General features: G+C 41.4%; 6 protein-coding genes and 1 pseudogene across 8 annotated transcripts; 1 reads left to right on the top strand and 6 right to left on the bottom strand.

Annotated features, from left to right (window-relative positions):
- The first annotated feature begins 259 nt into the window (after positions 1-259).
- bmf2 (BCL2 modifying factor 2) lies at positions 260-8,019 on the top strand. Its single transcript, XM_077219562.1, has 4 exons — positions 260-430; positions 1,987-2,325; positions 3,010-3,212; positions 5,281-8,019. The coding sequence occupies exons 2-4, from the start codon at positions 2,004-2,006 to the stop codon at positions 5,380-5,382; spliced, it is 627 nt and encodes a 208-aa protein (XP_077075677.1). The 5' UTR covers positions 260-430; positions 1,987-2,003; the 3' UTR covers positions 5,383-8,019.
- A 96-nt stretch (positions 8,020-8,115) lies between these two features.
- flvcr2b (FLVCR choline and putative heme transporter 2b) lies at positions 8,116-38,381 on the bottom strand. Of its 3 annotated transcripts, XM_077219400.1 has the most exons (11): positions 37,429-38,381; positions 28,062-28,203; positions 23,828-23,968; positions 22,303-22,370; positions 21,975-22,078; positions 16,959-17,069; positions 16,726-16,831; positions 12,477-12,588; positions 11,094-11,149; positions 9,287-9,397; positions 8,116-8,791 (listed from the first exon to the last, which is right to left on the bottom strand). In XM_077219400.1, the coding sequence occupies exons 1-10, from the start codon at positions 37,978-37,980 to the stop codon at positions 9,329-9,331; spliced, it is 1,461 nt and encodes a 486-aa protein (XP_077075515.1). In that variant the 5' UTR covers positions 37,981-38,381; the 3' UTR covers positions 8,116-8,791; positions 9,287-9,328. The 3 variants fall into 3 exon arrangements, with proteins under 3 accessions (XP_077075515.1, XP_077075513.1, XP_077075514.1); XM_077219398.1 differs by having other exon boundaries at positions 8,116-9,397; positions 37,429-38,336; XM_077219399.1 differs by lacking the exon at positions 9,287-9,397 and having other exon boundaries at positions 37,429-38,336.
- Positions 38,382-39,382: 1,001 nt separating this feature from the next.
- Positions 39,383-40,389, bottom strand: LOC143728650 (trace amine-associated receptor 13c-like). Its single transcript, XM_077219463.1, has one exon. The coding sequence runs from the start codon at positions 40,364-40,366 to the stop codon at positions 39,383-39,385; it is 984 nt and encodes a 327-aa protein (XP_077075578.1). The 5' UTR covers positions 40,367-40,389.
- Positions 40,390-47,597: 7,208 nt separating this feature from the next.
- Positions 47,598-48,572, bottom strand: LOC143728739 (trace amine-associated receptor 1-like). The gene has a single exon (XM_077219577.1). It carries the CDS (start codon positions 48,570-48,572, stop codon positions 47,598-47,600), a length of 975 nt encoding a protein of 324 aa, XP_077075692.1.
- A 10,225-nt stretch (positions 48,573-58,797) lies between these two features.
- Positions 58,798-76,517, bottom strand: LOC143728996 (trace amine-associated receptor 13c-like; annotated as a pseudogene).
- Positions 76,518-79,352: 2,835 nt separating this feature from the next.
- Positions 79,353-80,345, bottom strand: LOC143728995 (trace amine-associated receptor 13c-like). The gene is given in 1 exon segment (XM_077219973.1): positions 79,353-80,345. A coding segment is annotated over 1 exon segment (993 nt).
- Positions 80,346-110,724: 30,379 nt separating this feature from the next.
- LOC143728740 (trace amine-associated receptor 13c-like) lies at positions 110,725-111,708 on the bottom strand. Its single transcript, XM_077219578.1, has one exon. It carries the CDS (start codon positions 111,706-111,708, stop codon positions 110,725-110,727), a length of 984 nt encoding a protein of 327 aa, XP_077075693.1.
- Between the last annotated feature and the right edge of the window lie 10,188 nt (positions 111,709-121,896).

Here is a 121,896-nt window from a genome sequence, read left to right as displayed (position 1 = left end):
ATTTAAATGTAGGCTATTCAATAGCTAAATCCAACATCAAAAGCAGCATTAATCGTTTTTTTTAACACGACCAATAATCTCAAAAATTTGTATGGTTTATTGTGGTAAAATTGCGGAAATGCTCCGTTTATCCTTAAAAAGAGACTGACAGAGTCAACACACAAACCCTAAACTGACCTTTTCCCTCGGGCACCAACAACACACCGACTCTCGCCTCTTTGGGTAATTATCATATCCTATTACGTCAGCGGAGATGGGCGGGACTTTCGCCGCGCTCGTGTCCAATACAAACAACTCGAGCGGAGGGCGAAGAATGAAAACGGAGCGAGTCTGTGTTAGTAAATACAAGCAGAGTGAAGACGGAATAAAAGAGCTCTGACACAAAAAGCGGAATAAAAACAGCACTGAAAGACACATTCAAGCGCTGGCGGTGAGTGTCTCCTGTTTCTGTCTCATTTGCTCCAGTTTCATTCTGTAGTTTGGGATTTTGGTGTTTTGCTCTATTGAAAGAAGAACTGGAGTTACTGTTTTTGTCAGTAAAAACAAAACAAAGTTTCAGTGTTTTGATCTGTGAAAGAAAGTGTTCAATTACAGAATAAAGATCATAATCTATTACAATGAAATATTCCAAATATGATGTTCTGATTCAGATGTCCATCTAAACTTTAAAAAATCTGAAATATCTAAGAGTGACATTCACATTAAGGTTCATGGTGTCGTGATGCTTTCTATTTTGGCATTACCTTATGGTAACGTTATATGTTTTAGTTTGGTTTGTATTCCCTGTTGGAACAACACCGTAACCCAGCCTAAAATGGTTTTCTAAATAATTGGAAGGATTGATGATGGTCTTCAATTGTCTTTCAACCTGGCCAAGCAAGTCCGACCCCCCCACGCGGTTCACAGCAGGGATAAAGAGTGTTATTCGCATTGATTGATGTATCCATGTGATAATCAATCTATTAACACAATTATACTTAAAAATCTATAAAATATCTGGGTTTTTAATTTATTATTTGTCTTTCTGACTTCAGACTTAATTTCAGACTAATTACACATCTATGCATTTCTGAAAACTCTTCATGCAACTCTTTATGCTTTGTCAATTTGACCAATGTCACTGTAACCGCAACTTTAACTCTCAATTGATCAGATTATTCATGAAGTCATAAACGGACTTGTTATGATGGTACAGATTTGAAATGTATTATTTTCTGGGAAAACTCTTTTGAGCACAAGCCTTAAACTTCCTCTCATTTGTATGAGGCTCCTTTGAAATGTTGCCTTTTGACGTTTTGGCGGTTTGATCGGTGACTATCTTAGTCATCTCACTGCACTTTGATGCCAGAAGTTGCACTTATGTGCTGATCAACTGTCTGATCGTAATGCTTCATTGTTAAACCGAATAAAATGCACGTAAAACCTATTTAGATCAGGCATGTTTGTTTTTTCTTGTGAATGTGGGTGGGTGAGCTCTCTGTGAGATTCAGTGTTTGCATAAGGCCAAGTGTTCCTAAAATGCACTGGAGAGGAGAGGGAGGATAAACAATGCTAAATGCAAATTATAAAAGGCTTAGTTAATATGATAACTGTACATGGTTTGGGTTAAAAAATAAATAAGCTTATCCACGTTTAAAAGGGAAGATAAATCAACATGTTTTATGTTGTTAATGTCCAAAACTGTGCGTCCAATCAAATTTTGGGACAAATTCATCTGTCACTTAGTAGTAAGCCAATAAATAAACAATATATTTAAATGTTTTATTTTGCTTACTTTTGTGACAAATTAACATTTTTGCCATTGTGTTTGGTCGCCAGTTAATATCCAATGTAAAATATGGGCCCTGAAGCAAAACCACTACACTAGAAAGAAAAACAGACACAAACAATCTTTTTTAAGGCCCTGTGTAATATACAGGAAAAAATGAACAGCATGTGAATTCCAATATGGCACTGAGTGACAGTCTGTGTTATATTTCATGGCAGTTTTGCTGACTCCGCCGATGGATGATGAGGAGGAGGAACAGCTTCCTCGCTGCTGTGAAACACCACTAAGAATCAAGAGCTCAGAGAACAGAGACGCCCACCGTCGAGCGGTTGACAGACACACACGCTTTGAAGACAGATCCACACAGACATTGAGCTCTGTCGTGAATTCAGTGAGAGTCGGAGATATGGCACCGTTCCAGGGTTCAGGGAGAGACACATCATCTCCCTGTGGAGCTGTGGATACCAGGACTGCATTCAGAGCTCACTGTGGATCCAGGGCCCTTGCTTCACTTACTATGGCCCCTGGGGCTAGGGGGCCAAGAGCACTTTTTCATGGTAGGGATACCCATCATATCATTATATGATTATATCATATGATTATGAGATTGTATTATGGCCAAACACAAATTTAACCTCGTTCACATTATAGTGCCAGAACTATTTTTCCCCATTTCTTTATATGTATATATTTATTAGGGATGCACAGATATGAAAAATTTGTCCGATACTGATAATTCTTTATATTTGAAAGCCAATAACCGATAAAATAAAAAAAAACCTATGTATGGCGATACCGATATATTCTGCATCCCTAATATATACAGAGCAGTTTGAAGACTGAAAAAGCTCTATAAAAATAAATTTGAATTGAATTGAATTGAATTGAATATATATAATATAATATAATACAGATAAATTACATAGAAAAACTAATTAAATTAGATTGGAAAAACAGATAAAATAGATAAATGTATAATTAGATAAGAGAGAAAAATTAAATAATAAATAAAAAAACTATACCTAATGGCATTTTCAGTGCCATTTTTGCCCTGTGCATTTTTATTTACGGACCTTGGATCACACGTAAAATTTTGTTGAAAAATTAGACCAAGCTACTAATCTGTATTAAAGATATTGATTTTCATTCATAAATATTTTATATAATATTATAATATATCCGTAATAATAGTTATTATATCTCTATACAATAATAATAGAAATATGGCTTTTATCTTGAAGGAAATGCTGGATTTCGTGCACATTTCCCCGCGCTGTTCGAACCTGTCCCGGATGGCGTACAAAACGTCGAAGAAAGGGAGGCCGGCGGAGGGAGACCAGAAGAAAAAGAAGATGAACGTGACATGGGAACTAGCGTGGAGATTCAGATTGGACGTAAATTGCGTGAAATGGGGGATCAGTTTCAGCAGGAACACCTTCAGCTGGTAAGAGTGATTTCAGATCATACTAGTTCAGTTTCCTTTCCTCACGGCCGATGTGAATCAAATGGGTAAAAGAGCTGCACAGGCGTGTGACAGAGTCGGTGGTTTCTGTCACAACGTGCAATGACACCATCGTCTGTTGTTATTTCTATGCCGCTCATGCAAATGCTCAGAGGGAGCAATGACATCATTATTGGTTTGCTCATCCTGTTTACTCAAGTTCTCTTAGATTTTATCAGTTTTACCTAAAACGATGAATACATGCATACATATATATATATATATATACAGTACACCAATAACCTTTCAGTAATGATAGAGGAGTTTAATTACTAGATTATATTTATACATCAAACTTATTTATAAAGGCTGCATGACTATTGAAACATTATTATTTGGTTTTAATTAAGGTTTGTGGTACAATCTGATTAGTTTAAAGTGTTTATCTGGGTAAGTAAATAAATAAGAACAATATGGGAGATACATGGAAAAAATTGTGTAATTAAACTTTTTATTATATAATTTTGAGAAGTGCCACATTTTATCATGTAAATATGCCCATCGGAGGATTTTTTACAATGGTTTTGTTGTAGATGTATTTTAAAAAGTACACTTAAATTACAAACAACAGACGAAGACAACTTGGTCTTGTTTAATCATGTGTGACTTTTTTTTTAGAGGTAAACATTTTCCATGTGTGAGACTTATCTATGTTAACATTTATACAAAGTGACTTACATTTATAAGAGAGGCATTTTAACTCACACCCTCTACATGATTTTAGATTTGAAAGTTGACAATTCCAGCATCTACCCAGGCTGGTTGTAGTTTGTGTGTGAGCTCAGAAAGAGGATGTGAAGTGTGTTTATACTGCTGGCTAAATTTAGACACACTAAAAGCTCCACGTCAGCAGACATGTGACCACAATCTCACATGTAACACCTTCTTTAGTAACACTTTGTGTGTGTGTTAAATGCTGAGCCGCTACAACTGAGATGTCTTAATGAACATACAGGTTGTAAGCTTTATAGACCACGGAAATGCCATCATGAGCTCAGGTACAATCAAAAACCTGAGACTTCATGTTCTCACAGATGGCCCAAAGGGCGTTGAATAACTTAAAAACTTGAAAGATGACAATACAATTAAAAATAAATGGGTCAGAATAATTTAAATAAGTTCATCCTAATTACAGCTTTGCTAACTCTTTTACATCTAGCATGCCTTCAGTAAGAGTAGTCGCTTATGCAACACACTGCAATAGTCAAGGCTGAACTACAACACTGACTTACAACACAGATGGCCTGACTTCTGATTGGCTGCTTTAACTGTCCATCAGGGGGATTTAGAGGGAAGGGGAGGAGTTTGAAGTGAAACTTGAGGCCACAGCGCCATCTCATGGCAGATACATGTAATTTAAAAACAAACATGAAATCAACATTGACCCATTTACTTTCTTAAAGGAACAGTTCACCCAAAAATGAAAATGCTGTCATCATTTACTCACCCTCAAGTTGTTTACAACCTGAATGAGTATCTTTCTTCTCTTGAACACAATAGAAGATATTTTGAAGAATGTTCAGTTGATGGTAGCCATTGTTTTTTTCTCTCCTATGGAAATCAATGGCTACCGCCAAGTGTTTGATTACCAACATTCTTCAAAATATCTTCTTTTGTGTTCAACAGAAGAAAGAAACTAAAACAGGTTTGGAACAACTTGAGGGTGAGTAAATGATGACAACATTTTAATTTTTGGGTGAACTATCCCTTTAATAGAGAATCCTGGTCTTATTGTGCATTATTTATTTAAAACAACTTTGCTTTTTGACTGACGGGGAAAATTAAGTCATTGTTTTAGGCAAGTGATGCAAGCAATGCAGCCTTCACTTGGAAATATGTCATCAAATCTGAAAGAAAAATGGCTTGTGAATGTCAATTCATGTGGACTTTAATTATAAAATGGATAGTTTCATAATAACTCCTCTCCTGTCTTATTAAATGCAATATCATATTTAACCTACAACGGATACTTCACCTGATGAATAATCATTTTTGGTTTATTTTTGTGCAGTTCACTCACAGGGGCCAGATGGGTTTGTTCCAGCTAGTGACATCGATCTACAACTTCCTTTTTCCTCAAGAAGGAGCCCAAAATGCAAGAGCCCAGAGATGAGAGGCCACAGCCTACCTGTTCAGGACCCAAATGAGTTTTACACAGCACTGTAAGATCGCAGATATGGATTTATGTGGCTCAGAAACTGTTGTGGAAAGAAGGTTGCCGCTGGTCAGAGACTTCCCTCCTTTTCCCGAAGAAGCCATTCTCAAAATGGAGCATTGGAGTAAATTTTCTGCAGGTTGCATATCAATATAAAGATATTCATATTCTGCCTTATGTTTTCCAAACATACGTTCACATATGAGCGTATTCCAGCGCAGTGGATGCCTTAATAAATCCCTCAGAAGAAGGAAGAACTGCTTTTCAAGGCAACAAGCTGTGAGAATACTCAAGGTCCACACACTTATGTGTGCGTTTGAGTATTTGTGCTGACTTTAATACAACTTCTGAACTTTGACGCATCCCAGAACAGAATCTTGATCTTTCCCTGCTGGTGTATCACGGATAGTGCTTGATTCACGGCTGTTATCAATGTTATTGGGACAGAGTTGAAGGACAGAACAGATGTGACGATACATAATCCAGAGGCCAGTAACATGCTTCAGAAAGAACTCAAAGTTTTGTTTAAATGCAGAAAAACAACTTGAATATCAGGTTGTACTACCTGTATATCAATAATGAGCCATTTCTGAGAACAAGAAGACAGATATGATTTTTGTGATTTTAAAATGCTGAAGAGGATCATGTTCTCTCATTAAGAGAAAATGAACCATAAAATCAAATTTCCAATTTTAACTTTTCTGAAATATTAGTTTGCCTTAATTAATTAATTCTGCTGTCATGTATCACTGACAATGCACAATGACATGATTTCTTTCAGGCACTGAAGTATTACCATATAATAGTGTTTAAAGCATCTCTAGAAATTGGTGATTATCAAAATGTGCTCAAAGAGCAATACACCAAATCATCTTTTACAGTTCAACTCAAGCGATAAATGCAATCAATAATATCTAATTAATATACAATTTACATAATGAGAATTTATCAAAGCTCTAGGATTGATATCAATCAATAGTTATTATAAAGAGGTTTTTATTACTGTTAATGTCTTAAGAGGGAAAGTGTCCTATAGATTAATTAGAGGGATAGTTCACCCTAAAAGTAAAATTGTCATCACTTACTCACCTTCCTGTCATTCCGAACATTCCTGTGTAATTTTCTTTCTTCGTCGCTAAAATGTTGTTGATTTTCACCAGGGCAGCACCATTTTAATTTTGGCGCGAATAAAAACATTCTGTGATGGTGGGATTGAAGTAACGACGAAAAATCGTTTAAAAATTGTAAGTTTTGAAAATTACATGTGATATAGGACTTTTATATAGTGCATGCCAAAACTCGTTTCATCCGCGTACAATACGACGCCTGTCCGGGTTTGTATATGATGACAGATTAAGCATTTTTACGTGAACTGTCCCTTTAAGGATAAGGACAATAATGAACTCAGATGTGAGGCGTGTTCGATTTGAAGCGGCGCTGCAGACCGACCGGTGTATGACATCAAGTTACCGCGAGAGAGATTCGAAAGAAATTCGATTCGATTCGAATCGCTCTCGCGGTACTTTGATGTCATACTGCACAGCGCCGCTTCAAGTCCAACACACCTGTAGATTTCTACTGAAATGTCCAGTGAGACGGCCAGATCGCATCACGTGACTGGCTCATGATCTGGCGCTGATTGAATATAAGAGTTTGTATATGGTGTGCGATGAAGCGGGGGAATTTATTTTATATATTTGTAAACCCATATTGTAAAGTAAAAATATAAATATAAGATAAACAATTTAAGTTATAAAAATAGATATTGTTCCATTGCTGATTTCTTAAATGCTTTCTTTTGTGGTACAATCTACTGAGGTGCCTGTTCTTTGCGGTTTACAATTTAACATGGTTTGCTTGTGCTATCGATAGATTTTATAACGCAATGTCGTCAGTATAGTGTTGGAGACCATGAAGACGGTGTGAATAGACTGTCAAGAGTCCACAAATCCACACGATTCCTCTGCAGTTATTCCGATTTCAGACCATTTTATTTCCTCACCACATTCCACAGAGGTGATGTTCCAGTGCTGTGATGTATTGTTGTCCGGTTGTTCTTCTGAGTGGTGTGCCTCAAATGCTTGTGTATTGGTAACGATGACACTTGCAGACAATCAAACAGCTGAAGGTGCCTTAGAACAGCAGGCCAATTGAGGACTTGATGTTACCAACACACTGGGCTTCAGTCATGAGCACCCAAACAAACACGTGAACACATAAGAGAACACGTACTATTGCAGTTGGATGAGTAAATACCTCCACCAAACCACAGGGAGCTCAAACAGACTATCAAAGAGAACAGGCTGCTACTGCGGTCTCATTTTTCTGAAATGCCCTTTCAAATGCACTTGTCGTTAAATGAGTAAAATATGTTAAGCTGTTTTTACTTTCTTTGGAATGTGTACGGGACGTTACTGCTGGTTCTTTTTTTTAATTTTGCTACGTAAAATAATTATACAGTTTGATAAATATATGAAATGCTGTTATAAAATTGTGAAATAAGATGTCTTTTTTTACATATAACATAAATGCTGTCATATAAATGCTGACACTTTTCTGCACAGTTTACTGCATTAAAATATTTATGGATACTCATTTGAGAGCTCTATGTGTGATTATATATATATATAAAAAATATACATTTCATTTTTAGCATTTTAAAAATAAAACAAATAATATAACAGGAAGCGCTTTAGATGTTAGAGTTGTTTTATTTATTACGATTTGTTGAGATGGACTTTACAGAACTTTAAATATAGGGTCAAAGTACAAAACAACCGTATAAAAATATTGAAACATTTTTCAGTACACATTACTGCATAGATGGAAACCAACATTTCATATTTAGCTGTTCTTCGGTTTCTATTTGGAGACGGATTTGGTTCCTATTCCTATTTCCTAGTTTAAATAATACTGAAACATTCCTCACTCCAATAGGCTTAGATCCAATAGAATTTGTCCTATAAGTTTCCATACATTTTTTTTTGCAAGAATTTTAACATTAATAATTTAAATTGAAAACAGAAATTGATAAACTTATTTAAAATTAGAAGATGTCCTATTGAGATGATTAGTGATCAATTAAATATTATCACACCATATCAACAAACAAACAAACACTTAGTCCCTGGCTGTTATAGACATTCGACACAATGCAAATAAACAAAAATAATACATCCCGATTCAAATGTCACAAAATAACTTTCAGTCTCCGGCAAAATAAATCGAAATTGAAGGCAGGTTACAAACTATAAAACATAAACAGTGTCAAAAAAACAAAACAAAAAAAAAGAGCTAGATAATCCGTTTTATGATCACATTAGAGTTTGGCTTCAAAAGCTTGTGCTGGAGATGTTTCCAAATGGCTCTAAAAACACAAAACACATCATTAGTAATATATAACAGTGAAACGGCACCCCTGACGGCATTAAACCAGTTTCATGCGCACATCCACTGGAGGACAGTTAGTGTGTCAGCGGATTAAATAAGGGTTAAACGTTAGTACAGACACAACAACCAATCTACAGTTAAACGCACACACAAAACATTGTTTAGTATGCTTTTTAAGAGATTTTAGTTACGAGAACTCAGGAAATGTCCTCATAATCCATGTTTACGTTGTAATACCAGTGTAATACCCATGTCATTATACAAATTTGTGTTCTCATAAATCATATAAACAAGCACACACACAGACAAAAAGCTCAAGGGCGAAGCGTTTAGATTGAGACAAAAATCATTAACATTGGACTCTGATAGGACACTGAGAATTATATGCACATCTGAATCACTTTATAAGCGTTAATTAAAATGAAGCAATCTAGTGTGAATCAGACGGGCTAATCACATGTGCCGCCCATACCTGAACCACAGTGCACAATAAAATCAGGCAGTGATTGATTGGTCACATGTGTGTGGATGGAAGGAGAGACGTCCCACTGTGATCCTGAATGCATGACCTGCCCAACGCTGCCTGTACACACACACACACACACACACACACACACACACACACACACACACACACACACACACACACACACACACACACACACACACACACACACACACACACACACACAGAGATTTATGAACAGATTTGAAGAGGCGGGGTGATGAGAAATTGGGGAACAAAACGAGCAGAGAAACAGGTGGAGTTAAAAAAAAAAATCCAGTTCAGGATGAGTGGAAAAGAGAATCACATAAGTATACAATTGGAAAGGGAAAACAGAATAAATAGAAAAGAGAGATGAGATGAGTGGAAGTTATGAACCAAAGCAGAAAGAGGATGGAATGAGTGAAAAGAGGAAAGAGAATTTCACTACCACTGAAGTTTGTTATGATGCTGAAAATCCAGCTTTTACATCACAGAAATAAATTACATTATAAAATATATTCAAATAGAAAATAGTAATAATTAACTGTAATATCATTACACATACATTACAGGGAAAATAGAGTGTGAATGGTATGCGTGGAAAAAGGGAACATGATATAGCGTGTAAAGATGAGCAGGAATGATGGTGAAGGACAGCCTGAAGTGTGTTTATAGGGCTAGTATTTCCCTCGTATCATCCAATCACAGCGCTGGAATGTCAACACAATAAAAAGTTCAAAGAAACTGCTGGGCCTAAGACCCTTGAAGACACTTGCAGGAACACGATCACATATTTCTGCTGTGAACCTTTGAAACAAAAGCTAACAAACCAAAATGACCAACTAATAAATAACAGTCCAATTGAAAAGACTGGAAACACAACAACACAGAAACTGAGGAAGAAACAACAAGAGTCATTTTCTCTAGTATCTGCTAGTGATGCACGATATATCGGCCACCATATCGGTATCGGTCGATATATGTTCATTTTTAATGTTAACGTTATTGGCCCAATAAGAACATTTGACCGATAAGTTAAAGCGATAAATAATGGATTACTTCCTTCATCTGAAACGCTTCAGATGTGCACTGTTTGCCATGGTGGTTTTGAATTGCTTGAAATATGATTGGAATCATTTTGAAAAGGAAAATACAGTTAAGTGCAACATGTGCAGCGCAAGTCTGTCATATAGGCGACATACAATTATAATGAGAACATCATTATAATTGTGTGATTGGGAAATTATGAGATTTGTTTTTGTAATCGGGCACTCAAAAATGATGAAAAAATTTGGATTTAGATTTATCAGCCAATATATCGTAGCCTGACGTCATCATACTCAGATTCTAGTCAGTATGTGAGTCTGATACTGCTCCATTGGGCTGTGATTTGATTGGTCCGAGCTATTTTTGTTCGGGCATAATAGCTCCTCAACGGATCGAGTCCAGACCGAACTTCCCGACCTAAAAATTTTGTGGGCTGGGTTCGGGCTGGCATCCAGGCTAAATATATCGGTTATCGGCTTTCAAATATTAAGAATTATCGGTTATCGGTATCGGCCAATATTTTCAAATTGGTGCATTTTAGGGACATCCAGGGTACATGTTAGTGGCTGTAAAAAGTTTTCTGCTGCATCAATCGGCCAAACAAGAGACACATTTGCAGATAACACAAAACATGAACTTTTTCCTGGATGAGGAGGTCATGTAAACTGTAATCTGCTTTCTATCACAGATATATCTCATAAAATCTTATTGTGTAAGTGTTTTGCAGGTTTGGTTTGATACTTACAGCTGCCAGTGCTTGCTGGTTTGCCAACTGTCTGCGCAGATCTGACTTAATACATGCTGAGATAAAGAACAGAAACATGAGACACACATTACGATGGCTTTAACATTCACATCTATCTACTGAGAGGACTGATGCATCCTGTGAGCTCTGGTCTATCCAATCGGTATTTGAATTGTGAATATAAATGGATGAATCCCTCAAAGAACATGTCCAGTTCATATTTAATTCCAAAAATCAACAGAAATAAGATTTTTTTTATGCATTGCAAAATAATTGAATATTTCCTAACTTATAAATGCAATAAATACTGAATGGCCCTAAAATAGATGTAATTTTAATTCCATGGGTGACACATCCATGATGATCCAATCAATGGGTTTGGCTAATGCCGGGCGTACACCAAAGAATTTTCACAGTCCCAGACTAAAGACCGTCAGTCTTTAGGAATCTTACTGGAGTCTCAGCGCGCTCCCGTCGTCTCGATCGTTAAATGTGAGGTGATAATCTGCAGTCGGCGACCCGATTTATGCCAGTCTTTCTCTATTCTTTCATATCAAACATGTTTGATATTATCGCAAGTCTTTAGTCTGAGACTAAAAACTGTGAACCCAAGTCTTTAGATGTGAGCTGATAATCTTATAAAGTCTTTTCTAAATCTTTTCAAAGTCTTTAGGTGTACAGAAAGCATAAGTTTAAGTGGAAGATCATTCTGGTTGGACCTTTGAGATCCAAGTCATTGTTCAAAGAAAAAGTAAAAACGTTGTACCTCTACGCATCAATGTTATATGAAGGACTATATAATTTATCCACATGAACTCTAATTGCCTGGAAAATGTGTTGAATATTAACTAGGAAGTCTTTAAATGATCCATAACAACAATCTGGATAACTGCAGAGAAACATTATTACTGTAATTATATGAGATTGTATTATATAATTTTATAACATGTAAAACATGTGACAATTTGCCACCCTTGTCTTGAAAACACAGTTCATCTGACTAAAATCAACCTTAAATTTAATCTAATGGTGCTGGCGAGTCACTGAAGGGATACAGAGGTCCGGTTCTGTGTTTGTCCTCTGGTTTGGGACAGGTACAGCAAAAATCCTTCAATGTCACTTATTCTATATTTAAGCAATCCAGTGTTTTTCCTGTGTGTTTAATAGCTCATATATTACCTGAAAAATTAGAGGACACTCCATTCATGCAGCATGAATGTTAATACAATGCTTTCCAAGAAGCATTATCATCACCAGGAATCAAAACGTTTGAAAGCAACAACAGTTCATAGAACTAGAGTAAAAAATACAAAGCAGTTCCTTCAAGTGTGAACTCTGTACCTAACTAACTAGTCAGGTAGACGAGCATTGAGCGATCTGCACCTGTAATGATGGTTCCTATCAGCAGGAAGGCACATAGAAAGAGATTTCCAGCCAGCGTATTGAACGAGTCCATAATTTTCCCCTGACAGATCGTAAATATGATCCCAAATACCTGCAGTAAGAAACACAATGTTCATTAGGATTGTTGGTAACTCCATAGAAACTCTATAAAATAACATGAAATTCCAAAAATAAGACAACTGGAGCCTCTTATAAACAGTTTATGAAACAGATAATTCTGGCCCTTGCTGCGGATTGGTCAATAGCAGTGTTTTATTTAACATAAAGCTTGACTATGACCGCTTCACTGACAAGATCTGTGTATCACTGTTCAACACTCTTAAGCCGGACTGAGACTACAGGAGTTTTAGGATTACCCATCCAGACAATCTGAGAAAAAATCTTGCCCAGGACCCTGGAGTCAGGATTACTTTTTGTTTAGTTGTCTTTTCGTTCCTAGGTGTTTGTTTCTTTTGCTTCAGTTCAGTACAGATTGTTTCCTAGTTATTCTCCTTGGTTACTGATTACATTCAGCTGTCGATTATCGTTTCCCTTGTTAACTCTGTATACAAGTGCTCCCTGTTGTGTTCTGTTCCTTGTCAGTTATTGTCTGTGTGTAATTCTCCAGTGTAATTCTGTTCGTTGATTCAAGACTATTTGAGTGTATTCCTGACTCCTTTGTGTTTGATTCAACCATGCAAACCCCGAGAGAGTAAGGCCCTGTCCACACGGAGATGCGTTTAGCTGTATACGTACAAATTTTTTATCGGATCGGCGTTTCGTCCAGACGGATCCGGCGTTTTGGGAGACTGAAACCGCTATTTTTTGAAACCGGGTCCCAAGGTGGATCAATTTGAAAACGACACCCTTGCATCTTCGTGTGTACGTCCAATCCATATATTTTGTGAAACGATGATGTCATCACCCCACATGTCGACTAGTCAGACGCACTAAATCAGTAGGGTCTAAATCTTAAATAAAACAGCAACAACAACTGCGACTACTTGCTTGAGTTCATGCTTCAGAAGCTACTGAGCCTCTTTTATTTATTTATTTATTATTTAGGCCTACTTTAATGTATTTTTATTTTATTTCTTTATTTTACTTCTTTATTCGTTTATATTTCTTTCTTATGCTATGATGCTTGTAGGCTATTTTGTCTGATTAAGACATTTCGTATTTTGTAGGGATGGCCATTTCAAGCAAAAATAATATTCGACGATCGCTGGGAATTACTTGATTAGCCTATTATTCAAAAAACGCACCTCTGCCCCTCATACTCACCGGTAACACGGCGTTCGCTCCGACACTAAATTTCTCTGTACTGTAGACCTACATGTTGTAGCCATTAAAGAGAAGTTAGTTTCATATTTATGTTTAAATAATATGTTATTTTTTTCATTTCATATATGTTGAATATATGAAAAGTGAACAGCGTGAGTAGCCTAATCATAAGATGCGAAATATCGAGACACATCATTTTGACCACTTCATTAAGATGTGTTTCATATAAAGCCTTTCTTTAAAGTGAATTTCGTTTTGTATAAATTGTATCTTAATTTTAATCAATGTTTCATCAACCAATTGCCTGGATTTAATAAATAAGAAGCAAATATAGCAGACAATAGTCATCAGGACACGGAGGCGCCAACGCAATATAACTTGCATTGCACGTGAACTGGAGCTTGTTTCATAAATGAACAGAAACTCAGAAATATATGTGAGCTTGAAATGTCTACTTTTAAACAAAACAATTCAAAACGAAAAGAAACAGACAACTCTCTTATAATCCGTATGAAGTGTGCATTTATCTCTATAGGCACCTTCACAATACTGCGAAGGTGGCGAGTCGGCATCGTCACAGAAAACACTAGTATATTAATTAAATAATTAAAATGTCTCATTGCTAAATTTGACACATTCATAATGATTAGGCTATTTGCCGGTTCTTTGTAGCAAGCTTTATGCGTCTGCTAACTAAGCGAATATCGTGACTTATTCCTATTTTGTACCAGGCCATTTATGGTTTTTCATATTGTTCAATAAAGTTCTTGGTTAAAAAGAAAGAAAAAAAGAAGCTACTGTTCCTAATATTATTGTATACAGCGCACAAGGTTTATGCGCAAGTCTTCTTCTCTGTTTTTAATGTATCTGTGTCAGAAATACAGCACCTCATACTGGTCCGGCATGTATACTACATCGGTTTCAGTCGGTTTCATGTGTACGCAGATATTTCTTGAGACGGCGCCGTGTTTACGGAATTTTTTTTTAGAACGAGGAAAAAAAAGATCGGATAGGGAAAGCTCTGGCTTCGTGTGGACGTGGCCTAACAGAGCCTCAAAATGAGTAAAACTGAATGGTTTTCAAATCTGGTAGTGTGTGCATGTTTGAGATTTGAGAGAATACAATCTGTAAAAATTCTCATATGCGTGATGCAACCAAATTTCATAACCGATCGTGTCATAATCTATTTAAAAACTCCCGTAGTCTGAGCCTGTCTTTAGAAACATAATACAAACAGAGGGGGGTTTACCATTTTGGGGGCCCCGAGGAAAGTCAGGATCTCAGGCCCCCGACACCCCACTCCCCAACATTATGTAACATTTTCTCTGAATTGCACAACAGCAATATTGAATAGAATTAAGTGAGGCATTTAAAAATATATATTTATTAAACTGCATACCAAAAATGATCTACACTTTTGTACTTTTGTACAACACACAAATTCATTCACATCTCCCGAAAGACATGAAAGTAAGTGGCCGGTGGACTGTGAGAAGAATAAAAAATAAAAGTAAACTTATTTAGTTACCTTACCCACACAATGCATTTCTGACACGAATAAAATGGTGTCAAATTAGAAGATTTTTTTGTATTGCCGCTCTCATAGACATCAGTGTGTATTTTACAAACTGAACATGACCCATGGCACCAAAGCGCGCACGCCAATTTGGTTAGTGTTAGTTCACCCAAAGATGAAAATGGCATAATTTACTCAACCTCATGTCGTTCCAAAACCATATGACTTTCGTAAATCTTCGGAACACAAATAAGGCGAAGATAGACTATTTTAATGAAATTGCTTCAAAACGTCAAAGAATCATGAATCGAGCAGTTTAATTCAAGAAGAGACACGATTGCTTTAAATGATGAGCATATTTAATTTAGGCTTATTCACATAAACATTGATGAACAATGTTTGCAGCATTCTAAATTTAGTTAAGGAAGCAATGTTTATATGTATGAGGTCATCAGCTCTACTGTAACAGAGGTCATCAACTGATTTAATTGCTTGGTCAGCAGGGGGCCCCTCAAACCTGCGGGGCCCTACGCATTCGCATGCGTTGCGTGGTGGTTAACAACGCTACTGAATACAAAGAAGTTTTGACAGTATATTGCTTGTTTATGTATTTCAGCAAAAATAACTGTTTATTGGTTATTTCCCATCATTCACCTTTAAAGGGATAGTTCATCCAAAAATTAAAATTCTGTCATTAATTACTCACCCTCATGTCATTCCAAACACTTAATACTTTCGTTCATCTTCAGAACACAAATGAAGATCTTTTTGATGAAATCTGAGAAATTTCTGTCCCTCCATTGACAGCTACACATCTACTGCTTTCAAGCGAACGTTGTTACATGAACGCGGCTCGGAGATTAATATTTTGCAAATAAAGTGGCAAATTATGTTTTTTTGCGCAAACAAAGCACTCGCGTCACTTCAGAAAATTGGATAAAATGACATAAAATTTGACTGGAACGACATGAGGGTTAGCAAAAGATGACAGAATTTAAATTTTTGGGGGATCTATCCCTTTAATTTAGATTTTCTTGTGAAATCCATTTGGATATTTATTTGGCTATAGTCTGGTTGACACCAGACCCTTCTCAGTTGTAACTGAGAGTGGGTCTGGGGAAGGTTCATTCACTGCCCATTTCCAAAGGGGCGTCACCAACGGACATCGATCAAATGCCTCTGGGCGCAATTAGATAGACGTAAAATCAGAGCTATGAAGGAGATGATGCTTCAACGTCCCTGCGCTATCGTCATCGTGTAAAGCCCGCCTCAACATTTGTGACTGGTGCCTCGATTAGGAAAAATTGGAAATGGGCTTGAATGGGCTCTTGGCCAGGTGGACTCTCGGCAAATCTCAAATTTGCCAGAAGTTCGTCAGGGTTTTCCCAGGCTAATTTGGCAAGCCTTTTTTTTTAATTATTTTTTTTAAAATAAATATCACACACATACCTGTGCAGAGCAGTTCAGAAGTCCTGAAGACGTCCCCTCAGACTCTGGGTAAGTCAATTCGACGGCAAACTCAAAACCGAGAGGAAGATAACCCGTCATGAAGAACCTGCGTCAGTAACACAAACAAAAAGATTTTTCACCTTTTTAAAAATGAGAAAATAATACACATTTTCTTGTTGCAAATTTTTATTTTGCCATAAACAGCATGCACAAAAGTAAAAGTCTTCTCATACCCGAGGGTTCCCGCTGTGATAAAGACCACCCACAGGTGACCCAAATCCAAGGTAAAAGCATAAATCACCATACCCACCAGGGACATCAGATAGACAGCTAGTGTGGTTTGTCTGTGGATACATCACGTAACAGAGACATGGGACAAATCGTTCATCAGGATCCTACATTTCCTAGCATGAATGTACGAATCATATCATTAACAGCAGCTGAAAATACATGTAGATCCAGAAATACCATTTCAGTTGCTTTAGTACAATAGCATCTCCTAAATATCTGGGCATTTCTCCAACTATTAGCACTTTTTAAACAAAAGTGAGTTGGTTGGTTTAAGTAGTTGGTTTTGGTGGAAATTATGCCACAACTATGGGACAATCGTAATCTGTGTAACAAAATATATAAATTTTCACATAATAAAAATTAAGAGATTATGATTGCTTTACTCTAATGTTTTTGAAACAAAAAGCCTGTTGAATTGCAGATGGAAATTAGCCTAAGGCTATAATCTGACATATTTACATTTGTGAAAATGTTCATTAATATGTATTGTCCCTTTTGTTTTTTCAAAAAAATCCAAAAATAAATAAATTGTACTACTTGAAAAAAATATGCATTGCATTAACCCTGCTTGTATTTTAATGCATTGTATTTTTAGGGCTTGCATTTTTATGGGCTGAAATTTAGCATGGTTGAATATTTAAGCTGTGAATATTTAAATTCAAAACATTTCAAACACATTTTCATTAGTAAAATTTCAATAATCCATATTCACCTTTCATATTTCACTTCCACAATATTCAAACTGATTAAAAATACAACCTATAATATTCAACAGGCGGTTTTCGGTCCATTTTATTTCGCTTTGCAAATTCACTTCCACAAATTCAGTGGTTCAAATTCGACAGTAAATTCAACGTTGACATCCAGGAACTGCAGGAAAAGCAGTAGATTACCGAGCATTATCTCCATCTGCTGTTAGTCGACCTCACCAGCAGGGGGTGCAAGGGCGTGTTGTTGACGAAGACCAGAGCAACTGTTAGAGCAAGCCATTCATTCATAAAAACTCATTTACAACAATGTAAGTGTATCTGTGAATGATTATTATGTTTTATGTGAAATTCAGTGTCTTCACGATTACTTTTCCTGTGTAGCCTACATTCATCTCTACCGTGAACGAGATTATAATGTTATTCCCCCTATTCGGATGTATACAGATCCAATGTTACATTTGAGTTTGACATATCTATTGGTTGTTTAGTTGCCTCAACCTTATATTGCGGGGATTGTGCTGCATGCAGTAGCTACTAGGGTTTCCCTCAATATGTCAGCATTCCCCTGCTGGACATATAAAACGCTTAACGTAGCTTAATGGACTCATACAGTGATATAAAAGACCAAACTCGAAGGCAAGCAGAAGGACTCAGAATATGAACTTAACGCGCAAAGTTTAAAGCTGGGCGTTTCACAGTGATACTGGCATAAATTGGCTTGACATTGGACATTCGCACATTTAGGGACCATCTCTAAAGTTACATACGACATTGGTATACACGTTTCTAACTTCAATAGCATTTGAAGAGAACGACTTGCAGTCATAAAACCAACTGTAAAGTGTTCATGTAGGTGTCAGGCATAATGCGCAATTTATTCAGATAAATTTAAGTTTGCTATTGAAGTTAGAAACGTTTAGGCCTATAGGACTACCAATGTTACTTTAGAGACGGTCCCTAAATGTGCGAATGTCAAGCCAATTTTACATTTAGTCTTTTAGCAGACGCTTTTATCCAAAGCGACATAAGTTATAGTTAAACTCAATATAGGACAACAATATGAAAGTGCTATGACCCTTCCCAGATTAATCATGTATGTAGGAATATTAACATGTATCTTATACTATAGATCATGTATGTGAGTTATTATGAATGAATGGCTTGCTCTAACTGTAGCTCTGGTCTACGTCAACAACACGCGGTTGCACCCCCTGCTGGTGAGAATCGGTATAGAAAAATTACATTTTGATAAATTGAAACTAAAATTTAAAGCAACAAACTAAATTCCCTGATATTCCATGACTTGGACAAAAAATATATAAAATTCCCTGACTTTCAATGTCTGGAATAGACCTTTTAAAATTCCATGACATTCCAGAAATTCCATGACCCGTGGGAACCCTGATATATACACACACACACACACACACACTGTAGCCTATATATGTATTAGGGCTGTCGATTTAACACATTAATTAGATTAATTAAGGTAAAAAACAATGCGTTAAAATTATTACACTTGCCCCGCCCACATCTATGTAGGTCATCTGACATTTCATACAGTTGATTGATGATGAATATGTTGCAGGGCAACAACGCACTGTGTGATGGAGCCTATAGAATGCAGTAGGAATGTCCCTAAAATTCAAGATATGGGGCAAAAATAAGTTTGACTCATATTTACATCATATGATATAGTTAAGCAATATCACACGAGTAACGAGCACAATATCACACGAGTGCTGTTTTTCTGTCTTAGTACCACGAGTGCAAATGCGATACTGATTTTATACAACTGTTCAACAAATAAGAGATAATTTTGTGTTATTTTAGACACCACATTGTCTGTTTTGCTTAATTTTGTCAATGAAAATATAAAAACAAAGAGTAACATCTCCGAGTAACACAGCGGCGTATCATTTCTGAATACGCTTTTTGAACGAATCGTGCGAACCAATGATTTAATTGACCATTCATAAAGAGAACCATTTCCTTCACTCCTGAATGAATCATATGTTCAAACGAATCGAATGAATGAATGCATGAATATAATTTCATAAAAAAAACATTTAAAGGTATAAAAATATCATCCAAAAATTTTAATTAAGTCATAATTTTCTCAACCTCATGGTCCAAAATTTATGTGTAATAAATTCTATGCTGAATCAAATAAAATGTTTATTTCAGAAACAACTTTTTGTAATATCTATTCGTTCGGTTCACATGACGTCACTGTAGCTTTGCGCCGCCATCTTGACGACCGGTGGTCTCAGTAATGCCTGCAATATGTTGTGCAGTTAGCTGCAACAACAGCCGAAAGAGAAACCCAGAACTGGTATTTTATTCTATACCAAAAGAAAAGGATAGAATAAATGTCTCATATTGTTTGAATGTCTCATATTGTATCACGTCTCATCACACCCCCCCCCGAAGCGTGCAGCCATGGACCCCTATACAGCACGCGAGTAATGAATGGAGCTCTGTTTCGTGTCTGAATGGACAAATACACACAACATTATGTTTAAATGTCCGTTTTGGAGAGTATTCACGTTAAATATGTCGGTTATGTCTTAAACAGAGTTGCCATCCAGTCTCTTTGGTAGAGAGAGAGACAGAGAGAGAGAGAGATGATTGAGAGATGCTTGAAAACAAACAAGCATGCAAATGGAAATTATCGCGGCCGGAAAAATGATCGAGCTAATTTTTTTTATCGTGCAATTAATTGATTTATTGACTATCGCGACAGGCCTAATCCAGATTAATGACAGCTAGCCGTGAGCCCTGGCTAACAGCTGGCAAGCTACCAGCTGAGCCACTTAGCTAGCTAACAACTCACTACCTAGTCAGAGCAAACTACCACCAAAATCATACATTTTAATTTTTTTTTATAATACCAACATTTTCCGTGATTAAATATAAATCGTTGGTGGCCAGGTGCCGCACTTTTACATCTTTTACCCATACCCATCAACAGCATATTGATACGCGTCTTTAAGTTACTCTTGGAAGCCGTCAAGCGATCCCCACTGCATTGGGGAGGGGTTATGTACAAGATAAATATATATATCGGAAGGGAAATTGGGGCAAGTCTGGGGCAGATAATAAAGGACAAAAGAAAACCGGGGGTAACAAATAAGGATCGGAGCCTAAAATTAAAATTTTATCCATGTATCTCTGTTTTTCTCTCTCATTCAAATGGGCAGTTTGGGCGGCCATACCGGGCGAGATCGGTCGTCAATATGGCGGCATTCTATTTCTAGTGACATAGGTGGCATCTATGAATTTGATAATGTTTTAAAGGTGCAGTGTGTAAATTTTAACATCATCTAGTGGTGAGGTTGCGAATTGCAACCACAGAAGTTACGGTGGCCGGCAGTAAAAGATGTTGTTGTCTGAGACATCAGAGAGTGTCCAGTTCAGCAATGAGGTACCTTTACAAAGATGAATTAAGAAATTATGTTTACTTAATTATTCAGTATGTTATTTCGAATAATATTGTTACTTGTTCATCATTGTGTCAGTGTTTTATTCGCTTACTTTAGCTAGTTTTTTAGGACGAAGAACAACATAGTGACGAGACGCACTCTGTAGTAGTTTGTCCATTTAGGGCCACTGTAGAAATATGTCGGCGCAAAGTGGCTATTTCAATGTAAGGGGACCTGCGGTGTATGTAGATGGAAATGGCTCATTCTATGGTAATAAAAACATAACGGTTCATTATGTAACGTCTTTATGCACCACTGAAACCATAGTTATGTATATGATATTGCATTTCTGTCAACAGATCCTCCTAAATATTACACAATGCACCTTTAAATTATTTTTTGGGGGTAATTTCTCATTGAAAATAAAAGGCATTTGAAAAAAGCAAAACTGTTTTAAATGAATTCCATTGACACAAAACGGCCATTGCATTATTAATCTGATATTTCAGTTCAGTAGTGTGAATGTGGTGGTAAGTGTCAACAAAATTGAATTAAAGAAACATCACAATGCCCAGGAGTGGAAGACATGCTGCATGGGGTCAAATGCACTTAAAAAAAAGGTCACTGAGGTCTAGGTTCATGGATCAAAGAGGCAAACACCTGGAAAAACACACTAAACCAAAGCATATTAACAGACTCACAGGGGGGAAAGGACTGAATAACACACATATCTTCAAGGAGGAATGAAAAAAAAAATTATCAAGCACTGTCACTGCCTGAAGGACATTTGAAGATTTGTTAGGATTAAAGTCCAGCCTCTTACTTGTATGTCTTAGATCGGTCTAACCAGATTCCACAGATGAGGGAACCCACCATGCCAGCGATCACGATTGTGAGGCCGATCCTGCCGGCGTTCACCTCCTCTCCCTGTTAAAACCAGAACAAAATTGTACATACATTCTCTGTTTTACCACAATATGTCAGACTAAGATCAGTTCTTCTGGATTAAAGAATAAATGGAAAAACAGAAACCCACAAACACTAACTTCCACCAGTAATGCTAATGATGAAGTTAAAATTCACTGGAATCAGTTCAGTTATGTAAAATGTCATTGGTGCTTATGAATGGTTGGACAGGCGGAGGGACTTACAGGATAATGTTTAATGATCATTCGGTTGAGAAGCGTACTGACAGCATAGAAACAGCCAACATTCAACCCTGAGGAAAGACAGATAAAGTCAAAAACATAAAAAAGCATTTTTAAACAGCCTGCTAAAAAAGACTTAACACAGAACATCTGGTTTCAGCCTATTGATTTGATGTGTATCTAGTAAGCAGTAAATTTATTCACATTTCTGAAGCAGCTGTAAAGACATAAAGAGCTCTGCATTCCTGCAGGTTTATTTCTGTCAATGTTCAGCCAGGTCAAATGCAGCTACAGGCTTCTCGTGCCAGTGTTACACAGCTGTTTGTGTGTGTGTGTGCAGATGGATCATAAACTCAGTGTGCAGCGTTAATGTAGTATATGCTCAGCATGAAAGCAAAGCAAAGATGACAATTCATTCTGTTCAGCATTAGCTTTTTACTTTTTTTTGTAATTTTTTATTGACTTTTTATCATGCATATCAATCAGTCAATCAATCAATCAATCAAATATATAAATATTATATTTATATAATATACCATTTAAGTTTTTTTGTTTTAGAAAGATCTCAGAGGATGCCATTATTTGATAAAAAAAAATCTGTAAAAAACACTAATTATTACAATTTAAAATAACTGTTTTTCAATTTTTATATATAATCTATTCCTGTGATGCAAAGCTGAATTTTCAGTATCATTACTCCAGTCTTCAGTGTCACATGATCCTTTAAATATCATTCTAATATGATGATTTGCTGCTTGAGATTTTGCAACTGATTATTATCAATGATGAAAATGTTCAAAAGAACAGCATTAATTTTAAATAGAAATCTTTTGTAACATTATGAACGTCTTTAATGTCACTTTTGATCAATTTAATGTGTGCTTGCGAAATAAAAGTACTCATTTCTTTCTTTCTTTAAAAAAAATAATTAATTGTGGTCTTACTGACCCCAAACTTTTGAATGGTAGTGTAAATTTGTATATTTATATTAGCGTATATCTCTTATATTTGGGTATCACAATATATATTTGGGTTTAAATATGTTCAATAAATATAAGTCAAATTCACAGCAATTAATTAAAATATGATGTAAATAATATTTTATTTTAGATAGACAGGAAAAATAACATGGCTGAAGCTGCTGTGCAATCCGGCTGTCTGGTTTGGGAGTAGCAGGTTTAAGGAACTGGTGCGAAAACTATTTTAACATTACCACATTTTTAGCATCATGTGACTATGACTGACTGTAATAACAGCATGTGCGTGATTTGAGGAATCATTTATGTCTGTAGCAGGACAAATTACGTGCGGAAGTTTAATAATTCGTGTTAGGAGCATGTTCGAATCACAAACCCCAAGTATAAGCAACAGTAATAGAGATGCTTACATTAGCAAACAGCACTGACTATAGAACTATTCATGTTAATGCTCTCAGTAACAAACTATGACTGTGTTTGAATGGCAGCAAGCATAATGAATCCCAGTTTGAGGTCTTGAATGGCTCCGTTGTGCTCAGAGTGATATTCACCATAAGTGATGACGAGGAGGATGAAGGCTTTGTTGCGGAGCAGACTGAGAATAGAAGCTGTATAGGAGTAGCTCTCCGGAGAGATCTGCCGAGCCGCGGCCTGAGCGTGGGTTGGAGGGATCTCGGGACGCTCCTGAAACACTGACATGAACACAAAATACAAAATACAAACTCATCCAATCACCAAAACTCTTAATTTACATGTATTAGATCAACACTGATCTGAGTCCAGTTTCATTGTGTAACTGGAAACTACAGCTCTCAAGCTTCTTGTTAAAAATAGTTTTCAGTAATTAAAATAAATATGAAATAAAAATTAAATATTAGATGAAAAACTAACTGAAACAAATAAAGTTAGTAAAGTACTAAATAAGTTCCTAGTACTAAAATGACTAAAACTGAAAATTAAATAAAAGCTAAATAAAGCTTAAAAAATAATAATAACGATGCATAATAACACTACGTAAAGGACCAAATCACAAATTAATGAAATCTTAAACCAAAAACTAAAAATTTTAAAATAAAAAATAATTCAAAATATTAATAAATAATATAATAGTAAATTAATAATACTAAAATAACACTGCAACCTAGACAACATCATACAGCAAGGCCGTTTAATATAAAATGTAAGAAGGCTGTAACAAAATATAGGCAGCACAATATGCCTTTTTTTAAGATACACTCTTTTTGGGGAAGATGTAAGACAGAATTACTGTATTTTCAGGCAATCCCAGAATGCATTGGAAATAATTCCTACAAACACAAAGCTAATATGTTTGCTAATTTAAATCGTTTAAAAAGAAAAGAAGTTTGAAAGAAGTGAATGCTTCAATAGTAAAGAATGAAATAATGGTCAGTTGTGTCAGTGTGTTAAAGCGAATGAATTCACCATGTTATAACATCTGGGAATGTTTATGTTCGAGTAATAATTTAGCCTGCTGTCCCCAAAACTGCAGGAGACTGAACTATGTCATATTTGCTTTTTTTAAACACGTACTAGACATTAAAAACTCTGCAGCTGGATTTACGCTGTAGAACTATTAGACAGAAACACTCAAATCTGCTAGGCTTGTTATTTACTAAAGAATTAAATAACAGACCGGCCAAAGTTTTTATTTCAAAGCAAATTAAGAAAACAGTTCACCTAAAAATAAAATGTCATCATAACTCACCATCATGTTGTCGCAGGCTGCATGAGTTTATTTTCTTCCATGGAACACAAAAGGGAATGCTAGCAGAATAACCCCAGGTGTCCATTGATAAACAATAAAAATAAGGAAGGGAGCTCCAAAAATTAAAAAAAGCACCATATGATGAATTAAAGGATTAGTTCACTCAAAAATGAGAATGATCCCATAATTCACTCACCCTCAAGCCATCCTAGGTGATTATGACTTTCTTTGTTCAGCGAACTAAATTGGCGTTATAGTAAAAAAATATCCTGGCTCTTCCAAGCTTTATAATGGGAGTGAATAGAGCCTGAGTTTTTGAATATCCCAAAAAGTGCATCCATCCGTCATAAAAGTAAGCCATACAACTCCAGGGGGTTAATAAAGGCCTTCTGAAGAAAAATATCCATATTTATAAATCTATAAACTATAATCACTGGCTTCCAGCCATAAGCAAGTCGAGTTCCGGCGGAAGAGTGACCTCTGACCCGATGCATGATGTTTTGACGAACACAGAAGCGCAGAGGAAAGAGCAAAACAAAACACTGGTCACGACGAATTAGAAGTCTAAAACAAGATTTTTTTTAAAGAGAAATGTCGAGAAACTTTAGTTGCCCAGCACTATTAGTTTGAACCGTGAGAGTGGTCTACTCTCACCTAAGCTTATGCTACTCCTCCTACATAAGTCATGCGTCAGGTCAGAGGTCAGTCTTCTGCCGGAACTAAACTTGCATACGGCCTAGTGTGTAACAATACATCGATATGGATCGATGCAACGATCAAACGTCTAACGTATGCAAGATGCATCGATGCCACACGTAAAATATCGATATAAGGTACCTTTATTTTGACACTCTCCACATCCTCACATAACGTCTGTCTACGCATTTCTTCCAAAGCCCGCATTTGAATTTGCTCACCATAATGTCAGCCGGTGTGTCTTTGAAAAGACGCACTAGCTGAGAGGAGTTTCGTCAAAGCTGACTAATAGGGATCGAGGATGATTTATTTCAACGAACTTGATGAACCCGTGATATCTAAAAGCTGAAACTTTTTCAGGGAACCTTGCTAAAGCGTAGTTAGTTAGTGGTGAGGGAAAAGCTACGTATTGCGTGTACGTTACAATGGGTTGGTTTTGTTTAACTTTGAAAGTCAGTTTCTCACTTAGTTATCTGCTTTTGCAAAAAAAATTATCTGCTTGTGCAAGTTTCATAAAAAGTTAATGTTTTGGTTGCATTTGTGAGTTAATAAAAATGTAACTGGTTGTGTAAACTTGGCACACAATATCTAAAAATCGATATAGCCCTGAATCGAATCGAATCAGATCGCAGAATTTATTTGAGGTATCGGCAAATATCGTATCGCTTGCTGAGAGAATCAATATCGTATCGTGATAAACTGTCCGATTTACACACCCTAATACAGCCGTTGCCAGAAAACAGTGATTATAGTTTATAAAATTTATATTTTTCTTCTGAAGCCTGGAGCCATATGGATAACTTTTATGATGGATGGATACACTTTTTTGAAGTTTCAAAAATTCTGGCTCTATTCACTCCCATTATAAAGCTTTGAAGAGCCAGGATATTCTTTAATATATTGCCAATTGTGTTCAGCTGCAAGAGGAAATCAAATACACCTATGATGGCTTGAGGGTGAGTGAATTATGGGATAATAACATTTTCTAAAAATACCTCCTTTTGTGTCCCATGGAAAAATAAGTCATTCATGTTTGGAATGACATAAGGGCGAGTAGGCTTTTGGCATGAAAATATCTTGTGATTTTTTTCTTTTTATTGTCTAGGCAAACATTTTTGCTTGTGAGAACAGAACTGAATGCACGTGAGTTTTGCTCAAAATGTGACAGGAGGCTTTGTGGTCACATCAAGATAAAAATCAGAAGCTCAGCATTTAAATGACCGAAACAAAGGCATAAGAGTGAGCAAAATGCATTGAAAGTGAAAGAAAAAAAATTGTGCATTCATTTGTGCTAAAGGTCAGATAATCATCAAGCACTAACATGCTCCATTTACACTCGTACAATCAGACTAACAAAATAACAGACACATTGATCATTCTATATACAAACAATTAACAAATTTGTGTTTTTGTACATGCAGGAAGAACACAGCAAGACTCAGCAGAAGAGAAACAGAAACAGACACACATTTAAGAATAAGAGGAACAGACACACTAAGAAACAGTCAAATATAAACACACCAACCTAGTGAGAGATCTTCAAGGAAACTCTCTATATAGGCTCCACGTGCCACACAAATAGACTCACAATTATTTTAGTTTTTTTTAAATCAAATTTGATTTAAGCATTTTTCTAAGATAGTTGCACAATAATTACATTTAAATTTGATTTATTTATAATCAACATTTTTTCTTGCATTATTTGCCATCTTCGATTTATGTTTCACTGAATACATCACAATGCATTGTGGGATTGTCTTTTCTGTGAAGGGGACATGCATTATTTTGGCTAAAAGAAGATATAAGACATCATAATTAAAGGGTTAGTTCATCCAAAACTTAATATTCTGTCATCATTTACTCACCCTCATGTAGTTCCAAACCCATACAAATGTTGTTCATCTTTAGAACACAAATTAAGATATTTTAAATTGAATCTGAGGGATTCCTGTCCCTGCATTGAAAGTCTATTCACCCAAAACTCTGAAGCTTCAAAAAGTCCATAAAGAGATTGTAAAAGAAATCCATACAAGTCGTCTGAAGAAACTTATATGATGAACCGACTTTAATTTTGAACTGTCAGAGTTTTGGGTGAATAGACTTTCAATAGAGGGACAGAAATCTCTCAGATTCATTAATAAGTTAAGAGGATGAACAAAAGGCTAATGGGTTTGGAATGACATGTGAGTGAGAAACTGACAGAGTTAAAATTTATTTGGATGAGCTATCCCTTTAATTTCGATATCTTTTGGAACAACCTTCTTGTCAGGAACATGTTTTAAAATACTCCCTCAGTCAACAGTTTACTAGGTTTTGGAATAGAACAATATTGTGGCAATAGTATCACTAACGTTTGCACTTACCAATGACAACCAACACAAACAGAAATGTGGCCACACCCGCCGTTATGTAGAACATGACTCTGATGTGAGACGCTAACTTGTCCAGATCGTCCACATTTGGAACCAGTATTGGCGGAACAAGGAAGCCGATTGCAATCCCTAACTGAAAAAAACAAGCATTTGTGAGGTTCAAAATGAAGCAGTACAGGACATACATTCTGAACACAAGCACATAAATTGCTTGATTTCAAACATAGTTGTGCTTTTAAAATTGCACTCGCTAGCAAGGGCTTGATCCACATGGGACACTAAAGACTCTGCACATTAAACATCACTGGCATTTATCAACATAATTGTGTCAACCTGCGCTCATTCTCCATTTTTCTTGGCTTTAAACAAAGGTTTCCAAAAGGGTTTCAGGGACCCATTGAAAAGTTTAGAGAAAAATAGCATGAACAATGTAAAATAATGTATATATATATATATATATTGTGAAGTTAAGGGGCCAGATTTACTAACAACTTGAGCCAGCGCAAACCATCTTTTGGCTTTAAAAAACTACTGTCAGGGTTTACTAAAGACACGCAGTGAAAAATGAAAGCTGAAAAGGCGTGAACAGGGTTATTTTTGCGGCTGACCTTATTGCCATATGCATTTGTAGGAGTTTCCCATTCAGACACAAAAACTTATGGGAGGAGAGTATTTAAATTAATCATGCAAGATGAATTACTAAGGTTTGACAAGTCAATTTACTGGTATTTGCACCATTATTTAACACAACCCAAAAAACATGTCTTAAACCAGACGCTAATTTGAGCTGCTCTTGCTAGATTGCGTTGGTCATTATGGAAGTGATGCGTCTGCGCATGGGCGTAGATTACGCGGGGGACGGATAGTCTATACATGACTTTCACGTTTCCATGGTAATCAGTCACTCGTGCATTAGCTTACGACACGCCCGCACCGAATCCATCAGTTTCATAGAGTTCAAAATGGCAAAAAACTCTTCACTCCTTTTTTATGAAAAAGTCAAGCACTGTAAGTTTTCATGCATTAACAGCCACGATCTGCTTGAATCAGGCAGCGTTGTAACATGTGTACATAATGTTTATCATAATTTGGTAACACTTTACAATCAGATAAAAAAAAGTTTGTAGACAAACTTTAAGTTCTCTTGAAAAAGCCTAACCAGAAAGTTTGTAGTAGTTTTAAAAGCTTGAAGTTTGAAGGTTTTCAATTGGAAAGTCTTAGTTTAGTAAGACAGACTTTGTTTAGGCTATAGAAAATGTAATTTTGCCAAAAGAAGAACTTTTATTTTAAGTAAATGTTATTTTTAAATCAGCTTCAGTGTGATATTTAACCATATTATCATGCTTAACACTGATAATTTGAATAATTGTAATGCGATGATCAGATATCTAAATCAGAGAATATCATATGTTTGGGCAGTTGGATTATTTATTTTTAACAGCGGATTCGGGGCACTCAAAGTGCACCAGATTAGTGAATTTATCTTTAAAATGTAAAAAAAAATCTTTCAGGGGGGCATGCCCCAGACCCCCCTAGAGGTACAGAGATCCACCTACAAAAATACTGTGGTAACACAGTAGACTATATGATGGTCTATGAAAAATACACATTTCATTATCTTATTAAAATACATGATCAGGATTTTACCACCTTCGCCTCATTTTAAGCCAGGAAAAACCCTGCATGTGCAATATAAAGCACTGGACAACTTTCTTTCTTTTTTCAGCTTTATTGCTTTAAAATAAATAGCATATTAAGCCAATTAAGCAAAAATCTGTCAACAAAAGTCTGAAGAAAAATATAACTGGTATTACACTTGGACATTCTGTCCCCCTCACTTTTGAAATTATGGCTACGCCCCTGCGTCTGCGTCTGTATTCTTTCATTTGCATGACGTCAGTAGATTATGCGCAGAACTTTCCACTCCCATTGGAACTTTTTTTAATTGCGTTTTCATGCTAATTTGCCCTGTTTAGTAAATCTGTCCCTAAATGTACTTAATTAGTGCATTGGTCTCATTCATTAAATGTGCGTATGCACATTCTCATGGATTCACCAATAATTTTCGTACTAAAATGTATTCTTAATTTACAAAACATGTGGAAAAAACTAAACCACAGGTATGCAAAAATCACATACTCTAGGTGGCCTTATAATTGTGTTAAGATTACATGTTAGAAAGTTATTTAATCTTAAATATATTTCATCACAAACACTGATGTAAGATAAGCTTCATGATAGCTCAAGGTTTGTGTTTCAGAGTGTCCTTTAGAGAGCATCATATGTTTGCTGACAGTGATGAAAGACTGTAAATCAAAGGTTGTGAGGATAGCTCTTATATGGGTGTTTTAGGCAAATGACCTTGGGCATGTGGTCACTCGTTTAGAATACTCCCAATTTATTTATCTTAGAACAAGTTTAAGAACAAGTTCAGGTGTGCATGCATGATGTGATGTAAAGTTCTCAGGTTCTGAGTTATATTTTGGTTTTTATTGACAGCTGTAATTTTTTATATTTTAATAATATTTCTCAGTATGTATACATTAGACAAGTGTTTCGCAACTTTTTTGTTGTTGCCACAAAACAGGGTTGAAAGGTAAAAAATCCCACAGCACGCCACTATATAAAAATATAACCAAAATTGCACAACCATGCATTCCTTCAAATGGCATATTAAACTTAGATATTATATTAAAAGTAGTACTCACATTCAATGTGAAATTTGAGTTTAAGTCAGGTAGGAAAGCAATACGGTCATATAGGTAGCTATATGATGATGTTGGTGATTTTTTTTTCATAATGTCCCAGATGGGAGGAAACACCATGTTGTCGAAGTTGGTATTGTGGCTATATATATATGGTCAGACACTTGCATGTGTCATTATAATATTAAGATTTTATGGAAATAAAGCTTAAATGGAGTTACAAGGTTTTTGACCAGCAACAAATATATTTTGTCCGTCACTGGAACAGACACATCTGAGGCAGTCAGTGCACACCCTGTTTTCATCAAACGTTACAAAAGATGAAGCTCTATGCATAGGATATTTAAAACAGTAGGCCTATATTTGCTTCAACTAGACGGCAAATACTTGACTAAAGACTATTCTCCGCTCTTTAAATACAAAAAACGTTAGCCTTTATGGACATAGTGTTTCTTGAGTAAAGAATACACTAGTTTATTTAAACATCAGTTCTTAATTTATTTACCCTTGCATTGCAAACAAGCATAGATCTCTAAACTGTATGAGGCACTTCACTCACGATAGATAGGTGGGTGGAGTTATGAGATTTGACTGACAGTTTGAGTAACCAATGGAGTTACGAGGTTTAGTCACAACCTCTTTTAAATGCTTTTTATTGGTTTAATATTTGTTAAATCCACATACAGTCGTAAAGGATGACCAATAGCATTACATTTATAAAAACAAATGACGAAATATAGAGTTACAAGGTTTTGGCATGACAGCGATGATATATTCTTATTTATAGCATTTTTTTTTAACTTATTTTTTTGAATTTGGTAATTTCCAAGGCACAGTGGTTGGGAAACACTGCATACATTTAACAGTACTCCTAATGGTGGGTAGACAAAAAAGTTAATGTAAAAACCTCATAAATTAAACATTTTAAAAATTATTATTATCCTATAATTAATATTTTATAGTATTTTTACAGTATAAATTGAGTCTTTATATATGAAAGTATATAGTTGTCTTTTACATTTTAGGAAGGGGGTCCCTTGCAAGAGGATCATCTGAAGGTCTGTGGCATTAAAAAGTTTGAAAACCCCTAGCTGATTAAGACTCAACTTAGACTCAAATGAGAAATCTCAACTTGGCCAAACCTTGGCTCAACCAATGACGAAAGATTGTGGGAAGGACTCTCTGTTTGCTGACCAATAGCAAATATGGGGTGTTCAGGATACCTGTGTGGAAACAGTCATTATTTTTGTAGTTACGTCTAATACCGCTAGTTGTGCAGAAATTCCGCTTTAAAGGGTAACTAAACCTCTGGTCAGAGCCTGACTCCACCCACTGGCAATATTTGAAAAATGCTGGAAAAGTGGGCAGAACCCAGCGGAGGGGGGGGGGGGCGTGCACCTGAGACGCATCTCTCTGTAGGCAAGGGCGTGGTTAGCTGGTACCCTCTGACGTCAGAGGGTACCACGACTTCCAATCCACAAGTTTCCTACGTCCCATGAGGCCTTGCGCCAAAAGTGGACGCGTCTTCCGGTTCTAAGTAAACAAGCCAGACGTGACACTCATTCATTCATTCGACTATCGATTAATCATTAATATTTATATTAAAATGTATTATTTGATTTGTTTAACTTTTTATCAATTAAAAATGCAATGAAAATACAAAACTACAGCGTGTTTTTCCACGATGAGTTCTTTATTACAAGAAGATCAACAGTAGACATAATTCTCATTGCATGCAGCATGAGTCCAAGACAATCTTCTGTTCGTGAACAGTTGTATTTGCAACATAAGGTTTGTGGACGTGACTTTACTGGTCACACAGGAAATAAATGACTAAATAAATGACTTAGACATCAACTTGTGGCAGTTAAACTGGACGTTCGGTTATGGCTAAACATGCTGTGCTCTGGAACCTTTAGCTGCGAGCCGGCGTTTCTTAAACAGAGACCCTCGTTTGTTCCTAAATAATAAAAAAAATGAATCATGTTAAATAGGGCTGTAACGATACGCGATATAAAAACGAAATCGCGATACTCAGATCCATGAACCTGTGTCCCGGTGTGAGAAGGCAAAATTACGACACCCCTTCCAAATCCCAGAGATATCCTTCCCGTCCAGATCCCCTACCATATCTTTATCTTTACTATTAGTATTATTTGAAGTTAACATTATAAAATACGTAGACCTACACCACAAAACTAGTTGAAGATAAATTATTTAAAATTGGGCAATTCCAGCATAATGGACGTGACATTTGCAGTCAAAACCTGACATATAAATTCTCAGAAAATGCATTTAATATAGGCAATTGGAACTTCTGTTTATATATCATACTCCATTATTAAAGGAGTCCAGACATTAGAAAAATATAACACATGCATTTTATATTTAATACGAGGGAAATACACATGAGGGACTTTTAGGTGGCAAAATATTTTTCAGTAACTCTGTGAAATGTGTGAATTACACTGCGCAAACCAAAAGTAATACTACCCAACGGATGAAGAAGGGTTGGCTCTCCACAGAACATAAAATATTCATTTTATTTTTCATGTTTGCATTTAAGAGGAAAAAACTATGTTACGGACGTGACAGTTCCCTGAAAGCGGCACTAAAAGACTGATTTAAAGTCTTTTCACAGAGATCTCAAACAGAAAGCACTAAGCCTTTATTTAAAGATAATTTCGTTTTGTATTAATTGTATTTTAATTTTAATCAATGTTTAATCAACAAATTACCAGGATTTGATAAATAATAAGTAAATATAGCAGACAATAATCAAGACACTGAGGCGCCGGCGCCTGAACTGCAGCTCGTCTCATAAATGAACCGAAACTCAGCATAGTCTACTTGCCTCACAGACCTGAGAAATATATATAGTCTATATTATGTTAGATATACTATGAAATGTTTACTGTATGTCATTCATGTTATGAATATATGTTGCTTCACAGTAGGGCTGCAACAACGAATCGATTAAATCGATTAAAATCGATTATTAAAATAGTTGGCAACGAATTTCATTATCGATTCATTGTGTCGCGCGACTATCAATAAGTCGCGGAGATGTTTGAGTATAAAAAAATGTGTTCAGCGCGGAGCAGAGCTATGAGGCGCCGGACTGGACGCTGCGCGCGAGAGAGACCGGGTGTGTCAGCGCGCGAGCAACAGTGTGCGAAAGATACCGAGTGTGTCTGCGCGCGAGAGATACCGAGTGTGTCAGCGCGCGAGCGACAGTGTGCAAAAGATACCGAGTGTGTTTGCGCGCGAGAGAGACCGAGTGTGTCAGCGCGCGAGCAACAGTGTGCAAAAGATACCGAGTGTGTCTGCGCGCGAGAGAGACCGAGTGTGTCCGAGCATTAGTAAATTGGTACATAGGAATGTAATTATTAAGAGGCATGGAAGTTCGATAAATGGACAACAATAAATAAAACCAATTAAATTTTTACCACTGAATTAGCAGACTGTGATATCAATCAGATAGACAGAAGATGAAAACACTTTCTTGTCTGTCCCAAGTACCACTACAAGAGGAATATTTTTTCCACAATTTGCAGCACTGAATTTTTCATTCTAAATGACTCCGAGAAACTTCACTATATGCTCCGAATGGATGAGCTGCAAAATAGGCCTTACACACCATATGAGGTAGTCAATCCATTGTATATATTTTATATACATTGATTTATAATTAATATTAGGATAGACTAGAGATATTATCTTCTGTTGTAATTATTATTGTTGCTATTATTATTACCTATTATCCGACTGCACGAGACTTGTCTTTTGTGTGCATGTGCTTGTCAAATAATGTCAAACATTTTGTTAGATTACAACATATTTGACAAAAAACAAAACAACACACAAGTTTGTGAGTGTGTGCGTCTGTGAGTGTGAGTGTGTGCGTCTGTGAGTGTGAGAGTTTGTGAGTGTGTGCATCTGTGAGTGTGAGAGTCTGTGAGTGTGAGAGTTTGAGTGTGTGCGTCTGTGAGTGTGAGTTTGTGAGTGTGTGCATCTGTGAGTGTTAGAGTTTGTGAGTGTGTGTGTCTGTGAGTGTGAGAGTCTGTGAGTGTGAGAGTCTGTGAGTGTGAGAGTCTGTGAGTGTGTGCGTCTGTGAGTGTGAGAGTCTGTGAGTGTGAGAGTTTGAGTGTGTGCGTCTGTGAGTGTGAGAGTCTGTGAGTGTGAGAGTCTGTGAGTGTGTGCGTCTGTGAGTGTGAGAGTCTGTGATAGGGCTGAACGATGTGTCATTTTAACATCGATATCGCGATGTGCACATCCACGATAATCACATCGCAGGATGTTGCGATGTAAGCCTTAGGGATCGTAGTTGATCGTGATTCATGATCAGAACGGGCCAGCAGCTCCCCGGCCCGTAACACTTGCGATTCGCGGATTAATTGCAAAGTTTAACCATCATAGTGAAAGTTTATCATTTGCATGTGTTTTTAAGTCCTGTTTAAACATCAAGCGTAAAAAGACTGGAACTTGCGCATTGTTTTCTGTGAGCCGGGCAGACACAAAGATCAGTGGTCTTTCTCTTATTTCTGAGTTTGAACGAACATGAGAATTCAAAATAAAGTCAGATTGCCCTTCCTGCATTGAACATTTTTTGACGGCCGCCAAAGCGTATTTTTGTCCCGCCAAAGCCTTATTTGACCGGTGAGTGATAGATGACTGACTGACTGCGCTTGTTAAACTGAGAGATCGAGCAGCAGAGAGAGAGAGAGCCCCGGTCGCGTGCGCGCACTCTCACCGTCTTCAAACTGTCTTGCTCTCCCTCCCTCCCTCACGCATATTAATGAATTGAGTTGACTGAATATCTTTGAAAATACACAATGGTAAAAGGTCGGAAGAACGAAGTTTCACGTGAAGCATTCGGATTTTTTTTTTTTTCTGAACTACTGGTTGTGAATTGTGCTAAAAAAATATATTCTCTGAAAAGCGTTCGACACATTCAGATAAACCACACTTTCAATAAACAAAACAAAAAAAAATCTATCCAGTGATGAAATGTTTTCTGTGTTGAGACCAATCTTGTGCGATGTCCTAACTGCCGGGATAATCACACAACGTGTGCCGTGGTCCGTTAATTACACCTCCAATTCGCGAACTAATGACTCCTTTGAACCGATTCACTTTAATGAATGGTTAAAACAACTGATCTGTCCAACACTGAACTCACGAGACATAACAAATTGGTAACACTTTACAATAAGGTTCCATTTATTAAACTCTAGTTAACTACATTAGTTAACTATAATAGTTGCTATGCAGATTTACTCCATTACAAAATCACCCCAGTCATTCAGATGATTCATTCTTTCCAAAGAGAGCTAATAAAGTCATCTGGTGAAATTGTTTTCATATCGCGATATATATCGCAGAAAAATAAAATATCGCAATGTGATTTTTTCCCAATATCGTGCAGCCCTAGTCTGTGAGTGTGAGAGTCTGTGAGTGTGAGAGTCTGTGAATGTGAGAGTTTGAGTGTGTGCGTCTGTGAGTGTGAGTTTGTGAGTGTGTGCGTCTGTGAGTGTTAGAGTTTGTGAGTGTGTGTGTCTGTGAGTGTGAGAGTCTGTGAGTGTGTGCGTCTGTGAGTGTGAGAGTTTGTGAATGTGTGCGTCTGTGAGTGTGAGAGTTTGTGATTGTGTGCGTCTGTGAGTGTGAGAATTTGTGAGTGTGTGCGTCAGTGAGTGTAGTGTAGAGAGCAAGTTCTGACGTTCAAACAAATCATTTTAAAATCAAATTATTTATTGTTCTAACAGCTCAGGTCCCTTTTTACAAAAATATACATCTTTTTGTTCACTATTTTAAAAAAGCCTATATATTTGGCAGATGTAAAGCATACATGTGTATGTTTTTTGTGTTAGTCCATTTTTTTTATTATTATTATTACTTTAACAGCTCAGGGATGTTCAAGGAGTGACCTGTTTGTGCACTTTCGCACTGTGAATTTGCACTGTCAGTTCTGTTTTTGAATAAAGGGTTGGAAATTAATGCTTTTTTTCCTTCTGTTTTTTTAATCCGATTAATCGAAAAAATAATCGACAGATTAATCGATTATTAAAATAATCGTTAGTTGCAGCCCTACTTCACAGTAGCCTTCACTTAAAATCTTTAGTCTAAGATTGTTGGATAATAAAATTTGCCACTGAATTAGTTTAGTCCGGTTATATGTAGGCTACAACCGCGAACAGCATATGTTGTCCCTGAGCTCCGTAACGACATCTCTCATAAAGGTTTGCGACTTAGTTTAAATGGTAAAACATTATCCGAAAAACACCTAGCGTCTTTGCTAAATATAGCACACAAAATACCATTGGTATGCTACTTCCGCCACCTGACCGGAAGTTGCACCCAGTTTATTTTTTACAGTAGCGCCCCCCGGAAAAAGGTGGATAGGAAAATTAAACTGCAATAGCCATCGTTCAACCTGAAGAGGGCAGCACTCAGACGTTTTTACACCATATATTGTAGAATTACAACACTTTAAACCCAAATGTCAAAAAATGTACTCGAATCAATGAACAGCATTTATGAAGCTCCATTCTTACAGATCATTAACAACAAAAAAAGTTAGTGTTTAGTTACCCTTTAAGTTTCACAGTACAGTACAGAAAAAAGAGCAATGACATAATTCTTTTAAAACTCACCTGATTCCCGAAGACCCCGATGGAGCATGCAGTGGACACCTCATCCGACCCGAACCACACCGATGCGATGCGCGAGGGCATCCCGAGAATAAACACCTGAGCCACGGAGCACATGAACTGACCCAAAATTGTCACGGGAAAAAGGTCCGGTCTCGCGCTGGCCACCTTGATCCACGTGCCCGCGCAATTTAGAGCCGTGGCCACGAGCGCGATGACCCTCAGACCTTTTTTATCCAAGAGCCACGAGACGGGGAAAATGAGAGGAATGTACGTCAACATGTAAATCATGGACATCCAGTCAATGGTGAAAGAGTCCACGCCGTAGAAGCGCATGAAGATATTGTTGATGATTCCGTATTGAATCCATTGATACGAGTTACACAGCGAATATGAGCTGAATAAACACACCATGATCCATCTCTTTTTATATAAACGCGTTTCCGGCGGTGGGTTGTGATGTTTAAAACCCACCTCAGCATCAGTCACGGCTGTTTTTGATAAATATATATTATCATTTACCTCTCCTTCCACTGACTTTGATTCGTCTCCCATTTTCACTCGATTCAACCGCCTTCAAAACTTTTTCGAGTTAATATTCATTCATTCATTCAAGTTGAATCACAAATGTCATTTTGAGGAGAGTTACGCCTGTCAATCTAACTGGAACTCAGTTCGGTACTAACTGTTATAACGTTAGGTCATGTCAAACTCTGTTCTGATTTAAATACTAACGGCGCCTCTGTTTACTTGACATTACATAACGTTACTAATGATATATCACTTGAGTTTAAATACTAGTGTATATAATTCCCATAATACTCCAATGTATGTTCATCCGTTGCTCTCTCTCACCAGAAACTCTTCCAACAGTCGTTGAAAGTTTCGCCACAGAGATGAAGCTTCTGACGTAGAACAATAACTGACTAGATGAGAAATTACAAACAGTGAAAGCTAGAAAGGGGCGGAGCTTAACTGTAATGATGTTATGTCGGTCATGTGACATTCAGACAAGTAGAACAACTGCCAAAATATTTTCTTTCTTTCGTTCTCGTGGTAAATATAAGAACAAATAAACAAAAATATTTTAAAAAGAAAAATAATCGGAGAAATTAATAGTTTTACACCAACACAGCTGCTTTTGGTTTTTTCAACACATGAGCACCAGCTTAAGTTGTAAGTGTTACTTTTGTAAAGACTTAACATACTTCTTTCATTCTTTCCGAGTTAGGGACATGAAGAATTATTAAGCAATTTACACGGATGAAGCCAAATCTTTGAACCATTCACAATGGGTAAATAAAATATGCCATCTAGAAAGTGACGTGGTATCTATTACTTTTCTCAGCGCTGTCAGGGTGAACACGTAGGTTGTTAGGGCAGAGTAATTTACTGAATTATTGTACAGAAATGTCTGGTGTGTATTTCGCTTTTTATTCCAGTTACCAATCCTTTAAATTAATATATTTAAGATTATCATTATTATTTTTCCCTTGTAAGGTTAAAAGAAAACCTTTGACCTTTGAATGCGACTCAGAGCGATCATTCTACTTTATGATCCGTCGAGCGCCTCCTGGAGGATAATAGGTTAGTCGCATAGAAACAACATTAATCGCATAGAAAACATTTCAATTAGTTCCTCTAATGCCTCCATTTAGTATTTGTGGTAAATAAAGCGGAGATGGCGCCCTCTGCTAGGCTGGAGTTAGTCTACTGGTGAAGTTTGTCTAGGCCTATTTTCTTTATAAATTATAAATTTAAAACAATTGATCATTTGCTATATTTGTTGGTCAAAGCTATTTTTTGCTACTTTTGTACACTTTGTTTCATATATTGTTTTGGTCTTCAAAATCAGTGAGGTGTGAAATACATTTTTGAAAACAATATGGTGTTCGCAGTCATGTTTAATAGATGACAAAATAATGTAATAATGCAATTCTGTCTTACATTCAGCAACTTACTGCACATTCATCAGCGAGGAGTCTTTATTAAACACTTTAAATGTGAAAATTAATTTTAAGCTTTTCTGAAACCAGGGATAGAATAAGGCATAAATTATGGGATTAATGGTGGAGTTCAGGAAGAAAACCATTACAGTGACATCTCTGACATTAAACAAGTCATCATTACTGTACGGAATCACTAAAGAACAGATATAATATGGCAGTAAACACAGGAGAAACACACAGACCAGAATCCCCAGCAGTATCGCAGCTTTTCGCTCTGATTTGTCACTGACTCTGTTTTTAGAGGATTCTTTGCTGTTGTGAACCTGAAGGGCTCTTATAGCAGTCACATGTTTCCTAACAATGACAAAAACATTTGTGTATAATATTATGATGAGTGTACATGGCATAAGAAACACAACCAGGAGATCAATGAAGGATGAAACCCCATCAATAATAGCAAGACACACTCCTGGACACATTACAGTGAAGTTTCCATTAATGAAAAGAAGAGTGAAGTTATAAAGGAGTGAAAACAGCCAGTTAAATAAAGTTGCTATGCAGATCACAGTGGAAGAGATTTTCTTTGAGTAAAAAAAAGGAGAATGTAAAGCCAAAAACCGATCAACTGCTATTAGAGCCACAGTGTGAACAGACACGCTTGTTGCTTGAAAATTCACAATTTTTAAAGCAGAGCACATCTGTGGTCCAGAAATCCAACATGACTCAATGAGCCAAGACAAATGAAGCGGCATCACAAAAACTCCGACCAGCAGATCAGACGCAGCTAAAGAGAGGATGAGGATGTTAGCAGGAGTGTGGAGCTGCTTGAAGTGACTAACAGAGATGATGACCAGCAGGTTTCCACACACGGTCAGAAGAGCCACAGCTGCTGCGGACACATACAGAATCACATAGACAGAGAAAGAAACAGATCTCTCTGGACAGGAATATTCCTGACAGTCATCAGTTTGGTTCACCGCTGTAAGATTCATTCTGAAGAACTTGGAAGAAACAAGTAAACAGAGTATTGTTCACTGTTACTTCCTTTATAAAGTTCAGTACATAACCACAGTTTAAGATCTTTGAAGATGCTATTTGTTTCTCCAGCAGTTCTGAACTGCTCCTCACTGAAACACAGTCACTCCTGGAGGCTCCACAATAAAGATGTTCTACAATCTATGTTGCCTTTTTATACACTTGACATGTTGACTCTTTCCAAGACCAGCACCATCAAGGGAGAAGAACACACAGCTGGGAGATCAACTGATTTACAGTCACATGGAATTCATACAAAAACATAATGGGCTTAAATGAAAAGTATAAATCAAAAACTAAGCAGTCAAAAATTCTTTAAAACCCTGATGTACACACCATTTCCACGTTAACTTATACATTTAAAAGTATTTTCACACATTACTTATCTGATGAGGCCACGGGAAAGAGTTCATACAGGGAAGAAACATGCATATTATTGTAAATCACAACAACACCAATATTGTGTCATACTAAGTAGGGATAACGCATGTTAGGCTAAAGACAATTATGTTTATAAGGCAATGTATGGAATGGGCCAGTTAGAAAAGTCTAGCATCAGTACTGACAATTAGCACAGTTACTGCACGGTCAGTCATGCAACAAACATCTCAGTTGTCATGTGACCCACAGGTTGTGCACAAGCACCACTCTTCTGAATAATGGTAATGACTCAAAATTCTCCAACAACTGAAACTTTACTAAATCTTCAACATAGCTGAACATTACGCACTACAGTAAGTCTTTCTTTTATAACACACAAAAAATGACTCTCCTAATACAGTCTCAAAACAAAGAACTACAGGACCTCTGTCCAGTTAGATATGTGTACAAAAATGTATCCTGTAGCCCCATTATTACAGTTACACAAAATTAAAACTCATTGGTTCTTCCGGAAGCTCAAACGTGCTGCGTAACATGAGAATAAACCTCATTGGTTCTTGTGGAACATGATTGAGCCTCCGTTTAGCACAAATGATGTGTGCATTGATTGATGAATGTTTATATGTGAATAAAATTCTAAATTAAATCTGTTCATCATATAAAGTGATCAAAACTCTTCAGAAAATGTGGAATAAACCCTTCAATTCATATGGATTAGTTTTACGATCTCTTTACAAGCTTTTTGAAGAGTCGAAGTGGTAGTTGCGTAGCTGTCAATGGAGGGACAGAAAGCTGTCTGTCTGATCTTTTTTTGATTAACCAACATTGATTATCCCCCCAGATTATTATATACACCCTTTTTTGGTGTGTATTTTTGATGGAATAATACAAAATTGAAAGCTGCCGCAAAAACATGGGGATTTGTTGAATTTGCATTATGCCTGTGTGATGGATTTTTAATAGATAAGATAGTAAACTTTCTTTTAGAACTAATCATGTTTCTCACTCTAAAAATCATACTTTTAGATTATCTAACCTTATGATAAACTTTTACCTGACTATCTCTTATCTGACTTCCCCTTTTAGGCATTCTAACATTTGAACAAAATGCAGTGTTCGAAACTCGTGAAAACTCATGACTTTGGTTGTGTGAGTGTAAAAATAACAAATATGGGAAATGAAACTAGACAGATGTCTAACCTTGAAACCTTTTGGTTACCTAGTAATAAGAGGGCTTGTCTATGAAGAACCAATCAAATTATGGGGAAATTATGTAATGCATCATGTCATTTTCGCCCATTCCCCTATTCTATAAAAACTGTTGTATTTGTGTTTACTGGTGGGATTTTCAATGGAATTTGTCTGAGATCTTTTTCTTGGGAGAGATTCTCTGAGGACTGCTCGGGAAGATCTCCCGGCCGTGATTAAAACATTTAGAGGACATGCTGAAGTCTGTTTGTTTATTACTGCTGGGCAGCAGGTTAGATAGGAAAGCAAGTTAGTTAGAGAAGCAAGAAGTTAGAGATTTAGAACTCAAGGCCAGTTGTTGAAGGGTAGACGCAGAGCTAGAGTAACTCGAGGCCAGTTGTCGAAGGGAGACGCAGAGCTAGAGTATAAAGTATTAAGTGTTGAAAGACGCTTGGGTGTCGACTGGAGACGCCGCAGGTAATTAGGTGTACGTAGTTAGGTTTAGGGAAAAATCTACTACACCTGATTCCTGCGAAAGATAGAAACTACACTGACAAGATGTCCCACACTCCACCAAATGTAACAAAAATTTTATTACAACAAACATTATGAAAATAACCATGAAAATGAAAACTTAGCGTAAGTTCTGCCAGGAAGACTCAATTGTTATGTCACTTATTACATGTTCTGATACTTGCAGTATAAAAGATCAGTACTTCACATGTCTGAGTTCGCAGATGTTGACGCAAACAATTACCTCCATCCTCCCCACCAGGATGTTCCCTTCCCATATCTCCAGGGGGTCGGCTGTGCCTTCCTTCGTCTTCAGGCAGGAAATGCAGATTCCGCAACCCTCGGATTGCGCGCTACGGACGGGGCCTACGCCAAAGAACTTTATAAATATTTGCTATTTAAATATTATATTTAATAGAGGATCCCAATCAGTCGACTTGTCGACTACGTCGAACGTGACCGAACTGATAGGGAACGTCTAGGTTACGTATGTAACTCTCGTACTCTGAAAGAGGGAACGGAGACGTAGTCCCGTCGCCACTATTGCTGGACCACCGCTGACTCCAGGCTCTGCTTGGCTTCTCAGCGGAAACAACTGGTGCGTGCATCCACTTCCATTTTTATTCCCACGCTGCGGGGCGGAGCGTGTGATGCAATTTTCGCACCCCAATGTGCATTGGCTTGTTTTAACAATATTCGAAGATGACAGGCTCCCTAAGCGTGATCCCAATCAGTCAACACGTCGATTATGTCTCGGTTCCCTCCTTCAGGGAACGAGGGTTGCATACGTAACCAAGATGGTCAATCATCTGGTGGATTTTAGCAATAAATAAGATCATCACATTGTAGGCTCCCTTTGAGCCTCAGTGATTCTAGCCCAGAGCCTGGTCAAATATATGTATAATTTTCCTAGATAACCCTAAGTCTAAGTCTAGAAGGTTGAAAGACTCTCATCAGGCTGTAAGGAACTCAGCTTTTTGTAAATATTGATAATCAATAATATCTTGTTATTATTAATTATAAATATTTGGGTCAGTTAATTGGATTAACTTGATTTGGCTGAATTAATATTACAATCAATTAATAAGTTCTTCCAACGAACTCTTTTGATTATTAATTTATTCTAAGAAAAGGGTATCTTCCCTGGCCACAGAAGAATAATTATTTCTTCGCCTGTACAGTACTTTGAGCCAGTAGCAAAAAAACTTGATCGTAAAGTGACTTGTATTGCAAACAAAAAAGAACCAAATACATATTATGTACAAGTTTTATTAACTGAATATAGATATTTATATGAATATAAATAAACTAAACAACAAACACACATGAATACATAAATAGGTTAGTGATAGGATGAAATTTGAAACCGGAAGAGGGTCTATGTGTCATGATTCTGCCCTCGTGTCCTTGATTTTCTCTTGTCTTGAGGCAGGATCATGACAGAATCATGTTTTGTGTGCAAGCACATGGTCTTGTTTTGAGCCATGTGCTTGTGTTGTCTCGTTACGTTACCCCGCCCCCTTGTTATCCTCGTCTCGTCATTATTGTCTAGTCAGCTTCACCTGTCTTTGTCATTAGTGTCTCCCTATTTTATCCCCTTGTGTTTGCTGTCTTGTGTCGGTTCATTGCCAAACGTTACTTGTGAGTATCCTGTGAAAGTCTTGTCATTGTTAGTATCTCTCGAAGTGTTGTTTGTTTTCTAGTATTTTGTCAGTGTCGTTGTCTAGTTAGTCACCCAAGTCCTGTCTTGTTTTGCCCCCTCGTGGGCTTTGTTTTCCCCTTTTTGTCTTCAATAAATTGTGTGAAGAGCATTCAGTCTGCTTTTGGGTTCGTCAATCTGCATCCTCGTAACACTATGAGAAGAACCATCAGAATTTAATTTTCACATTTCATTGAATTGAATACTTGCATTTGTAATGGGAACAATTCTTGAAGTTGTTGAAAATTGAAGTTGTTGATGGTTCCGGCAGTGTCAAGTGGAAGTTGGTTGAGCGTTCTTTTTCTCCAGGAACGCATGGCTAGTTTGGTCAAGGCCTGGGACTCTGTTGAGGCCACGCCGAGCACCCAGGAGAAGTGAGGAAGTCGGAAGGATGGGTGTTGTTGGTTGGAGTCTTTGTTCCAAAACTCTTGAGATTGTCCTTGGTTCTTTGTGAGAGAGTCATCTCTCTTCTGCCTGAGCCCATATCTGGTTGGAATCGAGGCCTGCTGGGCCCTGGGGCCCCCGTGGAGGGGGAGGGGGTTCCCCAGAATCACCAGAACAGTGTTGCGGCTGGATGAAAGAACTAAGAGAGAGAGGTCACATGTGGACTGTCTCTAATAAGGCCTGGAAAAGATCCTCCCCTAAGGGTTGAACTCGACCAATCAGAAAGGTGACATGTCTGAGAGGGAAAATGGCTCTTAGTTGATTTACGGATCTTTGTCCCTAGCATGATTATACCTTCATTAATGCTCAGATAGCTATAACACATCCACACTGCATTCTAGAAGAAGGTGATGTACATCAAAGTGTGAGTCATTAAATGAGGATTAATTAGGTAGGAGCCACGATACAGGTGAGGTAGGTTACATTGATCGTTAGTTGGTTGTATACCAGGATACATACCATAATATATACCTAATAGTACACGAGACAGTAAACCATTTACACTGTTTCTTTCACAGTTTTATGCATGTTCATTTATGGATCAGTTAGTCTATGATTAATGCAGCAAAGTCTGTTTTAAAGAGGTTTCTGTTTCATAGTCTCTCTTTTGAGTATGTGGCCACATTCCTCGGAGGTCGTAAAATCTCCTTATCATGCCCTGTAACATGACACTGTTTCTGCCCTTGTGTTTGTTCATTTGGGCTGTGTGAGGAGTTTCATAAACCTTTGTATATAATGAATAATTAGTATGTGTCTGATTGGTCCATACCCTACAAGGCCTACCTGCTAGATCAGCCCTAGAACTTTCGGACCCCCTGGCCATATTCCCGTAAAGGAACCCCTTCCATTGAGGCTGTTGGTTTCAAGCCCTTGCGCGACCTTGGTAGGCTTTTCCTTGTTTGGAGGCCTCTTTGAGGCTTATAGCTTGGACAGTGACCGTAGGGAATAATGTCACTGACAGCCTGTATGTGACCCAAAGGGGGTGTGTTTTCTTGGCATTTCAGGTTGAAACTGCCAGTTCTGACGTTTTGTCACAAGCTATAATTGGCATGCACTCCTCTCAGCATGGTGGGATTGTACATCGTTCTCCATAGCGTCATCAATGCAGTGCAAGTTCCCTTTCGAAAGGGAACGTCTAGGTTTCAACTGTAACCTCTGTTCCCTGAGAACAGGGAATGAGATACTGCTTCGTTAGCAATGACACGGGGATGCCTGCTGAACAGTCCCTTCAGACAAAAGTGGATGGCATGTTTTCTAGGCGGCCCTTTTATACTTTCGGGTCGCACTAGTGTGACGTCATAGGCTGTTGCCGGTAAAAATTTGATTGCCGTGATTGGATAGCTTTTCATAGCTACCCTCGCTAGATAGCCTGCTCTAGGTCTGCTAGCTGCTGCACTGCGTTGACAATAAATACAAAATTAAGGATAATTATTGGCTTCATATCTCAAGAAAAGATGACTTTACCCGTAGCGTAAGCAACTTGCGCAATACGAGAGAACCTCTGGTAAGAGAACTCACGGTGCTCCAGCCCTGCAAATTTGCCTAAATGATTCTGATATATGAGATGTGGATGATTGTATTATGGACAGAAAAAAAGTCAAGTCAAGTTAAGTCAAGTCAAGTTCCCTTTATTTATATAGTGCTTTTAACAATACAGATTGTATCAAAGCAGCTTCACAGTGATAACAATAAGTGTGTTTCTAGAAGAAAACTGCGTCGTCGCCCAACTTAAGGCAGATCAATAATATTGTTGAATATTAAATATCTCCAACTAAGCAAGCCAAAAGCCAGGAAACACTTAAGAAAGTGTTGCCTGGATTAAAATTTAAGTCTCCACTGCCTCCTTGTCGTCATTACTTACATTTAAATTATAACATTACCGAATTTATTATTTGTAGTCAATATAGAATAAAAGCCCTAATGTTTCTACATTGAAACCTGAATAGCCATTTAAAAAACTAAATCTTTTCAATTTATGCTGGTTTAGATATTCTATCATGAAGTACAGAAAGCTACATTTTAATGTTGTTGATTTACATAAAAATTAATTTATGAGATAGGACTCAGTTGGCTACTATAAAAAAGGCTTTACATTACATGAAATTGCAGTCAAATATCATAAATGGGAAAAGTCATTCACGACCCTCACTTATATTGTCTTTTCAATCTGTTCGTTTTCAAAATGAGAGAGACTTGGCTGCACAAGGGATCCATTATATTTACATGTTAAGTGGGACAAATTAACGTATTTAGAGGTTTACTTACATTATTAAACTAAGACTGAATATAATGTATTAGTCATCATAATGCCTCATTTCACAATAACATTTTATTTAAATGCACTTTAATAATATTTTGAGTGAATGCAATCAAGTATATAAAAAATAATATAAAAAATAATTTAAAATGTTTATTACAGTAACATTTTGTAATACATTAAAATAATACAAAAATTAACAGTTTGCAATATCAAGCAGCATAATGAGCTGTTTTTTTTAAGCTAAACGTAACTTGAAGTGAGTGATACCAGAAGTATCGAAGTTTCAAATGGCCGCAACTGTTTTTAGGCTTTTAGTTTAAAATATGAAGTGGATAAGTTTCACTGATTACACACTCTACTAATTCAGTGTCAGTGTGCAAGCTGTTATGTCTAACACAATTTTGGATTTTCAGCAAAAGCCGAATGATGAGTATTTCTATGCTGGTGTAACCATTGCCTTGAGAATGGGGGACCAGGATCACAATTTCAGTAATTATAAGCACAACAATATTTATAGGTAATTGTTCTCCTACTGTCACTAATTACATAAGTACATGTTTATTATATTCAATAATTCCTTTTATTACATACAATATAATAAGTGTTGAAAAAAGCACCCACTCATATTGTTATACAACAACATACATGTCTTCACAGTCAGGTTTAATAAAAAGCCAAAATAATTGGTCTTACATTCAAAAACTTACTGCATCAAAGAGGAGTCTTTATTAAACACTTTATGTGAGAAAATCATTTTTAAGATTTTCTGAAACCAGGGATAGAATAAGGCATAAATTATGGGATTAATGGTGGAGTTCAGGAAGAAAACTATTATAGCAACATCTCTGAAAAAAACCAAGTCAGCACTGTCATATGGAATCACTAAAGAACAGATATAATACGGCAGTAAACACAGGAGAAACACAATAACCAGAATCCCCAGCAGTATCGCAGCTTTTCGCTCTGATCTGTCACTGACTCTGTTTTTAGAGGATTCTTTGCTTTTGTGAATCTGGGCTCTTATAGCAGTCACATGTTTCTTCGCAATGAGAAAAACATGAGTGTATAATATTATGATGAGTGTACATGGCATAAGAAACACAACCAGAAGATCAATGAAGGATGAAACCCCATCTACAATATAAACACATTCTCCTGGACATATGAAAGTGAAGTTTCCATTAATGAAGAGAATAGTGAAGTTATAAAGGAGTGAAAAAAGCCAGTTAAATAAAGTTGCTATGCAGATCACAGTGGGTGAGATTTTCTCTGAGTAAAAAAAAGGAGAATGTAAAGCCAGAAACCGATCAACTGCTATTAGAGCCACAGTGTGAACAGACACGCTTGTTGCTTGAGAAGACACAAATTTAAAAACCGAGCACATCTCTTGTCCAGAAATCCAACATGACTCAATGAGCAAAGACAAATAAAGTGGCATCACAAAAACTCCTGTAAGCAGATCAGACGTAGCTAAAGAGAGGATGAGGATGTTAGCAGGAGTGTGGAGCTGCTTGAAGTGACTAACAGAGATGATGACCAGCAGGTTTCCACACACGGTCAGAAGAGCCACAGCTGCTGCGGACACATACAGAATCACATAGACAGAGAAAGAAACAGATCTTTCTGGACAGGAATATTCCTGACAGTCATCAGTTTGGTTCACTTCTGTAAGATTCATTCTGAATGAAACATCCAACTTCCTTCATATTCCTTCATTAACGTCCTTCACATAAAAAAAGAGTAACCACAAAGACCTCTGAAGATGCTATTTGTCTCTCCAACAGTTCTGAACTGCTCCTCACTGAACCGCAGTCACTCCTGGAGGCTCCACAATAAAGATGTTCTACAATCTATGTTGCCTTTTATACACTTGATATGTTGACTCTTTCCGAGACTGGCAGCATCATGGGAGAAGAACATACAGCTGGGAGTTCAACTGATTCTGTTCATCCAGAAGAAAAGAGCTAAAGATTGTCATATAGAACTAAACGTTGTTATGAAGCATTTTATGTGTTCTGCTACTTTGCTTGCAAACAAGTCTCTGTCTGAACACACACCTAGTTTTCAATGGCCTTCATTAGAGGAAGATGATCTTTGGTCCCAGAATGCTGTAATTACTGCATCTACCAGCAGGGGCTGACCGAGCCTCACTAAACAACCAAACCTTCACCTTGAGCTAAACTGGAGGTGGACAAATAACAAAAACACAGAATCTATAGAGTGGTACAGGTATGATGTAAATTTGTAGGCCAAATGCAGAAATTAGTTAGCATTTTAGCACTTCCGGTTCCATCGTCTTGAAGTCAAAGGGGTTTTTGAAAGGGGTTTATGGTTGAAATAAGGTCTGTGGTGAACACAAGCTCAAGACACTTTCACGTTTTATTCTACGACATAAAATACATCAGTATTATCCAACTCGTGATAATTTAAGCTGTTATGTGTCATGAAAATGGCAGTTGCTAAAAAGTGTCTAAATGGGACTACAGAGTCTGTCGAGGAGATTAAAGTAATCGTGCCGAACAGGTAAACGCAGTCCGGTTTAACAGTCTCATTATGATTATAATTGTGCTCTTAAAAACTATTCTAACTCAAACTTTCTGGGAAAATATTTTTTGATATAAACTGAAAGAGTTGTCAGAAGTTCAGTGGTCGTGACGTTGAAGTCCTGGGACCTTTGAATTGCTCCTGTCTGCCATCGATTGCTCCTGTCTGCCTTGCTGCTGTTTTTGTGTCTGTTAGCTCCGTATAGCTTTCTCTTTTGAATCTCTATTTACTATAATTCCTTTTTTTATATTGCTAGATATAACTTACTCATTCACAAATGATTACTATTAGATATATCCACTATACACTATTACATCAACTATTAGATATAGTCTAATATTGCCTATCATATTAATCTGACATCGCTAGCTTTTATCTAAATCATTATCGCTAGCACAACACTCTAGTATCTCGCTAGCCTGTTAACCTGCCATCTGTGCTTGCTGACTTTTTTCCTGAGCCTTCTGGTAATCCATCCTGAACTTGTGATTGATAAGACATCTCTTCATTTACTGCTACAAACTGATAACGGTCAGATAAGTATGATTTAAACCATGCTAATGCAATTCCACTAATGCAAACATCATTTTCGAGTCTATTTAAAAGAATGTTGTGGTCGATAGTATCAAATGCAGCACTAAGATTGAGTAACACTAATAGAGAGATACAACCACGATCGGATGATAAGAGCAAATAATTTGTAACTCTAATGAGAGCTGTCTCAGTCTATGATACGGTCTGAATCCTGACTGGAAGTCCTCGCAGATATCATTTCTTTCTAAAAAAGGAACATAGTTGTGAGTTGTCTTTTCTATACATTTTGACAGAAAAGGTAGATTTGAGATCGGCCTGTAATAGGATCAAGTTGCGCTTTTTTACCAAGCGGTTTAATCATAGCCAGCTTAAAAGTTTTTGGTATGTATCCTAATGACTAAAGATGAATGAATGATATTAAGGAGAGGATCTATGACCTCTGGAAGCATCTCTTTCAATAGCTTAGATTTTGTTTCTTCGGTATAGGGTCTACATGTTGTCGATTTAGATGATTTAACAAATTTAGAAAATTATTCCTCTCCTATAGCAATGAATGAATCGAATTTTTCCTCAGGGAGACCATAATGAACTGTCTGATGCGATACTGTAGTAGACGTTGCATAGTTATAATTTTCTCTATAATACTATCAATCTTGTAAGTAAATAAGTTCATAAAGTCATTACTGCTGTGCTGTTTGGAAAGCCTTATTTTTCTTTAGTTTAGCCACTGTTTCAAATAAATCCTAGGGTTTTGTTTATTTTCTTCTAATAGGGTTGAAAAATAAACTGATCTAGCAGTTTTAAACCTCTGAGGTCTAAGGGCATTTTTTTACTTTTTACTTCGATTTTATCTTATTATTAAGATAAAATCCTATCTTAATCCTATCTTAAGATTTTATCATATCTTATTAAATTCACCTAGAGTGTCCTAGAGAATTGTGTAAAGAGAGAGAGAGGGATAATCTGGCTCTAAAAGGGGAAAAATTTAAGTCAGATTTAAATTCTTCAAATCTCTTGTGGAGACATACCATTACTCATGTGGACGAATTATTTTGGTCTTTGAAATGGGTTCCCAAAGTCTTAGGGTCACAAAAGTAGTGTAATATATGAATAAAATAGTAGATAATTAATAATAATTGTCTAAAGTGACATTTTTGAAAAAACGTTTTTTTGTACAAGTTTTGTATGTGACTCAACCTTCAACAAATGTTAGAGGGACTAAAATATATATAAAATAGGACTAAAATAACTTCCTACTACATATCAAGCTTCTCTCTCCATGCCGGCTGGTATTTTCCTATCTATCGATTATGGCAAAATCAGAACCATTTATGTGTGCAGCACAATCGCGGAGATATTAATAGAAACATTTAGTAAACATCGAATTGACGCGCCCGCACGTCATCCAACCTTGGTGGTTTTAAGGCCTCTCTGTACGCAATCGTGCTCTCTTTCCATGAAATGCGAAAAAACTCTAGTTTTGTTTTCTTCCAGTTGCGTTCCATTTTTCTGGCTGCTCTCTTAAGGGCCTGAGTGTGCTTGTTGTACCATGGGGTTGGACTATTTTCTTTAATCTTCTTTAAGCGCAAAGGAGCAACTTTGTCTACAGTACTGGAATTGAGAGAGTTAAAAGTTTCTGTCGCAACATCGAGTTCTTCTAAGCTATCTGGGATGCTGTGGAGTTGAAGTTTACATGAGACTAGATAGTGATCTGAGATGTCATCGCTCTGCTGCAGAATTTCAACGGCATCAACATTGATTCCATGTGATAATATTAGATCTAGAGTATGAATACGACAATGAGTAGGTCCTGACATGTGTTGTCTAACTCCAATAGAGTTCAGAATGTCTTTAAATGCCAATCCCAATGCATCTTTTTCGTTATCTACATGTATATTAAAATCACCAACAATTAGGACTTTATCTGCAGCCAGTACTAACTCTGATAGAAAAATAGCTAGTTCTTTGATAAAGTATGTATGGTGCCCTGGTGGCCTGTATACAGTAGCCAGCACAAATCTCAAACGTGATATATCATTTACATTAGATATTACATTAAGCTCCCAACACTTCAAAATAATTATATTTGAAACAAGACTTCTCAGTAATTCCGAGGATATTACTATAAATTACAGCAACACCTCCTTTGCCTTTCATATGAGGTTCATGTTTATAACAATAATCTTGGGGGATGCACTCATTTAATGTAATGTAATCGTCTGGTTTTAGCCAGGTTTTCTGTCAAACACAGCACATCTAGATAATAATCTGTAATCATATCATTAACAATAAATGCTTTTGAAGTAAGGGATTGAATATTCAGCAACCCAAGCTTTTTCATTTGTTCATTTGTATTATATGTTTTTTATTTGTTGAACATCAATCAAAATTTTACCCTTAAATGGGTTTGGGAGTTTTTTGTATTTCCTAGTTCGGGGAACAGACACAGTCTCTATGTGATGACATCTAGGTGAAAGAGTCTCTATGTGATGGGATTTATCTGACCTCAGTGATGTGAGACAGCAAGCAGACAGTCAGTTTAGCCTGTTTGTCTGCTTCCTGACCTGAGCCCCAGATTTTCATGTTTGAGCTCTAAGACCATATGCCATATTACTAGAGAGAAGAGCAGCACCATCCCAGGAAGGATGAATACCATCTCTTTTCAACAGGTCAGGTCTGCCCCAAAAACTTTTCCATTTGTCTATGAACTCTATATTATTTTGCGTACACCACTTAGACAGCCAGCCATTGAATGAATACAGTCTACTAAGTATCTCATCACTCCGGCGAACAGGAAGGGGGACAGAGCAAATTACAGTGCCTGACATTATACTTGCGAGTTCACACACCTCTTTAACGTTAATTTTAGTGATCTCCGACTGGCTAAACCGAACATCGTTTGTGCCGACGTGAATAATAATCTTAGAGAATTTATGATTAACACTAGCCAGCACTTTTAAATTTGCTTTGATGTCAGGTGCTCTGGCTCCCGGCAAACATGTGACTATGGTGGCTGGTGCCTCTATTTTCACATTCCATGTAATAGAATTGCCAATAACTAGGGCACTCTCCACAGGATTCTCAGTTGGTGCTTCACTGAGTGGAGAGAACCTGTTTAATGTTGTTATCGGAACGGAAGAGCAGTGTTTTGTCTCACAGTCACCCAGTTGCCCTAGTACACGGGCTCTACAGCCGGAACCGAACAATGTAGAGAGTTCACTAAGCTAGTCGCTGTCACGAACACACACGGGGAAAGACAGATCCAAAAGCAGTATGTTTATTAAAGGGGTAATCCGTACTCACAATCCAGTCCAAGCAAGGTTCAAAATCCAAAAGGCAGTCCAAAACATAAAACACCAACAAGTCACAGGCAAAGGCAGGGTACAGAAAAGTGAGGACATAGAACAACGACTCCGTGACAAACACTAAACAGACAGGGTATATATACACACAGAACTAACAAGGTGATGGGAAACAGCTGTGTGCAATGAACAGATGAATGGCAGAACAGAATGCTGGGAAATGTAGTCTATAGTGAATGACACCGTGAAAATGAGGACCCCTAGTGAACCCCAGGGAAACACAACCAGACACTGTGACAGAACCTCCCCTCTACGGAGTGGCTAACAGACGCTCCATGCAGAAAACAAGACAAAACAAGAATCCAGGGGGGAGGTGGAACGGTGGAGGATCAGGGGGAGGGATGGGGGGCCAGGTCCATGGAAGGGAACAGAAACAGGGGGTGATGGTTTAGCCGGCGGCCAGGGCGAAGCAGACAGTCCATCGGGCGGCCAGGGCGAAGCAGACAGTCCATCGGGCGGCCAGGGCGAAGCAGACAGTCCATCGGGCAGCCAGGGCGAAGCAGACAGTCCATCGGAAGGCCAGGGCGAATCAGACAGTCCATCGGGCGGCCAGGGCGAAGCAGACGACCCATCGGGCGGCCAGGGCGAAGCAGACAGTCCATCGGGCGGCCAGGGCAAAGCAGATGACCCATCGTGCGGCCAGGGCGAAGCAGACGACCCATCGGGCGGCCAGGGCAAAGCAGAAGACCCATCGGGCGGCCAGGGCGAAGAAGACGACCCATCGGTCGGCCAGGGCGAAGCAGACGACCCATCGGGCGGCCAGGGCGGTGAAGACCCCTCGGGCGGCCAGGGCGAAGCAGACGACCCATCGGGCGGCCAGGGCGGTGAAGACCCCTTGGGCGGCCACGGCACAGGAACAGAACCCGGCTCAGGAACAGACACCGGCTCAGGAACAGACACCGGCTCGGGAACAGACACAAGGACAGACACAAGGACAGAAACAAACATTGGCTCAGGAACAGCAGACACTGGCTCCGGCTCAGGAACAGCAGACACTGGCTCCGGCTCAGGAACAGCAGACACTGGCTCCGGCTCAGGAACAGCAGACACTGGCTCCGGCTCAGGAACAGCAGACACTGGCTCCGGCTCAGGAACAGCAGACACTGGCTCCGGCTCAGGAACAGCAGACACTGGCTCCGGCTCAGGAACAGCAGACACTGGCTCCGGCTCAGGAACAGCAGACACTGGCTCCGGCTCAGGAACAGCAGACACTGGCTCCGGCTCAGGAACAGCAGCGGGCATGACGGGTCCGAAAGGCACATCCAGGATTCTGGCCAGACACTCGAAGTAGCCAAATAATGTTTCAGAGGCCCCGAGAATCGGTTTCAGGACCACTGGCTCTGGAATCAACGGACTCGGGATCACCGGACCTGGGACCACCGGACTCGGGACCACCGGACTCGGGACCACCGGACTCGGGACCACCGAAACTGGGACGACCGGAACTGGGACCACCGGACTCGGGACCACCGGGACAGCCACGGAGGAAGTCTTCCTTCTCCTCCTTTGTTTCGGGACCACCGGAACTGGAACCACCGAAACAGGGACCACCGGAACCAGCGGTGAAGGAAGCTCTGGGCTGGACGGAAACCACGGCGAACAGAGCTCTGGGCTGGAGGGAATCAGTGGCGGATGGGACCCTGGACTGGACATCACCAACCCAGGGTCGAAGAGGGGCCAGAGTGGAGAATGGTGTTGGGATTCCTCTCGACCACCTCCTCCCCTGCAGCCTCCACGGGTCCCACGAAATTTGACCAACCGGGTCCCCTCAAACAATTGTCTTCTCTCCCGCTCGGTGGCTGGGGAAGAGACATTGAGAAACATACCGCTGGATCTTGATGACGGAGTCGTTCTGTCACGAACACACACGGGCTGGCGCGGATTAATGCACAGGCTTACATAGGCTGCAGCCTAGGGGCCCCACGTGTTCAGGGGGCCTCGGATTGGCCAGACATTTTTTATTTTTTTTACTTAAGTACGAACCAGGCACGGCACGGCGCCTGGATTCCAGTTTGGATGGGCCAGACGCCCAGACCAATTGTGAACGTTAAATTAAAAACGTTATCTAATCACTGTTTAACCTAATAAAAATTACTGACTAATATACTGTTAAATTATCTGTGACTATACATAATATAGATTTTAATAGCTTGATGCTCTTTAAATATTTTGTTGCATTGTAAAAAGGTTTCGGTGCATAGGACAGACCTATCCGCGATTGCTCTCCGTGGACGTGAATTGGTTATCCAATCAGCCGCTGTTGGTCAAATCATGTCAATCATTTTCATTTACGTCACTGCTATTGCTGGACGGCATGGTGGCAGAATGGCTGAAAGAAAGCATGAAAGTGGAGCACAAAAACATAAATTACTAAAGTTAAGAGAACAACGGGACCAAGATATATTGAAAAAAAATCCTAAATTGACTGGATATTTCAAAGCTGCTGAATCTTCATCCAGTCGAAGACAAGATCCACCGCAGACTGCCAGAACGGAGCTAGTTGAAACGCCTGCAGCTAGCTCATCAAGTTATCGGTAATATTTCAGGGAATTTGGGGAGTTATTCCACGATGCAGTGTTTCCTCTATGTTTATTTTATTATCACGCAATGGCAAAATTTCTTCCGCCTCGTTTTTTTTTTTTGTCAAAATGTTCGCCTTCTTTCGAGTCGACTATTAAACGAACAGCTCGCGGGACGATTCGGGTGTTCGGCGTCTTCAGGGCTATCATCCACTCGCGAGGCAGAGGCGCTGAGAGGCAGAGGCGCTGGCGCCCTCTGCGCCCTCTGGCGACCCCCATTCTGGTTCGCGCTTAAAAACGTCACTGCGTCCGCGGGAGATGGCTTTAAAAAACGCAAACACCAAAATCAAGAAATAAATAACTATGGCTAACATTACAAGAAACATCAAGGCTCGAAATTAACATCAATGCTCGAAATCAAAGCCATTTTGGTCGCATATGCTCCTGAAATATAATCTGTGCGACCTAAAAATATATTTGGGTGCTGACTACTACGCGAAATTTAAAAGGCTGATTTAACGTTTACTTGACTGACAGGACAGCTGTTTCGGTGGTTGCATAGCAACATAAAAACGCAGCGCACTGCTCGTTCTGTGTTATCGAACCTGAACAACGCGTGTGATCGTCTCCATAAGAAGATGAAAAGAATGCTGACAGATTTCTTTTGTAAGCCGTCACCTAAAGAGGTGGAACACGCCAATGCCGATGGTGAGAATTTTTTTATTTTTATTTTTTTTATTATTATTAATATTAATACATAGCTTATTTAGTTTTATATAGCAATGATTATCATCAACTGCTGGCTAAACTATCCATCATCTGCTGGAGCATTTATGGATGTACAAGACCAAAACAAACCAATTATGTGGCTATTCTTTCCACCTACACCTGTGTTTTGGTTGTACTGCCAGTGTTTCTTGATCATAATTAAATGGTTGATTCTAAGCACTGGGCCTTGTTTGTATTTGTGGTTTGTTTGTAATGTTCACTTTTTCATTTTACCTACGTGGTGTGGTGGTAATTGTCTTACTTTTGTGGTCCACCACTTGAAGGAATGTAAAGAAAACACTGTAGTGTTAGCTGTCTCAATGTGTGTGTATGCCAGTTCACCGTAGTTGCGTATGGACCATATATGGCACTATTACATTTTTAGTGGGGTGGGTGGGTGGGGGGCTCACACAAAGAGCAGCCTAGGGGCCCCTGACAACCTTAATCTGCCCCTGCACAAGGGGAAAGACAGATCCAAAAGCAGTGTGTTTATTAAAGGGGTAATCCGTACTCACAATCCAGTCCAAGCAAGGTTCAAAATCCAAAAGGCAGTCCAAAACATAAAACACCAACAAGTCACTGGCAAAGGCAGGGCACAGAAGTGTGAGAACATAGAACAACGACTCCGTGACAAAAACTAAACAGACAGGGTATATATACACACAGAACTAACAAGGTGATGGGAAACAGCTGTGTGCAATGAACAGATGAGTGGCAGAACAGAATGCTGGGAAATGTAGTCTATTGTGAATGACACCGTGAAACCTCTAGTGCAGTGGTTCCCAAACCTGTCCTGGCGACCCACCAACACTGCACGTTTTCTCTGTCTCCCTAATCAAACACACCTGATTCAACTCATCAGCTCATAACCACATGGGTTAATGAGCTGATGAGTTGAATCAGGTGTGTTTGATTAGGGAGACAGAGAAAACGTGCAGTGTAGGTGGGTCGCCAGGACAGGTTTGGGAACCACTGCTCTAGTGAACCCCAGGGAAACACAACCAGACACTGTGACAGTCGCATCCAAAGCAGTATCTAAAGCCCTTGCATTCTTACTATCCTCGATTAAAGTTTCGATGCGTGTCTCTAGTTCTAAAATCTTGAGCCTATGAGTTATGAGTGATTAAAAAAATGACACAATAAAAAAGCAATCTGTATTGGCAAATGAGAGGTTTCAAATGTGATCACGTGTATTCTGGGTCCGTATTAGAGCCTGTTGCCAAAAAAGATCAATGTGTGATCTGATAACTGAACTGTATTTCGACAATATTTGAGGAAATGTTCAATAGCTGTTTTGTAGTCAAGACTAATTTTTAATGTAACAAAATAATGTAGGCCTTACATTAAACTTGACAAAGGATATATATAAAAAATCAACAACAGGAAAAAAGAGGAGAAAATTTTGTCTTACATTCATTGACTTAGCCTACTGCACATTCGTAGGATTGCCACCCAACCCTTAAAATACGGAATCGTCCCGTATTTGTGAAATAAACAGCGTGTCCCATTTTGAATCAATACGGGACGCGGTTTGTCCCGTATTTCCGATAGTGTTGCCATCCGTCCCGTTTTTTTCGGGATTGTTCTTCTTTTTAACAACCTGTCCCGGGAAATGTATACACTCTCCCGGTTTTCGAAAGGCTACGATGAATATGTATGTTCTAACTCTCCGCACGGCAGAGAGGTAGAGAGCGCGAGACCTTGCGTGCGTGTGTGCCTCATGAAGTGCATATAAGCAGCAACCAACCCCCCCCCCCCCCTCGACTGAGCAATTCCGCATGGCTTAAAGCCCCGTTCACACTACAAGCGACTTTGTCGCTGCATGTCGCCAGTGGCTGGCAATGAGGTCGCTAGTGGGCGTTCCCACTACTGGTTGCCTTTATGAATGACATCCAATGATGTGGAGAAGGATCATGCGCGCTCCGCTCCTTTTGGTTGTCGCTTCCGAAAGTCGCTCTTAATTTGCATAAAGTTAAACAGATCTCAACTTTGTCGCGTCGCCAGACACGCCCCATCCGGTAGCCAACGGTCGCGACCGCGCGTGTCGCCGTAAGTCGCCCGCTCACCATTGAAAATGAATCGTATCGTGTCGCTTGGTCGTGTGTAGTGTGAACGCAGTTTAAGCCGTCGACCGAGCAACTGTGTGTGCAGGTCATCGATATGTCCCGTTTTTTTATCAGACAAAGGTGGCAACCCTATTCATCAGAGAGAAGTCTTCATTAAACACTGTAAATGTGAAAAATTAATTTTAGGCTTTTCTGAAACCAAGGATAGAATAAGGCATAAATTATGGGTTTAATTGTGGAATTCAGGAAGAAAAATATTACAGAAACATCTCTGACAAAAAACACATAAGCATTACTATAAGTGTCAGGATACAGGCACAGAGGCAGAGGTAAGTGAATTCAAACGTGAGTTTATTTACAATGATTCAAGTGACAAGGTGAATAGGCAAGGTTCAGGTGAAGGTGCGGTGACGATCACTACGTGCAGAGCGGATTCCAGGTGAGCAGATCCTCCTTTAGTTAGCTTGGCGTGAGCAGACACTGTTCATTGATACGTCTCCTTTTCTATTTCAGATACAGTAGCGGACACGGAGATCTCGGCGGGAACGTGGGACACTCAGACGAATCTCCAGGACTCGGGGAACATGGGACCAGGCAGGACTTCTGGGAACAGCGGGACAAGGATACAAAGGTGAGTATTTCAAAGGTGAGTATACGTTACGTGGTGGTTTTCAGGTTGACTTGGAGACTTCAGGAGACAGAGGGTTATGGTCTATTCCTGTTGGAGGCTTGACAAAGACTGAAGTGTGCATGGGTTTTTTGTAGAGCTGGGGGATGAGGTAATTGATGGTGCACAGGTGTGAGTGGTTAGTATTCCGGGGAGAGTGATCTTTGAGTAGTGGATGGGAATGAATCTGATTGATTCCTGACACTACCCCCTCCTCCAGCGTCCGCGCCAGTGGACCCAGGACCCCGACGTCGAGGAGCAGGTTTTTCAGGATGTTGTTCATGGAAGTCAGGGAGTAGCATGGGATCGAGGACGTCCTTACGAGGTACCCAACACCTCTCCTCTGGTCCATAATTCTCCAAGTCAACCAGGTACTCGAGTTGACCACCCCGACGTCGGGAGTCCAGGATCCTTCTTACAGCGAAGATGGATTCTGCTTCAATGGGGAGTACCGGAGGATTCTCATCACAGATTCTGCGCCAGATCAGTAGAGGGAACTGGAATAGGTGAGTGATGGGGCTTCAGTAGGGAGACATGGAATGAGGGGTGGATGCGATACTGGTTTGGCAGACGGAGCCGGTAGGTAACTGGATTAATTTGCCTCGTTATGGGAAATGGACTGATGTATCTTGGACTTAGTTTGCGACAAGGTAGTCTCAGCCGGATATCCTTGGTCGAAAGCCAAACCAGTTGGCCAGGTTGGTATTCGGGGGCGTTGCGACGATGAGCGTCTGCGAAGTGACTGTGGCGGTTTATGGCTTGTTGGAGGTGATGGTGAGCTTGGTTCCATACCCTCTCACTGTTCCGGAACCAGGCGTTGACTGCAGGAACTTCTGAGGACTCCCCGGACCACGGGAACAGTGGGGGTTGGTAACCCAGAATGCATTGGAACGGGGTTAAGTTGGTGGAGGTTTGTCGAAGGGAATTTTGAGCATACTCTGCCCATACGAGATAGCGGCTCCAGAGATGCTGGTTGGCATGGCAGAAGGTACGGAGGAAACGGCGGACATCCTGGATTTTACGTTCCGTCTGCCCATTCGCCTGTGGGTGATACCCTGAAGTTAGACTTACGGTTACGTTCATTAATGCAAAGAAGGCTCGCCACACCTTTGAGATGAATTGTGGCCCCCTGTCTGACACAATGTCCTCTGGAAGGGCGAAATTCCGGAAGACATGTTCCATTAACAGTTCTGTGGTTACAAATGCTGTGGGTAAGTTCTTCAGGGGAATCAATTTGCACGCTTTAGAAAAGCGATCAATGGCCACCAGGATACAGGTGTTTTCCTCTGAGGGTGGAAGGTCAGTCACAAAATCAACCCCAATGTGTGACCAGGGTCTTTGTGGAACAGGTAGGGGCATGAGCTTTCCAGCGGGTAAGTGACGGGGATTCTTATTCATAGCGCACAGGATGCATCCTTGGATGAAGGTCTTGACATCGCGGAGCATGTTGGGTCACCAGTAGCGGGTCTGGAGGGTGGAGCAGGTCTTGGTTATTCCAGGGTGACCCGTCCCAACGGATGAGTGTGCTGAGGAGATTAGTGACATGCGAAATTCATCGGGTACGTAAATCTTTCCGGTTGGGCACTCTGGAGGACTGGGCTGGTGTCGGGACAACTCCATCAGTTGCTCGTTTAAATCCCACTGAATGGGATTGACAAACATCCTTTCTGGGCAGATATTCTAGGGGTTCTTCGTGGTGAGTTTCGGGGGCATGGAGACGAGACAGAGCATCCGCTCGGACGTTCTTTGAACCAGGGCGATAGGAGATCTGGAAATGGAATCGAGTAAAGAAGAGTCCCCATCTGGCCTGGCGTGGATTGAGTCGCTTTGCTTCCTTTAAGTACTGGAGATTCTTGTGGTCAGTGAGAACCAGGAATGGGTGTTTGGCGCCCTCTAACCAATGTCGCCATTCTTCAAGAGTAAGCTTTACCGGCAGGAGTTCCCGATTGCCAATATCATAGTTTACCTCAGCAGGCGATAACTTGTGAGAGAAGAACGCACATGGCATAGGTTTGGGGGACGAGTTGGAGTACTGGGATAACACAGCTCCTACCCCAGTAGTGGAGGCATCAACTTCAACAATGAACATTTCCTCAGGATTAGGATGTCGGAGTAGAGGAGCTGTGGTGAAAGCTGTCTTTAGAGACTGGAATGCGTGATCGGCCTCACCGGTCCAGAGCATTGTCTTGGGCTTTCCTTTGAGGAGAGATGTTAGAGGGACAGTTAACAGGCTGTACTGGTGAATGAACCTCCGGTAAAAATTGGCAAATCCAAGGAACCTTTGCAATTCTTTAACAGTCTGTGGGGTTGGCCAGGAAGCTATCGCCTTGGTCTTGCGATCGTCCATCTCTACTCCTTTTTCACTGAGTTGATAACCGAGGAACTCGACTGAGGTTTGGTGGAAGGAACATTTCTCTGCCTTAAGGAACAGGGAGAATTCACGTAGCCGTTGGAGTACTAGGGAGACATGTCGTTGATGTTCCACTGGATCCTTGGAATAGATTAGAATGTCGTCAATGTAGATTATTACGAACCGATTCAGGTAATCTCGGAAGACTTCATCCATGAAGCTTTTGAAGATGGAAGGAGCGTTTACCAGACCATATGGCATAACCAAATATTCGTAATGGCCTGCTGGGGTGATGAACGCGGTCTTCCATTCATCGCCTTCTCGAATTCGGATGAGATTATATGCGCTTCTCAAATCCAGTTTGGTGAATACCTTAGCCTCTCGAAGTTGTTCCGGAGAGGAAGGAACCAGCGGGAGTGGATAGCTGAACTTCACGGTTATCCAATTCAGGGTTCTATAGTCGATACACGGACGTAGTCCGCCATCCTTCTTAGGGTCAAAGAAAAAACTGGCAGCAGCAGGTGATGTGGAGGAGCGGATATAACCCTGTTTCAAGGCTTCTTCAATGTACTGTTGCATGGCTCTTTGTTCGGGGATAGACAGGGAGTAGATTCGTCCCTTAGGGATGGGCTCTCCTGGAACGAGATCGATGGCACAATCCCAGGCTCGGTGAGGTGGTAATTTGGCAGCCTCGACAGGATTGAACACATCTGCAAACAGAGAGTAACAGGTAGGGATGGACACTGACAGGCTTTCTGTGGGGCTTTCAACGGAGGTTGAGTTCACTGGAATGTTGCCGGGTATGTTAACGATGGCGTGATCGCGAGTTCAGCGGTCCTGGACGCACATTTACAACCCCAAGTCAGTATTTTACCAGATTTCCAGTTGATATTCGGTTGATGTCGTATAAGCCATGGGCGGCCAAGGATTATATCAGTCTGACTGTTCTCTAATATGAAAGGTGCAAATAATTCATGGTGTGTGTCTTCGACACCGAGGATGACAGGTTTGATCTGAGATGTGACATACCCCTGATTTATGTTTTCACCCGTCACTGCATGGATGGAGTACGGTCTGGTGGTGGCTGACTTCTCGAGCTGGAGTTTTTGACAGAGCTGTCCGGAAATGAAGTTTCCTGCCGACCCGGAGTCCACAATGGCTGTGGCAGAAACATGGAAAGTCGTGGATTTTAGGATCACTGATATCGTTAATGGGGCTGACACCGAATCGGTCGTAAAGACAGAACTCACAAGCATTCTGGGGGGGCGAGTTGGACATGACTGATGAAAATGTCCTCCCATTCCGACATAATCTTAGCAGACATAATCTTAGCTCTCGACGTCGGGCACGTTCCGCTGGAGACAATCGGTGAGTATCCACTTGCATCCTTTCTCCACCTGCTTCGGATGGACCTTCCGTGGGGTACTGAGAGGTACTAGTGGGTCGTTGAGTTTCGAGATAGCAGCCCTGAGATCGTTGGTGCACGCGGAGAGCTTGCTGGATAAACTTTTCCACACCCAGGCTGTCATCATATATTGCCATTTGAAGACGGAGAGCAGGATTCAAACCACGTCGGTAGACAGAGATGAGCGCCTTCTCGTTCCACCCACTTGCGGAGGCTAGAGTGCGAAACTCCAATGAATACTCAGAAACCGATTTTCTGCCCTGATGCAGTTGCAGTAGTTTGTCGCTGGTGGAGGAATCATCAACTGGTCGCCTGAAAACTTCTTTAAAATGGTCTACGAATTCCTGTACCGACGAGGTAACAGTGGATTCCTGTAACCACAATGTTTCAGCCCATCTTAAAGCAGCCCCGGATAACTGTTGGATTATAAAAGCAATCTTCGATCTTTCTGTGGGGTACAACTGGGTCTGCTGTTCCAAAGCGAGCGAACTCTGAAGCAGGAACCCGTTGCAATCCTCCGCCCGACCGGGGAATGGCGCTGGACGTGATGCTGGGTTCGCAAAGCAAACCATAGAAGAAGTGGGGCCTGCGGAAGTACTAAGCGTCGGCTGACTGGAATTCACAACAGCCGTTGTAGGTTGTACAGGATTATCACCATGGCGGGTAGACTCCATCGCGCTGTTTCTTTTCCTTTGTGGGTCAAGCCTTCTGTCAGGATACAGGCACAGAGGCGGAGGTAAGTGAATTCAAACGTGAGTTTATTTACAATGATTCAAGTGACAAGGTGAATAGGCAAGGTTCAGGTGAAGGTGCGGTGACGATCACTACGTGCAGAGCGGATTCCAGGTGAGCAGATCCTCCTTTAGTTAGCTTGGCGTGAGCAGACACTGTTCATTGATACGTCTCCTTTTCTATTTCAGATACAGTAGCGGACACGGAGATCTCGGCGGGAACGTGGGACACTCAGACGAATCTCCAGGACTCGGGGAACATGGGACCAGGCAGGACTTCTGGGAACAGCGGGACAAGGATACAAAGGTGAGTATTTCAAAGGTGAGTATACGTTACGTGGTGGTTTTCAGGTTGACTTGGAGACTTCAGGAGACAGAGGGTTATGGTCTATTCCTGTTGGAGGCTTGACAAAGACTGAAGTGTGCATGGGTGTTTTGTAGAGCTGGGTGATGAGGTAATTGATGGTGCACAGGTGTGAGTGGTTAGTATTCCGGGGAGAGTGATCTTTGAGTGGTGGATGGGAATGAATCTGATTGATTCCTGACAATAAGAAACCACTAATGAACAAATATAATACGGCAGTAAACAGAGGAGAAACACAAAGACCAGAATCCCCAGCAGTATCGCAGCTTTTCGCTCTGATTTGTCACTGACTCTTGACTCACTGATTCTTTGCTGTTGTGAACCTGAAGGGCTCTTATAGCAGTCACATGTTTCCTAGCAATGACAAAAACATGAGTGTATAATATTATAATGAGTGTACATGGCATAAGAAAGACAACCAGGAGATCAATGAAGGATGAAACCCCATCTATAGTAGAAAAACATTCACCTGGACATATGAAAGTGAAGTTATAAAGGAGTGAAAATAGCCAGTTAAAAAAAACTGCTATGCAGATCACAGTGGGTGAGATTTTCTCTGAGTAAACAAAAGGAGAATGTAAAGCCATAAACCGATCAACTGCTATTAGAACCACAGTGTGACACGCTTGTTGCTTGAAAAGTCACAAATTTAAACACCGAGCACATCACTGGTCCAGAAATCCAACATGACTCGATGTGGCAAGACAAAAAAATTGGCATCACAAAAGCTCCGACCAGCAGATCAGAAGCAGCTAAAGAGAGGATGAGGATGTTAGCAGGAGTGTGGAGCTGCTTGAAGTGACTAACAGAGATGATGACCAGCAGGTTTCCACACACGGTCAGAAGAGCCACAGCTGCTGCGGACACATACAGAATCACATAGACAGAGAAAGAAACAGATCTCTCTGGACAGGAATATTCCTGACAGTCATCAGTTTGGTTCACTGCTCTAAGATTTATTCTGATTCATTATCCCTACGTCCTTCACATTAGGTTCAATGTATTCATAACCACAGATCTCTGAAGATGCTATTTGTCTCTCCAGCAGTTCTGAAACGCTCCTCAATGAAACACAGTCACTCCTGGAGGCTCCAGATGTTCTACAATCTATGTTGCCTTTTATACACTTTAAATGTTGACTCTTTCCAAGACCGGCACCATCAAGGGAGAATAACATACAGCTGGGAGATCAACTGATTTACAGTCACATAGTATTCATCCAAAAACATAGATGGGCTTAAAGGGTTAGTTTACCGGAAAAATTTAATTATGTTGTTAATTACTCACCCTCATGTCGTTTCAAACCCGTAAAACCTTCGTTAATCTTCGGAACAAAAATGATTACATTTTTGATGAAATCCGAGAGCTTTCTGACCTTCCAAAGACTGCAATGTAATTAGTACTTTCAAGGCCCAGAAAGGTAATAAAGACATCATTAAAATATTCCATATGACTACAGTGGTTCTTCTCAATATTATTAACTCGTCTTTATTTTTAGGTCATGTTCCAAGAATATTCAAGCTGGCAGTAATAAAACCTCTAATTAAGAAACTGCAATTAGACCCAAATAACTTAGCAAATTACAGACCCATTTCAAATCTTCCATTTATGTCTAAAATACTAGAAAAAATTGTGTCCGCTCAATTGTGCTCTTTCTTGCAAGAAAATGAGATATATGAAAAATTCCAGTCAGGATTTAGACCGCATCATAGCACAGAAACTGCGCTAGTTAAAATTACAAATGATTTACTTTTAGCTTCTGACCAAGGCTGTATCTCAATACTAGTTCTACTCGATCTAAGCGCTGCGTTCGACACTATCGATCATAAAATACTCCTGGATCGACTACAAAACTACACTGGTGTTCAGGGACAGGCATTAAGCTGGTTTAGATCGTACTTATCAGACCGTTATCATTTTGTCTGTTTAAATGGGGAAAAATCAAAGATAACGTCAGTAGACTATGGAGTGCCGCAAGGATCGGTGTTAGGCCCTCTGCTATTCTCAATATATATGCTCCCACTTGGTAATATTATAAGAAAACATGGAATTAATTTCCACTGTTATGCTGATGACACTCAATTATATATTTCATCACGGCCAGATGAAAACACTAACTTATCAAATTTGACAGAGTGTCTCAAAGATATAAAATGCTGGATGACGCGTAATTTCCTGCTACTAAATTCAGATAAAACGGAGGTATTACTTATTGGTCCAAAAAACTACCCACAAACTCACTTACAATACAACTTTAATATAGAAGGATGTCCAGTTACTTTATCCACTACAGTAAAAGACCTGGGTGTTATACTAGACCGCAACTTGTCTTTCGAAAATCATATTTCATATGTTACAAGAACAGCCTTTTTCCACCTTAGAAACATTACAAAGCTACGTAATATGTTATCTGTTTCTGATGCAGAAAAGTTAGTTCATGCATTCATGACCTCGAGACTAGATTATTGTAATGCTATATTAGCTGGCTGTCCTGCATCCTCAATAAACAAGCTACAGTTAGTGCAAAATGCAGCTGCTAGAGTTCTTACTAGGTCAAGAAAATATGATCATATAACACCAATTTTATCATCTCTACACTGGTTACCTATCAAGTTCCGTATCAATTACAAAGTACTATTACTGACCTATAAAGCCCTAAATGGTTTAGCTCCTGTGTATTTAATGGACCTTCTATCGCCCTACAATCCATCACGTTCTTTAAGATCACTAAATTCGAGGCTTCTGGTCATTCCTAGGATATCTAAGTCCACTAAAGGAGGAAGGGCGTTCTCACATTTAGCTCCAAAACTCTGGAATAGCCTTCCTGATATTGTTCGAGGCTCTGACTCGCTGTCCCAGTTTAAAACTAGATTAAAGACGCATCTCTTTAGCCAAGCATTTACATAATGCTTACCTTTTATACCACTGCTGAATCAGATCAAATGCATTTAATATTATAAAACTTGAAGAGTCTGTAGGTTATTTGTATAGGTTGCATAGTATTTACAGTCATTACGTTCCTGTGTATATTGCGTGAATGACGGGTGGTTGGGTAGATATTGTGTTTTGCGGTAGTTGGTATGCCATACGGAACCGTTGCCACTGAACCTGCTTTAACGACGACAGTGGGGCTCGACAGCCTTAGTCAAACGGGTCGGCGTGTATGGTTGGGTTGCGGAGAGATTGTGAGATTGTGGTTGGGTCTCAGCAGCAGGAGGGATGTAGAGGTCAGTAAGCAGGTCTGAGTTGAGTAGGGGACGGAGGGGGGTGACTCTGGGACGCAAGAATCACTGTCTTCATGTTTTTTATCATTTACGCCCGTGTTATGGAAATCATTATGAACAGCAGCTACGCTAATTATTTTCCCTTTTTGCTTTTCTGCTGTTATCTCGGGACGCGAGTCCCGAGAAAAACGGCGTTCGTCAGCTCCAGTTTGTATCCAGCCTTTCACAGAGACTTCAGATACGCCAATCACAAAGCCTGTGAAGAGACGACTCAACACCGGCGATATGGACCCTCTATGGTGGACGGCACTGATCCTCAACAACTCGTCTCAACACCGGCGTGATTACTTGGACTTCCAAAAGATGGAAATGGATAAATATTCTAAATGCTCTGATCCAATCTGACTTGTAATGCTGCCCGAATCATAAATCATGCACAGTTCCTTCGTTGGCCAGAGGAGAACTGGCCCTCCGACTGAGTCTGGTTTCTCCCAAGGTTTTTTTCTCCATTCTATCACCTGATGGAGTTTTGGTTCCTTGCCACTGTTGCCTTGGCTTTTGGCTTGCTTAGTTGGGGACATTTAATATTCAATAATATTATTGATCTGCCTTACTTAAAGTGGACGTTGACTCAATTTTTCTTTTAGAAACAAACTCTGTTATATTATTTTCATGTTATCACTGTGAAGCTGCTTTGATACAATCTGTATTGTAAAAAGCGCTATATAAATAAAGGTGACTTGACTTGACTTGACTTGGTTCAGCCTTAATGTTATGAAGCAATGAGAATACTTTTTTGTGTGCAAAAAACCAACAAAAATAACAACTTTATTCAACAATTTCTTCTCATCTACCTCAGTCTCCTATGCTGTTTACGTTATAAATACAGTGCAGTTCTGTTTTGGCTGATGCTGTTCATGTGAGCACCGTGAAGCATGTGTGTGATGCTGATGCAGGAGCTGGCCAATAATGAGGCAGCGTTCTGAGGTAGAACCAGGAAGTGATACACTGTGTTTTATTTCATATAGTCCCAACACAAATTGATTACGGTTACACAAAACCTCATTGGTTCTTGCGGAAGCTCAGACGTGCTGCGTAACACGAGAATAAACCTCATCGGTTCTTGCGGAAGCTCAGATGTGCTGCGTAACACGAGAATAAACCTCATCGGTACTTGCGGAAGCTCAAACGTGCTGCGTAATACGAGAATGAACCTTATCGGTTCTTGCAGAAGCTCAAACGTGCTGCGTGACAAGAGAACGGACCTCACTGGTTCTTACAGAAGCTCAAACATGATGCGAAACACGAGAATGAACCTCACTGGTTCTTGCAGAAGCTCAAACGTGCTGCATAACACGAGAATGAACCTCATTGGTAGTTGTAGAAGCTCAAACGTGCTGCGTAACACGAGAATGAACCTTATCGGTTCTTGCAGAAGCTCAAACGTGCTGCGTGACAAGAGAACGGACCTCACTGGTTCTTACAGAAGCTCAAACATGATGCGAAACACGAGAATGAACCTCACTGGTTCTTGCAGAAGCTCAAACGTGCTGCATAACACGAGAATGAACCTCATTGGTAGTTGTAGAAGCTCAAACGTGCTGCGTAACACGAGAATGAACCTCATTGGTTCTTGCAGAAGCTCAAACGTGCTGCGTGACAAGAGAACGGACCTCACTGGTTCTTACAGAAGCTCAAACATGATGCGAAACACGAGAATGAACCTCACTGGTTCTTGCAGAAGCTCAAACGTGCTGCGTGACAAGAGAACGGACCTCACTGGTTCTTACAGAAGCTCAAACATGATGCGAAACACGAGAATGAACCTCACTGGTTCTTGCAGAAGCTCAAACGTGCTGCATAACACGAGAATGAACCTCATTGGTAGTTGTAGAAGCTCAAACGTGCTGCGTAACACGAGAATGAACCTCATTGGTTCTTGCAGAAGCTCAAACGTGCTGCGTAACACGAGAATGAACCTCATTGGTTCTTGCGGAAGCTTAAACGTTCTGCATAACACGAGAATGAACCTCATTGGTAGTTGTGGAAGCTCGAACGTGCTGCGTAACACGAGAATGAAACTCATTGGTTCTTGCAGAAGCTCAAACGTGCTGCGTAACACGAGAATGGACCTCATTGGTTCTTGCGGAAGCTCAATCGTGCTGCGTAACATGAGAAGGAACCTCATTGGTTCTTGCGGAAGCTCAAACATGATGCGTAACACGAGAATAAACCTCATTGGTTCTTGCTGAAACTCAAACGTGCTGCATAACATGAGAATGAACCTCATCGGTTCTTGCTGAAGCTCAAACGTGCTGCGAAACATGAGAATTAACCTCATTAGTTCTTGTGGAAACTCAAACGTGCTGCATAACACGAGAATGAACCTCATTGGTTCTTGCTGAAACTCAAATGTGCTGCGTAACATGAGAATGAACCTCATTGGTTATTCCGGAAGCTCAAACATGATGCGTAACACGAGAATAAACCTTATTGGTTCTTGCTGAAGCTCAAACGTGCTGCGTAACATGAGAATGAACCTCATTGGTTCTTGCGGAAGCTCAAACATGATGCGTAACACGAGAATGAACCTCATTGGTTCTTCCGGAATCTCAAACATGATGCGTAACACGAGAATTAACCTCATTGGTTCTTGCTGAAACTCAAACGTGCTGGGTAACATGAGAATTACCCTCATTGGTTCTTGCTGAAGCTAAAACATGCTGTGTAACATGAGAATGAACCACATTGGTTCTCGGATGTCAAGCAAACATGCTTGAGCTTCCATTTACCAAATCTGATGTGTGCGTTGACGAATTTTTATATGTGAATAAAAGCCTAAATTCAATCTGTTCATCATATAAAGCGATTGAGTCTCGTCAGTTTTTTTTGACTAAACTGTTTTTGATTGAAATAGATTAGTTTTACAATCTCTTTATGAACTTTTTGAAGCGTCAAAGAGGCAGCTGCATATACTGCCTGGTTGGCTGGTTTATTTGCTTTTTTTCAGCTGACATGCAGCATTGCTATAGCAATTGTCTAAATTTACTTATTTGTGTAGTTGAGTCTGACGTCACTGGAAATCTCACTGACAGATGTGCAATTCCACTGCAATATAACAGAACACATTTTTTTCATGCTGTGTAATGACTGAATGACGCAATCATGTTTTCATATCAAAGGCACAGACTGATTCAGACAATAAGAACATGAGTTTGTGCTTCTGTGTGTCCTAAAGCCCTCTTTCTCTGAATATTATCCTGTGTTGCACTCAAAAATAGAATGTTGGATTTACTTAAAAAGCTGTGTCAAGTGGTTCCACACAAGTTGTAATAACTAAATAAAGAAATGTATCACTTGGAATGTGAAACTAACTAAGGCACTGTCATAAATGGCACGCTAAACACTTGCAGTGTCACGGTTTGCAGGTTTGCCTGCTTATCTTTGTGTGTACTGTCTGGTCTGATTGCCTATCAGCGTCGCTTAGTTACCAGCTGTGCTGACGAGCCATCAGATCAGCCGCAGGCGCGGCTCGTTTATGTGTCCTATAAGTACTGTAGTCTTGTGTTTTGTTCAGACAGTGTCTGATCGTTCTACGGCTCACGTCTTTGTCTCCTAGCCCTGTCAGTGCTTTTCTATCTCCAGTTCCTGAGTTACCGACTTGCTCTAGCCTAGCCTTGGACTATTCTGCTCCATTCACATTTAATGTAGTTCTACGAGGATCATCAGACTTCAGCCCATTGCAGTCTTCTTGCTGCCAAGACCTGAACGCCGACCTGCACCATCCAGTCCTTCCAGTCTTGATCTTTTTTCTGTCTACTTAAATAAATTGCCTTTCATTCACGACTGGATCTTGTGTTTCTTTCTCGTGACACGCAGTCTTTCTTCCAAATCAAATCAAGTCAAAGTCTCTGAAATGAGTCATCAGTAATTTCAGTCTCTCTTCCTGCATGAACCTACGTATATTTTGTAACAAATTTGCTTAACACCAGTCTATGGTCTTCATTGGCTGCCCGTGAACAAGGTTTAGTTTGACCCTCAAACACTTTAGCTGTAGCTAAGACTGAAATAATTTGGTTGGTGTTGTTGACATGTCGAGAAGACACAGTTTTCTGTGCTGCAAAAGCAAAACCACTTTGCATCCACTTTCCAAAGGATGAAGACTCACGATCAAATTGAAACTGTAAAACTGATGTCATTGTTACTGTTCCTATCAAGTGCTTAGGGAGCCTCCGGAGCTGAAATTCAGATAGGCGTTTTATTCCGACATATGCTTTAAACATTAGATCAATCAGAGCAGAGTTGGCTGTCGTAAAGGATTTAGAGAGACTGAATTCTTGATCAATCCATTTGATGAGGTGAAGCTGCAATGTATATTATGAGAATTTTTTTTTATTTTTTTTATTTGGATGCATGTACGTAAATATATTGTAAAAAACCCCCAAAACATAATTAGGAACCTTTAAAATAGCATAAAGGGACACTTTAAATGCTTTTCCTGCTGACCTGTCATTTATGCATAAAAAAAAAAAAACTTAAATGTGTGTCTCCAACTGTTGTCTGTTTGTATTTTTAGTTAGATTCAGGCTCAAACTCAGAGCTTTGAGAAGAACCATAGACTGTAAAAAAATATGGACGTAGTGTCCGTGACGTCACCCGTAGGTTTCTGAAGAGTGCTTTTGAAGCCTAAAGTAGGCGGGGCCAACCGTCGCCATCTTGGCATCGCGTCAGCTCTCGTCACTCCCGGATAAAAGAAAATGGGCAAAGAGGCGGAGCGTGGGTGGAGCTGAGGTACTAATGCTATGCTACTGGCCTCGTGCTAAAGTGACAGCTGAATTTAGAAGTAAAGCCAATAGTTAAAGTTCATGTTTTTGCCCTTCAAAATACTATAATAATTAAAAGACGTAACTAAAAGTGAGACTATGTGTATCGGGATGCATTATTATTCTGCTAGTTAAAAATGTATTATCATGCAGTAAATTACAATATTGCTCTGAGCTTGTGCGTGTGACAGTGATTCATGCGCATACATGTCAGTCAGTGCGGCATCGCACGTCAAGTTGATCAAGAGCTTTATTCAGTTCAGTTGATTTTAAAATCTGATTTTGGCCGCTTCTCAATTTCTCAAATGGGTTAAACCAAAAATATTACCTCAGAAGTTCAAGTAAATGCACTAGAAATCCGCGCTCATTCAAGGGTGTGTATCTATTGCATGGACGGAGAGAAAGCACTGACACCTGCAGGATTTTCTCACGGTACTTTTTATTTAACACTTAAAAGTTTGAGAGCAACGGTACCGCATAACAAGTGTAGCCTGTACAGTATACTCCAAAAAGCAACGAAATTGTCAGACATCCATTAGTGCATGCGAGGAAAACAACTGGAAATACAACGCTGGTTGTTCTCTCCATACTCGACACCGACGGAATCCAACGGCGTGGGCAAAGGTATAATGGGTGTATTAAATTGTATGAAATAATCCCGAAAAAAGCACAAACACTGCAGAGATGGCAAGTACAGCAGCTGAGGGTGACGTTAACAGACACAAACGTCGGCTAGCAGTTATAGCAGCCTCAATCCACCAGTCACGCAAGTGGCCACGCCCTTAATTATGCAGAACTTTAAGGCTTAATATAATTTAAACGGATGAGGTGTAAAAAAATTCACCCCCCTCACAGTTGTCATGAAGGGCAAAATTAGCTATATAGACCAAAACCACTTTTTGCTCCAGGCTGTAAACATATTTTTTTCTGCTGTAAAGTTGGGGATTTTAACATGGGGGAGATACAGATTTGACTCACTTTTGCAGCCTGCCTCAAGCGGTCAGTCGATGAATTGCAGTTTAATTCACTTCCGTGTTGGTTTCAAGAGAGAGACGGGGAGGTTGCCGCTTGAGAAGAACATCACAAAAATTAAAAAAGTTATGAGAACTCAATAACTGATTGTATTAAGTAGAACTCAAACTGAACGAGTTACAGCAGATTTCCCAGCATGCTTTGCTTCCAACTGTTAAAGCAGAATACATGTTCAGATTAAGTGTTATTTTTTGCGTTTTTGCTCAAGATTAATATAGAGCAAGATGTTAATGTTTAAGATTCTGTTATGTTGGAAGTTTAAAAGGGTTTTTGTTGTCTGAGTTTTAAGGGGGTTACCATTGTGGGGAGGAGTAGAGCCTGTGATGAGGTTCAGGATTGGCTTACAAAACTTGAATTTAGACTACATATAGCCTTATTTATTATTTCTGTGTATATTTTTTTATGAATTGACTATTATTATTAATAATTAAGTTTGTGATTTTAATGATTTTGTGTATTTCAATTAAAATTCAGCTACACAAAATATTTAAGTGGATTTATTGCTTAATTTAATATTGAGAAATATTCTCTTTATGTTGACTCAAATGGAATAATGGGTCAAGTGGGCTGTGTGGGAAAATTCCAAAAATGCTGCTCCAGATGGCCAGTCCAGCCCTGCCTATTGGCCTAAATGATGCTGATATATGAGTAATGTTGATGATTGCATTATGAACAGAGAAAAGGTAAGTCAAGTCTCTACTGCCTCTTTATCGTCATTTAAGTTATAATATTACAGAATCGATTATTTGAAGTCAATGTAGAATTAAAAAAAAAAAGTCAATACTGTCAGGATACAGGCACGGAGACAGAGGTAAGTGAATCCAAACACAGCTTTATTTAATGTGACACAAATGTAAGGTGAGTATTCAAGGTTCAGGTGCAGATTCGGTGAAGATGACTCCGTGCGGCGCAGATTACAGGTGAGCATGTCCTCTTCAGATTAGTTGATGTCAAGCAGTTACAGTTCATTAATACTTGTCTTCTCTCTTCCAGATGCAATCACGAGCAAGCAAACTCGGCGTGAACACAGGAAGCTCAGGAGGATACAGAATCTCGGGAAACATGGATTCAGACAGGATTTCTGGAGACAGTGGAACAAGGATACATAGGTTATTGTTTCACAGGTGAGTATAAGTTACTTGGCAGGATATGGATGCATCAGAGACTTCAGGAGACAATGGATAACGATCTGTTTCTGTTGGAGGCTTGACAATGACTGATCTGACAGTGAGTGTTTTTATAAGCTGGCTGATGAGGCTTGCTGATTGTGAACAGGTGCAGGTGATTAGAATTGTGGGGAGAGTGATCGGTGTGTGGTGAGGGATGTTGAGTCTGATTGGTTCCTGACAAATACCAGCAATTTTTTTTGTTTTCAATGTATGCTTGTTCAGATATTCTATACAGAAAGCTAAATTTACAAACTGAGAGAAACGTGGCTGTGCAAGGAATCCATTATATTTACATGTTAAATGTGTGGGATAAAATTAACATATTAACACAGTTTTATTTACATGATTAAACTAATACTGAATATAATGTACATAAGTCATCATAAAGCCTGATTTCACCATAACATTTTATTTACTGGAAATGTACTTTTAGAATATTTTGAGTGAATGCAATCAGGGATGATACTGTTATATACTGTAAAAAAATACAAAAACAATATTACAACCATAAACAACATGACATATGTTTATTACATTAACATTTTGTAATACATTAATATAATATAAGAATTACCAGTTTGCAATATCAAGCAGCATAAGGTGCTGTTTTTGTAAAGCTAAACGTAACTTGAAGTGAGTGACACCAGAAGTATTCAAGTTACAAATGGACACATCTGCTTTTACGTTTAACATATGAGGTGGATAAGCGTCACTGATTACACACTCTACTGATTCAGTGACAGTGTGCAAGCCGTTATGTCTAACACAATTCTGGATGTTCATCAAAAGCAGAATTACAAAAATACTTATAGATATCTTACTGTCAGTAACACTAATTACATGTTTATTATATTCAAGAATTTCTTTTTACATACATAAAATAAGTGAGTTGAAAAAAAGCACCCCAATCATATTGTTGGTAATCATACTCATACAGGTTTAATAAAATAAATTAAACAAAATGATTCTTTATTAAACACTTTATATGAGAAAATAAATTAAGCTTTTCTGAAACCAGGTGTCACGTGAACCAGTTACGACCTGTGATTGGGTATACGTTAGTACGTATGCACGAGAAATGTTAATCAGATATTGATTCAAGTCTGTTATGTTACGCCATGTTGGAATAAAGTCAAGCTAAAGTCTTGATAAATCATTAGTCTTGGAGGATGACGAGGAAGATGATTTTGACTATGTGCTGAAGCTGTTTGACGAGCACTTTGTGCCGAAAAGGAACGTGATTTTCGAGAGAGCAAGTTTCCACACGCAAGAGGCGGGTGAGTCCGTTGAACAGTACATAAGGCACCTGTATGAACTCCCAGATCACTGTGACTTCCATGAGAAGGAGGAGGAAATAAGAGATAGACTTGTCATAGGGATTAAAGACAAAGATCTTTCATTGAAGTTGCAGATGACAAGAGACCTCACTCTTAATAAGGCAGTTGACATGGCCAGACACTCTGAGCTTGTGAAGCAACAGAACAGCGAAGCTGGCGAATCAGGGCACGTTGATGAAGTGAAATCAAAGTCATATAAAAGTAAGTGGAAAAACACACGGTACGAGGCAACAGAAGAACGAAAAAAAAAAAATGAAAGGCAAAACTGTGGAAGATGTGGGCGCAGGCATGCAAGAGACAAATGCCCAGCTAAAGACAAAGAATGTAATAAATGCCACAAAATGGGTCACTTTGCAAACAAATGCAAAACCAGAATGATACAAGAAGTGACTGAAGAAGTTGACAGCTTATTCCTAGGCTCAATAGATGAAACTACAACCAAGAATGAGGCTACAGTAGATGAAGTCATCACCGATACAAAGCCACCATGGCGTACAACTCTAGTGATATGCCATACTCCAGTTAGCTTCAAGATAGATTCTGGTGCTGACACAACAATAATAAATGAGGCTACATATAGCCGCCTCCGTGTCAAGCCAAAACTTAGACCAGTGACCTCTAAACTGAAAAGTCCAGGAGGAAAAGTGGTCCATTTGAGACCCCATAAAAATAGTCCTAAAAGAAAATGCTAAGCCATACAGCGTCGCAGCACCTCACCGCATACCCATTCCGCTGCTACCTAAAGTAGAGGAGGAACTTAAGGAATGGAAGAAAATGGCATAATAGAGCGCGTGACAGAGCCCACAGAATGGGTAGCGCCTATAGTGCCTGTGATTAAGCCAAATGAAAAAGTAAGAATCTGTGTGTTTGGCAGATGGCTCTAGATGAAGAAAGTTCAAAGCTAACTACCTTCATAACACCAAATGGTCGCTACTGCTTTAAACGGATCCCATTCGGGATAACATCGGCACCGGAGATATTCCAAAGGAGGATGCAAGAACTACTGCAGGATCACGAGGGCACGGTAGTTTACATGGACGACATACTTGTGTTCGGAACCACTCTGGAAGAGCATGACCGCTGCCTGAAAAGGGTGATGGAGACAATCCGCGCATCTGGCCTAAAACTCAACCGCCAGAAGTGTATGTTCAGGCAGGCTTCCCTTCACTTCCTGGGTCAGGTTATCAGTCAGGAGGGCGTGACTCCAAGCCCAGAAAGAGTGTCCGCCATCACCGCCCTGGAGACACCTACGAATGTGAGTCAGTTAAAAAGGGTACTTGGTATGTTAAATTATGTTGGCAGATACATACCCAACATATCACAAATCCTTCATCCCCTTAATGAGCTGTTAAAGAATACAGTAGCATGGGCGTGGGACTCGCAGCAAGAAGCAGCCTTCAAGAAGGTAAAAACATTGATATCCTCTGCACCTGTTCTTCAGTACTTTGATCCAAGACTACCCACTGTAGTAGGTGCTGACACATCCAGTAATGGATTAGGAGGAGTGCTGCTGCAAAATCATGGAGGCACACTCAAACCAGTAGACTATTGCTCTCGCACACTAAATGAAGCGGAAAAGAAGTATGCACAGATAGAAAAGGAGTGTCTTGCTAGTGTATGGGCTTCAGAAAAGTTCTATCTGTATCTGTGTGGTCTGGAAAGCTACAAATTACTTACCGACCATAAACCACTGGTGACACTCATCAACCACAGAGACCTAGACAAAACTCCACTGAGTTGCCAGCGACTTATGATCCGCCTAATGAAGCTACTAACGGAGTACATCCCAGGTAAGAACATGATAGTACCTGATGTGCTGTCGAGGCACCCAGAGTCAAAAGTGGACAATACAAACCTGAGTGAGGACATCCAGGCATACGTGGACGCCATCGAAGAGCTGGAACGGCCCAAAACAGTGCTGGAGAACATAAAGGCAGAGACAGAGAAGGATGAAACCTTGCAGAAAGTCAGACAATACATTAAGTCTGGCTGGCCGCGATATGAAAGGGATGTCGTCAGACCAGCTTTAGACTATTTTATGGAGAGAAGTAGTCTTGGTGAGCATAATGGACTGGTAAAGAAGGGAAACCAAATAGTGATCCCACAAACAATGAGAAATGATATGCTGGAGAGGATCCACCATGGGCATCAAGGCCTAAACAAATCCAGGGAGAGATACAAAGATGCCATCTGGTGGCCAAGGATTGGCCAAGCGGTAAAGGAGAAAGTCTCCTCATGCCCACACTGTAATGAGCACAAACCAAGCCAAAACCGGGAACCACTCATCACAACGCCTTTGCCGGAACTCCCTTGGCAAAAACTAGCTGCAGATCTTTGTGAATTTAAAGGAAAGCACTTCCTGGTTGTTATTGACTATTATTCAAGATGGCTTGAAATACTGAGTCTCACCCAGACCACCAGTGAAGCAGTTACAAGTAAGCTGATGAGTATATTCACACGGTTCGGGATGCCTGAAGAGCTGATTATGGATAACGGCCCGCAGTTCACCTCACGGCAGTTCCAGGTCTTCACATCCAAGTATGACATTAAGCATACTACATCGAGCCCATACCATCCCCAGGCTAATGGGATGGCGTAGCGAGCTGTCAGGACCGCTAAAGAATCTAAGGCAACAAGACCCCCAGCTAGCTCTCCTGATCTACAGGGACACAGCAACGGAGCCGACAAAAGATAGCCCAGCCAGACTCCTCATGGGAAGGAGACTGCGAACCACAGTCCCCAAGATCTACCATCAGTTGAGACCGGCATGGCCCAATCTGTCTACAGTCAGAAAGACAGATGCCAAAGCTAAGCAGGCCTAAGAATACACCTACAACAGGAGATACACAGCAAAGCTGCTTCCTCCCATAAGCGTTGGTGACAGAGTGCGACTGAAAACCGACGCAGAGAAGAAATGGAGAGGGTCCGGGGTGATCCAAGCTTCGGGTTCCACTCCACGTACGTTTGTGGTGAAAACGCCACAAGGAGACACCACCAGATGAAACCGGAGGCATCTGCAGATTGTCAGCCAAGAAAGGAACAACACTCAGACACCGTCAAAAGAAGTCTCCACCCCACCGGGTAGAATGGCATCTGCCACCCACATGACCCAAACTGACTCTGAGTCTGGTAGCATGACATCGTCACCCAGAGTATTGAGGACACGCTCTGGGCGTGCTGTGAAGCCTGCTGTCAAGCTGACTTATTAAGTCAGGAGAAAGGGGTTAGCTAGTAATGTTTACAAATGATTACAGTCCGGGTATGTTAAAGGAAAAGGAGAAAAGTTTGAGCAGAACGTTTGTTTGTTTATACTCTCTTGTTCATTTGTATTACTGTCAATGTTTACTTGAACAGTAAGTTTGAAAAGAATAATATTGATAAATAGAATAAGAGAAATTAAAGAAAAAAAAGGTACTTAGAAATAGTGGTTTTGTTTAATACAGAATGAGTCCCCAGACTAAAAGGGGGAGATGTCACGTGAACCAGTTACGACCTGTGATTGGGTATACGTTAGTACGTATGCACGAGAAATGTTAATCAGATATTGATTCAAGTCTGTTATGTTACAACATGTTGGAATAAAGTCGAGCTAAAGACAATCCACAGTCTCCTCGTAATATACTATAAGAAGATAGTAACACTTTACACCAGGGATAGAATAAGGCGTAAATGATGGGATTAATGGTGGAGTTCAGGAAGAAAAATATTACAGTAACATCTCTGACATAAAATAAGTCAGCATGGTCGTATGGAATCATTACAGAACAAATATAATATGGCAGTAAACACAGGAGAAACACAAAGACCAGAATCCCCAGCAGTATCGCAGCTTTTCGCTCTGATTTGTCACTGACTCTGTTTTTAAAGGATTCTTTGCTGTTGTGAACCTGAAGGGCTCTTATAGCAGTCACATGTTTCCTAGCAATGACAAAAACATGACTGTATAATATTATGATGACTGTACATGGCATAAGAAACACAACCAGGAGATCAATGAAGGATGAAACCCCATCTACAGTATAAAGACATTCTCCTGGACACATAACAGTGAAGTTTCCATTAATGAAGAGAATAGTGAAGTTCTAAAGGAGTGAAAATAGCTAGTTAAAAAAAATGGCTATGCAGATCACAGTGGGTGAGATTTTCTCTGAGTAAACAAAAGGAGAATGTAAAGCCAGAAACCAATCAACTGCTATTAGAACCACAGTGTGAACAGACACACTTGTTGCTTGAAAATTCACTAATTTAAACACCGAGCACATCACTGGTCCAGAAATCCAACATGACTCAATGAGCCAAGACAAATAAAGTGGCATCACAAAAACTCCGACCAGCAGATCAGACGCAGCTAAAGAGAGGATGAGGATGTTAGCAGGAGTGTGGAGCTGCTTGAAGTGACTAACAGAGATGATGACCAGCAGGTTTCCACACACGGTCAGAAGAGCCACAGCTGCTGCGGACACATACAGAATCACATAGACAGAGAAAGAAACAGATCTCTCTGGAAAGGAATATTCCTGACAGTCATCAGTTTGGTTCACTGCTGTAAGATTCATTCTTAAAGAAACATCCAACTTCCTTCATATTCCTTCATTAACTTCCTTCACATAAAACTTGAGTAACCACAAATACCTCTGAAGATGCTATTTGTCTCTCCAACAGTTCTGAACTGCTCCTCACTGAACCGCAGTCACTCCTGGAGACTCCGCAATAAAGACGTCCTACAATATATGTTGCCTTTTATACAATTGATATGTTGACTCTTTCCGAGACTGGCAACATCAAGGGAGAAGAACATACAGCTAAGAGATCAACTGATTCTGTTCATCCAGAGGAAAATAGCTAAAGAGTGTTATATAAAACTAAATGTGGTAATTAAGCATATTAAGTGTTCTGCTATTTTGCTTGCAAACAAATCTCCGTCTGAACACACGGCTAGTATTCAATGTCCTTCATTAGAGAAAGATGATCTTTGGCCCCAGAATGCTGTAATTACTGCATCTACCAGCAGGGGCTGACCGAGCCTCACTAAACAACCAAACCTTCACCTTGAGCTAAACTGGAGGTGGACAATTAACAAAAACACAGGACATCTATAGAGTGGTACAGATATGATGTAAATTTGTAGGCCAAACGCACAAACGAGTTAGCATTTTATCACTTCCGGTTCCATCGTCTCGAAGTCAAAGGTTTTTTTGAATGGGGTTTATGGCTGAAATACGGTCTGTGGGGAACACAAGCTCAAGACACTTTGACGTTTTATTCTATGACATAAAATACATCAGTATTATCCAACTCGTGATTATTTAAGCTGTTACGTGTCATGAAAATGGCAGTTGCTAAAAAGTGTCTAAATGGGATGTCACGGTATACTCATTCTCTGGTTCCTTCTCGTCTTGTGTTTATGTTGTTGTATGAATGCACATGTGTAGTAGGCGTGAGAGTGTTGTGTCATTACCTGATCCGCTCCAGCTGATCATCATATCATCGCCAGCTGTAGCCCATTTCCTCACCTTATAAATACTCACCGGTTTTCATCCTCTTTGTCAGATCGTTGTTTGATGTTTCCGTGTCGGTGTTCCAGTCCTGTCTTCCCGCTTTTCCAGTGTTCGTGGTTTCCGTGGTTTATCGTTGGTGTTGGATTATTGTTTGTCTTGGTGTGGATTCCGTCGTCATCGTCTCACCTCTTCTGTTCCTGAAGAACAATTGGTTCATTCGTTCATGACATCAAGGCTAGATTATTTTAATGCTCTACTGGGTGGTTGCCCTGCACGTTTAATACAAAAACAACAGTTGGTCCAAAATGCAGCCGCTAGAGTTCTTACCAGAACCAGGAAGTATATTAGCCCTGTTCTGTCAACACTGCGTTGGCTCCCTATTTTACATCGTATACATTTTAAATTATTGCTGATTACTTACAAAGCACTAAATGGTTTAGCTCCCCAGTACTTGAATGGGCTCTTAACGCATTATACTCCTTCACGTCTATTGCGATCTCAAAATTCTGGCCAGTTGATAATACCTAGAATATCTAAATCGACTGCTGGCGGTAGATCCTTTTCCTATTTAGCACCAAAACTTTGGAACAATCTTCCTAACATGGTCCGGGAAGCAGACACAGTCTGTCAGTTCAAATCTAGACTAAAAACATATCTCTTTGGCTTAGCATACACATAACACATTATAGACTTCTATAATTCAATGTTAGGCTGCATAGTTCAGATCAGCCGGAACCGGGAACACTTTCCATAAATTCTGATGTACTTTGTACATCATAAGAAGGATGGCGTCTACTCTAATATTAGTCTCTCTGTTTATCCCGAGGTCTAACGCAAACTGCTGGATCCATTCCATATCCATATCTGATGAAGGACACCGTTGCATCCGGTGCATGGACACGACGACAACGCATCCCTGAAGTGCCAGCCTCATCAACCCTGTGAAGGCCTCATGGACACCTCAACAAACTCGTCTCCATAACGGCGTGATGACTCCGACCCCAACCAGATGAACTGGATAAATATTGTGAAAGTTCTGATCCCATCTGACTTCTGACCTATAACTAGGGCTGTGCAATTAATCGAATTTCGATTTCAATTTCGATTTTGGCTCCCAACCAAAATCGAAATTGAAATCGAAATTCGATTTCTCCAAAATAGTACAATTGAGTAAAAACGATTATTTTGCCATGTTCTGTTTTGCAAGAACACTTTTATTTTGTCTTGTGGTCTGATGGCTCGCGCACGCGCACATCCACCCCTCCCGAAGCCATAAACTCTCTCAGCCAGATACAGTCATAAATTGCAAGCACAATAAACTTAATAACAATCGGCTAATTTAATGTAGACTGGAGTGAGACCATAGACGTCTCTCGAGCTGTCGCAAACTCATTCTGCTCGATCACTGTAGCGCCTCATTTCAAGCGAACGGCAGTGTGCGCGCACATGACCTGGGGCCTCATTTATAAAACTTTGCGTAGGATTTGCGTCAGAAGTGGCGTACGGATGAAACATAGGACGTGCGTACGCACAGAAATATTCGGATTTATAAAACCGTGCGCAAGCACATCCAATGCATTTTTCCCTTAATAAATCACATCGGTGGCCAAGGCGGTGAAGACCCCTCAGGCGGCCAGGGCGGTGAAGACCCCTCGGGCGGTCAGGGCGGTGATGACCAGGGCGAAGACGACCACTAGGGCGACCACGGCACAGGAACAGAACCCGGCTCAGGAACAGCAACAGACCCCTCGGGCGGCCATGGCGGTGAAAACCCCTCGGGCGGCCATGGCGAAGCAGACAGTCCATCGGGCGGCCATGGCGAAGCAGACAGTCCATCGGGCGGCCAGGGCGAAGCAGACCGTCCATCGGGCGGCCAGGGCGAAGCAGACGACCCATCGGGCGGCCAGGGCGAAGCAGACGACCCATCGGGCGGCCAGGGCGAAGCAGACGACCCATCGGGCGGCCAGGGCGAAGCAGACGACCCATCGGGCGGCCAGGGCGAAGAAGAAGACCCATCGGGCGGCCAGGGCGGTGAAGACCCCCCATCGGGCGGCCACGACGGTGGCTCCGGCTCAGGAACAGCAGACACCGGCTCAGGAACAGCAGACACCGGCTCAGGAACAGCAGACACCGGCTCAGGAACAGCAGACACCGGCTCAGGAACAGCAGACACCGGCTCAGGAACAGCAGACACCGGCTCAGGAACAGCAGACACCGGCTCAGGTACAGCAGACACCGGCTCAGGTACAGCAGACACCGGCTCAGGTACAGCAGACACCGGCTCAGGTACAGCAGACACCGGCTCAGGTACAGCAGACACCGGCTCAGGTACAGCAGACACCGGCTCAGGAACAGCAGACACCGGCTCAGGAACAGCAGACACCGGCTCAGGAACAGCAGACACCGGCTCAGGAACAGCAGACACCGGCTCAGGAACAACAGACACCGGCTCAGGAACAGACACAAGAACTGTAACAGTCACAAGAACAAATACAAACACAGAAACAAACACTGGCTCTGGCGCTGGAACCGGCGCTGGCTCTGGAACAGACATTGGCTCCAGCTCTGGAACAGGCCTTGGCTCTGCCTCCGGCTCAGGAACAACAGACACCGGCTCAGGAACAGACACAAGAACTGTAACAGTCACAAGAACAAACACAAACACAGAAACAAACACTGGCTCTGGCGCTCGAACAGGCGCTGGCTCTGGAACAGACATTGGCTCCAGCTCTGGAACAGGCCTTGGCTCTGGAACAGGCACTGGCTCTGCCTCCGGCTCTGGAACAGCAGACACTGGCTCCGGCTCTGGAACAGACACTGGGTCTGCCTCCGGCTCTGGAACGGGCACTGGCTCGGTCTCCGGCTCTGGAACAGGCACGGTCTCCGGCTCTGGAACAGGCACTGGCTCTGCCTCTGGCTCTGGAACAGGCATTGGCTCTGCCTCTGGCTCTGGAACAGGCATTGGCTCTGCCTCCGGCTCTGGAACAGGCATTGGCTCTGCCTCTGGCTCTGGAACAGGCATTGGCTCTGCCTCTGGCTCTGGAACAGGCATTGGCTCTGCCTCCGGCTCTGGAACAGGCATTGGCTCTGCCTCCCGCTCTGGAACGGGCACTGGCTCTGTCTCCAGAACAGGCATTGGCTCTGCCTCTGGCTCTGGAACCGCAGACACTGGCTCCGGCTCTGGAACAGACACTGGCTCTGCCTCCGGCTCTGGAACGGGCACTGGCTCTGTCTCCAGAACAGGCATTGGCTCTGCCTCTGGCTCTGGAACCGCAGACACTGGCTCCAGCTCTGGAACAGGCCTTGGCTCTGGAACAGGCACTGGCTCTGCCTCCGGCTCTGGAACAGCAGACACTGGCTCCGGCTCTGGAACAGACACTGGGTCTGCCTCCGGCTCTGGAACGGGCACTGGCTCGGTCTCCGGCTCTGGAACAGGCACGGTCTCCGGCTCTGGAACAGGCACTGGCTCTGCCTCTGGCTCTGGAACAGGCATTGGCTCTGCCTCTGGCTCTGGAACAGGCATTGGCTCTGCCTCCGGCTCTGGAACCGCAGACACTGGCTCCGCCTCTGAAACAGGAGACACTGGCTCCGGCTCTGGAACAGCAGACACGGGCATGTCCAGGATCCGAGCCAGACGCTCCAGATAGTCCGTAAGTGCCTTGGCGGCCACACAAATGGGCATTTCCGGATCTGTCTCTGACTGGGCAGACTGGACGTGCTCAGTCTCTGACTGGGCAGACTGGACGTGCTCAGTCTCTGACTGGGCAGACTGGACGTGCTCAGTCTCTGACTGGGCAGACTGGACGTGCTCAGTCTCTGACTGGGCAGACTGGACGTGCTCAGTCTCTGACTGGGCAGACTGGACGTGCTCAGTCTCTGACTGGGCAGACTGGACGTGCTCAGTCTCTGACTGGGCAGACTGGACGTGCTCAGTCTCTGACTGGGCAGACTGGACGTGCTCAGTCTCTGACTGGGCAGACTGGACGTGCTCAGTCTCTGACTGGGCAGACTGGACGTGCTCAGTCTCTGACTGGGCAGACTGGACGTGCTCAGTCTCTGACTGGGCAGACTGGACGTGCTCAGTCTCTGACTGGGCAGACTGGACGTGCTCAGTCTCTGACTGGGCAGACTGGACGTGCTCAGTCTCTGACTGGGCAGACTGGACGTGCTCAGTCTCTGACTGGGCAGACTGGACGTGCTCAGTCTCTGACTGGGCAGACTGGACGTGCTCAGTCTCTGACTGGGCAGACTGGACGTGCTCAGTCTCTGACTGGGCAGACTGGACGTGCTCAGTCTCTGACTGGGCAGACTGGACGTGCTCAGTCTCTGACTGGGCAGACTGGACGTGCTCAGTCTCTGACTGGGCAGACTGGACGTGCTCAGTCTCTGACTGGGCAGACTGGACGTGCTCAGTCTCTGACTGGGCAGACTGGACGTGCTCAGTCTCTGACTGGGCAGACTGGACGTGCTCAGTCTCTGACTGGGCAGACTGGACGTGCTCAGTCTCTGACTGGGCAGACTGGACGTGCTCAGTCTCTGACTGGGCAGACTGGACGTGCTCAGTCTCTGACTGGGCAGACTGGACGTGCTCAGTCTCTGACTGGGCAGACTGGACGTGCTCAGTCTCTGACTGGGCAGACTGGACGTGCTCAGTCTCTGACTGGGCAGACTGGACGTGCTCAGTCTCTGACTGGGCAGACTGGACGTGCTCAGTCTCTGACTGGGCAGACTGGACGTGCTCAGTCTCTGACTGGGCAGACTGGACGTGCTCAGTCTCTGACTGGGCAGACTGGACGTGCTCAGTCTCTGACTGGGCAGACTGGACGTGCTCAGTCTCTGACTGGACCTGGGCAGACTGGACGTGCTCAGTCTCTGACTGGACGTGGGCAGACTGGACGTGCTCAGTCTCTGACTGGACGTGCTCAGTCTCTGACTGGACGTGCTCAGTCTCTGACTGGACGTGCTCAGTCTCTGACTGGACGTGCTCAGTCTCTGACTGGACGTGCTCAGTCTCTGACTGGACGTGCTCAGTCTCTGACTGGACGTGCTCAGTCTCTGACTGGACGTGCTCAGTCTCTGACTGGACGTGCTCAGTCTCTGACTGGGCAGACTGGACGTGCTCAGTCTCTGACTGGGCTGACTGGACGTGCTCAGTCTCTGACTGGACGTGCTCAGTCTCTGACTGGACGTGCTCAGTCTCTGACTGGACGTGCTCAGTCTCTGACTGGACGTGCTCAGTCTCTGACTGGACGTGCTCAGTCTCTGACTGGGCAGACTGGACGTGCTCAGTCTCTGACTGGGCAGACTGGACGTGCTCAGTCTCTGACTGGGCAGACTGGACGTGCTCAGTCTCTGACTGGGCAGACTGGACGTGCTCAGTCTCTGACTGGGCAGACTGGACGTGCTCAGTCTCTGACTGGGCAGACTGGACGTGCTCAGTCTCTCGCTGGGCAGACGTGACGTGAACAGTCTCTCGCTGGGCAGACGTGACGTGAACAGTCTCTCGCTGGGCAGACGTGACGTGAACAGTCTCTCGCTGGGCAGACGTGACGTGAACAGTCTCTCGCTGGGCAGACGTGACGTGAACAGTCTCTCGCTGGGCAGACGTGACGTGAACAGTCTCTCGCTGGGCAGACGTGACGTGAACAGTCTCTCGCTGGGCAAACGGAGCGTGAACAGTCCCTGGCATGGCCCCTCTTCTCCGCTGAGTCCTCATTAGGTCGGATCGTTATGTCACGGAACAGGTAAGGAAAAAAGTGTGAGTACTCAAGTGCAGGAGAAATTATATTTATTTACAAAAGAAAACATAAACATAAAACAAAACCCACGAGGGGGAAAACATAACTAATACATATAAAACAAAAACAGAACATGAAACTTACAGGAGGATCACAGGGAACAGGAAACATTAGACAACGATCCGACAAAGACTGCAAACAAGAGGAGACTTAAGAAGGGAACAAATCAAGAGGGGACAGGTGGAAGAACTCAAACAATAATCAGGTAACGAGGGGGAGGGATCAGACAAGGACAAGAGCACATGGCCCACAATAACAAAACACCCATGTGCAACACAAGACAGGACAGGCATGTGACAGTTCTATTCTTCCAAATAAAGTTAAATAGCATACAATCAATATCCTTACAAGTTTTGTTGTCTACATGGACAGAAAGAGCTGCATATGTTAGTCGAGACAAGCCTTCTGCTTTTGAGAGCAAGACTCTCCCTCTTACTGTTAGGTCTCTCTGCAACCATTGATTTAATTTGGTTTGTGTTTTTTTAATAAGCGGTGGAAAGTTTAATAGGATTCTTCTCTTTTCATCTTTACAAATGATTAAGCCTAAATAATTTGCTTCCTCTCGGTTGGGAATCTTACAAATATTCTGATCCTTACAATCTTTGACAGGTAATAATTGACATTTGCTTAAATTTAAGGTCAAGCCAGAAGCTGTGGAAAATTCTTCAATAATTTTTAAGGCAATAGGCACCTGACTGGCATTCTTAAGAAAAATTGTCGTATCATCAGCTAATTGGCTGATGAGTATTTCTTTACCTGCTATGCTAATACCTTTCATGATGCTATTAGAAATATGAGAGGTAAGAATTTGCATGCAAAGTAAAAACAGATAAGGGCTGATTGGGCATCCTTGTCGGATCCCACGTTTAAGATTAAATCTTGACGTTGTGCCATTTTTCATTCTAACGGAGCTATTAGCATTTGAATACAGGGCCAAGACAGCATTACAGAATTATTGCATTGAGGTGCTACTGGTCAAGTTTGCAATTATTGCGTAGAGAGCAGCGTAAGCCTTCTTTTGTGCGTACGCAACGTTTATAAATGAGGCCCCTGATCATCTGTTCCGCTTTACAGCATGAAACAAATCGAGAATGAACACAGGGAGCGACATCAACACTTGTCTGCTTGTCCAGGAAAAGGGGATTTTTAAGTTTCAAGTGAAAGAGAGTTTTACTTGCCCGACCGATCAGTCAGTGTAAACAGAGATTGGTAATGGATAGTTTCTGGGAGCTGCGATGCCTGTCTATTTGTGAGAGAGACATTAGTGGAGAAATCAAAACAAATGAGCCTAACAGCTCACACAAAAACTCAAAGAAGAAACATACTGAGGTAGAAATGTTGAGTTTTTATTTATTTATAACATATGATATAGTTAAGTAACATAACACGACTAAGGGCTGTTCTATAATATCACGATTGCAAATGTTGAACTTGAAAATTGAATTTATGGTTTAATAAACAAGTAGTCTAGTTTCAAACTTTTTCAAGAGGGACCCTTTTTTTCTTTTCTTTTTTGACGCGACCCATAGGCTTGTGCTCAGCTCAGCACTTTTTTAACCACTTCTGATGATGCACGTGCACTTGCTGATCCTTGACGCGATTGCTACGCAAAGTCGATTCTGAAATAATTTGATCAAGCTATAGGCCTACAGGAATTTTAACCAATTAATAGCCTCGTTTGCTGCATTAAAAAATACACAAAACATATTCCACAACAAATTCTTTAAATGTAATATTCAGAACAGAACAAGAATAATAATTAAAAAAAAACTATAAACAAGCCAAAACGAAATAATTTAAAGCGGAAGTAAAAGTAAGGGGCATTATGCTCACGTAACTCTCTCATTAGAATCAAAATGTTTCAACATTCGCGATGTATTTGATGGTAAACTATTCTTTATTATAGGCTTTGTAGCAACTTCACTCAAGTTGCAATATCGACAGGAAAAAAAATCAGCCTTTTTTCACATAGCTACGCAAAAATGTGCTTGGAAACATCACAGTTGAGCGTTGCTTACGCTGAATGGTACGAATTGTAGGCCTACTACTGCTATTTAAACAGAGCAGTGTGATTTTATATTAGGTTGACTATTTTATTATCATATTTTATTTCGGCAGCCTGGAATGCAGTATTTGTGTATGTGTGAGGCGCGGCACTGGAAACAAAAGCATACTCCGTCACTTTGTTCATACATAACACCATTCAAAGTGCAAAGTTTTTATTTAAATTTGTGTAGCCTACACTCGCAATAAAACACAACATTGTGTCTTTGTCAAACTGTAAACTCTTGTCAAACTTAACCTACAACTGTCACCCAACCAAAATCACACACAGTTTAAAAGCAAACATATTTATAATTCAAATGAGAATAAAGTTAGTGTTGATTACAATTTTTAGGAAAACAAATCTATTGATCAGAAATGTGTTTGTTGCTGCCAATGGAGCGAACGAGAGTGTGTTGCGGAAGGAACGACGAGTGTTTGTGTGTTGCTGCCGATGGAGCGAACGTGTTTGTTGCGGAATGGAGCGAACGAGTGCGTGTTTTGTGTAGGCCTATATATTAATGAGATGGGTGGGACTGCTTATTCTGCATAATCTGGTCCCAAGCCGGTTCGCAGGACGAGAGGGCAACACGCATGTCAGGAGAAGCATTTCGTTCAGTTTGTTTCGTTTCGTCAAGGTTTTTTGTTTTGTGTTGCCTATGGCTACGAGTAGGCTAGTTCGGTCAGCCGGTCAGGTGACACGTGGATTATTTATTTTACATGAATTTGAATGGTTTTTAGTGTACTTCTAAAATGCTATTATTATTAATATTAATATTATTAGAAAACGGAATTAATTTTTTTTTTATAAATCACTGGCGACCCATTTTTTACAGTTTTTCTCCATTGGTTTGGCTCATTTCTTGAAACAGAAATTACATTCTCAAAACAACATGGACCAACATCCAAACCACTTGGCAGTTGTTCACAACAGAATTTAATTTCTCATTCCTTTCATCAAATTGCCAATGTCTAAGTACATGTCTCAATGTCTCAATTCATCTTTCCAAATGATTAAGTACAGGTAGCCTACATTTAGCACAATTTCCCAGTAAATAGATCTTGTTGATCTAAACTGATTGTTAATTCTCAGTCTAATGGTTGTTCGCTCCAAAACATGTCAGCGTCATTTCATTGTATAAGTCATCACATGCACAATAGTCTGTTCAATTGTCAAAATTAGGCAAGAACATAATACCATGAATACCATATATGAATCCCTTGGAACATTTGATACATTTATTACAACAATTGACAGTCAGGTGTAACTAGAACTTGACTACGAAGGAGGAGTTTCACAAAACTCAGATGACCAATCAAACAGTATGTTTAGTTTCCATGACTGTGAATGCTGCCAAAACTGTATGTAAAGAGGTTGACTATGCAGGACTAGTACAATTTCTGAACATGGAGGCACCTGGCCAAGGAAATGAAAAAGGGCAACTGCCTGCTTGAAGGAAGAGGAAGAAGAAGAAGAAGAAGAAGAAGAGGAGGAGGAGGAGGAGGAAGGGTGTGGAATGGGGGAAGAGGCCGAGGAGCACGAAGACACCATACTGTCCCGATTGAAATTCGGGCCACAATTATAGACCATGTCATCAACCATGGCCTCACAATGGCGGAGGCAGGTCGCCGAGTGCAGCTTAATGTGCCTCGCTCTACAGTCTCCTCCATCATCCAAACCTTTCGCAGGGAAAACAGGTATGTGGTCAGTCAGTGACGGAATTATATGTTGTAAAGGTCAGGACACTGTGCATAGAGCAAGAAATATATTTATTTACACATTTACCTATTCATTTAGTGTGTGTGTGTGTGTGTGTGTGTGTGTGATAGGCCTACAGTAATATCTTACCTCAATGGGATGTTATGATACTAAAAATGACAAGAAAAAGCATTGGAGAAAATAAACTATGGAATAGTTTATTTTCAACAGTTTTGATGATACAGTTTACAGTAGTATTCCAGTCACTGTGCAGTGATGCATTAGAATTGTTGTAAAGTTACTGTAAGTAAAACAACAATACTATTACATAGGTAACACATTCTGTAAGGAATACCTTAGGAATGCATTATGAATGGAGTGTTGTCCTTTGAATTCTATGTCTAGGATTGGACGACAACCTTACACGGGTGGCAGAGGAAAACTTCTCAATGAACAACAAGAACAAGAGATCTGTAACATGGTGATGGCAAATAATGCCATCACATTGAGATAGATCCGCGCTGCAATCCTACAAGACAATGCCATGTTCCAAAATGTCAACTATATAAGCATCTTCACAATAGACCGGAAATTGAAGAAGCATCAGATGACAATGAAGCAAATTTATAGGGTACCTGATTTTTTTGAGAGGAACTCTGATAGAGTAAAAGAGCTGCAGTACCAGTATGTACATGTAAGTCAGTTACTGGTTGTCCATCGTTATAACCATTTTACAATTAAACAGTGGTTCCCAAACTTTTTTGGCTTCAGTACCAACTTTACCTGATTTGTGTATCCAGGTTATCCAGGTATGCAAGTATTTGATTTATCTGACTTCAACATTTTGCCTAAAAACTTCAGCTTACTGTATGATGAAATTATCATTATAATCCTTATTTTGAAGAATTTAACATACAATAAGAAAAGGGGTCAAAGAGCTGCAATTAGTACCTCCCATGTAAATCTATCTAATACTGTGGGTTTTACTGTTACATTTCAGTAAGTCTAGTCATTGATGATTTTACCCCTCCCCTTTCTGTCAAATACCCTCTGTAGTACCTCTGCATAGGGGTACATGTACTCCAGGTTTGGAACCACTGGAGTAGTGGTCAGTAGTATATTGAAATTGTGGAGAACATATAACATTCCTATGTAATTGTCTGTATCTGTAGTGTATGACTCTTCTGTATGACTGATTTGATATTTTCTTTTTTTTACGCCATTGTAGAGAATAATGGCATTGGAAGGAAACGAGACCCATCACATCCTCGTGTTTGTGGATGAAGCTGGCTTCAACCTGGCCAAGAGCCGAAGACGTGGCCGTAATATTATTGGCCACCGGGCCATGGTGGTGTCAGGATACAGGCTCGGAGACAGAGGTAAGTGAATGAACATAAACTTTATTTCGTCACATACAAGGTGCGTGCTCAAAGGTGAATAGAAGGAGGATACTCTGACGTGTAGACTTTCAGGTGAGCAGGTCCTCTTCAGTGTGCTTTACATCAAACTAACTCAGTTCTGTGATACTTGCTTTCTTTCTTTCAGGTTATCCATAGGCGAACGATATTCAGGAAGGATACATGGGTTCAGGACCGGGCAGGGACCGTAGCGTGGATCCTGAGGACATCAGAACATGGATAGACAGGTTAGTATACTAAAGGTAAGTATACGTTACATTACTTGCTGCTGAATGACACGGAGAGTTTCTTAGTGACTGGGTTTGGGTTTGGGTCTGTTCCTGTTGGAGGCTTGACAATGACTGAGGTATCCGTGAGAGTTTTATAGAGCTGGGTGATGAGGTAATTGATTGTAACCAGGTGCAGGTGATAATTTAGGGGAAAGTGATTGCAGGTGCGCCAAAGAGGATTCTGGGGACTGTAGTGCAGAAATAGATGGTGACCCATGACAGGTGGATGTCCCAGGTCAGCGAGGGGGCAATATTACTATGTGTGCTGCCATATCTGAGAATGGTGTGGCCACTTACATCCCCAGTCTTGGCCCATACAATACACAGAATCTCCTCATCTTATAGGACTGCCTTCATTTTGATTTGATCCCTGAAAATGAGAGAGGTTTCGTAGGCCCTCACCTGCCATAATATGCCATTGTATGGGACAATGGGGATTTCCATCGTGGCCCACTCATCAGGGCCTGGTTCACTACTCATCCAAGGATTGTCATGGTGTTCCTACCACCTTACTCTCCTTTCCTCAATCCTATTGAGGAGTATTTCTCCGCTTGGAGGTGGAGAGTGTATGAGCATCGGGCTTAAGATCAGAGGTCCCTGCTCTATGCAATGGACGCTGCGTGTGAGGATATTACATGAGATCAGTCTAGGGGATGGTTGCGACATGCACGCCGTTTCTTCCCCTCGTTGCATCGCAAGGGAGAATATACGCTGTTATGTGGACGAGAATCTGTGGCCAGACAGACAGCAGCGTGTGGATGGCCAGGAGGGTGAGGACGGTGGCCAGGAGAGGGAGGGTGAAGACAGCGACCAGTGAAGAACTGTTAGTTGTGAAACTACAGCTTTATTTACAGCACTGTAGGCTGCATATAATTTTCATTGTTTTTTGTTTGTGTGTTTATATTACAGTATATTATGCTATATACATTTTCTTTTTACTCTGATGTATCGAAGTTACTTTATGTGTGTGAATGATAATGGATACAATTTCCTTGGCAGTATGAGTGCAATGTGTGATGTCAAACCTTGGAGGCTACTCTTACCCATTAATCCTATTTCTTTTTTTCAGTTTTATACACAATTGTATTCTGTTAGCTAGACAAAAAACAGTACAGTAACCATTGTCTATAAAGGACAGGGCTAAGACTGAAAGGTGGACATGAGTGATATTTCAATGGTCCTCTGCCATAGTGACAAAACATCTAAACATTTTGACTTGCAGTGCTTACACAATGCCCAAGGGACGAAGCATTTTGGGGGCACTGACTGTTTAAATGAGAAGGAAATTTAGTTTTGACACAAGGGGGTAACTGTTTTGGAAGAGGTATAAGCTTTTGCAGGTGAACCATGGTGTTGTGCTGAACCATCCACGTTATTTTGGCAAAAGCACCAAGAGTGTTGAGAATGTCCGGTCTGTTTCAAGAAATGAGCCAAAGCAAATGAGAAGGATCGTTGCCATTTTCATGGCACTGACTCTTTATATGGGAAAGGAATTTAGTTTTGAAGCATGAGTGAACAGTTTTGGGAGAGATATGAGCTTTTGCAAGTGAGCTATAGTGTTCTGCGGAACTGTAAGACTGTTTTGCCAAATGATCGTAGAGGTTTGAGAATGTAATTTCTGTTTCAATAAATGAGCCAAACCAATGGAGAAAAACTGTAATTCTCGCGACCCACCCGAGGGTCGCGACCCAGGGTTTGAAAACCACTGGTCTAGTTTATATGTAGTAACTCACGTTTTAGATGCAATATTGACTGGTTTTGTTCTATTTCACCGACGAAAATAGTTAAAAAAGAAAAGCAACCATATTGCGCTGTGTTTTGTTACTGAATGATTCATTATTTTGAACGAATCGTTTTAATGAATGACTCGATTCATTTGTTAAGGCGGCCACTTGTCGCCATCTATTGATTTATTGTTTAAACGTATCATTGATTTTATTTTTTATTTTATTATTTGCTTAAAAATTAATCTCATAATATTTTTACAGTTGTAATTTTGCAGTGTAAATTAATTCAATGGATAACAGCCCTTTTTATTAAAACTGAATTTGATCAAATGTAAGAATTTGACATAAAACATATTTAGTAAAGTTAATAAATTGTCCTTTATAAAGGTAAATAACGCCCTTGTGACCCCCAAATTACTTTGTTAACATGTCACCTTTTTCACCACTTGTGAGTTTGCAGGGCTGTTTAATAGTTCAAAAAGTACAATAAATGTTCAAATTTAAATTTTTTAAGAATTGTTGAAAGGTGTTTTTTAATAAATGCAACAGGTTCCCAAAATCATGTGAAATAATCGTTTTACATAATCGTGATTTCAATACTGACCAAAATAATTGTGATTATGATTTTTTCCATAATCGAGCAGCCCTACCTATAATGATGTCTGAATCATCATACACTGTTCGTTCATTGGCCAAAGGAGGACTGGCCCCCCGACTGAGCCTGAGTTCTCCCAAGGTTTTTTTCTCCATTCTGTCACCTGATGGAGTTTTGGTTCCTTGCCACTGTTGCCTTTTCATCTTTCTTCGTCTTTGTCACCATTGGCTTTTTGGCTTTCTTAGTTGGGGACATTTAATTTTGTATTTATCAATACTATTACAACATTAGTTTCCTGTTATCTCTGTAAAGCTGCTTTAAAACAATCTCTATTGTAAAAAGCGCTATATAAATAAAGGTGACTTGACTTGACGAGACTAGATAGTGATCTGAGATGTCATCGCTCTGCTGCAGAATTTCAACGGCATCAACATTGATTCCATGTGATAATATTAGATCTAGTTTATGATTACAACAATGAGTAGGTCCTGACACGTGTTGTCTAACTCCAATAGAGTTCAGAATGTCTTTATATGCCAATCCCAGTGCATCTTTTTCGTTATCAACATGTTTATTAAAATTACCAAGGATTAGGACTTTATCTGCAGCCAGTACTATCTCTGATAGAAAAATAGCAAGTTCTTTGAATGGTGTCTGTATGGTGTCTGTATGGTGCCCTGGTAACAACATTACAGAATAATCAGTGAAGCTTAGCTGGATGGTAATAGTCCTCCTTTCTCTCTTTCTTGCAGATGTCGATGATGGAAGACCAGGGAAGAAGGTTTCGGTTGGCAGATGGGAAGCGATCACGTCTCAGGTAAGTGGATAAGTCTGTGAGTCATGGAATGACGAGACCAGACAAGTGACTGCCGGGTGAGTGCATGTATATAGGGCGTTCTGGTGATGGGATACAGGTGATGGTGATTAGTAGTCCGGGGATAATGAACGGGAGAAAGGCTGAGTGGGCGGCGAGAGAGAATGAGTGGGAGGTGATGATGAACGTGATGGGGATGGAATCCTGACAGTACACCCTCCTCCCGAGGCGGCTCTCGACGACTGAGAAGGGGGCTGTCGGCGGCGAGGTCGACCAAGACCCCTGGGAGCAGGACGGTCCGGATGATCACCGTGGAACTGGGAGAGTAGAGTCTGATCCAGGATGTAATCCCGTAGGACCCAAGAGCGTTCTTCAGGCCCGTAGTCCTCCCAGTCCATCAGGTACTCCAGGCGTGGACCTCGCTGCAGGGAGTCCAGGATGTTATGGACGCGATAGACCGTTTCCTCTTCTACTGGAACGGGAGGAGGAGGAGGTACATCCGTGGAAATGTCATCTGAGGGAACAGGAGTGACAGGATCAGTGAAAGGTTTGAGGAAAGACACATGAATGGATGGAGAAATCTTGTACTGAGAGGGAAGGTTGAGCCTATCCGGTTATTAAGTCGTGACGTAACCACTCTCCGATAATACTGTTTCCGGGTCCAAAGGCCGGGTCCTCTCTACCTACCTTCGACTTTCGCTGGTGTTTTTGCCGCAGTGCTATAAAGTGCTACCATGCTGCAGTGCTATTAAGATCAGACTCGGTTTATCTGTTAACAGATCAGGGTCAACAAAAAAAAAGTGACATTCAGCTGTAATTTTACCGCTTTCCCTGTGACGAGAAAGGAAAGAGGAAATGGCGGCAGGTGATAAGGTAAGTTACAAATCTTAAACGAATGAAGACTCTGGGGTCAGAACAAAAACAGCCCTTTGTGAAAAAAGGCTATGTAGTCTAACGGGTTTATATGTTGTTTGTTGCTAAAACCCTAAATCTTGCATGTTTGGTTGTTATGTGCCGCCTAAAGATGAAACTGGCTAGGCACGGCTAACTAGCTAACGTAAGCTTTGCACAAGCTGAAGCACGAACGTGTGTGCATGTAGCTAGACAAACATTAGAAAAGTTAAAGTATGAAAATCTGCTAACGTTTCTCATTTCTATAATACATCCTGGACATTTTTTAATATAACTTCTATTGTGTCCGTCTAAAAAAAGAATGTCATATACACCACATGATGGTTTCAGGGTGAGTAAATCATGGGCTAATTTTAATTTTTAAGTGAACTATCCCTTTAACTGTATTTTACATACATGAATTTCTGCATATTTTCTTGCAGAAATCAGATAAAAAAGTAAAAAAAAAAAAAGGTGTGGTGCAATGGGTGTAAGGTTAATGAGAAACGTTAGCAGCTTATCATACTTTACCTGGTCTAATGTTTTTTCTTGCTATAATAGAGTATTGTTGGAAGGAGTCTGAGATATAAGATTAGAATCATGATTAATGACCAGGTAGGTTTACATATTTTACACTTTTTATGATTGTTCTGTGTACAATGAGAGCAATGTAAGATCAAACAGCACAACAAGCTGAATAAAAACACAAACTACAGTGTACAATACACACACCTGAAACAAAACATGTGTAGACAATTATTGCCAATGACTGCTTTACTGTTATTGTAGTGCGTTCACATGACAAATAATTTAAGTTATATTTAACTATCTTTTTTTCTTCTTTTTTTACAGACGTGAAAACTTCACCCCAAACTGCAAATCAAGGGTGTGCAGTTGGCATTTCCCCACTGGAAAAGCTACTCTCATATCAAACCATCTAGTACTGTTAAAAATCTTGGTGTAATCTTTGACTCCTCTCTATCTTTCCACTCTCACATTAATTCTATCACTAAATCAGCATTCTTTCATCTATGTCGCATCGCTCAGCTCCGTCCCTTCAGATGGAGTACCATCAGTACTTCAGACGCTGAAACTGTCATCCATGCATTTGTCACATCACGTCTTGATTACTGTAATACTCTTTTCATTGGCCTTTCTGCTAGCTCCATCTCCAAATTGCAATACATTCAAAAGTCTGCTGCTAGAATACTCACCTATACCAAGCGTTCTGCACATATCACCCCAATTTTTCATGATCTTCACTGGCTTCCTGTGGCTTACCGTATTAAATTCAAAATTCTCCTTCTCACTTTTAAATCTCTGCACGACTTGGCTCCCCCTATCTCTGCAACCTGCTCCACCTCTACACCCGACTCACACTTTACGATCCTCTGATCCTCCAGATCATTCAGTGTTGTTGCACCTAAAATGTGGAGCTCTCTCCCCCGATAACTCTGTTCTGTTAACACTATTTCAGAATTCAAATCCATGCTCAAAACTCACTTATTTTCTGAATGTCATAATTCTTAAGTTGTATTGCATTTTTTTATTTGATTGTATTCTGCTGGGTGCCACCCTTTCTACCTAATTTCTCATTTACTGTACTTTACACTTTCATCTACTGTTGTTTTGTCTGTTGTCTTGTTCCATTGCCTTTATTGTTGCTTGTTTATTGTAAAGCGTCCTTGAGCCCTGGAAAGGTGCTATAGAAATAAAACTTATTATTATTATTATTATTTTTAAAGGGATAGTTCACCCAAAAATGAAAATTAGCCCATGTCCATTTACTCACCTTGAAGCCACCCTAGGCCTATATGACATTCACCCTTGAACTTGACACACAACGTAATGACGAAGACGGTTGCACAGTCCTGTTTGTTTGAACCATGAGAGCGTCAATTGCAGTCATTGCTTTGTGTGTCAAGTTCAAGGGTGAATGTCATATAGGCCTAGGATGGCTTCAGGGTGAGTAAATGGACATGGGCTAATTTTCATTTTTGGGTGAACTTTACCTTAACCTGTATTGCACATGAATTTCGGCATACTTTCTTGTAGAAATAAGTTAATGGGTGTAATACAATGTTTGTATATAAATAGCTGTGTATATATAGTTTTATTTGGTTATTCTTTATTTTAAAGGGGTTTATTTTAATGCCCTTTTCACAAGTTGTAATATGTTTGTGTGTCCCTTTAAATGCAAATGAGCTGTAAAATAAAGTGTTACCTTTATAACTTCTGTGTGTGCAGCATGAATGGCCTACAAACTTGTATAATAAATAAATTAGTGTGAAATGCCAAAATTTCATTTATTTTTGAAGTTTAACAGTACTTACATCTGTGAGAGAATGTATGGTAGTAAACAATATTTATAAAATGTTTCCAGAATTTCAATGTTAACAGCCCATGTAGGGTCTTTGAGCACTGGCAGAAGGACAAGATCAAGAGGAGTCCACACAAGCTGTCACAGTGTTGGGTTTGTGTTCCCCTGATGTCCACTAGATGTCCTCCTTTCCCACGGTGTCCTTCACTGATGAACTACATTTCCCACGATCCTTTGTCTCATCATTGCACTCAGCTGTTCCTTATCACTGATCATTGCACTCAGCCAATTCCCCATTATCATTGTTGATTCCCTGTGTATATAACCCTGTCTGTTTCAGTATGTGTCACGGAGTCCTTGTATATTGTCACACCACTGCTGGTTGCCTGTTTTTTTTGACTATTCGTGTTTGTTTTCTTGTTTTTGGATTGCCTTTGGATTTGACCCTTGCCTGGACTGGATGTACGATTTTGGATGATCCCTAATAAACTACTGCTTTTGGAACGTACCCTTGTTTCCCCGTGTGTGGAACGTTACAGAAGGACTCCGTCATGAATAGTTCCAGCAGTAGGGGGTTCTGGTCATCATCCCCAGCCACCGTAGGGGAGAGGTCTGGCCAGGTTTTCGGGGACCCCCGGAGGTCACAAGAGTGGAGGATGTAGTCGGGAGATGATCCCCGTTCCTGTGGTCCTGAGTCCGGTGGTCCGGAGAAGGAGAAGGAGGAGACATAGCCCGTCTGCCCAGTCAGAGACTGTTCACGTCCCGTCTGCCCAGTCAGAGACTGTTCACGTCCCGTCTGCCCAGTCAGAGACTGTTCACGTCCCGTCTGCCCAGTCAGAGACTGTTCACGTTGCGTCTGCCCAGTCAGAGACTGTTCATGTTCCGTCTGCCCAGCGAGAGACTGTTCACGTCACGTCTGCCCAGCGAGAGACTGTTCACGTCACGTCTGCCCAGCGAGAGACTGTTCACGTCACGTCTGCCCAGCGAGAGACTGTTCACGTCACGTCTGCCCAGCGAGAGACTGTTCACGTCACGTCTGCCCAGCGAGAGACTGTTCACGTCACGTCTGCCCAGTGAGAGACTGTTCACGTTCCGTCTGCCTTCATGGACCCGGACTATCTGGAGCGTCTGGCTCGGATCCTGGACATGCCCATGTCTGCTGTACCAGAGCTGGAGCCAGTGTCTCCTGTCCCAGAGCCGGAGGCAGAGCCAGTGCCCGTTCCAGAGCCGGAGGCAGAGCCAGTGCCCGTTCCAGAGCCGGAGGCAGAGCCAATGCCCGTTCCAGAGCCGGAGGCAGAGCCAGTGCCCGTTTCAGAGCCGGAGGCAGAGCCAGTGCCTGTTTCAGAGCCGGAGGCAGAGCCAGTGCCTGTTTCAGAGCCGGAGGCAGAGCCAGTGCCTGTTTCAGAGCCGGAGGCAGAGCCAGTGCCTGTTTCAGAGCCGGAGGCAGAGCCAGTGCCTGTTTCAGAGCCGGAGGCAGAGCCAGTGCCTGTTTCAGAGCCGGAGGCAGAGCCAGTGCCTGTTCCAGAGCCGGAGGCAGAGCCAGTGTCCTTCTAAGTGTCCAGAGCCGGAGGCAGAGCCAGTTCCTTTTCCAGAGCCGGAGGCAGAGCCAGTGCCTGTTCCAGAGCCGGAGGCAGAGCCAGTGCCTGTTCCGGAGTCGGAGGCAGAGCCAGTGCCTGTTCCGGAGCCGGAGGCAGAGCCAGTGCCTGTTCCGGAGCCGGAGGCAGAGCCAGTGCCTGTTCCAGAGCCAGAGCCAGTGTTTGTTTCTGTGTTTGTGTCTGTTCTTGTGGCTGTTACAGTTTTGGTGTCTATTCCTGAGCCGGTGTCTGTTCCTGAGCCAGTGCCAGGGTCTGTTCCAGAGCTGGAGCCAGTGGCTGTTCTAGAGCCAGAGCCACTGCTGTCTGTTCCAGAGCCAGTGTCTGCTGTTCCAGATCCGGTGTCTGCTATTCCTGAGCCGGAGCCAGTGCCAGTGTCTGATCCAGAGCCTCTACCATGGCCGCCCGAGGGGTCTTCACCGCCCTGGCCGCCCGAGGGGTCTTCACCGCCCTGGCCGCCCGAGGGGTCTTCACCGCCCTGGCCGCCCGAGGGGTCTTCACCGCCCTGGCCGCCCGAGGGGTCTTCACCGTCCTGGCCGCCCGAGGGGTCTTCACCGTCCTGGCCGCCCGAGGGGTCTTCACCGTCCTGGCCGCCCGAGGGGTCTTCACCGCCCTGGCCGCCCGATGGACTGTCTGCTTCGCCCTGGCCGCCCGATGGACTGTCTGCTTCGCCCTGGCCGCCCGATGGACTGTCTGCTTCGCCCTGGCCGCCCGATGGACTGTCTGCTTCATCCTGGCCGCCCGATGGACTGTCTGCTTCGCCCTGGCCGCCCGAAGGACTGTCTGCTTCGCCCTGGCCGCCCGATGGACTGTCTGCTTTGCCCTGGCCGCCCTATGGACTGTCTGCTTTGCCCTGGCTGCCCGATGGACTGTCTTCTTCGTCCTGGCCGCCCGATGGACTTTGCGTCTCGACCTGGCCTCCCGATGAACTGTGTGTTTCGCCCTGGCCTCCCGATGGACTTTGTGTTTCGCCCTGGCCTCCCGATGGACTTTGTGTTTCCCCCTGGATGCCCGATAGATTTTTTGTTTTGCCCTGGTCCCCGGTTAAACCCTCACCCCTTGTTCCTGTCTCCCTTCATGGACCTGAACCACCTTCCCTCCCCCTGATCCTCCACCGTTCCACCTCCCTCCTGAACCTCTTGTATTGTGTTGTGTTTTCTGTGTTTTTTGTTGTTGTCGTGGAGCGTCTGGTAGCCGCTCCGTAGAGGGGGGGTTATGTCACAGTGTTGGGTTTGTGTTCCCCTGATGTCCACTAGATGTCCTCCTTTCCCACGGTGTCCTTCACTGATGAACTACATTTCCCACGATCCTTTGTCTCATCATTGCACTCAGCTGTTCCTTATCACTGATCATTGCACTCAGCCAATTCCCCATTATCATTGTCGATTTCCTGTGTATATAACCCTGTCTGTTTCAGTATGTGTCACGGAGTCCTTGTATATTGTCACACCACTTCTGGTTGCCTGTTTTTTGACTGTTCGTGTTGGTTTTCTTGTTTTCTTGTTTTTGGATTGCCTTTGGATTTGACCCTTGCCTGGACTGGATGTACGATTTTGGATGATCCCTAATAAACTACTGCTTTTGGAACTTACCCTTGTTTCCCCGTGTGTGGAACGTTACTGAAGGACTCCGTCATGAATAGTTCCGTTAGCTCCGGTCAGGTGCAGGTTTCCCTGGATCTGATGCCAGTAGTTCTGAGTTTGTTTTAGTGTCAGGGAATCAACCACTTAATCAAACTCTAGGAAAAAGTCCCTGTTCTCTGCTGCCTGCAGGACAGTCTTGGTTCTGGCTGACCACGGAAACTTGACTTCAATTGCGCTGTGTATATAATAATACTTCTGTAGCTAACGTTAACACAAGGCTGTCAGATCATACTACTAAATTGACTTGCATAATTTCAGTAACGTTAACCCTCTAAAACCTGGCTGTCACATATTTACCTTTTCATATTCGTTTACATCCACAATTAGAGCAGTTCTATACATTTTTTATGTGGACGAGCGAAGCGCTTGGACCCGGAAGACGCTAAACATCACGCGTGACGTCAGACTTAACAACCGAATAGGTCACTTCGTTCAACTGCCTCTGGATGGTAAATGGTCCGATGAATCGAGGACTCAGCTTACGGCAAGGCAAACGGAGGCGGATATCCCGAGTCGAAAACCACACCTTTTGTCCTGGATGATACAGAGGTGAATCAAGTCGGCGACGGTCCGCTAGTTCTTTGTGCCCCCGTACTGCCTGTTGGAGATGCACATGAGCTGAGTCCCATAGCCCCTCATTCTGATGGAACCAGAAGTCGACAGCTGGTACCTCCGAGGGCTCACCCGACCAAGGAAAGAGTGGAGGTTGATATCCTAGGATACACTGGAAGGGGGTGAGCCCGGTGGTGTTCTGCCGCAGGGAGTTCTGAGCATATTCGGCCCAGGGGAGGTAGCGGCTTCAGCTGTCCTGGTACTGATGGCAGTATGTTCGTAGGTAACGTCCTATCTCCTGAATCTTCCGTTCCGTTTGGCCTTTCGTCTGCGGATGGTAACCTGAGGAGAGGGTGACGGTTACCCCGAGGAGTTTGAAAAAGGCGTGCCATACCCGAGAGATAAACTGGGGTCTCCTGTCCAAAACGATGTCCTCTGGGATGCCGAAGTTCCTGAAGACGTTGTGGAAGAGAGCTTCAGCTGCTTCAAGAGCTGTGGGAAGACCAGGTAAGGGAATCAGCTTACAGCCTTTGGAAAACCAGTCCACAATGACAAGTACACAGGTAAAGCCTCCCGATTTGGGTAGATCAGTCATGAAATATGCGACCACGATCGTCGGGGAAGAGGTAATGGCACGAGCTTGCCCTCAGGGAGTCTCCTTGGGGTGTTGGTTATGGGACAGACTGAGCATCCGCGGACGAACCTGGAAACATCCTTGGAGATGAACGGCCACCAGTATCGTTGACTGAGGAGCGAGAGGGTACGCTTGCTACCCGGATGTCCAGAGCCCGGAACTGTGTGAGCAGAGTCCAGAAGGAGAGTACGAAGATGTGGAGGTACGAAGATACGCCCTTCTGGACCTCCCGGCGGAGCGGGTTGGCGTGCAAGTTCCTGGGTGAGTTGGTTGAGATCCCAGAGGATAGGACTGAGGATTACGGCTGGAGGGAGGATAGGCTCCGGGTGAAGGTCTTCAACTGAGGCATGATGGAGTCGTGATAGCGCATCTGCCTTGCAGTTCTTACTTTCAGGCCGGTACGATACCACAAAGTCGAAAAAAAGAGCCCAGCGGGCCTGCCTAGGGTTCTGTCTTTTAGCCTCTCTTAGGTACTCAAGATTGCGATGATCTGTTATCACCTCAAATTGATGGTTGGCTCCCTCCAGCCAGTGCCTCCACTCCTTGAGGGCTAGTTTGATAGCCAGCAGCTGCCGGTTACCGATGTCATAGTTCCGCTCCGCCGGGGCTAACTTCTTGGAGAAGAAGGCGCATGGATGGAGTTTGGGTGGCTCACCCTGCCGCTGAGAGAGAACTGCTCCCACACCAGTGGAAGAGGCTTCCACCTCTACCACAAACGGAAGGTCCGGGTTGGGATGGATGAGGATGGGAGCAGTGATGAATGCTTCTTTTAAGCGCTGGAAGGCCTGGACTGCGGTGGGAGATAAGGACAGAGACTTGGGCCGGCCCTTGAGGGATGAGGTGAGGGGAGCACTGATCTGACTGTAGTTCCGGATGAATCGTCTTTAAAAGTTAGCAAAACCAAGGAAACGTCGCAGTTCCTTTACGGAGGAGGGTTGTGGCCAGTTCTGGATGGTTTCCAACTTCCTCTGGTCCATTTGGATGCCCTGTTGGTTGATTACGTAACCCAGGAAGTAAACGGTAGAGGTATGAAATTCGCACTTCTCCAGTTTTAGATATAATTTGTGTGGTCTCAGCTTTTCGAGGACCTGGATGACATGTTGATGGTGTTCTGACATCGAAGACAAGTAGATGAGTATATCATCAATGTAGACGATTACGAAACGGTTGAGGAATTCTCGAAGGAGTTCATTCATATTACCTTGAAAGACGGCAGGAGCATTGGACAATCCGAAAGGCATAACCTGATACTCGTAGTGGCCTGAGGGGGTCAAGAAGGCAGTTTTCCACTCGTCACCATCCCGGATTCGGATCAGGTTATACGCACTTCTAAGGTCCAGTTTGGAGAAAATGCATGCTTCACGCAGCTGTTCCAGGGCGGCTGGGACCAGAGGAAGGGGATAGCTGAATTTGACAGTTTGTGAGTTAAGATGACGGGAGTCGATACACGGCCGCAAGCCTCCGTCCTTTTTGGCCATAAAAAAGATGCTTGAATTGGCAGGGGAGGTAGATGGTCGAAAACAGTTTTTGGAGAAACTGGGTGGATATGAAGTTCCCCGCAGACCCGGAGTCAACGAGGGCTTGTGGTGGGAGACAAACACTGGAGGTTAAGATATGTACAGTGGTACGTAGTAGAGACTCAATCGTCGGGGAGCGCCGGCCGCGGAGGTCGAACTGGGCAAGAACTGAGGAGATGCTTGTCTGACGCACAGTAAAGACAGAGGGAATGTTGAAGTCTGCGCTGGCGTTCAGAAGCAGAAAGGTGGGTGGAGTCTACTTCCATAGGAACTGGTGCTGGAGGAGTGACTGATGGAGCCGGGGGTGGAGAACTTACAGTGGATGCAAACCGATCACAAGCGGTGAGGCGCTGGGAAGTCCGGATTGTCTGTTGGATAAGTTTCTCTAACCCCATGCTGTCCTCGTACACAACCAACAGGTGGCGGACGTTGGGATTCAATCCACGTCGAAAGGCTGTGCTCAAGGCGGTTTCATTCCAGCCGCTAGATGCGGCTAGAGTGCGGAACTGGAGGGCATACGAACTCACTGAGGAATTTCCTTAGCGGAGGTTAAATAGTTGGTCATGAATGGACAGTTCGGATACAGTTTGCCCAAAAACCTCTTTAAAATGCTGTTTGAAGCTTGAGAAGGATTTGACCACCGGAGAATCTGAATCCCACAATGACTGTGCCCACCGAAGCGCTTGTCCAGATAACAATGTTATAAAGAAAGCCACACGGGCGGTGTCACTACGGAACAGATGCTCATTCATGGCGATATACAGGGATACTTGGAGAATAAACCCACTGCAGTTCTCCGCCTCACCAGAGTATGTCGCTGGCCGGGCCATGGGACTCACAGAGGCAGTGAACGAAGCAGCAGGAGGTTGCGGAAGTGGAGGTGGTGGAATGAATGCAGCGGCGACCGGAGGATTAGCCGATGAGGGATCCGCTTCAGACTCCGACGGATTCTGCATCTTCGGTCTAGTCTTCTGTCAGGAATCACAGACGAATCAGACAAGATGGTAAGTTCAATGTTTTACTTTGCAGAATGAATCGAAGTCGGAGACAAAAGGTGAGTAACAAAAACACAGAATCATCAGTGAAGCTTAGCTGAATGGTAATAGTGCTCATTTCTCTCTTTCTTGCAGATGTCGATGATGGAAGACCAGGGAAGAAGGTTTCGGTTGGCAGATGGGAAGCGATCACGTCTCAGGTAAGTGGATAGGTAAGTGTTCAGGGAGTATGTGAGTCATGGAATGACGAGACCAGACAAGTGACTGCAGGGTGAGTGCACGTATATAGTGCGTTCTGGTGATGGGATACAGGTGACGGTGATTAGTAGTCCGGTGATAATGAACGGGAGAAAGACTGAGTGGTCGGCGAGAGAGAATGAGTGGGAGGTGATGATGAACGTGATGGGGATGGAATCCTGACAACATTAGTGTAGCGATTCTTAGCTCAAATAAAAGAGAATATAAGATCATGGATATGATCACGAATCGACTACCGTTTATAATAATATCCTTAATGGGTATATTTCACCAAGTGTCTGTATGGGCAATTCAATACAACGAATTATAATCAATTATCCATACAGGGAGGCAAAATTTTATCAATTTTTATATCAATTCTCAATCACAACGTGTTATGATTAAATATTAATATTTCAATTGTCTAAAATAGATCGATTCTCAGGGGAACTCTTAATGGAATTAATTTGTTATCGACTTAATCCATTTGTCCAGCAAACTGACAGGACGATCTTTTATCAAATATCAAAAAGAGTTATCCTATTTATAGACTTTCAGGAAAGAGTGTTTCTTCTGGCCATGAAAAACAGCTTTCTCGTTCTATAAAAAAGAAAATACTACGTAAAGTATCAGCATTTGTAAAGTGCGTAGCTTTGATCGGACATTAAAGGGACTTTATAATATGAGCACAACAGAGTCAATAAATGAGTATATATGGATTTAATAAAGGAAATACTACGTATATCGGTGACTACGGTTACATGGAATAAAATGTATATACACAAAATATAACGACAAAAAATGAAAGAGGATGAGAATCAGAGAGAGAGTGAAAAAGGGAGAGAAGGTGAGACAGATCACGAAGGATCACAGAATAGCAAATTACCTAGACAAAACCTTTGAGAGAGAACCAACAAGGAATCACAATCACTCTATAAAAAGGGGGTAAACAAATCTTAATGCTTTGAAAACTCAGTAAACGAAATACTTATACAAATATAGCTCTCTTGTGTGGTCGAGAAGTGTGCATGTGTGAGCGTCCTTAGAGGCTGTGTGCATTCTCTCGGAGTCTCTCTGTCCTTCGGAGCTGCGCTTCATGTGAAGAGGTAGTTGACTGTTGAAGGTAAAGTTTGCCAGATAATTCAGACTAAGTTAATTTCACTCGTCGGTGGAAATGAAGAAAGGAGAATTCGAAAATGGAAAATAAAACTTAAAAAAATAAAAATAAAAAAATAAAAAAGAAAGAACAAACAAAAGAAAACGAAGACGAAGAGTCTGAAGAGGACTTGAAGAGGTTGAAGAGAGCAGTTGAAGAGAAACTAAGGGAAGAGAGAGAGAAACCGCTGGTCAATGGCTTTAACGAGGGTCCCCGTTCACACCCACTGGGGTGAACTGACCAATCGACTTGGAGTTCTGTGAGCGGGAAACTTGTTCCTTTCTCTTGTCGAAGCAGCTCATTTACATAGTTTATGACCTTGTAAGAAAATGTGATTTCTACTCCAGAAATGATAAAACATAGTAAAATACATTTTATCACAGTCTACTATATAGATTCAGCTGAGGCAAACCGTGAGAATTACAACGATACCAAGAAACACTTACACATGATAAAAATACGTAGATATATGTAAATGCATAATTACATGCACTTATAGTTCATTTAATACTCTGATAAGATCATAGTTACCATTAGTATGGCATGGGCTACAGGTAAGCATGAAAACATATCAATTATATCTTAGTAATGTCTTATATGAGGACGTTAAATAAAAAGGTCGGTGTGTGTGTGTGTGTGTCTGTGTGAAGAAGGGAGATGTTAAGGAGATACTGATCTCTTTGAGGCTCGGGCGTTCGAGTTTATGGCTGTTGGTTTTTTTCCTCTCGCGTATGCCACAAAAGTGTCAATGGGCAATTTGGACCCAGACTCTTTGACGCCAGGCTTGAGTTACGGGGCAAAACTCGAAGGTTAAAAACTTTCCAAAAACTCACAGTGATTAAGGCATGTGAGACATTCCAGATACGCTACATTAGATAGTGTTACATTAAGCACCAACACTTCAAAAGAATTATATTTGAAACTAGACTTCTCAGTAATTCTGAAGATATAACTATAAATTGCAGCAACACCTCCCCCTTTGCCTTTCAGATGAGGCTCATGTTTATAACAATAATCTTGGGGGGTGGACTCATTTAAAGTAATGTAATCGTCTGTCTTTAGCCAGGTTTCTGTCAAACACAGCACATCTAGGTTATAATCTGTGGTCATATCATTAACAATAAGTGCTTTTGAAGTAAGGGATTGAATATTCAGAAACCCAAGCTTATTCATTTGTTCATTAGTATTATATATGTTTTCTATTTGTTGAACATCAATCAAATTTTGACCCTTAAATGGGTTTGGGAGTTTTTTGTATTTCCTAGTTTGGGGAACAGACACTGTCTCTATGTGCTGGGATTTATCTGACCTCAGTGACGCGAGACAGCTAGTAGACGGTCGGCTTAGCCAGTTTGTCTGTTTCCTGACCTGAGCCCCAGATTGTCATGTTTGAGCTCTAAGACTGCCATATTACTAGAGAGAAGAGCAGCACCATCCCAGGAGGGATGAATACCATCTCTTTTCAACAGTTCAGGTCTGTCCCAAAAACTTTTTCATTTGTCTATGAATTCTATATTATTTTGCGGACACCACTTAGACAGCCAGCCAATGACTGAGGACAGTCTACTAAGTATCTCATCACTCCGGCGAACAGGAAGGGGGCCAGAGCAAATTACAGAAATTGTACTTGCGAGTTCACACACCTCTTTAACATTAATTTTAGTGATCTCCGATTGGCGAAGTCGAACATCATTAGTGCAGACGTGAATAATAATCTTAGAGAATTTATGATTAACATTAGTCAGCACTTTTAAATTTGCTTTGATGTCGGGTGGTCTGGCTCCCAGCAAGCATATGACTATGGTGGCTGGTGTCTCTATTTTCAGGTTCCGTGTAATAGAATTGCCAATAACTAGTGCACACTCAACAGGATTCTCAGTGGGTGCTTCACTGAGTGGAGAGAACATGTTTAATGTTGTTATCGGAATGGATGAGGGGTGTTTTGTCCTGCGACTACAGCGTCTCACGGTCACCCAGTTGCCCTGCTGCACGGGCTCTACTACAGCCGGAACCGAACAATATAGAGAGTAAACTAAGCTAGTTGCATCCAAAGCAGTTTCTAAAGCCCTTGCATTCCTACTATTCTCCATTAAAGTTTGGATGCGTGTCTCTAGTTCTGAAATCTTCTCTGTCAGCCTGACTATCTCCCTGCATTTATCACATGTAAAGCCCTCGGCGCTGACAGAGAAGGCTTTACTATACATGTGACATGAAGTGCAAGTGACAATAATAGGAGAAGACATGACTCACCGTGTGTGTTGACTGATCCTACACACCACAGTTGTTTGGTGGACTTGAAAAGGCCCAAGCGTGTGTGAGAAAAAAAGACGGCAAGCACAGATGGCAGATTAACATTGTAATTGAAAGCTAGTGCGTTTTTGCGAGCGATAATGATTTAGATTAAAGCTAGCGAAGTCAGATCAATGTGACATACAAAATTAGATAATATCAGATATCTGGTTGATGAGTACGATATTTTTAGCGATACAAACAACAAGGAAATTATAGTAAATAGAGATAACATCATATTGTACATCATACTGTACATACATCAAAGCAAAATCATACTGTATACCTGCACGTCTCTATAGACCGGCTCTGTGTCTCTGTCTTTAAGTTACATTTGAAATTCCCCCGGTTTCCATCAAGGTATAAGCTAGTCCCAGATTAAAATGCATTTTTTTAGCTGTTTTAACTGAAAGGAACTTGCACTGATATATCTTAAAATATGTTAGTGCCATTGTTTTGTCTTAAGATGCAACAGTAATGGTTTTTTTTCTAAGGCATTATTAAATGCCCTATTTGATCTAAGGCCTAATCCTAGCTTAATCTATGCCCTGTCTTTGAAACCGGATCATTACGATTTACGATGTTGATATTTACGTAAAAAAATAATAAGTATGAAATCAAATTAAAACTGTACAATACAGCCTACACATTGAAAATGTATTTGTTCTTATAATGTATACCCTAAACCAACACATAGGCTATGCATATATCTTTTTTTGATTAGCCAACATTGATTATTACCTTAGATTAACTTTTTCGGTGTGGATTTTCGATGGAATAATACAGAATTGCAAGCTGCCGCAAAAACATGGGGATTTGTTGAATTTGCATTATGCCTTATTCCTGCGATAGATAGAAACTACTATCTGACAAGGTTTCCCACACTCCACCGAATGTACAAAAAATTAACTAAAAATAGATCTTTCAGTATTCATTATGTCCTTGTAAAAGTTAAAAAATGACAGAATAAAAATGCTATCTGTATTGGCAAATGAGAGGTTTCAAATGTGATCACGTGTACTCTGGGTCCATATTATAGCCTGTTGCCAAAAAAGATTAATGTGTGATACTGATATCTGAACTGTATTTCGACAATATTTGAGGAAATGTTCAATAGATGTTTTGTAGTCAAGACTCACGTTTAATATAAGAAAATAATGTAGGCCTTACATTAACCTTGATAAAGGATATATATAAAAAAATAAACAACCGGAAAAAATAGTAGAAAATTGTCTTGCATTCAATGATTTACTGCACATTCATCAGAGAGGAGTCTTCATTAAACACTTTAAATGTGAAAATTAATTTTAAGCTTTTCTGAAACCAAGGGTAGAATAAGGCATAAATTATGGGATTAATGGTGGAGTTCAGGAAGAAAAATATTACAGAAACATCTCTGACAAAAAACACACCAGCATTACTATAAGAAACCACTAATGAACAAATATAATATGGCAGTAAACACAGGAGAAACACAATAACCAGAATCCCCAGCAGTATCGCAGCTTTTCGCTCTGATTTATCACTGACTCTGTTTTTAGAGGATTCTTTGCTGTTGTGAACCTGAAGGGCTCTTATAGCAGTCACATGTTTCCTAGCAATGACAAAAACATGAGTGTATAATATTATGATGAGTGTACATGGCATAAGAAACACAACCAGGAGATCAATGAAGAAGGAAACCCCATCTATAGTATAAACACATTCTCCTGGACACATAACAGTGAAGTTTCCATTAATGAAGAGAATAGTAAAGTTGTAAAGGAGTGAAAATAGCCAGTTAAAAAAAATGACTATGCAGATCACAGTGGGTGAGATTTTCTCTGAGTAAAAAAAAGGAGAATGTAAAGCCAGAAACCGATCAACTGCAATTAGAGCAACAGTGTGAACAGACACGCTTGTTGCTTGAAAAGTCACAAAATTGAAAACCAAGCACATCACTGGTCCAGAAGTCCAACATGACTCAATCAGCAAAATCAAATGAAATGGAATCACAAAAACTCCGACCAGCAGATCAGACGCAGCTAAAGAGAGGATGAGGATGTTAGCAGGAGTGTGGAGCTGCTTGAAGTGACTAACAGAGATGATGACCAGCAGGTTTCCACACACGGTCAGAAGAGCCACAGCTGCTGCGGACACATACAGAATCACATAGACAGAGAAAGAAACAGATCTCTCTGGACAGGAATATTCCTGACAGTCATCAGTTTGGTTCACTTCTCTAAGATTCATTTTAGAAAAAAACATCCAACTTCCTTCATATAAAAAATTAGTAACCACAGTTAAAGATATCTGAAGATGCTATTTGTCTTTCCAACAGCTCTGAACTGCTCTTCACTGAAACACAAATCACTCCTGGAGGCTCCATAATATCAGATAAATATTGGCTAAAACCCACGCAGCCCTTTATACACTTGACATGTTGACTCTTTCTTTCCGAGACTGGCAGCATCATGGGAGAAGAACATACAGCTGGGAGATAATTCTGCTATTTTGCTTGCAAACAAATCTCCGTCTGAATGCAGAGCTAGTTTTCAATGGCCTTCATTAGAGGAAGATGATCTTTGGCCCCAGAATGCTGTAATTACTGCATCTACCAGCAGGGGCTGACAAAGCCTCACTAAAAAAAAAAAAAAACCTTCACCTTGAGCTAAACTGGAGGTGGACAAATAACAAAAACACAGGACATCTATAGAGTCAGGGCCGGATTAAGAGTTCAGAGGCCCCTGGGCACAATTTCTTGTAGGCCCCCCATTAGGCAGGCCAAATGTATATTTTGTCCAAGGACATTTTAATATGGCATTTACCATTTTACTGACTTAAAAGGAACCTTGTTGTACTATGCTGGAGTAAAGTTCATAAATGGTCGTTCTTTCCCATAGGAATTTGTAAAACTATGTTGGGTGGACCTCTGTGCCTCTAGGGGGGTTCGGGGGTCATGCTTTTTTTTTTTTCATGCTCCCCCGCAAGAAAATTTTGTACATTTTATGGTTAAATGCATCAATCTTGTGGTCTTTGAGAGATCAAAATTAAGAGCTTCAACCCATGAACTGCTCGTTGAACAAAGAAAAAGCATTGATTTGTACCAGGAAAATAAAGAGGGCTCAAACATCTTTTTAGTTATGAGAGTCTCAGTCTACATTACATTAGCAATGGTGTTTTAGGATGCCAAACAATTATTATAATAATGTAATAATGATTTATATAATTATTCCTATGATGTAAAATCCATATAGCCTATAAATGTAGCCTACTATATAAATGAAAATGAATATTTCAAAAGTATATTTTAGTCTACATTATACTATAATACAGGAAAATTAAAATACTTTTGTCCTAATTTCTTCACTTGCAAGAAATAAACCCTTGAGCTTTTATTTAGGAGAAAACACCAGATAACCATGCTGATCGGGTGAGCAAAGAGCGCACTTTTCTTTAAATCACGCAGCACAAACAGGATGCCTATTCTTAAAGTCTTTTGCTGTTTTATAAAGGCACAAAGCCATTTCATGGTTTCGATTTTAGTTCGTTGGCAAAATATAACGCTAGAGACCTTTATGTTAGGTAAGGTTATACATTTTACATCTCATATGTGTTGGGAAAAGGGAGAAGAGAGAGTTCGGCAAAAGGCGAATTCGAACTCGGGTCGAGCGCATCAAAAGCTGCTTTCTAGAACTTCATGCGCTACGATCTGTTCAGAAATGGTGAAACAAGAGGACCTAGCAAGAGGTCACCTGACCCCTGCGACGAACAGACTACGACTTTCTTAAGGACCAAGGTCCCATGACAGAGATGTAAAACAGACTTCCCCCTTCTTGAAGACCTTTGAATGACCTCATTGTTGAGACCTCTTAAAAACCACAGAGACAAGAGACTTTTCATATAAAAATGCATACAATCATCACAAAACAATTCTTGACTAACTTATAATCAAACATCGTTCAACTACATAATTCTATAGTGTGTCTATGACCCCTTTATGTGTCTATTGTGCTTAATCACATATAAGTCATCTAATTGTTGTAACTATTACCTGTGTGAATGAAAGGGTATCGTGTTTCCTATCATTATCCTCATATATTATTAATTCAGAAGGTGGCTTGATTGAAATCTGTGTAAAAATGTTTATGTTCTTAAAATGGAAATTATGTCTAAACTGAATCCTATGTTCGAGCTGATGAGTAAGCAGACCACAGATAACACATGATTCACGATGAGAGAAAGGGCCCCCCCCCTTTCTCTCATCGTGAATCATGTGTTATCTGTAGAAAAGACCCCCTTCTCAAATAACCATATAGTATCTTATTGTCCGAATTCCAAATTCCTCCAGGAGGTGGGACAAAACACTTGAGTTTAAAACCTTAGACCCGAACAGGACTTTAGTAGAATAATGCGCTAGAAGAATAGAACAGAAGTCGGGCGGGCTCTCTCTCGAAGAAGGTCTCGGCAGAACAAGAAGTTGGGTGGAGCAGATGATGGTTATAGGTTATAACCATGTAGACGCGTAGAGACAAAGAACCCAATTTAAGGTCAGAAGAACGGGTTCAACAGCTTCAACCAAGCCATCATCATCTGTTCTAGTCTCAATTTTCTTTCTTTCCTAAGTTTTCTTTTATTTTCTCGATAAAAGTCTCAGTTCTAAGTTAAGTTTTGCTGCAAAGTTTCGTTTTAACGTTTCAACTGCAATACCAGCTTCCAACTTCAAAGACTTTCATTCATCCGCGCCAACACACCACGTGACTGGCTGTCCAAGATCTATCCAGGCACACGAGAAGATCAGCCAAACGAACGGACCGGGAAACCCCCTTTATGACGGAAAAGGAATCCCCAAAAGCAACGCAAGGACAAGCAAGTAGCCTCCAGACTCTTAGCTGAACTGGTGTATATTGATAAAATTGCATAACCCGCCTAAGAAACGATAGAAGGGTTAAATTAATGATTGATGGTTCGTTCAGGTCATGTCTTATAAGTGCATATAGAAATTTGGGATTTCACCATCTCACTCTTAAAACTCATTCTTTCCTCACTCTCTTCTTTCTGCAACTCGTATGAATGTTTGTGTGCGTGTGTTTGTGTTAGATATTAGTTTTATGTTCTAGGATAATCAATAAAGTCTTGTTTATATTTTAAAGATAATTGTCTTGTGTTATGTGCTTACAGATTTATTGTCTTGAACTGCGATCTAAAGCTACCTATGCTTTTACCCTTGAATTATTTCTAAATTTAGCTGTTAGCTGGGAATTAGTCTTTATTGGCCAGGAAGATATTATATTTCCTAGAATTAATAATTGTTTATGTTTTCCGTTCATTGGATGAACTGATAAAATGATAATACTATTGATTCTGCTACAGTAAATTCTGAAAATAATTAAACTATTAATTATTGATCATAATCCGTTATGAATAATAATTAGTTATATTTATACGGGCGTATAAACGCTACATTTTATTGGTGGAGGATGCGGGCAGTTTAACCTAAATTGTAAGCATATACGAAGTAATTTATCTTTTCATTTTGTGCGGATGAGAGATCTGTACCTCGTGAGTCTGTGTGTGACGTATGGAGAGCGCGCAGCGCGCGCCCTGTTTGAATGAATTGGATTCTGCTGCTTGAGTGAATGCACCCCAGAAAAAGCTGTTACTCTACACACTAAAAACTCCTGGGTTATTTCTTCAACCCATTTTCTGGGTTATTTGTGTTGGGTCAAAATTATGGGTTATTTTTTTAGAGAGTAACCCTTTTCTGGGTTATAGGGCTAATATTTTGACCCAATTCCTGGGTTGTTTGGGTTTCTGGGTTATTTTTTCAAAGAGTAACCCATGTTCTGGGTTATAGGGTTGGCTTTCTCTCTCTCTCTCTGTATTTTTTGTTGGAGGGGTGTATTTTATGTAGTTATTATATTATCATGTCAACATAGTGCATAATATGACCAATCACACTTGCGTATTGTGTACATTATGATAAAACAGTATCACCATTTGTAGGAGAAATAAAATGGCACACCCTCTAAACATGTATATATTTACTAAGAAATAGAAGATATAAGTTCATATATTACATCCTTGCCCCTATATTATTTAAATCAGTGTGCAAGAAATTCAGAAGAAGAGCAAGAAGTAACCTCGGTTCCCTGAAAGGCAAGGAACGAGACATTACGGATGTCGTATATGGGAACTCCTCTCATCCTTCACTTCTGCTGAAATCTTATAGGCTAACGCCAGCAGAGCTGGCCAATTGACGCAAAATATGCAAATACTGACACCTCGTAGCAGTAATAAGCAGGTGCAGCGTCAGAATCTCTCTCTTCAAGCTCAAATTGTGTGCTAGAAAGCTGATACTCCACTAACAACTAATTATTTCGCCGTCGTTGAAGTTGCGCCGAGATACTTACACTGTCTCCTGCATCCGATGGCAACTATCTGCAACCTGTGTTCGGGCCCCATCGTGCCCCCCGACACGCACCTGTTCTGCATCGCGTGTATGGGGCTGGCCCATGCTGAGTCAGCCCTCAGGGACGAAGGGTCCTGCGACCTCTGCGCGGACATGCCTCTTCGAACTCTCAAAGCCAGGAGGGAAGAGGCTCGCGCAGCAGCGGGGATCGGGTCTACCGCCGCCATTGAGCCGCTGGTAGCCCCCCCAACTGCGGAGTCGAGGTACGTCCCCCGGTGAGCTTTCCCGACCCCACCTTCCAGCCCCCTCGCGAGGTCGCTGACTTCTTTTCCTTCGAAGAAGAGCAAGAAGAAACGCCTCTTTCTCTCTATCTACCCCCGCGCGCGCCCACGCCCGCCCAGTTCTGGAATTTTCTCACAGTCGTCGACTCGTTTGAAATAACCGTCGCTTCGCGCTCAATCTTTTTGGCCTGTGCTTCTTTCGGTGAAACTTCATCGTGTATTCAAGGTAAGCGAGTATTTTCAGTGTTGATGTAACTTTTATGTGTCAATGTCCCTGCTGTTAGTTTAGCACCATTTGCTGACAAAATTACCATGGCTTAGTTGCTACGGTGAGATAACTTAGCCGTGGCGCGTGGTAAGTTTGTGGGAACATCTAACGTTAACTAACTTAACGTTAGTTTTAAGTCCGTGTAAAGTTTGTCAAACTAAAGAAGAAGGTGTTAATAACCACACACAATAACTATAAGTTCATGAAATTAGGTGTCAAAATGGTTGAAATTCTTTACACATTGTTGAGAAATACATTTAATGATTTTAAAATTGATTATAATTATGACCTATTTAATGTGTTTAGAAGAAAATGACTGAATTCACTTTACACAGTCTTTAAATTCTATTTTTCATAACCTGTGCTGTACTTATCTCATTATTTCATTGTTATAATACCGGTAATAATACGAGAAGTAAAGTTAACGTTAGCATTATAGTGCAGCTAGTGCCGACTCCGTGTGGCGCCTTTTGGCGTATGTCCGCGACCAGCGTCCAGCAACGGCTCAGGACCTTGTTCAAAACCCTGCCGGGCAACAGAGCGCCATTGTCACGGTTTATAAATTCACTGTTTCCTTTTTGTCTCGTGTTTCTGTTGTTATATGTGTGGGTGTGTGGTAATGGGCGTTGCCACTCCATCCAACTGATCAGCGCTCCAGCTGAGCGTACTCTAATCACCAGCTGCAGCCCACTCACTCGCCTACTTAATCTCACCACATTCTCCTCTCCTTGTCAGATCGTTGTGTGATGTCTCTCGTGTGTGTTGGTCCTGGTCCTGTCGGAGTTTCGGTTCGTGTCCTGTTCCTGTCTTCGTGTTCACTGGATTACTTCACCACTCGGCACTCATCACCTCATCACTCTACTACCGGACGCCTGATCATCTTGTCCCTGCGTCACCAGTTGTCTTATGTTATCTGACTAGAGTATTAAATACCAGAGTTTTACTTGCATCCTTGCTTCCTCGTTCTTGACCGTGACAGAACGATCTGACCCGCTATGGAAGCAGCAGGTGAATCTACTCCATTGGAGGATTTCGTTCATTCCAGTATTCGACGGATGGATCACCAAGAGAAGAATTTGAACGAGACGGCTCGCGCCGTTCAAGCGCTGGTGACGCAGGTGTCCGAGCTCACCCAGCAAGTACAACTGCTACGAGTTCCCACTGCGCCACCCACACCGGCCGTTCCCCACATCCCACCTGAAGAGGCGCCCCAGTCAGAACCCCGCCTACCAGTTCCTCAGACCTACAATGGTGAGCCTAACTTTTGTAGAGCATTTCTCACTCGTTGCTCCATGCACTTTTCTCTACAACCCCGGACTTTTCTTCAGGAAAAAAACAAAGTGGCTTTTGTGCTCACTCTACTGACTGGGAGAGCGGCACTCTGGGGAACGGTGGTGTGGGATAACCAAGATCCATGCTGCGCCTCGTTCCAAACACTCGCCGCCGAAATGAGAAGAGTTTTTGATAGAGCGGTCGCCGGGAGAGAAGCGGCTCGGATGCTCGCGGAACTCAAACAAGATGAGAAGTCGGTATCGGATTACTCGATCGAGTTCAGAACCCTGGCGGCAGAGTGTCACTGGAACGAGGAGGCGCAGTGGGACATGTTCCTGCATGGGCTGGCTGACCGCGTTCAAAGGGAGATCTACGCCCTGGACCTACCCACCTCACTAAACGAGCTCATTGATCTAGCCCTTCGAGTGGACGCGAGACTGACCAGGATCGAACGCAGGACACTGCCTAGCCGGAGCTTGGGAGGAGCCGAGAGTCAGCGGTCCAGCGGCGGGGACGCGGTCAGCCCCGTCTACGATCACGAGCCCATGCAGGTCGGCAGAGCTCGGCTTTCCCGGGAGGAGAAGGAAAGGCGGAGATCCCAAGGACTCTGCCTTTACTGCGGAGCAGCAGGACACTTTGCCTACAACTGCCCAGTAAAAGGCCAAGCCCGACAGTAAGTATGAGGCTACTGTCGGGTGGGATCTCCGCTGAGAAGACCTCATCTACATCTACTCTCCTCCCGGTAAGACTAAGATGGTCAGGCCACAATCACGACTGTCACGCACTGGTGGACTCTGGGGCAGAAGGTAACTTCATGGACCATTCATTTGCTCAAAGATTTCATATTCCCCTTTTACCCCTCACCAGTAGGATAGCTGTTCATGCACTCAACGGTCAAGATCTTCCCACCATCGCTCTCATCACCGAACCAGTCACACTTATCACGTCAGGCAACCACGCTGAGACTCTTTCATTTTACATACTGGACTCTCCACTCACACCCATTGTTCTTGGACACCCCTGGCTCATCATACACAACCCCAAAATTGACTGGTAGCAGAGATCAGTGGTGGAGTGGAGTAATAAATGTCATGAGTCTTGTCTTGTCTCTGCCTGTTCGTCTGTTGCTGTCTCTATGTTTCAGGAGGAGGCAGTGGACTTATCTAACGTGCCCACGGAGTACCTAGGCCTGAAGGAGGTGTTCAGTAAGTCTCGTGCTGCTTCTCTCCCTCCGCATCGTCCCTATGACTGTGCCATAGATTTACTGTCAGGTAAGTCTCCGCCTAAGGGCAAGTTATATTCACTTTCTGTTCCAGAGAGGGAGGCTATGGAGAAATACATTTCTGATTCTCTAGCATCAGGGTTCATCCGCCATTCCTCTTCTCCAGCGGGGGCGGGGTTCTTTTTCGTGGGGAAAAAAGACGGGTCTCTGCGACCTTGTATTGACTACCGAGGGTTGAACAGCATCACGGTAAAGAATACTTATCCTTTGCCGTTGATGTCTTCAGCTTTCGAGAGGTTGCAGGGAGCGTCTATCTTCACTAAATTGAATTTGCGTAACGCTTATCATTTGGTTCGCATTAGGAAGGGGGATGAATGGAAGACTGCGTTTAACACCCCCAGGGGGCACTTTGAATACTTGGTCATGCCGTTCGGGCTGTCCAACTCCCCAGCAGTCTTCCAGGCACTTGTCAACGACGTGCTGCGAGATATGGTTGACCAGTTCATATATGTTTACCTGGATGACATATTGATATTTTCATCTTCTCTCCAGGAACACGTGCAGCACGTCCGACGAGTGCTTCAAAGGTTGCTAGAGAATGGGCTTTTTGTCAAGGCGGAGAAATGCGTTTTTCATGCACAGTCTGTTCCGTTCCTAGGATACATTGTGTCGACTGAGGGAATTCGCATGGATCCTGAGAAAGTTAAGGCTGTGGTGGATTGGCCAAGTCCAGATTCTCGTAAGGCCCTACAGAGGTTTCTGGGATTTGCCAATTTTTACCGGCGTTTTATTCGCAATTTCAGTCAACTAGCCATGCCTCTGACCGCCTTGACCTCCCCCAGAACTACGTTCAGGTGGTCTGACGCTGCTGAAGCAGCATTTGTCAAACTGAAGGCCCGCTTTGTTTCGGCCCCCATCCTCATTACCCCTGATACATCACGTCAGTTCGTGGTGGAGGTCGACGCGTCAGAGGTGGGGGTAGGTGCAGTGATATCCCAGCGTTCTCCCACAGATGACAGGGTTCATCCGTGCGCGTTTTTGTCTCATCGTTTATCCCCTGCCGAACGCAATTATGACATTGGTAACAGAGAGTTGTTGGCAGTCAAGTTAGCGTTGGAGGAATGGCGTCACTGGTTAGAAGGGTCGGGGGTACCTTTTATCGTCTGGACCGACCATAAGAATTTGGAATATATTAGAACCGCTAAAAGATTGAACTCCAGGCAGGCTCGATGGGCACTTTTTTTCGGACGTTTTGACTTTACTCTCTCGTACCGCCCGGGTTCTAAGAACATCAAACCCGATTCTTTATCACGCATTTTTGACCGTTCCGAACGCCCGTCTACTCCCGAGTGTATTTTGCCTGAGACTCTAGTTGTCTCCACACTTGTATGGGAGGTCGAATCGAAGGTCATAACGGCCTTAGAAGGGGTAACGCCTCCGCCCGGGTGCCCACCGAATCGTATATTTGTGCCGGAGGGATTACGGTCGGACATTATTCAGTGGGGTCATTGTTCCAACGTGGCTTGTCATCCAGGAGTCAACCGCACTAGTTTTTTAGTCAAGCAATGGTTCTGTGGCCACTTATGGCTCGTGACATTCACAGTTTTGTTTTGGCTTGCTCGGTTTGTGCCACTGGTAAGACTTCCAATCGACCCCCAGATGGGTTACTTCAACCGCTGCCTGTCCCTTCGAGACCCTGGTCCCATATCGCTCTAGATTTTATTACCGCCCTCCCACCCTCCCAGGGTAACACGGTTGTTTTAACTGTGGTGGACCGGTTCTCGAAGGCGGCTCACTTTATTCCCTTACCCAAATTACCCTCAGCTAAGGAGACAGCGTTGACAGTCGTAGATCACGTCTTTCGTATACATGGCCTCCCGACGGACGTGGTCTCTGACAGGGGACCCCAGTTTGTGTCAAAATTTTGGCGAGAGTTTTGTAGGTTACTGGGAGCGACTGTTAGTCTGTCCTCAGGGTTCCATCCCCAGAGCAATGGTCAAACCGAGAGAGCCAACCAGGATTTGGAAAGGGTGTTGCGATGTTTGGTTTCCAAGAATCCTTCCTCATGGAGCCAGCAACTGTCCATGGTGGAGTACGCCCACAACACGTTACCAGTGTCATCCACGGGTCTGTCTCCGTTTGAGTGTAGCGTAGGGTACCAGCCACCAATTTTTGCCAGTCTGGAATCCGAGGTCGCGGTTCCCTCCGCTCACGCCTTCGTCCAGAGGTGTCACCGCACTTGGACTAGAGCCCGGGAGACTCTACTCGAGGTGGGGGCGCGCACCAAGGCTAAGGCCGATCGCCACCGGTCAAAGCCTCCCGTATACGTCGTTGGTCAAAAGGTGTGGCTTTCTACTAAGAACATTCTTCTCCGCTCCGTTTCTAATAAACTTGCTCCCAAATTCATTGGCCCGTTTACTGTCGCCAAAATCATTAGTCCGGTGGCAGTCCGCCTCAACTTGCCTCCAGTGTACAGGAGGATTCATTCCGTCTTTCATATATCCAAAATTAAGCCCGTATTTCATTCTCGCATTAACCCGCCAGTCCCGGTTCCTCCCCCGCCGCGACTCGTAGAAGGGGAACCCACCTATTCGGTTAATCGTATTCTGGACTCCAGGCGGAGGGGACGCGGATTCCAGTACTTGGTGGACTGGGAAGGTTACGGTCCGGAGGAGAGAAGTTGGGTACCTGCTAGAGACATCCTGGATCACTCCCTTATTGATGATTACAATCGACAGGTAAGGGAGCCTGGGAACGCCAAGAGGCGTTCCTAGGAGGAGGGGTACTGTCACGGTTTATAAATTCACTGTTTCCTTTTTGTCTCGTGTTTCTGTTGTTATATGTGTGGGTGTGTGGTAATGGGCGTTGCCACTCCATCCAACTGATCAGCGCTCCAGCTGAGCGTACTCTAATCACCAGCTGCAGCCCATTCACTCGCCTACTTAATCTCACCACATTCTCCTCTCCTTGTCAGATCGTTGTGTGA

The sequence above is a fragment of the Siphateles boraxobius genome, unplaced genomic scaffold (genome assembly GCF_051911475.1).
Source record: "Siphateles boraxobius isolate OS27281-9 unplaced genomic scaffold, OSU_SipBor_1 8, whole genome shotgun sequence".
In the NCBI taxonomy this organism is placed as follows: Eukaryota; Metazoa; Chordata; class Actinopteri; order Cypriniformes; family Leuciscidae; genus Siphateles; species Siphateles boraxobius.
Note: the sequence above shows the minus strand (reverse complement) of the source record. Positions and strands in the feature narration are given on the sequence as shown.

Coding starts and splice junctions, on each gene's coding strand:
- LOC143728739 (XM_077219577.1), bottom strand. CDS start 48,572: ATGAATCTTACAGAAGTGAACCAAACTGATGACTGTCAGGAATATTCC.
- LOC143728740 (XM_077219578.1), bottom strand. CDS start 111,708: ATGAATCTTAGAGAAGTGAACCAAACTGATGACTGTCAGGAATATTCC.
- flvcr2b (XM_077219400.1), bottom strand. CDS start 37,980: ATGGGAGACGAATCAAAGTCAGTGGAAGGAGAGGTAAATGATAATATA. Junction 22,079..22,302: donor TGATCATTAAACATTATCCT/GTAAGTCCCTCC, acceptor TGGTTTTAACAG/GGAGAGGAGGTGAACGCCGG. Junction 12,589..16,725: donor TTCTGAACTGCTCTGCACAG/GTATGTGTGTGA, acceptor TTCTTACTGCAG/GTATTTGGGATCATATTTAC.
- LOC143728650 (XM_077219463.1), bottom strand. CDS start 40,366: ATGAATCTTACAGCGGTGAACCAAACTGATGACTGTCAGGAATATTCC.
- bmf2 (XM_077219562.1), top strand. CDS start 2,004: ATGGATGATGAGGAGGAGGAACAGCTTCCTCGCTGCTGTGAAACACCA. Junction 2,326..3,009: donor GCCAAGAGCACTTTTTCATG/GTAGGGATACCC, acceptor TTTATCTTGAAG/GAAATGCTGGATTTCGTGCA. Junction 3,213..5,280: donor AGCAGGAACACCTTCAGCTG/GTAAGAGTGATT, acceptor ATTTTTGTGCAG/TTCACTCACAGGGGCCAGAT.